Genomic DNA, 144,179 nt, shown 5'->3' on the forward strand with positions numbered 1-144,179 from the left:
TTCCTCCTGATTCCTGCTTAGAAGCTAAATCTAAAGCAGGAAGCACCAGTGACTCAGGACTGTTCTGCTAGCACAGACTGGAATATGTTCTGGGATTCTTCCGATGGCATTGAGGAGTACACCACATCAGTCACTGGCTTCATCAATAAGTGCATTGATGACGTCGTCCCCACAGTGATCGTACGTACATACTAGAGGTCGACCGATTAATCAGAATGGACGATTAATTAGGGCGATTTCATTCGGAAATCGGTATTTTTGGACACCGATTTAGCCGATTTATATATATATATATATTTTTACACCTTTATTTAACTAGGCATGTCAGTTAAACAACACATTCTTATTTTCAATGACGGCCTAGGAACTGTGGGTTAACTGCCTTGTTCAGGGGCAGAACGACAGATTTTTACCTAGTCAGCTCGGGGATTCAATCTTGCAACCTTACAGTTAACTAAAGCTAGTCCAACGCTCTAACCACCTGCTTCACATTGCACTCCACGAGGAGACTGCCTGTTATGCGAATGCAGTAAGAAGCCAAGGTGAGTTGCTAGCTAGCATTAAAATTATCTTATAAAAAACAATCAATCAATCAATCATAATCACTAGTTAACTACACATGGTTGATGATATTACTAGTTTATCTAGCATGTCCTGCGTTGCATATAATCGATGCAGTGCGCATTCGCAAAAATGCAGTGCGCATTCGTTGTTCCAACGTGTACCTAACCATAAACATCAATGCCTTTCTTAAAATCAATACACAAGTATATACTTTTAAACCTGCATATTTAGTTAATATTGCCTGCTAACATGAATTTCTTTTAACTAGGGAAATGGTGTCACTTCTCTTGCAACAGAGTCAATGTATATGCAGCAGTTTGGGCCACCTGGCTCATTGCGAACTGTGTGAAGACTACTTCTTCCTAACAAAAACAGCCAACTTCGCCAAACGGGGGATGATTTAACAAAAGCGCATTTGCGAAAAAAGCACAATCGTTGCACGATGACAGTTTTTGGATTCGACCATATTACTGACCTAAGGCTCGTATTTCTGTGTGTTATTATGTTATAATTAAGTCTATAATTTGATAGAGCAGTCTGACTGAGCGGTGGTAGGCAGCAGCAGGCTCGTAAGCATTCATTCAAACAGCACTTTTGTGCGTTTTGCCAGCAGCTCTTCACTGTGCTTCAAGCATTGGGCTGTTTATGACTTCAAGCCTATCAACTCCCGAGATTAGGCTGGTGTAACCAATGTGAAATGGCTAGCTAGTTAGCGGGGTGCGCACTAATAGCGTTTCAAACGTCACTCGCTCTGGGACTTGGAGTAGTTGTTCCACTTGCTCTGCATGGGTAACGCTGCTTCAAGGGTGGCTGTTGTCAATGTGTTCCTGGTTCGAGCCCAGGTAGGGACGGAAGCTATACTGTTACACTGGCAATACTAAAGTGCCTATAAGAACATCCAATAATCAAGGTATATGAATTAAAAATCATATAGAGAGAAATGGTCCTATAATTCCTATAATAACTACAACCTAAAACTTCTTACCTGGGAATATTGAAGACTCATGTTAAAAGGAACCACCAGCTTTCATATGTTCTCATGTTCTGAGAGAGGAACTTAAACGTTAGCTTTCTTACATGGCACATATTGCACTTTTACTTTCTTCTCCAACACTTTGTTTTTGCATTATTTAAACCAAATTGAACATGTTTCATTATTTATTTGAGGCTAAATTGATTTTATTGATGTATTATATTAAGTTAAAGTAAGTGTTCCTTCAGTATTGTTGTAATGGGCATCGGCTTTTTTGGTCCTCAATAATCGGTATCGGCGTTGAAAAATCCTATTCGGTCGACCTCTAGTACATACCCCAACCAGGAGCCATGGATTACAGTCAACATCCGCAATGAGCTAAATGCTAGAGCTGCCGCTTTCAAGGAGTGGGATTCTAGCCCGGAAGCTTGTAAGAAATCCCGCTATGTCCTCCAACGTACCATTAAACAGGCAAAGCTTCAATACAGGACTAAGATTGAATTGTAGTACACCAGCTCCGACGCTCGTCGGATGTGGCAGGGCTTGCAAACTATTACAGACTACAAAGGGAAGCACAGCCGCAAGCTGCCCAGTGACACGAGCCTATCAGACAAGCTAAATTACTTCTATGCTCACCTCGAGGCAATTAACACTGAAGTATGCATGTTCTGGACAACTGTGTGATTATGCACTCCCTAGCCAATGTGAGTAAGACCTTTAAACAGGTCAACATTCACAAGGCCGCAGGGCCAGACGGATTATCAGGACGTGTACTTCAAGCATGTGCTGACCAACTGGCAAGTGTCTTCACTGACATTTTCAACCTGTCCGTCTGTAATACCAACATGTTTCAAGCAGACCACCATAGTCCCTGTGCCCAAGAACACTAAGGTAACCTGCCTAAATGACTACTGACCCGTAGCACTCACGTCTTTAGCCATGAAGTGCTTTGAAAGGCTGGTCATGGCTCACATCAACTCCATTATCCCAGAAACCCTAGACCCACTCCAATTTGCATACCACCCCAACAGATCCACAGATGATGCAATCTCTATTGCACACAACACTAACCTTTCCCACCTGGACAAAAGGAACACCTATGTGATAATGCTATTCATTGACTACAGCTCGTGTTCAACACCAGAGTGCCCTCACAGCTCATCACTAAGCTAAGGACACTGGGACTGAACACCTTCCTCTGCAACTGGATCCTGGACTTCCTGAGGGGCCGCCCCAGAGGGTAAGGGTAGGTAATAACACATCCGCCATGCTCATCCTCAACACGGGGCCCTTCAGGGGTGCGTGCCCAGTCCCCTCCTGTACTCCCTGTTCACTCATGACTGCATGGCCAGGCATGACTCCAACACCATCATCAAGTTTGCCGATGACACAACAGTGCTAGGCCTGATCACCAACAACGATAAGACAGCCTACAGGGAGGAGGTCAGAGACCTGTCCGTGTGGTGCCAGAACAACAACCTCTCCCTCAACGTGATCAAGACAAAGGAGATGATTGTACCGGTACCCCTGAATATAGCCTCTCTACTGTTATTTTACTGCTGCTGTTTAATTATTAGTTAATTTTATTATTATTATTATTATTATTAATCTATTTTTTTCTTCACTTTTTAAAGCATTGCTAGTTAAGGGCTTGTAAGTAAGCATTTCACTGTTGTATTCTGCGCATGTGACAAATAAAATTTGATTTGAAAAAAATGTAATCGGACTTACATATGTAAAATGACAAAATGCTCTGAGACCAGGTTGTATACATTGGAAAAGCGCTGAAAGCTTTGCTTCATCAGCCCTAAAGAAGGCTCTCCATGTGCTCATCTAAAAGTGATAGACTTGTAGGCCACTATATCAAACAATAAAAATATATATATTTAATGATTATTTAAACGATAGGCCTAATCTACCTGCACATTCTCAGTCATTCCATTCTAAATGATTGCATTGCCATAGAAAGCCCACGGTAGAAACCACAGCTGGCTCTGCCTTTAGGTGTCCAATGGGCTTATTATTGCGCATATATTTGACAATTGCTGTTTAGAAACGAATCAATTTTGCCCGATATCTGACCTAGGCTCATTCAGAGCTACAATTTATAGGTAAAAGGCATGTTGACGCATTACTCCATAGCCTATATTGGATTTCCATTTTTTTTAAACGTATGACAGTGTGACATTGTAGCCTACAACTATTCCTCCCACAACTATTCCTCCCACATCCCATACAGGTGGTTATGATGTGCAACAATATAACAACAATGTAGCCTATCTTTCTCCATCTCCAGTAGGCTACTAGAAGCACTCACCCTCACCAACTGGATCAGTGCGCGTGTCAAGGAAAAGCAGCGAGTCCAAAGTTATGACAACCCACACACCATCCTCCTCTCCGCGGGGCAAAAAATGAAATTATGCCGCAGTGTGGTGTTTCCTTTTCTTACAACAGAATAACCAGATCAATTAACACCGACATCGGTCCGAGGCATCTTCTTTGGAGCGGGTTTCACGTTCTTCTTGTGGCTCTCTGTACGCTTGCAGCGCAATTGAAAAGACCGTACCAATATTTCTGAAAGCAGGGGCGCACAATGCGTACAGGTTTTCTAAACGTTAACAAAGGTGATATCCTAATTATTTTGTGCATTAGATAAAACATATTGAAAATATTATGTATTATTTTGATTATACAAAGTTATGGCCAATAATAAACATTATCATCCACCCAAAATGGTACTGGCGCAATTTTGTCCAATAGCGGAAATGAGAGAATGTGGTTTGTGTTTCGGAACTATCCGGGGTCCTTATCGGATGGTGCTTGACCATGATAACCAACAGGTCTGATTATGGCGTACTAAACGACCTGTTTACGCAAGTCTTCAAGTTTTGTTGATAAGGGGGTAATGAATGGGCTAATAATCATATAATTAATAAAGGATGAATTAGGCCTAACGAGAACCTTCTTTAGAGGGCATAGTGTGAGATGTTATTATGTCAGCATTACATTGTTAACTTACATGCTATTCATTATGTCACTCAGACTGTGCATTCTACTTACTTCAATAAATTATTTATATTATCAAGCAAGCCAACACGTCTTAGGCTAGTATGAATTTGCTACTTTGATTAGCCAACCAAAATGCCCAAGGGGAAATCCCACCCATGTCATATATGTTTTACATATGATCTGTCTGATAACCTTGCAACCCAGAACCAATGATAACAATCTTTCACCAGAGACTAGATCTGCATCCCAAATTGCACCTCATTCATTAGTGTACTACTTTTGACGAGAGCCCTATTGGCCCTGATCAGAAGTAGTGGACTATATAGGGAATCAAATCAAATCAGATTGTATTAGTCACATGCGCTGAATACAACAGTGAACAGTGAAATGCTTACTTATAAGCCCCTAACCAACAATGCAGTTTAAAAAATATAAATAAGATTAAGAAATAAAAGTAGTCAAAGAGCAGCATTAAAATAACAATAGTGTGACTATATACAGGGGGTACCGGTACAGAGTCAATGTGCGGGGGCACCGGTTAGTCAAGGTAATTGAGGTAATATGTACATGTACAGTTGAAGTGGGAGGTTTACATACACCTGAGCCAAATACATTTAAACTCAGTTTTTGACAATTCCTGACATTTAATCCTAGAAAAACGTCCCTGTCTTAGGTCAGTTAGGATCACCACTTTATTTCAAGAATGTGAAATATCAGAATAATAGTAGAGAGAATAATTTCATCACATTCTCAGTGGGTCAGAAGTTTACATACACTCAATTAGTATTTGGTAGCATTGTCTTTAAATAGTTTAACTTGGGTCAAACGCTTTGGGTAGCCTTCCACAACCTTCCCACAATAAGTTGGTGTGAATTTTGTCCCATTCCTCCTGACAGAGCTGGTGTAACCAAGTCAGGTTTGTAGGCCTCCTTGCTCGCACATACTTTTTCAGTTCTGCCCAAAAGATATTCTATAGGATTGGGGTCAGGGCTTTGTGATGGCCACTCCAATACCTTGACTTTGTTGTCCTTAAGCCATTTTGCCACAACTTTGGAAGCATGCTTGGGTTCATTGACCATTTGGAAGACCCATTTGTGACCAAGCTTTAACTTCCTGACTGATGTCTTGAGATGTTGCTTCAATATATCCACATAATTTTCCATCTTCATGATGCCATTTATTTTGTGAAGTGCACCAGTCCCTCCTGTAGCAAAGCAACCCCACAACAGGATGCTGCCAACCCCGTGCTTCATGGTTGGGATGGTGTTCTTCTGCTTGCAAGCCTCCCCATTTTTCCTCCAAACATAATGATGGGCATTATGACCAAACAGTTCTATTTTTGTTTCATCAGACCAGAGGACATTTCTCCAAAAAGTACGATCTTTGTCCCCATGTGCAGGTGCAAACCGTAGTTGGCTTTTTTATGGCGGTTTTGGAGCAGTGGCTTCTTCCTTGCTGAGTGGCCATCCAGGTTGTGTCGATATAGGACTCGTTTTACTGTGGATAGGGATACTTTTGTACCTGTTTCCTCCAGGGTCCTTTTCTGTTGTTCTGGGATTGATTAGCACTTTTCACACCAAAGTACGTTAATCTCTAGGAGGCAAAACACGTCTCCTTTTTGAGCGGTATGATGGATGCGTGGTCCCATGGTGTTTATACTTGCGTACTATTGTTTGTACAGATGAACGTGGTACCTTCAGGCATTTGGAAATTGTTCCCAAGGATGAATCAGACTTGTGGAGGTCTACAATTTATTTCTGCATTCTTGGCTAATTTTTCTTTTGATTTTCCCATGATGTCAAGCAAAGATGCACTGAGTTTAAAGGGAGGCCTTGAAATACATCCTCATGTACACCTCCAATTGACTCAAATTATGTCAATTAGCAATGTCAATCAGAAGCTTCTAAAGCCATGACATCATTTTATGGAATTTTCCAAGCTGTTTAAAGGCACAGTCAACTTAGTGTAAGTAAACTTCTGACCCACTGGAATTGTGATACAGTGAATTATAAATTAAATAATCTGTCTGTAAACAATTGTTGAAAAATAACTTGTGTCATGAACACAGTAGATGTCCTAAACGACTTGCCAAAACTATAGTTTGTTGACAAGAAATTTCTGGAGTGGTTGAAAAACGAATTTTAATGACTCAAGTGTATGTAAACTTTCGACTTTAACTGTAGGTAAGAGTTATTAAAGTGACAATGCATAGATAACAACAGAGAGTAGCAGCAGTGTAAAAGAGGAGGGGGGGAGGAGGCAATGTAAATAGTCTGGGTAGCCATTTGATTAGATGTTCAGCAGTCTTATGGCTTGGGTGTAGAAGCTGTTTGGAAGCCTCTTGGATCTAGACATGGCGCTCCGGTACCGCTTGCCATGCGGTAGCAGAGAGAACAGTCTATGACTGGGGTGGCTGGAGTCTTTGACAATTTCTAGGGCCTTCCTCTAACACTGCCTGGTTCTATACCAGGCCCTTGATGGCAGGAAGCTTGGCCCCAGAAATGTACTAGGCCGTACGGACTACCCTCTGTAGTACCTTGCGGTCGGAGGTATAGCAGTTGCCATACCAGGCAGTGATGCTCACAATGGTGCAGCTGTAGAAACTTTTGAGGATCTGAGGACCCATGCAAAATCTTTTCAGTCTCCTGAGGGGGAATATGTTTGGTTGTGCCCTCTTCACAACTTGGTGTGTTTGGACCATGTTAGTTTGTTGATGATGTGGACACCAAAGAACTTGAAACTCTGAAACCTGCTCCACTACAGCCCCTTCAATGAGAATGGGGGCATGCTCGGTCCTCCTTTTCCTGTAGTCCAATCATCTCCTTTGTCTTGATCACGTTGATGGAGAGGTTGTTGTCCTGGCGCTGCATGGCCAGGTCACTGACCTCTCCTCCCTATAGGCTGTCTCGTGCTGTCAGTGATCAGGCCTACCACTGTTGAGTCGTCTACAAACTTAATGATGGTGTTGGAGTCGTACCTGGCCATGCAGTCATGAGTGAACAGGGAGTACAGGAGGGGACTGAGCACGCACCCCTGAGGGGCCCCTGTGTTGAGGATGAGCATGGCGGATGTGTTGTTATGTACCCTTACCATCTGGGGGCGGCCCGTTAGGAAGTCCAGGATCCAGTTGCAGAGGGAGGTGTTTAGTCCCAGGCTCCTCAGCTAATTGATGAGCTTTGAGGGCACTATGGTGTTGAACACGAGGTGTCGTCAATTAAAAGCATTCTCACATAGGTGTTCCCTTAGGTTCAGGTGGGAAAGGTCAGTGTTGTGTGCAATAGCGATTGCATCATCTGTGGATCTGTTTGGGCGGTATGCAAATTGGAGTGGGTCTAGGGTTTTTGGGATAATGGTGTTGATGTGAGCCATGACCAGCCTTTCAAAGCACTTCATGGCTAAAGACATGAGTGCTACGGTTTGGTAGTAATTTAGGCAGGTTACCTTAGTTTTCTTGGGCAGAGGGACTATGGTGGTCTGCTTAAAACATGTTGGTATTACAGACTTGGACAGGGAGAGGTTGAAAATGTCAGTGAAACACTTGCCAGTTGGTCAGCGCATGCTCGGAGCACACGTCCTGGTACTCTGTCTGGCCCTGCGGAATTGTTCATGTTGACCTGTTTAAAGGTCTTACTCACAACGGCTTCGGTGAGCGTGATCACACAGTTGTCCGGATCAGCTGGTGCTTTCATGCATGTTTCAGTGTTATTTGCCTCAAAGCGAGCATAGAAGTAGTTTAGCTCATCTGGTAGGCTTGTGTCACTGGGCAGCTCTCGTCTGTGGATCCCTTTGTAGTCTGCAATGGTTTGCAAGCCCTGCCACATCTGACAAGCGTCAAAGCCAGTGTAGTACAATTCGATCTTAGTCCTGTATTGACACTTTGCCTGTTTGATGGTTCGTCGGAGGGCATAGCAGGATTTCTTATAAGCTTCCGGGTTAGATTCCTGCTCCTTGAAAGCGGAAGCTCTTGCCTTTAGCTCACTGCGGATGTTGTCTTTAATCCATGGCTTCTGGTTGGGGTATGTACGTACAGTCACTGTGGGGATGGTGTCATCAAAGCACTTATTGATGAAGCCAATGACTGATATGGTGTACTCCTCAATGCCATCGGAAGAATCCCGGAACATATTCCAGTCTGTGCTAGCAAAACAGTCCTGTAGCTTAGCTTCTGATTCATCTGACCATTTTTTTATTGACAGTGTCACCGGTGCTTCCTGCTTTAATTTTTGCTTGTAAGTAGGAATCAGGAGGATATAATTATGGTCAGATATGCCAAATGGAGGGCGAAGGAGAGCTTTGTACCCATCTCTGTGTGCCATTTTAAATGCACCCTACTGAGTTAGAGTAAGAAGGAATGATGCACAACAGAGTGCAGTGATATTAGCATCATTCTAGTGTGATAAACTGAGAAAAGAAATAACGATTCAGACGTTTTTTCAGAAGTCTAATGCGCGTTTGCATCTTGCAGAAAAAAATAGAGTTATCTATTGATTCCTGGATGAAGCAGGTCTGTCACCTTTGCCTGCAATGCTCTGGTGCAATGTTCAATGAACTCCTGAGTCTCTCTCTGTCTTTCTCTTCCCCTCTCCCGTCGCTCTCTCGCTTACTCTCGCTCTCTCTGACGAGGATGCTATTGTGCCAGATGGAGGTAAAAGACCCTAACTGTTTAGCACTTGGAGTCTGACCTTCAATCTACAGATAACAGTTCTTCTCATACATCTTTTCACTCCTTAGTCAACTGTCTGTATATTTGCGGAAAGGGAAGGTTAAAGGCCCAGTGCAGTCAAAAATGAGAAATTGTAGAAAAATATAGTAAAAACAGGTCAGTGTGAGGTTGGAATGATACTGTGAAAATAATGATAATGCCCTTTGAGTTTAAGAGATGTTTGAAAAGACCTGCGTGCAGACCATGAAACTTAACATAAGACTAACAACCCACAAAATACCAACGGAATATGGCTACCTAAATATGGTCCCCAATCAGAGACAACGATAAACAGCTGCCTCTGATTGAGAATCAATCTAGGCAACCATAGACATATAAACACCTAGATACACAAAAACCCCTAGACATACAAAAAACCCTAGACAATACAAAAACTAAACAAACCACCATCGTCACACCCTGACCTAACCAAAATAATAAAGAAAACAAAGATAACTAAGGTCAGGGCATGACAATCTAGATTTATTTGAAATTGTACCATTTTAATTTAAAACAATCACAGTAAGGTACTTAATTGTTAACCAGAAGTTATTTGATATTGATGTAAAAACTGATACATTGGACCTTTAAAATCTCTCTCTGTGTCCCCAACTTTCTCTCCCTCTCTCTCTCTCTTCCTCACAGCATGACAATTGACTGCAGATATGCAGATTTTAAAGACAGGTAGGCAGCATGGATTTTTCAGTTGAGTAAGGAATCTGGAACTAAAAGGTTGTTAAAAACGTCTTATGGCTGCAGGGGCAGTATTGAGTAGCTTGGATGAAAGGTGCCCAGAAGTGCCCAGAGTAAACGGCCTGCTCCTCAGTCCCAGTTGCTAATATATGCATATTATTATTAGTATTGGATAGAAAACACTCTGAAGTTTCTAAAACTGTTTGAATGATGTCTGTGAGTATAACAGAACTCATATGGCAGGCAAAAACCTGAGAAGAAATCCAAACAGGAAGTGAGAAATCGGAGGTTGGTCGATTTTCAGCCCAGCCCCTATTGAATTCACAGTGGGATATGGATGAAGTTGTACTTCCTAGGGCTTCCACTAGATGTCAACCTTCTTTAGAAACTTGAATGAGGCTACTGTGTTGTGGGGCTGAATGGGAGCTGAATGAGCCAGGTGTCTGGCAGAGAGCCAAGGGCTGGTCACGCGCAATTCACATGATAGCGACCTGCGTTCCTTGGCTTCTCTACACACAAAGGAATTCTCCGGTTGGAACTTTATTGAAGATTTATGATAACAACACCCTAAAGATTGATTCTATACTTAGTTTGACAAGTTTTATCGACCTGTAATATGACTTTTTGAAGTTATCGTCCGATGTTCGGATGGACCTGCACGAGCATCTGGATTTGTGTACTAAACGCGCTAACAAAAGTAGCTACTTGGACATAAATAATGGATATTATCGAACAAATCAAGCATTTATTGTGGAACTAGGATTCCTGGGAGTGCATTCTGATGAAGATCATCAAAGGTAAGGGAATATTTATAATGTGATTTATGATTTCTGTTGACTCCAACATGGCGGATAATTTTATTTATTTTCTGAGCGCCGTCTCAGATTATTGCATAGTTTGCTTTTTCCGTAAAGTTTTTTTGAAATCTGACACAGCGGTTGCATTAAGGAGAGGTATATCTATAATTCCATGTGTATAACTTCTATTTTCATCTACATTAATGATGAGTATTTCTGTTGAATTGATGTGGCTATGCAAAATCACTGGATGTTTTTGAAACTAGTGAACGTAACGTGCCAATGTAAACTAACATTTGTCAAGTGCAAACAAGTCCAACTGGGGTAAATGGGCCGTGGTTTACTACTGATGCTGCTCCCTAGAGATGTTGAATAATCAGGGAAAGAGGTGATTTTCAAATTTGACTAACTGTACAAGATTGAACAATAAGCTTGAAGATAATTTATATTATGCACAAATATTTATGATTGGTCAGAATGTGAGCCTACTTCAGTATTCAATTATTCAACGCATCAGCAGCTGATTACTCCAGAAGTTGGATCACAGACATCCATGGACCAATCACAAAAGGCTGTTCCTGATTTTTCCGACATGCCCTATTGCTGCTTGCACCGCGTCGGAGGAAATGACACATTATAGTCACAGAACGTCTTGACTTTTTGGTAGTAATGGGAAACCGAAGTTTCCTGAAGCCTTCATGGCTTTCACCAAACTGTGCAGAAAAACGGTTCATTACTCAAAGCTTTTAACGCAATGCACATCAGTGACATCTGTTGGTCAAAAATAAACATCATGTTTGATGCCTATAATATACGTTTCTCCCCCTACATTCATCAAAACTTAGTGACGCAATGGATAAGTGTGAATTTTAAAAACTGAAGTTAGTTTGAATGTGGGCTTCCTGTCCAGTGGCGGAACTAGAGTTTTATACATGGGGTGGCCAAGGCTACTTCAGGGTGTCCATAGACCATGACAGACAATGTGTGTGTAACCCTAACCTGGCATCTAAGGAGCATGAATGAATCCTCTGATTGCTGATTGGAGGTAGAAGTGATATATATATATATATTATGTTAACTAATAACAAAGAAAAGTTTTGGAATTGTCCTAATCAAGACCAAATTATATCTGTGTGACATGATACCCTTTGGATTTATGATTTTAGAATGTCAGTGTACTAGCTAGTACACAGTGCAGGTTTTAATCATGACCAGAGGGACCATCTAAGCACCAAATTATCCTAGGTAGATTTAAAACAGCATAATTCCGTGGTTCTGGTGAGAACTGGCTAAATGTTTCACAAACTCATCCATGTTGAGCATGCCCTCCTTGACTCAACACTGAGAATTCCGAGGTGACTTAACCTGTCATCAACCATTGTTGTCCAAAGGTGGGTTTAAATCCGTTTTAAAGCTGAGAAGCCTCTCTCGCAAGAAGCACTGCTGACTGCTGTAACAAGGGAAATCTTACAAAGTCAAAGTAGCTAATTGAAGACCTCTTTATAAGGTTCTAGAAACACAACAAAGTCAAGGAGAGTAGACGGTCTGTCCCTTCCACTTCTCTCCTATCAAGAAGTCGCTTGGTTTGATGAACCTCATGTTTGAGGTCCTCTAAATCTGACTCAAAGATCTGAGCAAAGGCAAACAGAGGCTCCTCATTCAATAATGTTGTCCTCTTTGGGTTAAGAGACTGGACCCCTTGCATTATCTCGCAATTCTTCTTTGAAAAACACCTCTGCAGCTCAGCTGTGAGACTGTCAAGCACCTGATAAAAGATCGCTCTTTGGAAGCTCTCACCATCACATTGGTCACAGTTTTTCTGTCCTACAGTGCTCATCATCAATGAGTCGTGAAATCTTAAGCTTGTTTTAGGCTGTCTTTTACACACTGTTTGCACACTTATTTTGCAGTGCTCTGCAATCTCTTTCCATAGTTCTCCATAGTAAACCCTCACTTCTGTAGTCCTGTAATGTGTCTGTAAGGGCACCTACTAGATCTACAGCCCTTGCTAGGTCAAGAGAGCTTGATTGGAGCATGTCAGGAAGACATTTGGCATCACCAAGCACTTTACAAAAGGTAACCAAAAGCCCTATGAAAAGTAAATCTATCTGAGAAAGAAGGCCCCCTTGCGTCCACTGATCTACCACCACTATTTTCAAGTGTGATATCCTGTAGCACTCTCAGAACTGCTGGCAACCTGTCCCTCAGACTACGGCATGCCATGTATCTGCATGCCCACCTTAGATCTGTAAGTCAATCAATCAATCAATCAATCAATCAAATGTATTTATAAAGCCCTTTTTACGTCAGCCGATGTCACAAAGTGCTATACAGAAACTTAGCCTAAAACCTCAAACGGCAAGCAATGAGGATGTAGAAGCACGGTGGCTAGGAAAAACTCCCTAGAAAGGCAGAAAACTAGGAAGAAACCTAGAGAGGAACCAGGCTCTGAGAGGTGGCCAGTCCTCTTCTGGCCATGCCGGGTGGAGATTATAACAGTACATGGCCAAGATGTTCAAATGTTCATAGATGACCAGCAGGGTCAAATAATAATTATTACAGTGGTTGTAGAGGGTGCAACAGGTCAGCACCTCAGGAGTAAATGTTACTTGCTTTTCATAGCCGATCATTCAGTTAGAGACAACGGGTGCGGTAGAGAGAGAGTGCCGAAAACAGCAGGTCCGGGATAAGGCAGCACGTCCGGTGAACAGGTCAGGGTTCCATAGCCACAGGCAGAATAGTCTCTGTAGTTCCCTGGGCTGCTGCTGTGGATACAGCTCTTTCTGAACTGCCAGCTACTTGAGATGAACATACGAGCCAGAAACAAAGTTATAAAGCTTCTGCAGGAGAGCAAAAAAGTTTACTTCCTCAGGCACTGATTTTACAGCATCGACAAGAACCAAATTCAAATAATGTGCATTACAGTGCACATAAAATGCTAATCATACACTGTTTTTAATCCGTGCAGACACACCAGAATGCTTTCCGCTCATGACGAATGCATTGTCATAGCCTTGCCCCACACGATTATTTCTGTAGTCCAGACCATGTTTTTCAAGGCAATCAATTATCATTTCTGTGAGACCTGCTGCATCTAAGCTTTCAGCTGACTGAAAGTGTAACAAGCTTTCGTGGATGGGCCCCGTTGTAATAGTACCTCACATCTAAAGACATTTGTTCTTTTTTCTTTAAATCTTTGGTTTCATCTGCAATTACACTAAAAACTTAACTTTCTTTTACTTCTCTCATTATTTCACTTTGTACCATCTCAGCTAAGCCCTCAAGAACTTAATTTTGGATTTGGTGGCTTGTGTACTTACCATTGCCACATGCATTCATCCTTTTCTCTATGAGAGGGTCATGCTTTGCTATTTCTTCTAAGATTGTCAAAATATTACCCTTGTGAGTCATCCGACTCTCGATGACCTCTGCGCTATATTTTGAGTGTCAGTTCATAGGAGCACATGTGCGATTGTTTTAATGTAAGTACAGTTTTCCTCCACTCTCATTTATGACATCTAACATTGATGAGTTGCTGTCAATAGCCCTTTTATGCTGATTCCAAGCATATATAGCATTGATATGATGCTTTGCCTTTGAATGGAGGTTCAAACAAAAATCTTTAAACGGCGCCTTTTTCCAGTTACAAAACCCTGACTGTGATGTGAAGGCAGATTAAGGTGTATTGGGCCGAGAAAAATGACTACAGGCGAAACAATAAGTCGAATCTTGACTTACAGAATATTCAAGCCATGAATTGTCCTTATACAAGGAACTGTTGAAAGCCCTTTTCCTAGTACTATACTGAGTTCTGGGAAATGTTTTCAAACACAGCTGTACAGGACCATCTTCTTTGGATCTTGAAATGTCTGAAATACACATAAAATAATGTGTCATTTCTCTATGAAAATGTATAATTAAGTTGCTAACTAAAATGTGTAGTTTAAAGTATTGGCCTGGCCTCCCATTGTGTCCTTTTGGAACAGAAGTCTGATATCTCTCCCAGTCTTCTCATGTTTAATTGACCCTATGCAAAAAATAAGACCGTCTATGGTTACATCTAAACATCCAATTACCCACATTTTAGTCCAATCTCAATCTTAATTACAAATCCCTATTATCATAACTGTACCTTAAAATCAACTACCAGTCTAAGTTCCTGTTACCATTTCTGTCAAGCCGTCTGTCTATACATACAGTGTCTCTGCAAGGCAAATGCAGCGTTCCATTGGAAATGAATGCACTTCTGGTGTATCGAAACGCAATGACACAGTCGGTGTGCTCGAAGCGTTACAACGCCTGGATAGGTATTTTACCTATCACCGAACCACATACATTATAGCCAACTGGTGCCGAAACGGCACAGTCGATAACGTGTTAGCAACCATTGGTTGATACAGGCAATGTTTGAGCGCGACCTCGGCAAATCTGGAACATCACAGAGTTTCCAACACACCGACTGTGTGTTTGCAATAAACAATACGCAGCATCATCTGGATATGTATGCAACAAAAGTTCAACATTCACCTCCTGTTACCATTTCTGGCAAGACGTCTATGCATACAGTGTCTCTGCAAGGCAAACGCAGCGTTTCATTGGAAATTAATGTAATTCTCGTGTACCAAAATGCAGAAATACTGTTGGTGTGATCGAAGTATAATGGTAGCTTTCCCCTGCTCAGAAGTTGCATGCATCCATCCAATGGTTGCGTGACATGTCATCAACGGTGTCATCAACTGACAAATTTCTATAACATATGATGTGTTTGCTGATATGTGAAATACCTATCCAGGCTTTGTACGTTCTGTTATGCATCAGCTGGGCAGAAGAACGGGCTGAACATGCATGCAAATAGTTTGACTAATCAGATGCAAAGCCCAATTAGGGCCAAATCTAGCCCAGGTTTACAGCCTGCAAGGTTGTTAAAAGCTACCCCAGTTTCACCAATTGTAGTATAGCAGAGGCACATTGCACTCTAATTTACAGGACCACGTTAGTTGTTGGCATGGGACTCATAATGGCAAACACACTCTGGCTATTTCCAAAGCAGTTAGTTCTGTTTTTACTAGTGGAAAACTTAATCACTCCTACTTTTTCACTTACTTACAGCACTGGCACATGGCAACAACTTCCAAGCCGACTGCCACAGTTTGGGGATCGTCTGCCTTTTAAACAGCTTCAACTTCCCCAACAAACAGTTTCCAGACCAGTTCGAGTGGAAACGGTCGACGTGAAGTGCCATTCAGACTACATGGAGATAGTTGTGAAGGCTGATCTGTTTAAACTTGGTGTTCTTATTGACGTGGATGACCTGCGACTTGGAGTTGAACAGGACCAAGAGACCTGCAGGGCTACAGCATCAGCAGCCGGAGATGAATACAGAATATTTGCAGCGCTATCAGACTGTGGAACCAAGCGTTTGGTAATTATGGTGAATGTTTCAGTAGCGTACTTCTTAAAACAACCTTCTGTTTAATTTCTACTTTGTGAATCCACAGATGAATAAAGACTCCATGATCTATACAAACCTCCTCAGATATACACCCAGTGCCACACCAGATGGGGTTATTCGAATGGCTGGTGCTGTAATCCCAATTGCTTGTCATTATGAAATGTGAGTTTAGGTTATACTGTTAAATGATCATGACTACTGTGTCCCTATTGGTTTGCTTGCCAGACTCTGTACTTTCTGTTTCAGGAAGTACAGTTCAGACAGTGCCCCCCTCCAGCCGACCTGGATCCCCTTCAGCGCCACGGTGTCTGCTGAAGACAACCTGCAGTTCTCCTTGAAGCTTATGACAAGTGGGTATATAAATTCTGGGCTGCGTTGAGCAGGGCACAACCTTGTTGGAAGTTCAGATGATTAGGAGACCATTGTGCTCTCCCAGAAGCTTGGATGGTGGAGCACAAATGATCCTTGGACATGCTAAATACAGAATCTCATCAGACATCAGTTTAATTATTGACGTTTCTATCTGCAACGTTAAACAATTAGCCTACTATGGACCTGTTTACAAACTCTTCAATGGACCTTTTAACCCATTCATAGATGCTAACTATTAGCGCCTATTGACTATAATATTCTGTCCAGGGTAGTTTTAAGCACTATTTTTATAGGATTAGGTTTCCCACACTGACATGTTCATGTTACTGTGCTTATTAATGTATAGCCAGAGGTATACCTGTGCTAATTGCTATCTGTATCTCTGAACACCTGTTAACAGAACACATTTGTGGAGTCAGTTGTCACTGAAATGCTGTCAGCTGCAACTGTTAAAAGGTGTTCAGTATCTTTTTTCCATTGTGAAATGAGTAGGGGTATACATTTCTAGACCATTGACTTGATTCACATTTAGATGGAGTTTATGGCTGCCAGAGCCAGGAACTGACATGTAATGGCCTTGACTATAAGGAATAATGTAAAGTTCCTTTAGTCAATTGGGATAACCTTCTGTCATTTCTGCCCAGGTGACTGGCTCTATGAGCGGGTTCCTGGAGTCTACTTCCTGGGTGATCCCATCAACATTGAGGCGTCTGTCAGGGTAGCTCACCACTCCAGGCTCAGGGTCTTTGTTAGCAGCTGCGTGGCCACACTGGACCCAGACAATAACTCTTTCCCTAGATACGTCTTCATTGAGCATGATGGGTAAGCAAGAGGGAACTGCCTAAACTAAATCTGCTACCTAGAATGAATATTCTCTGCCTGGCCCGTAGGGAATGATGGAGGCCTTTTGAAGTCAAAAGGCAGTCTTGTCAAGAGCAGTGCCATTGAGGGCTTCCTCCATGATGGCACCATTTTAAAGTTCAACTGGTTGGGGACTTCTATGAGTTGTAGCCTCAATGCCCATGCTGTCAGATGCTGTAGTGGCACAGATCTAAAGATGAGTCTGCTCTATGGGCTGTCCCTGTTTATATATCTCCCCTACAGGTGCTTGGTGGATTCCCAGCTGCCTGGCTCCAACTCTGGGTTCATGCATAGAACCCAGGATGACAAGCTCCAGTTCCACATTGATGCCTTTAGGTTCTACCAGGAGAACAGGGCAGAGGTGAGGGCAGTACCAGATGTTGTGGAGCATTATGGGTTCATGATGCTACAGTAACATAACTTACAGCTGTTATGTAGGCTACTGGGTTTCTACATCTTTGTTTTCGCTCATCCTGTTGTGTTTCTACAGCTATACATCATATGCCACCTTGTGGCAATCCCTGTCATGGACCATGCAGAGCCTAGCAACAAGGCATGCTCCTTCATTAATGGCAGGTGTGAGATCTGACTTATTTCCTTAGGTCACAGCCCAGTAAGAGTAGCTGTCTACTGGAATAACCAATCGGATTTGTTCAAATGTCTTGGTCCATGAGTGTCTTCTACACATTTCAGATGGAGGTCTGCCGACTCAAATGATTTGCAATGTGGCCGTTGTCCAAGCCTGAATAGCCAGAAGGGGGTCGATCACGATCCAGCACGATATCCCCTCAGTCCAAGACAAGGCGGTAGCCAACCTCGTGGATACCGCATCAAACCTCAAGCCACTGGCGACCATTGGAGTGGGATGAAGTCCAAGAAAGGTGCAGTATCTTAATTCCTCTTTCCTTCTCAAAATGCTCTGCAGAAGTGTCCAAGGGGAGGTATTTTGTACCTTCTCCTTCAATATGGGTGAAGGAGATGGGAATTTACAATAGACTAAGTAAAAATTGTCTGTACTGCAAATGTGTTCGTGAGAATGCAACCTTACCAGTGATGAATGAAAATGTGTTTAGTATGGAACCAGGATGTTTCTCTGGGCCCCATAATGGTTACAACCAAACAGAGGACACCTTTATCTCCAATGACGAGGGAAGGTATCGCTATATATGGCTTCCCTTCTCCAACTGAGGACAGGAGGCCTGTATCACCTGGCAGTCGTTGGAAGAGGGGAATGGACTTCAAGAGGGGTAATTTGACTGTCTGAAATTGCATGCCCTTAATCCTTGTAGTGCATCTAGGCAACAGCATTGACTAGGGTCTGGTTTCAATGATGTTCTTTAAGGGGGGGTCCTTCAAGCAGAACACTCTCCCAACAAATCATGAGGCAGACATGCCAGAACATTATGCTTTGCAACACAACTTTGCAGGTAATGCCTTTGCAGTTTCTAGTCAAGGCATTTTATGCAAACTACCCACTCTCAAAATGCAGTCATTAAAAATAACCTCTGCTCAGTCTTGCTAGCTACTATTTTCTATTTTTAGTTAACTAGTGCCTTAGTTCCTCTGCCTCCCAACAGGATTTCTTGACCATGATGCGCTGGTCAAAGGTAGTGCACTACAGGGAATAGGGTGCCATTTCAGACACTTGTCTTTTCATATCCATACACGCTAGCAATTCTGCCAACACTGGCAGTAAAATTAAATATTTTGCCCAAAATGTGGGTGGGCCCCGAGGGTCAGGCCCAACAAGCATGGGTTTGTTAGCTCTGAAATATATATACTGGGTTCATCAGGCAGGAACTAATGGCCCAAAGAGGTAATGTTTGTTTACATGTGATAACTGCATGTAGGTTCTGTTCTAAATGGTCTGTTCTCAGAGTTGACTCCTAAACCTGAGCCCATTGGAGACCTTGGAGAGGACAAGGATCTCTATACATTTGGAACTCATTGAAAGGGTATGTCTGGGATCATGGCAAGCAGGTCAGCTTTTATTGGGATGACTTGGCTCTGCAGTGATCACTCACTGGCACATCCACAGTCAATGTAACCTTAACCATGCCTAACCTTAAATTATGATCTAAAAGTGCAGTTGCTACAAACTTAATTTTGACTTTACAGCTGGCACACCTAGCTGGAATCGTTCAATTCTGCCTGCAGGACAAGACTCATCCCAGTAAATCTTGACCAGCACACTGCAATTGCCAGTATCACTTGTACATACCAGCCTTTGACCTTGTCAGATGTGGTTTCATATAGCAGTTATGGCCCTTTCCTATCCACTAAATCTGTTCTGTTGCTAGAATGCTGTGGTGGCCCCATTTTTGTCTCACTCCAAGCGGCACACTCACTCCTGATGACCCTACAACCAAGTGACCTCGGCACCACAACTGCTCCTGGTGAGGTGAACAATGCTGAAAAGGGGCACTCAAACAGTGAATGGACTACCACTGTACCACAACACTAAGGAGACATGCTGTCATCAGAACTCCCAAAACAATGAACACAAGAGATGACTGTTAACCTTGAAGAATAAATTATTTGCAGATACCTTGACAATGAATTTCTGTGGTTACTCCAGCATGTAGTGCATAATTGTAAACTGAAACATTACTTTTAAGGGACTGTCCACTTAAGTGTTTCAGATCATGATCAAATGTGTTTATATAGCCCTTCGTACATCAGCTGATATCTCAAAGTGCTGTACAGAAACCCAGCCTAAAACCCAAACAGCAAGCAATGCAGGTGTAGAAGCACGGTGGCTAGGAAAAACTCCCTAGAAAGGCCAAAGCCTGGTTCCTCTCTAGGTTATGTGGGGTGGCCAGTCCTCTTCTGGCTGTGCCGGGTGGCGATTATAACAGAACATGGCCAAGATGGTCATAAATGACCAGCATGGTCCAATAAGGCAGAACAGTTGAAACTGGAGCAGCAGCACGGTCAGCTGGACTGGGGACAGCAAGCAGTCATGTCAGGTAGTCCTGAGGGCTCAGGTCCTCCGAGAGAATTAGAGAGCACACGCAAAGTCACACAGGACACCGGATAAGACAGAAGTACTCCAGATATAACAAACTGACCCTAGCCCCCCCGACACGACCTACTGCAGCATAAATACTGGAAGCCGAGACAGGAGGGGTCAGGAGTCACTGTGGCCCCATCCGATGACAGGGCCCCCAACCACTTTGCCAAAGCACAGCCCCCACACCACTAGAGGGATATCTTCAACCACCAACTTCCCCACAAAGATCTCCGCCACGGCAAAACCCAAGGGGGAGGCGCCAACCCAGACAGGATGATCACATCAGTGACTCAACCCACTCAGGTGACGCACCCCTCCCAGGGACGGTATGAGAGAGCCCCATGCCAGTGACTCAGCCCCTGTAAGAGGCAGAGAATCCCAGTGGAAAGAGGGCAACCGGCCAGGCAGAGACAGCAAGGGCGGTTCGTTGCTCCAGAGCCTTTCCGTTCACCTTCCCACTCCTGACACGACCTACTGCAGCATAAATACTGGAAGCCGAGACAGGAGGGGTCAGGAGTCACTGTGGCCCCATCCGATGACAGGGCCAAACCGGTAGGATATAACCCCAACCACTTTGCCAAAGCACAGCCCCCACACCACTAGAGGGATATCTTCAACCACCAACTTACCATCCTGAGACAAGGCTGAGTATAGCCCACAAAGATCTCCGCCACGGCAAAACCCAAGAGGCCACTGTTCTTGGGGACCTTCAATGCAAAGGGTTTGCATACTTAAGTAAATAAGGCTGTAACGTAACATGTGGAGGAAGGAGTCTGAATACTTTCCAAATGTACAAGTACACAATTATTTTGATGAAGCTAACAAGGTGGTAGGCCAGATCTTCAAATGTATCATTTAAATATTTCAGCAATGTAGAAGGGCAACACTATCAGGGGGCATGTTCAGTAGTAGGTTCAGCTATTGCCTTACCACCCTTATCCTACCTCATTTACACACACTGTATATAGATAGACATTTTCTATTGTATTGACTGCATGTTTGTTTATTCCATGTAACTCTGTGTTTGTGTCGCACTGCTTTGCTTTACTTGGCCAGGTCGCAGTTGTAAATGAGAACTTGTTCTCAACTAGCCTACCTGGTTAAATAAAGGTGAAATAAAATAAAAACCAACGTTGCACATGGTGTGGAACCCCTCTGCCGCAACAGTGAAAACGCTGACATTTCCTAGATTTACCTTTGGTCTTTATTGGTTTCCTGAGTTTGCATAGATGGGCCCATCACTAGTCCTGGATTAATGTGAATCGGTGTCCCAAGGTTCCTCATCGAGTCAGTTGGGAAAATTGGGCTTTCATTGTGAACAACTCTATAAAGGGTCTTACAGGGGCGGACTGGAATCAGAAATGAGTGCCAATTTGTGCACACCGGCTCTTTCCTTCAAGCCCCCACCACCCTGTTTAATCTATTTCTTGAGACTGCCATTACGAGTTATGATTTTGTGCAAGAACCCAAGTTACAGGTTCGCAAGGCTAGAAATGGACCAGCACATCTGACATTTGCACAAAATGCCAGATGGCCAGTCCAACCCTGGGGTCTTATGTTGAACGGGGTCTTAGGCCTGGTTTCCGACCCCAGATTAATCCCAGTCCCTCCAATCATTCTCAATGGAGAATCATGTTTTTGTGAATCTCATGTATCAGCAGACTGTGGTGTAGGCCTATCCTCAAAGTCAAGAATGGAAAGGCTTTGGTCAAGTTCCTCCCTGACTACATTTGCAGACACATGCCAGATCTTACAATGCCTGGATACGTATTCAACAAATCAGCTAACATATAGCAATCGGATGCCCAAATGCACACTCAAAGACATTGCAATGCATCAAGTCAGGCAGAAACACAACCTTTGCTACTGTCAGAAATGGACATGAGATCTGTTCTGATTTCAACAAGCCAGAGAAGAGAAATTATCAGGTGCCAATTCACACTGTGAAACTTCTATGGCTGCATTTATACAGGCAGCCCAATTTTGATCCTTTCCACTAATTGTCTTGACCAATCACAGATCTTTTCCAAAACTGATCTGATTGGTCAAAACACCAATTAGAAAAAATTCTCAGAATTAGGCTGCCTGTCAAAATGCAGCCAATGTCCCTAGGGTTCTGGGCCCATATTCTCAAAGCATCTGAGTATGGAACTGCTGATCTAGGATCGGTTTTGCCTTTTAGATCAGTACACTTAAGCCTTGTTCACACTGCAGGCCTTAATGCGCATGTTTTTCCAATCAGTTTTCGAATACTGACTGTCCAAACAGAAAGGACAAGTGACAAAATCGGATTTGTGTGTTCAGACAGCATTCATTTGCTGACATGGCTATGCTAATTGTCATAGTAACAACAGGTGTATGTGCAGTAGTGTGGGCTGATTGCTGGTGGATCAGTTTGTTAATTGTCTGTGGAATATTGTCCCACTCCTCTTTAATGGCTGTGCGAAGTTGCTGGATATTGGTGGGAACTGGAACACACTGTCATACACGGCGATCCAGAGCATCCCAAACATGGTCAATGGGTGACATGTTTGGTGAGTATGTAGGCCGTGGAAAAACTGGGACATTTTCAGCTTCCAGTGTTTGTGTACTGATCCTTGCAACATAGGGCCATGCATTATCATGCTGAAACATGAGTTGATAGTGGCGGATGAATGGCACAACAATGGGCCTCAGGATATTGTTACGGTATCTCTGTACATTGAAATTGCCATCGAGAAAATGCAATTGTGTTCATTGTCTGTACCTTATGTCTGCTCATACAGTACCATAACCCCACCTCCATCATGAGGCACAATGTTCACAATGTTGACATCAGCAAACCACTCACCCACACGATGCCATACATGTGGTCTGAGGGTTGGACGTACTGCCAAAATCTCTAAAATGACGGAAGCGGCATATGGTAGAGAAATGAACATTCAATTATCTGGCAACAGCTCTGGTTGACATTCCTGCAGTCAGCATGCCAATTGCACATCCCTCAAAACTTGAGACATATGTAGCATTGTGTTGTGTGACAAAACTGGACATTTTAGAGTGGGCTTTTATCGTCCCCAACACAAGATGCATCTGTGTTATCATCATGCTGTTTAATCAGCTTCTTGATATGCCACACCTGTCAGGTGGATGGATTATGTTGGCAAAGGAAAATGCTCACTAACAAGGATGTAAACAAACTTGTGCACAACATTTGAGAGAAATAAGCTTTAGTGTGTGGAACATTTCTGAGATCTACACTTTACATTTTTTTGGTGGGTTTATATTTTTGTTCAGCTTTCTAGCACATTCACTCTATCCTTGTAAACAGTTAACAAGCTAGTTAGCTACCAAATGTTATTGTCAAACTGTCAACAGAGTAGCTAGCAAGCAACAAGATCAAATTTGATTTGTCACATGTGTCAAATACAGCAGGCCATGCCGTGAAATGCTTCCTTGCAAGCACTTAACCAAAGATGCAGTTCAGGAAATAGAGTTAAGAAAATATTTACTAAATAATAAAAGTACTGAGTCAATGTGCAGGGGTACAGGTTAGTCCAGGTCATTTATATATGTAGGTGGGGGTAAAGTGACTATGCATAGATAATAAACAGTGAGTAGCAGCAGTGTAAAAACAAAGGGTGGGTCAATGTAAATAGTCTGGTTGGTCATTTGATTAATTGTTCAGCAGGTTTGGGAGGAGAAGCTGTTAAGGAGCCACTCCTTCTTCCAATTAGGGCTAATTGAAAAGCTGTTCAAAAGAGGACAGTGTATTCCTTTTTTTTGAACTCCCTGACAAAGGCCATGTAGCCGAAATGCGTCGGTTTTTAGAAACGTTGTTTCTATTGAACATGCCATACTAATAAAGGTATTTTAATTAATTATATGAAGAGTGCCTTGGTCCTCCTTTCTTTTTGATTACCAATTTATCCCTTTTACCAAAGAGCACCTTCTATCTACCAAAATGTACTATTGTGTACCTTAGTAGCGCTTCCCTTCCTCCTCTTTCTACCTGTTAAGGAGCCTTTTGGACCTAGACTTGGCACTCTGGTACCACTTGCCGTGCGGTAGCAAAGAGAACAGTCTATGACTTGGGTCACTGGAGTCTTTGACAATTTTAGGGCCTTCCTCTGACACCGCCTAGTATATAGGTCCTGGATGGCAGGAAGCTTGGCCCCAGCGATGTACTGAACCGTACGCACTACCCTCTGTAGCGCCGTACGGTCAGATGCCGAGCAGTTGCCATACCAGGCAGTGATGCAATTGGTCAGGATTCTCTTGATTGTGCAGCTGTAAAACTTTTTGAGGATCTGGGGACCCATGCCAAATCTTTTCAGTCTCCTGAGGGGGAAAAGGCGTTGTCGTCTCAGCGTTGTCTGTGATCAGGCCTACCACTGTTGTGTCATCAGCAAACTTAATTATGGTGTTGGAGTCGTGCTGGCCACGCAGTCGTGGGTGAACAGGGAGTACAGGAGGGGACTGACCACGCACCCCTGAGGGGCCCCAGTGTTGAGGATCAGTGTGTCAGATGTGTTGTTGCCTACCCTTAACACCTGGGAGCGGCCCGTCAGGAAGTGAAATAGCAGTCTAAAGACCACGAAGGCAAATATATCAGATTTGATCGTTCAGTCAAGTCGCATGGCCGGCAATCAGATTTGTATCTGATTTTGAACCACCTACAAAGGTGGATTTAAATATCTGATTCCATGTGCTTTTTGGCTGTTCAGACTGCAGGAACAAGAACTGAAACAGATGGATTTGAGTCACTTCAATCTGAGAAGCTTTGTGAATACGGGTCCTGAACCCTAGGGACAGTGTAGGCAGATGAATACCAGTCAGCAATACACTGGATTCTATAAACCATAGTCTTCATTTAAGACTTGATTGGTATCAGGTGTGTTACTGCTAACTGGAACAAAAGCCTTCACCCACATGGGCTTTGGTTTCATCAAACATTCAGCGTGGCAGGGTATCAGAATATTTTTTTCCCTCCTTAAATACAATTGGACTCTCGTTGTTCTTTGTATTGACTGGAGAGTTTATAGAAGTGGAGAGTGTTTCCTTGAAGAAACCACTGAATAATTGTTCATCCCTTTCTATTGTTTTCTTTTGCCTGTGTTGCTGTTGAAGAACAGTATGAGGATGTTTGAACTCGTCGTCTTTGAGGTGTTCATTTTGCCATTGGCATTTAGTGTAGCAAGCTGCATTTAGTGTAGCAAGCTGCATTTAGTGTAGCAAGCTGCATTTAGTGTAGCAAGCTGCATTTAGTGTAGCAAGCTGCATTCGCTTGTTGACAATAGGGACCCATGAGAGATTAAATAGTGACGCCACTGAAGCATTTTGAAGGTCAAGGAGTGCCGTCAATTGGAGTTTCCACCATCTGTGTAGAATGTACTGAGGCATCTATGATCATATCGATAACGCTGACCTCTTCAACAATGGCCGATATTTGTCTCTGGTGAACTGAGATGTTTTCATTATTCGGTTTTACCATTTACTCTAGTAACTAAATGGAACCAAACAGCGCAAACGAAACGGGGAGGGGCATGCCTGAATTTCTCCAATAACAACTTGCCTTTAACGTTCAACGTTTGGAGTAAACGGTTTCAGTTGCAAGACGTTTTGCAACAAACGTTTTGCAATGGCATCAGACTAATGAATACACCTCTGTTCTGAGGTCAAGGAAAATAACAAAATGGCTCTCAGAATTCAAAACCCCTCTCATGAGCTCAATTCTCTCTATGGAACCCTCAGATTCTATGGTCTACTCAAACAAGTTGGTGTTCACACCAGATCCAGATAATGTCATCACCAGGGTGGTTCGTGTTGAATAAATTAATGTGTAAAATTATATTCCAGAATATAGCGAAACTCCATATTTTAGAGCACATATAGAGTATAATGATACCAAGGTGTTGTCTGTATAATGTACATTCCACAGGAGGTTGCTGAGGGTAGAACGGCTCATAATAATTGGTGGAACGGGGCTAATGGAATGGCATCAAACGCCTGGAAACCCTAGTGTTTGATGTATTTGTTACCATTCCACGGATTCCGCTCCAGTCATTAGAACGAGCCTGTTCACCCCAATTAAGGTGCCACGAACCTCCTGTGTTCATTGGGTCTTACAGGGAGTATAGGCCTAAAATTGCCACTTTCATCATGATTTTCTCAAAAATGGTTTGTGTTAAAACAAATGTGAAAAGCATATCAAACATCCTTCCTCCCATTATGTTTCTATGAGAAAATTGCCAGAACAATCTGAGATACCAAAAATATTTTCAGGCCATCCTGGAATCGCCTTTGTCTGCGGTGTTTTGGCTATAAACTAACCTGCCTAACATGGAGACAATGTTCAAGGTATTGATAATGTTTGGGGGATACTGTAGGCAGTGTAGGTCATATCATGACAAGACAAATGTTGAATGTGTTTGCTCATTTTTGTTTAATTTCTAGCTGTGGTGAAAATGTCCTTGTCTATTAATTTGCCTGCCCAATTCGATTGATTTTTCAATTGAGTAAGGAATCTGGAACTAGCTGCTACAGAGGACTTAACTACTCTAACAACATAACATTTGTCAAGTGCAAACAAGTCCAACTGGGGTAAATGGACCGTGGTTTACTACTGATGCTGCTCCCTAGTGATGTTGAATAATCAGGGAAAGAGGTGATTTACACATTTGACTGTACAGGATTTCTTTTATCTATCAACAAGCATTAAGAGGATTTATATTATGTACAAATGTACATTTCTGTGTGTGTGTGTGTCAACTATTTTTATTACAGAACACCTTTGTTTTTAATATAAAAAATGTAATTCAGTATTTTAAATTGTAGTCTAGCCTATTTTGTATTATTCAATTATTCAACGCATCAGCAGCTGATTAGTCCAGAAGTTGGATGGAAGACACCCATGGACCTATCACCGTTAACGGTGTTGAGTTACAGACGAACAACAGGGTGTAACTGATTCTTCAGACACGCCCTGTTGCTGCTTGGCTGGCGTCGGAGGAAACTACACATTTTAAGAAACAACTTTTCCAAGTTTGAAGTCTTACACTTCTTGACTTTTGAGTGTTTTCTACGTTTACTTAAGACGGGGTTTTTCGTTCTAAACTAAAATGGGAGCGTGTATGGCATTGTGTTCAATCGCCAGCTGTGTAAGTATCAATTATTTAACTTCTTGATTTGCCGTTTTGCTCTCTTTGTAAGAGTGAGAGAGCGCAACCACGTTTGTTTGTGGCTTCGTATGTAAATACACACTTTCCTCTGTTTTCCCCGTAGGTATATTCTGTGTTTTATGTTGATCGTAAATCCCTACGTTTGGAAAACAGACACTTGTTTGCAGAAGTCAGCAGTTTCATAATTAGCTGTACGACTAAAATTATTCCCTTTCATATTTCATGCCGTGTTACGGGCAAGTTCAGTGATCATGTTAAATAAATATGATGTGATATAAAAGGTTTTCTAGGCCTACTCGAGCCATTAGGTGAATTTCTTCAAATTTTGGACGCACACACTGCAAATGACCATGCCTAGAGTGATATACCTATTGACCCTTTCGATTGAAGTTTGTCCCACATTCTCAGGTCAGCAAAAAAAACGACAATTTAAACGGTTACACCTTCCAGAGGCAAGGCTTGTGAGTGCTGCTCGACTGCATGTTGCATGGCCTACCACCCTGTTGCATACAGCCTTCATAGCTTGCAATCCTTTAATGAAGGATGGCTGATCCTTCCTTGCCACCGCATCACAGGCTTCCCTATGCTCGACTAGACTATGCTTCATGTCTCTGGGCTGATCTGGCCTATGCCTCAGTAGTTTACACATCGTGACTTGACAATCTGCCTGACTCATCAGAGGAGCAGTGAGGGATGCCTCCCATCGAGCACGAACCTAATGTGACCGCATACAACACGTACCCAACACTGGGTCTCTTCAAATCATCTGTCCCGATTCCTCCCATCCTATCCTTGGTTCTTCTCAAAACGCATCTGAAAGGGATCTTGGATCTCCACCGATGCATATTTGAGGATGTGGCAAGGAGAGGGAAGACCTGGAATCATGTAAAGCTATAGGTTGAGAAAGGGCACATCAGGCAGGGGGCTGTGTTCGTTGCTGTACTCTAACCGTATGACTGGCAGCCCTTGTCATTGTAACTGGCCTGACCACCTTCAGTTGTCTGGAAAACACGATGGTTGCCGTAACAATAACTGGCTGTAGCACACAGTACTTTTGTTGTGCACACACACCATGCATGCGTTTGTTTCATTAGCTCATCTGCCCCCTCATGCCTTCTCCCTCTGGCATACCAAAAACGACTTGTCTGTGCAGTCCTATTTCTTATCCCCTCTCTCCCTCACCTCCCTCCTCCAGGCATCGTGTCTGTGTGGCTCTGCTCCCTGTCTGCTGTTAGGATGCTGTCCCTCCACCTATAACTCCACTGTGTCCCGGCTGGCCTTCTCCTTCCTGCTGCTGCTGGGGACCCTGGTCTCTGTCATCATGATCCTACCTGGCATGGAGACTCAGCTCAGGAAGGTAACACCACACAACCCTGGTCTTGGTTGCTTGATGAGTAGAGTTGCCTGAGACCTACATATTTGTTTTAGCTCCCTGAACTAATTCCAATGCTTTAGCTCAGCGGGTTAACAGGATTGTGGTTCGCAGGAGACCCTGGTTCGAACCCAGTTGGTCACACAAGCTGGTGAAGATGGCCCAGTGGTTGACAAACGTTTTGATGCTGGCGTCAATGTACATGGTTGGTTCTATTCTTACTGTTTCTTTACTGATCTATCAGATACCAGGCTTCTGTGTGGGCGGAACCTCCATGCCAGGCATGGAGAACAAGGTGAACTGTGATGTCATCGTGGGCTACAAGTCTGTGTATCACATGTGCTTTGCCATGGCCTGCTTCTTTTTCCTGTTCTCCATCATCATGATCTGCGTTCGCAGCAGCAAGGACCCCGAGCCTCCCTACAGAACGGGTATGTAGCTGACCTTTTTATAGTAGTGGATGGTGATCTTCAGGGACACAATGTTGCCCTCTGCTGGCCAGGCCAGGGCAGTGCCACATTCTCCACACTCTTATTTGTTAATTGATAGGTGAGAATTGTATGTTAATTGAATGATTAGAATATTCTGCCCTGAAACATATAATTGTATGGAATTGATTAGTATGTATACAATCATAATCAATAAATGTGTAGTCCTAGTCAGAATTAGGGTAAAACAATATGCCTTTATGGTATTTTAAACACAGACTGTCTGAGCTTGGTGCCGACCTGACTAGAGATTTGGGAGAGAACGGGGGGTACGTCTCAAGGACAAGGTCGCTATCTCTGTCGGCTGGGTAGTGAGACAGACAGTGTGTGCGTAGCAGGACATGTTTGTGTGTATGTGTGGGTGTGAGAAGTCAGTATAAAATGAATTGTTTTGTATTCTTGACTTTAGAACTTTCCCGTGAATAAACCTTTTTGACTATTTTAGCTGGGCCTCCGTCTGTTTCATTCGACCAGGATCTTACACATTCTGGTCTGCAGACAGAGTAATATACTTAAATTGGGTTATGTACCTGGAGAACATAATTCTCCTTTCATTTACATACCAGCATAAAATATTAGGGCTAGGACAAAACCAGTATCCCAATACTCGTTAGTGTCATGGCAAGGAAACAAAACATGAAGCAGCTTTAACTGCTTTAAAAAGCACTAATGTTGGAAACAACATCCAGAGTCACATTTATTTACTTTCCAAATTTTATTGGAAGATTTTACACTATTTTACATACAGAAGGTTTTTTTAAAGGATGATACTGCCCAAAATAATGACCAGTCTATTTTTTTATGGCGCACAGACACGGGACCTGTTTTTGTATTAGGTGATTTTATTGAATGAATGCTTGTGGCTTTGTCCTCTCAGATTCTGGTTCCTCAAGTTCCTCGTACTGGTGGGGATAACTGTAGGAGCCTTCTTCATTCCAGACGGGACATTCAACACAGGTATACACCATTACTACGATATTACATATTTTCTTCACCCTGAAGAAGGCACAGTGATGCTGCAACATTGGTTGTTTTTTACCCAATACATTACTGGGAGATTATTCATATGGAGTGTGCAACTCTCCTTTGTTTTTATAGCTTACAGTTTATTCACTGTTAATCAAATCAAATGTATTTATATAGCCCTTCGTACATCAGCTGATATCTCAAAGTGCTGTACAGAAACCCAGCCTAAAACCCCAAACGGCAAGCAATGCAGGTGTAGAAGCACGGTGGCTAGGAAAAACTCCCTAGAAAGGTCAGAACCTAGGAAGAAACCTAGAGAGGAACCAGGCTCTGAGGGGTGGCCAGTCCTCGCCTGGCTGTGCCGGGTGGAGATTATAACAGAACATGGCCAAGATGTTCAAATGTTCATAAATGACCAGCATGGTCAAATAATAATAATCACAGTAGTTGTCGAGGGTGCAGCAAGTCAGCACCTCAGGAGTAAATGTCAGTTGGCTTTTCATAGCCGATCATTAAGAGTATCTCTACCGCTCCTGCTGTCTCTATAGAGTTGAAAACAGCAGGTCTGGGACAGGTAGCATGTCCGGTGAACAGGTCAGGGTTCCATAGCCGCAGGCAGAACAGTTGAAACTGGAGCAGCAGCACGGCCAGGTGGACTGGGGACAGCAAGGAGTCATCATGCCAGGTAGTCCTGAGGCATGGTCCTAGGGCTCAGGTACTCAGAGAGAGAAAGAACGAGAGAATTAGAGAGAGTATACGCAAATTCACACAGGACACCGGATAAGACAGGAGAAGTACTCCAGATATAACAAACTGACCCTAGCCCCCGACACATAAACTACTGCAGCATAAATACTGGAGGCTGAGACCGGAGGGGTCAGGAGACACTGTGGCCCCATCCGATGATACCCCCGGACAGGGCCAAACAGGAAGGATAAAACCCCACCCACTTTGCCAAAGCACAGCCCCCACACCACTAGAGGGATATCTTCAACCACCAACTTACCATCCTGAGACAAGGCCGAGTATAGCCCACAAAGATCTCCACCACGGTACAACCCGGGGGGGGACGCCAACCCAGACAGGAAGATCAGCACCTCTCCATTAAATCATTTTCTCTGGGTGTGCGCCAGCTCATGTTTTTTATAAAAATATTTCTCTAAACCCCAATAACCAGTGGCGATTTTTAACATTTAAATATTGGTGGGCAAAAATTCTATCACCAAAGCTCAAATGCATCGAAACCAGTACACTACACTGGCTACACATTGAATGTGTAACAGTATTGCTTCTGTCCCTCTCCTCGCCCCTACCTGGGCTGGAACCAGGGACCCTCTGCACACATCGACAACAGCCACTCTCGAAGCATCGTTACCCGTGGCTCCACAAAAGCAGCGGCCCTTGCAGAGCAAGGGGAACAACTACTTCAAGGTCTCAAAGCGAGTGACGTCAACGATTGAAATGCTATTAGCGCGCATCCTGCTAACTAGCTATCCATTTCACATCGGTTACAAATGCACTAATATCCAATCCCAGATAGGAGTGTTGAGCCACACACAAACACTATATCATTTTGTTTATGGTTTGGTTTACTTCCCATATCTTTAGGTCATATTGCACAGAAGGACACAGTAGTCGAGTAAACTAGCTAGTAATTGGTCTGCAATATCGCAACTCCGGCTGCCTGTTACAAATGGTGCCCGGTTAACGATATATGACATTATAACACTGTTCCCTTGCTTCATCTGTTGCACCTTTACAGTTCCATCAAAGGTATTTAAACTAACCCTTCTTGTACATGTGGTTCCATGGGTCTGGCATCTGACATCAACAATAAGACATGTAGCCTATAGAGTATTATAGCTAACCTACCTCAAAAGTGATGTTAGCCAATGCTTCATGATCCACCACCAACCACTCCATTTGAATCTTATTTTCCAGCTTGCTTTATTTTAATGGATGGACATATTTTAAAGTGTAGCTGGCTAATGGGCACTGAGACATTTCATCTTGATTTTTATTTTTTTTCATAATGTTAAGTTTCAAAATCATTTGCTAGGAGATAGCGAAGGTAGTCGACATGTTTCTAAGCTACCTTAGATGTTAGCTAAGCTACCTAGCTTGAAGACGTGGTAAACAACTAGCTAGCTATGAAGTTGACACATCAGTTCAATCAAAGTTACCGGGCATAGGACTGTGGCCAATGACCATGAGCCTTCTTGGGCAGGCACGGCTACTGTAAATCAATGGAGCTCCAATTAGGGGCTTTTGCTGGCTAGCTTAGCAGGTGCTGCGGTGACGCACCCTCAGCCAATCACTTCGCAACCAGAGAAGATTAACGACGCCTGCGCTCTGTACTTTCTGTCTGCCCCTCCACCACAGTTGGCACCAAGCTGCCTTACTCATCGAAAATGTACCAAAACAACAATAGAATGGGAAAGCGACCAAATCAAAGTTTATTTTCACGTGCGCCAAGTACAGCCGGTGTAAACCTTACAGTGAAATGCTTACTTACAGGCTCTAACCAACAGTGCAAATAATGCAGATAGTCCGGGTAGCCATTTGATTACCTGTTCAGGAGTCTTACGGCTTTGGGGTAAAAACTGTTGAGAAGCCTTTTTGTCCTAGACTTGGCACTCCGGTACCGCTTGCCATGCGGTAATGCAGAGAACAGTCTATGAATGGGATGGCTGAGGTCTTTGACAATTTTTAGGGCCTTCGTCTGACACCGCTTGGTGTAGAGGTCCTGGATGGCAGGCAGCTTAGCCCCAGTGATGTACTGGGCCGTACGCACTACCCTCTGTAGTGCCTTGCGGTCGGAGGGTGAGAAGTTGCCATACCAGGCAGTGATGCAACCAGTCAGGATGCTCTCGATGTTGCAGCTGTCGAACCTTTTGAGGATCTGAAAACCATTGCCAAATCTTTAGTTTCCTGAGGGGTGTTTGTTGTGCCCTCTTCACGACTGTCTTGGTGTGTTTGGACCATTCTAGTTTGTTGGTGACTTGGACACCAAGGAACTTGAAGCTCTCAACCTGCTCCACTACAGCCTCATCGATGAAAATGGGGGTCTCTGACCTCCTCCCTATAGGCTGTCTCAATGTTGTCGGTGATCAGGCCTAACACCGTTGACGTCTGCAAACTTAATGATGGTTTTGGATTCGTGCCTTGCCATGCAGTCGTGGGTGAACAGGGAGTACAAGAGGGAACAGAGCACACAGCCCTGAGGGGCCCCAGTGTTGAGGATCAGCGTGGCAGATGTGTTGCTACCTACCCTCACCACCTTGGGACGGCCCATCAGGAAGTCCAGGATCCAGTTGCAGAAGGAGGTGTTTAGTCCCAGGATCCTTAGCTTAGTGATGAGCTTTGAGGGCACTATGGTGTTGAACGCTGAGCTGTAGTCAATGAATAGCATTCTCACATGGGTGTTCCTTTTTTCCAGGTGGGAAAGAGCAGTGTGGAGTGCAATAGAGATTGCATCATCTGTGGATCTGTTTGGGCGGTATGCAAATTGGAGTGGGTCTAGGGTTTCTGGGATAATGGTGTTGATGTGAGCCATGACCAGCCTTTCAAATCACTTCATGGCTACGTACTTGAGTGCTACGGGTCTTTAGTCATTTCGGCAGGTTGTCTTCATGTTCTTGGGCACAGGGACTATGGTGTTCTGCTTGAAACATGTTGGTATTACAGACTCAATCAGGGACATGTTGAAAATATCAGTGAAGACACCTGCCAGTTGGTCAGCACATATGCTTTCTTAGATCAAGCAATTTGTTTCATACTATTAAAATGTGTGCCAACTGATATTGTTGTGACCATTAAATAACAGAATGGCCCACGTGACGCATTGCCACTGCCAAGAACTTGTAGTCAATTAAACACACCTTGCACATTTAGTCTTTTAACAAACTTGCTGTGTGTGTTCAAGTGTGGTTCTACTTTGGCATGGTGGGTTCCTTCTTCATCATCCAACTGATCCTGCTCGTGGACTTCGCTCACACCTGGTACCAGTCCCGGCTGGAGAACACTGAGGGAAATGGCAAGTGCTGGTTCTCAGGTACTGATCGTTAATACAGTCTACTGATTTAAAAAGTTGTAGTCTAACTCATTTATTCAGTCTTTTCTGGAATTTAAACTGAAATTTCCTGAAGAAAATAGGAATTTCAGTGTAATTTAATGAATTGACCCTTATCCTGGTTTTCTCCTAGTGGTAATGGAAAGACGTTTCCTAACATGCGTAATGGGATGTGTTCTTCTGTTTCCCCACAGCTCTCCTTCACAGTGCTGCACTATGTCCTGGCCTTCTCTGTCTATTACACCACGGGAGACGACTGCACTGAACACAAGGTCTTCATCAGCCTCAACTTCATCTTCTGCATCATCGTCTCCATCGTTGCCATCCTGCCCAAAGTTCAGGTGAGGTTTCAGTCTCGCAAGAAAGATTGATACAGCACACTGAAAGTTCCTGCAGTTTTGAGTACCGTGTTTCTTTGCATGCTGTTTCAGTCTTGTTCATCTTTCTTTCAAATGCATACACATCCTGAAGTTCATTCAGGGGTGACAATATTAGCAATGTTTGCAATTTTGAAGATCATCAAAATGTTAAACAATGACACAGTGAACTATTTGTTCATGTGAATGTTTAACTTTTGTTAATTAAAAACCTGTTACAGATTCAGGTTCCCAGTTGGGAACCAACGTAAACTGGGACGTGGCGCATGGAACGCAAAAATATTCTTAGAAATATTTAACCTCCACACATTAACAAGTCCAATAGCTCAAATGAAAGATAAACACCTTGTTCATCTAGCCAGCAAGTCAGATTTCTAAAATGTTTTACGGCGAAAACATAGCACATATTTATGTCAAACCACCACCAAAGACACAGCTAATTTGAATTAGCCACGTTGAACAAAATATGCAATCAACAACCGCAGGATTAAAAGAAAAATAATTCACTAACCTTTTGAAAATCTTCATCAGATGACAGTAATAGGACATGTTACACAGTACATTTGTTTTTTTCAATAATATGCAATTTATATCCATAAATCTCTGTTTACAATGACGCCATGTTCAAAAAAATGCTACTCAGATGTCCGGAGAAATGATGATATCTGCCGGAGCTAACGTCAGATAACAAGCAATACACATCATAAACTTTGATTAAATATACATGTTCTACATATAGTTAGAAAGATACACTTCTTCTTAATGCAACCGCTGTGTTACATTTATTTTTAACGTTACAGAATTCGTTCACTAGGCTATAATATGAGACGGCGCTCAGAAATTAGCATTATGTCTCTATCTCGGAGTCCACAGAAACCCATAATTAACACATAAATATTCCCTTACCTTTGATGTTCTTCGATCAGAAGTCGTGGAAGAAGTAATACTTACCAAAAACTGCGTTTGGTTTTCAAGTCTGTGTCTTTAGGTTATCAAACACGACAAATTCCGGTCGAAATGCAGGCAAAATTCTAGTGTATACGCTTCAAAACTTCAAAATTACATATTATATGTCGACTAAACTGGTCAAACTAAGTGCAGAATCGAGCTTTAGCATGTTTTTAACATAGAAAACAATCCTTAGCGTGAACAGACAAACCTACATCGTTTGGTGAATCTTGGAACAAAGGGAGCTCCGGACCAGACGTGTGCATGAAAGTGCATGTATTTTCGCGTGACCCGGAGGTTTCAGCCTGCCAAAACTCGAGGGAGCGTGCGATTCTCACAATGAGAGGCCCCACTGAAAGGGGACATCGCGCTGAAGAGATAGGAACTGTTCCCAGATCTGTAGCTGGTTGGGAAGGGTGGGGGCGATGACGTCAAAGTTGGCCCAACTTTTCTGTTGTCAAGAGAGAGTTTGGGAGAATGGATGCCCTGAGAGTTCTGCTTTACATAGAGACATAATTTGAACGGTTTTAGAAGCTTTAGAGTTTTCTATTCAATAATAATTATTATATGCATATATTAGCAATTTTTGACAGATTTTTTTTCTGTTTACTATGGGCACGCAATTCCTCCAAAGGGGGCAGTAGTCAGCCCTATCCTTAACAGGTTTTAAACTACACTGATGTTTTGTGTTAATTTATGTGTTGTCCCCCAGGAGTCCCAGACCAGGTCAGGCCTGCTCCAAGCGTCCTTCATCTCCCTCTACACCATGTATGTCACATGGTCTGCCATGACCAACAACCCCAGTAAGTCTCGTCATGACCCCGCCGATGCCCCTGTTCAGTCAATGGTTAAGAGTCATGGTTCAGGTCATGCATTAAAGATGGCCTGATGTAACTATGACTCGCATAGCTGCATACTGACTCATGGAAATCACTTGATGGGAAGTCTGGAACAACAAATGTATATGTGACAAAGCATATTTTACCCAAAAGATGATCACGTCATCCAACATGAGATGAGTTGCAGCCAAGAATCACAAGAGAAGAAGTAAATCAAGTAGATGTGACTAGCTCATAATTAAAAGCTGATCATTTGTAGTTTTCTTTATGTTAAAAGTGTAACATTTAGTCTTTTCAATGGCCTTCATCAGAATGACAATATTAAACCTCTTTCCCTACAGACCGCAAGTGTAACCCCAGGCTGCTGAGTCTGGTACACAACACCTCCACCCCTACACCTACCCCAGGGCAAGGGGTCCAGTGGTGGAATGCACAGGGCATCATAGGACTGGTCATCTTCCTCTTCTGCACTCTCTACGCCAGGTATGAAGTTGCAACCTAGAGTAGGGTTCACGCCAATCCTGGGGACCCACAGGACCGGGCACTCTTTGTAGCAGACCAGAGACAAATCAAATGTTATTGGTCACATATACATGTTTAGCAGATGTTATTGTGGGTGTAGTGAAATGCTTGTGTTTCTATTTCCAACAGTGCAGTAATATCTAACGATTTCACAACAATACACACATTTAAAGGAATTAAGAATATATAAATATTTGGACGAGCAATGTTGGACCGGCATAGACTAAAATACAGTAGAATAGACACCTGATTGAAGTACTGAGCTAGAGTAAACGTGCAAGCCTGTGGGTCCTCAGGACTGGATTTGAGACACAGAGCTATGTTTCAAATTAAATCCTGACTATTCGAGCCTGTCCACATCATTACTTCCCTTTTTTTCTGGTGGGTTTCCTGCTCTTTCCCTCCTCCCCTGCAGCATCTGTTCATCTAACAACACCCAGGTGAACAGGCTGATGCAGACAGAGGAGGACCAGGGTCTGGCTGCAGATGACCACGAGGCGGCCACGGGGGAGGACGGGGTCAGACGGGCCGTGGACAACGAGGAAGAGGGGGTCACCTACTCTTACTCCTTCTTCCACTTCAGCCTGTGCCTGGCCTCCCTCTACATCATGATGACACTCACCAACTGGTACCAGTAAGTAGCTCTGTTTTCTTTGATTATGTCTGAGGGGATAGAGGAGTAGGGATGTGTACAGCTGTAACGGAGGTGATTGATGTTGTTCTAGACCTTGCGTCAGCTCCCCAAGCTAATGCCTGGGCTTTAGGTCAACAGGATAAAAGTCTTATGGTACTCCGAAGACCCAATTTTCAAACCATCGCACATGGTCTACTATGTGTTTTTTTTATGGTAAACTAAATGTGATTGATTGGATTGGTCCTGATCTCTCCCCAGACCTGACGCAGAATACCAGGCCATGCAGAGCTGTTTGCCAGCTGTGTGGGTGAAGATTGGCTCTAGCTGGATAGGCCTGGCTTTCTACCTCTGGACCCTGGTAGCTCCTCTCATCCTCTCTAACCGAGACTTCGACTAAAGACATACATTCCATCCAGGGCTAAGTCCCAAATGGCTCCCCTATTCCCAAGTAGGAAGAGGGTGGGTGTCTTCTCAGATTTGCTGAGGGACTTAACTGTTTGGAATGTTTCAAAAAAAATTGTGCTGCTTGAAGGAAGGGACCATTGTCATGTCTTTTATTTCAGGCTGGTCACATTGACTAGACGTAACGTAGTAAAAGAAAATCAGGGACACTTAAATTAGTATATGTTATGTTTGGTATTGTTACTTAATTTACAACTACTTAGCATGCTAGCTAACCTTAATACCAACCTTAATCCTCTAAGCCTGCGGAGGGGTTCTATTAAGCTGACATATGGATTTAAAAAAAAGATTTTCATACCGAGGATAATTTATCGACTTGAATATTAGGACCCCTTTCGGTATTATATAAATATATCACATGCACATTATTTGATGAAACATTGAATTGGGCCTTAGTGCTATTAGCCCATAGAAATGGATTGAATAACAGATTCATAAGGTAGTAATAAATTAATAGGAAGTTTGTTTTTTAAAGTGTCCTATGTCTGAGAGACATAAGCCCAGAAAAAAAAAGATATATATATATATCTTTAGAAGCAGAAATTGTGCTGCCATTTTCTGGTTGCTAAAATACGAATAGTTCGCCAAATTTCAGTTTGTGACAACAAGCAAGTATAGTGTAGCGAATCATTGTACTATCTAAACCACTGTGAAATATATTTTTCATAACCAAAAATATTGTATTTTCCGCTGTTTGACGCTGGTGTCCAAAACCGAAGGTAAGACGCAAAAACAAAACTTAAGAACAGGAAGCATAGAACAGGTATACTGCTTCTTAGACTTGCTTTAAATGAGTTACAGATCTGTCACACATGTCTATGTGAATTTGGTCGAGTCGCCCAAAAAAATTACATTGCAGCTTTAACCAAAAATGTTTTGGCACTAAACCACGTCCATATGATTATTTTTTTTAAATGTACTGGTACCGGGCTACTTTCAGACGAGGCTTGTAAGCGCACTCGAGCACAACAAACGACGTGTACGAGAGTCACCTTTCAATCGAGGAGTCATATTAGTGTGTAGTCCAAACAGTTTGGACGCTACAGACAGAAGTTGGCAGTACCGACTTCAGACGAGTCTCTTGATGCTTGTTGGGGTCGTGTTCATGAGATTCCTCCTCCCATAGTGGTCATATTAGTTTTGTAGGCCACGCTGTTAAGACGCTACTGACGTTTTCGTGAGAAGGCCGATTTTCGGGGTGACTCATGGTCTGACAAACACGCTGTAGCTCAGCAGCCTTCCATCGCAGATGTGGAAGGCTATCATTCACGGATGCGGTGGATGCAGCCCGTGCAAAACAATGTAAATCTCTAGCACTCGGGGATCCCGAGTCTAAGGCACTGCATCTCAGTGCTAGAGGTGTCACTACAGACACCCTGGTTTGAATCCAGGCTGTATCACAACCGGCCGTGATTGGGAGTCCCATTGGGCGGCGCACAATTGGCCCAGTGTCTTCCGGGTTTGGCCGGTGTATGCAGTCATTGTAAATGAGAATTTGTTCTTAACTGACTTTTAAATAAAGAAATAAACAGACTGCTTTTGAAGGGGACTTATTAGTATTATGTTAATTAGATTTCAGCAGGGGTGTTGACATCGACCCCTAGCCTAGCTAAGATTATCCCTAGCTAACATTAGCATTAGCCACCTAGTTAGTCAACAAATTGTGGACAGACAAATTAATACATACTATACCAATCGTAACGTATGATACTAATTTGAGTCTTCTGGAGCTTAATTTACTGTTCAGTCTATCCCCGATTCCAGGTTTAATTTGCATTTAGCCATACTTGAGGTTGGACTTATATACTTTTTTGTTATTGATCTTGTTAAAAATGGGATTGGTTCCATGCTTTCAAAATATCTTCTCAGGTCACTGAATCTACTGAAATGACTTCATAAATCCTCATCGTATGAACACGATCGATATGTTAAACCAGCCAAGTAAACTCCACTCAGGTGTGAATGTTTTATGTGTTCCACCTGTTTGCATACATTTAGATCCTCTCTCTCCACAATATACCTTGCTCAGTCCATCCACGACATGTTTGGCAGGGTGCCATTGCTACAAATGACCATAGTCTCGGATGTTGTGTACAAGATTATGTTCATCCAATGCACTTTCTCCTTGTTTTTAGTTGATTTGTTTTATACATTTCAGGGTGTCTTTGATTACAATGTACATATACATTTTTTGTTATAGCTAAGATTTGTAAAAGTGCCTTTTAAACCTATATATTTGCTACACAATACCTATTTAGTCAGACCATAGACTGGCTTTGTATTCCAATTTGTATATGGTATGTCATATCTGTCAAGGTATCTCTAGTGCCTCCTTGTCATGATGAGATGTAATACATCTGATCATCTCTGAAATGTCTTCCAGTGTTCTATTGTGAGATTGTTATTTTAAGAGTTCATGGGGTCCTGTAGGTGGGACTATTGCCCCTCAAATGACTGTATATTGCTGCTAGGTTTTATTTGAGATGAGTAGTTCTATGTACCTCTTCCAGAGAAGTAGAAAGTGCCCATGGCACTTCTTTTGTCTCTGCCATTCTGCCTCAAAGTGAAACATGTTAGCTCAATTCATGTGAGGACAGCCAATGCCTACTACTAGTTAAATTGCTTTGTCAATGTCATAGCTGCAGCAACCTTGTAATAAAGTGCTTTATTCTGTTCAACACTAGTGTTACTTAATTTTATCAGTAGGATATTCCAGCACCTGAGAAGTTGAGGAAACAGACCAAAGACATGTCATCACATGATGTCATCAGTCCGAGCCAACAGGGATTCCAGAACCTCCCATTCCCTCTGGCTTCATTCATCACCCTGATCACATGACCATGATCACACTCCAACAGGATTATTCTTATTTCCTTGTGACGCAGCCACACCACACTCTCGGCAAGGGAATAAGATTTCCCCATCACAAGATTGGCATGAGGAGGGGGTTGAACACAATACCAACATTATATTCATTGAGGAACAAATGGGATTGGCTGGGGTAGAGAAGGAGCACAGAGAGATGGGTCTATAGTTATTCCATGAATTCAGCCTCAAATCAAATCACTGCAATCAGACGGTTTGAGTTTAAGCATAGCAGAATTACGCCGGGACACACACTGAAGTAATGTACATGTAGTGGAAAATAAAGTGAGTGCCATGCCATATTAATTTCAGCTGACTGCTTTATGGTAGTCAATGTTAGGTGAATTAACATGCTTTCATTCAATCACTTAGATCCTTCCTCGTGCTCTTTTACAGAAAATAATCTACTGTATATATCTGAGTATTTTTCAATCCTGTACACTAGTAGTTCTGATCTTGGTGAGTGGGTGACCTTGTTAGTGTGATTACCCTGGGTCTCTGTGACAGACCGTTCGATAGTGGTGGAGTCCCCCTCACAGCAGGCATTTAGACCTAGTCTACATAATGCTGTTATATAATGGCCTGGTTGGGGGAACCCATCACGCTATGACTCTGTCTGGGGCCTCCACTGTGGTGCGGTAGAGGAGAGAATCCGGAAAAGATTGGTTGCATTAGCCGGTTAGGATCATGCTCACACTGGGGATGAGGACTGCCACTGTGCATCTGGATATATCTGTAGGTTGAGGTGAACACACAGGTAGAGGGAACATTTATGTTCTAGAGCAGAGCTCTCCAACCCTGCTCCTGGAGAGCTACCTTACAGTCGGTTTTCACTCCAACCCTGTTCCTGGAGAGCTACCGTCCTGTAGGTCCTCTCTCCAACCCTAATCTAGCACAGCTGATTCTAATTATTAGCAGGTTGATAAACTGAATCAGGTTAGTTACAACTGGCATCGGAGCAAAAACCTACAGGAGGGTAGCTCTCCAGGAACAGGGTTGGAATGAAAACCTACAGGAGGGTAGCTCTCCAGGAACAGGGTTGGAGTGAAAACCTACAAGAGGGTAGCTCTCCAGGAACAGGGTTGGAGTGAAAACCTACAGGAGGGTAGCTCTCCGGGAACAGGGTTGGAGTGAAAACCTACAGGAGGGTAGCTCTCCGGGAGCAGGGTTGGAGACTCCTGTTCTGGAGAGCTACGGGCCTTGCAGGGTTTTTTTCTCCAGCCCTGCTCTATCATGAATCTATTACTATAGATTAGAATCAAGTGTGTAGTAGGGTCAGACCAGATTCCTGCGGGTGGGAGGATAGCTAATGGCACCCCAGGAGGAGGGTTGCTTGGCAACTCTGGTATAGAATATAACCTGGCAACTCTCTTGTATAAAATATAACCTGGCAACTCTGGTATAGAATGTAACTTGGTAACTCTCTGATATAGACAATAACAACCTGTGTGGAAAAACAAGCTAAATTTAGAGCAGCTAGCTACTGAAGGTTTTAATGAGAGGTCTCGGAGGTCTTGTTCTCACCCATATACACATTATCCCATAATGACAAAGTGAAAACGTGTTTTTAGACATTTTTGCACTTTATTGAAAATGAAATACAGAAATACTTAATTTAAATAAGTATCCATACTTTGTAGAAGGCCCTTTGGTAGCAATTACAGCTGTGAGTCTTGCTGGGTAAGTCTCCAAGAGCTTTTCACACCTGGATTGTGCAACATTTGCCCATTATTCTTTAAAAATGTCTTCAAGCTCTGTCGAATTGGTCATTGATCATTGCTTGCCAAACTGTTCAGGTCTTGCTATAAATCTACTTGAAAATCCAAGTCAAAACTGTGACTCAGCCACTCAGGAACATTCACCGTCTTGGTAAGCAACTCCAGTGTAGATGTGGCCTTGTGTTTTAGGTTATTGTCCCGCTGAAAGGTGAATTCATCTCCCAGTGTCTGATGGAAAGCAGACTGAACCAGGTTTTCCTTTAGGATTTTTTCTGTGTGTAGCACCTTTACAATTATTTTTTTTATCCTGAAAAAGTCCTTAACAATTACAAACATACCCATAACATGATGCAGCCACCACTATTCATAACACTTTGTATTGAGGACAAATAGTTAATTGCTTTGCAGTATTTCTTTAGTGCCTTGTTGCAAACAGGATCTATGTTTTGGAATATTTTTATTCTCTACAGGTTCACTGTCAATTTGGTTAGTATTGTGGAGTAACTACAATGTTGTTGATCCATCCTCACTTATCTCCTATCCTATGCTCTGTAACTGTTTTAAAGTCACCATTGGCCTCATGGTGAAATCCCTGAGCGGTTTCCTTCCTCTCCGGCATTTGAGTTAGGAAGAACGCCTGTATCTTTGTAATGACTGGGTGTTTTGATACCCCATCCAAAGTGTCATTAATTACTTCACCATACTCAAAGGGATATTCAATTATTCTTTGCAAGGCATTGGAAATCTTCCCTGATCGTTGTGGCTGAATCTGTGTTTGAAATTCACTTTCGACTGAGGGAACATACAGAAAATGTTGTGTGGGTACAGAGATGATGTTAAACACTATTATTGCACTTATGCAACTTATTATGGGACTTGTTAAGCACATTTTGGCTTGCCATAACAAAGGGGTTGAATACTTATTGACTCAAGACATTTCAGCTTTTCATTTTTAATTAATTTGTAAAGATTTCAAAAAACATGATTCCACTTTGACATTATGGTGTATTGTGTGTAGGCCAGTGACAAAAATATCTAAATGTAATCCATTTTCAATTCAGGCTGAACACAATACTTGCTGAAGGCACTGTAAGATAATACTTTTGGTTTGGGTTTATGTATTTGATTTAGACAATGCAATAATATTGAACCTCTTCACAGTCTGATGTGTGCTCATCATGTACTTAGGGGTTTAAGCATCAACGCTGTGAGAAACCCTAATGTATTTGTTGGCAGTCATTAATATTACATAGTAATTATTTATTGAATTAGGCTACAGAAAAGTCATTACGCAACTGTATTACATTGTCTATTGTGTTACACTGTGACACAGTCATTTTAGGTATTATCAACAGTAAAAAAAAAACTCAAACATTTAACTGCAGCATACTGTAAATGATGGTGCATTGTGGGAAATTGCTGTATTTCAATTGGTACTGTAATTCCACCTCACAGAATAGAGTATGGTACTGTAATCTTTGGAGCGCCCAAAACCTTCACCACTAGTGGGTGATGGTATTGTTGTTTCTGGCTCATTAACATATTTTTAAGCTTGCACTGTAAGAGGATATTTGTTGCAGTCGTGAATGAGAATGCTGTATCAATTTAACTCCTATGTGGTTATAGTGCCCCATGAATTTAAAATCTATAGGGGACACATTGGAATGGCAGCAAGTCTTCAACCTTAAATGGATGAGTATTTTGCCATGTCCTTGTGGTCACTGCCAATTTGGAAGCCTTTGTTAAGACCTCTAGTGCAAGTGATATAAAATATTTATTAATATGCTGTAATGTTTAAACACTTTACCAACCAGCCAACCTGCTTGCACCAATTCCTTGTAATTATAGGGAAATACTGTGAAATATAAACCCTCCCCTCAATACATGTAATTCATTCATCCATTCAATCTGAGGAAGTTAGAATGAAACGTTTTTACAGTATATTGTACTGTGTGTCATTACACAGTACTTGCTTTCATACCACATTTATATTACAATAGCTATAGGCCCTACTGTAATCTGAAATACAGCATTTTACTTGCCACAACGCTGCCTGTAAATAACTGTCAAATTCATGGCAACCCTTTACAGTGTACTATTATCCATTGTCCCAGTCCCCCACCAGGATTTGGTCAAACTCAGATATCAAATATATAACATCATAGGCCTACTAAAAACTAAATGTAAGGCTAATACCATAATAGAGCCTTTGCAGAGCAACAAAAGGCATAGGCCTGTGTTCTCCATTGTAGTGACTACAGTATGCCACTGAGTTGTTAAAGTGGGCGGGGTATTTCTCTGGAACTGCGTGGATCGAAGCAGCGTGTTCTGTCGCGAGGACCAGCTGTGTGTGTGTGTGTGTGTGTGTGTGTGTGTGTGTGTGTGTGTGTGGGACACTGGCGCGCGCCACTGTGTGAAATCGCAGCATCAGTTTGAAAAGGGATAAGGAGGACCCTCCATCCCTATCCCGCCACCGCCAGAAGAAAAATAACACTTCTCAACCTGGGGCAGTCCGTTTACATGGCAGGCTAGATTATGAAAAAGTCTGTTCTGTTGCGGAATAACCTACATGGCTCAAACAGTGCAGCAATGTTGACAGCTATTCACATTTTAGCATCTGGCATTATTACCATAATTTACCGGTATGCCCCTGGCTGATATGAGGGGTGGTGATATGTGGCGGAGACACGGCAACGGCACTGCAACGAAGTGAAGTTCAGCGGCTCTGCAGGTACAGTAAGGCTGGGGACAGTGTATCATTGTTTGGAACCTTCAGGAGCTCGGTAGCGATAGAGTAACTGTTCTTCACACGAGATGACGACAGATTGTTGTGCATTCTCGCGCTTTGCATATCGCGTGCATAAAACCTATCCAACAAAACGGCGACCTTTGGGAAATTTGTTATGTTTTTGTGTGTGAAGGCAGTATGAGGCAGCATGCCTTGTGATGCTCAAGGGTTGTGTGCATGTGTAGCCTATACCGGCTACCTCTATTCTGTACAGTCTTGGGACAGTTCCAAGACTGGTGTTGTCATTGTTCAAGTGAAATGGGTAGACAAGATAGAAGAGCGAAACCAGTGGTTCAGCTTGCCACACACACAGTCGCTAGGCTACATTATGCTGATAGGCAACGGAACAACATGCGATCAGAAGGCCATGTGTTTTTATATTTTTTATCAGCCATAATTGTACAGTAGCCTAAACTATTGATTCATCACGGATATAATTTATGAATAACAAAACGCTCTCGTTGTGTTTTTATTTTCAAGACATCTTGATAAAAGACTATGCCATTACTTTACAACACGCGATCGGACGGCCACGTGTTGTTATCTTTTTACCAGACATTATTTTACAGTAGCCTAGGCTATTGATTCACAATGGAAATGTATCAATAAAAAAAAAAACGCTCTCGTTGTGTTTTAATTTTTAAGACATCTTATGCTCTACTTTTTCGAATTATTTTGTCGTTCGATTAGGTCTTGCCAACGTGCATCAGATGTTGTCAACGTGCATCACACTGATGTGATTCGTGATTCGCTCTCTCGGGAATGTCAGAACCCACAATCCCACATCAGCTTCCGTGGGACAGGGATGCCTCCTTTTCCCCTCCAATCTCGAAAGCGAGAATAGTGAAATTCCTTTACAACATAAAATGGAGGTCACATAATGTATGCCTATTTCATATCCATTTTAGAATAGCTGTCTTTCTGCACAGCATGCCCTATGAATTGACATATTCTGTGAATGGAAGTCCATGTGATTGACGACGGTAGAGAGAGCATCCCATACAGTCCGCGAGATTGTCAGCCCCACGCGAAATCATATCATTATCAATAAATAAATATTAGTCTAGAAAATCACAACTGCTCGGCTCAGATTAGGCTCGTGTGGGTTTAATATTATGTCACTGCGGTGGTAGAATATTTAGCTATAATATGGATATATTGGATATATTGAAGCAATGCATTGTGAATAGTCTATATCTATACAGTCTCCTAACATTCTATATCTATCCAGTATTCACTGTGCCTGTCTGTCTGCACAGATCCGGAACCTGTTCTTTGAGGTGCATTGCATCCTTTCCCCGTCCACTGATATTAGCCTGAAATCAGATTTTACTCAGAAAATGACAATGATAAGAATTAGATCGCCAGAGACTATATTTGACTCTGGCAGCGTTGGTTCCTCGGAATGAACGGTGTCGTAACGCTGCCGCATCGCAGTCAGTGACAATTTTGTGGACGACGCTGCGTCCATCCATGCGCCCCGGTGACGCTTTCTCCATTATCATCTAGCACGCACTTAGCCGCCTTCTCTGTGTTGCAAGTACCTCTTTCTTGGTGAAATACGGACACATTATATTGTCATGCGATGCATTAGTTAATAATAGTACGCCATAAGAAGAATTACCCATGTGACAGTTGGAGTCCATCAACAGCTCAAGAGTGCTTCGATTTTCGATACCACGTGCCCTTTATATAGTATTAACTGTCATCTTGCGTGTAATCAAGAAGGTTGGAATGTCGTAAAGACATAGGGCATCTCAGGCCAAGCTGTTGAAATGTCGGTTTTAGACACATAAGGAATTTATTTTGTTTAGTTGAATTTATAGAGAGAACAAGACATATGTAGGCCTCATCATGGTGTATTTTCTTAATTTTCAAATATGATTTTCAAAATTATAGGCCTTGGACAAGAAATGCTTCCCATTGATCCAATCTCAACACCAAAACCTAGTTGGTTTAGCTTTTACAGAATTAAACTCAACCTGGCATTTAAAGTTGACGCTTAGGGCCAGGGATCTGGTGCCCTCAAAATGATCAGTCCTGACATCCCATTGCACATAATTCAGTGCTGGGTTATTGGGTGTCAGTTTGGCATGCAAAGAGAGGAGAGGGCACACTGTCTCACTCCCTAGCTGTGGAGAGGTGGGATGTTTGGCATTATTCTGACAGATTGTGTGTGTGTGTGTGTGTGACTACATAGAGAGGAAATCTTCCCCATGGCTTCATGGAGAGCCCAGTGGCAGCATTATGATTTATTTCCTCCAAGGCGTCCCTCCTCCTTAGTCTTAGACATATGACCGCAGGAATAGGCTTGTGTGTGTGTGTGTGTGTGTGTGTGTGTGTGTGTGTGTGTGTGTGATCATACAGTTGTGTGTTCTGATGGTCAATGTTGATTGTATGCCGTTGCATAAACCTCCACTCCGACCCAGTTATGGGTGATGATGATGATGACGAAGAGGGTCACAAGGCTGCTGCTGTTATTCTTTTCCTTGAGGATGATGTCATATTTGGGTTGAACATTTTGTGACCTCGTATTCAACTAGCCTCTAACAACACTAGTAGACGTCTGGCCCAGATTCTATTTGTGTGGTAGAATATAAATGCCCCTCTCTCAGCTGTGGGGGTGACAGTGGAGAGGAGAGACCAAGGACATCAGGACAATCACTCTAGGTGCTATTGAGGAAAAACACATCCAGTACAAAATGACCTTAAAGCCTCAGGGATGGATGTAAAACAATAACAACATGAACATTCACACAGGTGCAACACCTTTATATAATACTTTAATAGCCACTGAGGTAGCACCGAGTTGAACTTTCCACTGTGAACTATAGTGTTTAGCCAATGCAGGAGCATAATGCTGTGATTGTGACATTGATAGGCCCAGGGCCCAAATGGAGCTTACCGTGCTTGCCAATAGGGTCAGAATGGGGCACGGTTTATTCTTGGTACTGAACATGAGCACACTCTGAGCACCAACACAGGCTCACGATCCATTCCGGCTCGAGTCAGAACATATACCGTGCCTTCGGAAAGTATTCAGTCCCCTTGACTTTTTCCACATTTTGTTACATTACAGCCTTATTCTATTATTGATTAAATAGTTTTTTTCCCCCATCAATCTACACATAATACACCATAATGACAAAGCAAAAACTGTTTTTTAGACATTTTTGCAAATTTTTATATGTGTATGTATATATGTAAAAAATAAAAAAATATTTTAAAAAAAGAAGGAAATATCACATTTACATAAGTATTCAGACCCTTTACTCAGTACTTTAGCAGCGATTACAGCATCAAGGATCTCTCTTGTACTCCGTTCATCTTTGCCTCGATCCTGACTAGTCTCCCAGTCCCTGCCGCTGAAAAACATCCCCACAGCATAATGCTGCCACCACCATGATTCACCTTAGGGATGGTGCCAGGTTTCCTCCAGATGTGACGCTTGACATTCAGGCCATTCATGTGCCTTTTACTGAGGAGTGGTTTCTGTCTGGCCACTCCACCATAAAGGCCTGATTGATGGGGTCCTGAAAGTGTGTGTGTTTTGTGAGTGTGGGTCTGTTCAGGCAAGATTAGTCTAGCCTGGTGAGGACAACATTGATATTCATCCTACACTTGCTTCTGGAAGTCCTGTCAGCTTCCTTATCCCTCAGGTGTCAGTAACTAGTGTGGGTGTGTGGTGTCACTCATCAAGCCAACGGTTTATTTTATTTTACCCTTATTTTACGTTGTCATTTACAGCAACAACATGGGGAATTGTTACAGGGGAGAGGAGGGGGATGAATGAGCCAATTGGAAGCAAGGGATGATTAGGTAGCCATGATGGTATGAGGGCCAGATTGGGAATTTAGCCGGGACACCGGGGTCAACACCCCTATTCTTACTATAAGTGCCATGAGTTCTTTAGTGACCATGGAGAGTCAGGACACCTGTTTAACATCCCAGCCGAAAGACGGCAACTAACACAGGGCAATGTCCCCAATCACTGCCCTGGGGAATTGGGATATATTTTTAGACCAGAGGAAAGAGTGCCTCCTACTGGCCCTCCAACACCACTTCCAGCAGCATCTGGTCTCCCATCCAGGGAACAAGCAAGCCAGCAGTGGGATGCAGGTTGGAACTTGGGAGGTGAATGAGAGGAACCATTCTCTGTAGTGTCAGCCTCTCTCTCTCTCTCTCTCTCACGCTCTGTCTGTCTGTCTCTGTCTGTCTGTCTGTCTGTCTGTCTGTCTGTCTGTCTGTCTGTCTGTCTGTCTGTCTGTCTGTCTGTCTGTCTGTCTGTCTGTCTGTCTGTCTGTCTGTCTGTCTGTCTGTCTGTCTGTCTGTCTGTCTGTCTGTCTGTCTGTCTGTCTGTCTGTCTGTCTGTCCGTCTCACACACACACACACACACAAAAACTCATAATCCTTAGTCCTAGACATAAGAGTACACAGTAGCGGCACGTTGACAAATCCTTCATCTAGAGAGCTCAGTGCATTGGGCCTACTTAATGCTGATAATCATCTACAGGAAATGACTTTCAGTTCAGTCCACCATTGATCTATATGATCCAGTAGGATACATTATGTCCAGAACTCATTACTCTATGAGGTTGGACATCCGATTGGAACAACTGTTTGTTTCCATTTGACAGTATCTTGAAATTCCTTACCACTGTCCTAACCAACCAGCACACTCACACACTCCACTGCTATCGAAACAAAACAGTCACAAGGAAATCGTGAGTTCTATAAATGTGTGTGACAGAGAGAGAGAGAGAGAGAAAGACAGAGTGTATTGTTACTGTATCAATGTTATTCTCTTAAACTAGTGACAATTTGTAGACACTGACATTTCTACTATGCCAGTTATTGAAGCAGACAGAAGCTACAGTGAGGTTGAGGAGGACCTGTTCTGAGAGGGGATTTGTCTTGTCTTGGCCATTCATCAGGAGGACTTCCCTGGGTCACCACGGCGACAGCGGAAATGTTCAAATAGCTCTATGTGAACATACTTCCTCCCTGTTGGCACCGGCTTACAAGACGTTTGGAGTGGAAATGACCCCCTCCCTCTTTCTCTATATCATCCTCATTAATGAAAGGGCACACTCGCTTATGTGTGTGTGTTTTTGCTCGCCCACGCATGTGTGTACATAAAAATGTATAGACAGTTTGTATTTGTGTGTGCGTTCATGTGAACACACCACACCGTATGCTCATGTGTTTACAGTATGTATGGGAATGAGCTCACATGTTGACTGGTTGCTGTGTTTGGCCCGGAGCCCGACCCCGACCCATAGCCCAGTCCGGTCAGGGGTTGGATGGTGCTGTGTGACCATGGTGGGGAGCATATGGACAAAGCCTGCTTTCACAGTGAAGTGGAAGGCCCTCTCTCTGCCCAGCCTGCATCATCACCAAGGTGAAGAGGTTGGCTGGTTCTGTGTGATCCTGCAGGGCATTTTATTTCTCTCTCTCTCTCTCTCTCTCTCTCAGTGAGGTGCAGGACCAGGCTCTCTCTGCTCTCCCTTTGTCCTGTGGAGAGAGCAGCCTGTCAGGCCAGAAGGCCATCAGCTGTAGGGCTCATTCACATGTCACCTACATGGACACACACACAGACACTGCTTACATAGTGGAAGAAGGTCATGGGTTCTCTGGGTTGGCTACCAAGGCCAGCAGATTGGTCAGCAGCTTTGTGGAGGATTGTTTTTTGATAATTTTTCTTATATCAAGTGTTAAAATGTTCAAGTGTCAAGCGTAGCTGTCCTCCTCTAAGTTGAACAGCTTTTATCGATATCAGTGGCAGGCTTCACCGACAGATGTTAAAATATTGTCCTTAGTGCTTCCCTGCCCACAGTATCACTGCCTTTGTCTTCCTCTGGCTCAATCTCTCTCTCTCTCTCTCTCTCTCTCTCTCTCTCTCTCCCCCTCTCTCTCTCTCTCTCTCTCTCTCTCTCTCTGTCTCTCTGTCTCTCTGTCTCTCTCTCTCTCTGTCTCTCTGTCTCTCTCTGTCTCTCTCTCTCTCTGTCTCTGTCTCTCTCTCTCTGTCTCTCTCTCTCTCTCTCTCTCTCTCTCTCTCTCTCTCTCTACTTCCTCCTCTGTGATTGCTATAGATTCCTGGACAGGGGCTTGTTGGCAGATTGCCCCAGCTCAGCTCTCAGCCAGTGTTTTGTTTTTTTATTGGTGAAATAAGAGAACATATGGGCTACCCCCTCTCCCCTCTCTTCCTCTTCCCCTCTCTTCCTCTTCCTCTTCCTCTCTCTCTCTCTCTCCCTCTCTCTTTCTTTCTGCATTACGTCACCTTGATACGGGAGACGATTGGTTTGGCATTACTGCTCTGTGAGACCAAAGGGACCAGGATAAAGCACTGGATCTGAAAGTGTGTTATTGGAACTCAGTTAAACCAGAATCTGCTCATGTAACAGCTGGTTTGGTGAACTGCACTCTTGTGATGAGTAACCTGGCCAGATACTTAAAGACTTGTGTTTCTCGTTGAACTAATGCCCACGCTTTAGCTCAGCGTGTTAAAAACACAGTCTTGTGGCATGCTGGAGAACCGGTATCGAAACCCTGGTTGGTCACACTCGTAAATCACGCAGTCAAAGGGATCTGTGTCAACGTGTACTTGATACAGAGAAATAGAGGGAGCCAGCCTGGCTGGCTTTGTGTGGCAGGCTTTGTCTTCCCAACAGTTTACTGCTGTACATCCTGCTGAACCCCTCAGCCAGCTAAGTGCATCACCTCTACTGTCTTTGGATCAATCCCTCCGATGAGTGTGTGTTTTAGTGACGTTGAGTTACATCATATAACGCTGCTTCCCACCGACGAAGGCCAGAACAGTGCAGTGACACTTTCTGAAGGTAGCAGTTCCTCTTTCTATTTTCAACATGGTTTCTCTAACCACACAACGCCTCCCATTCGTGTCCTCGTTGGGATTCCCTTCACGGTCCACTTCTCAGTCTGTCTAATTGTATTTAGAACACTTTCCTTATAAGAGACCCTTTTAATTTTTTTTTTATATCAATGACATCTTATTTGCGGATTGATGGCCCTGTGGTAAGACTCGTACTGTATATTTTGTTCAGAAACTGCTGGTCGAGATTGAATGGGATAAACTTTGATCATGATTTTTAGAAACTTGTGGAACATCGTCATAGTAGCTCTACTAAATGGTTCATGATGGTGCATTATTACATCATGTGAAAGGAACGTTCTAGATGACTAGAACCGCATGGTGTGGTACTGGGTCTGCTTTAGGGCTCTGCTTTCTTCTGTTCTGTAGTTAGTGAGCTCATTCGACAGGTACTTCACTGTAACGTTGTACTGTTTCACTCACAATGTTTAGGAGAAATAGCCGCGGAAGAGAGAGAACGAGTGAGAGAATCGAACCCAAATCAGAATCAGTTAGACTAAATGAGGTGAGCAAAGCATACCCATCAGGTTTCTACTTCCAAATGAATCTCTGAAGTGTCCTTTGTACAGACTGAGTAAATACATGCACCACATACATGTAATGAACCTGTTATGGAACAGTTAATAACAGGGTTCTACAGAAAGGGGTCACCCACCACACACAGCCACACAGCCCTACAGTACTGTACATGTCAACATGGTGACGTGTTAGATTGGTTAGATCACAGGGGAACATACAAGACCCTGTCTGATCGGATACTATTTAGAGCTTCATGTGGGCCACAAGACGGTCATGTCGCCATTTCCTGTGGCTGTAACGGAAGGTCTCTGTGGCCTGTCTGTTTGAGTCTGGGGCTGGGTTTGAGTATGTTTGGATTTGGGTTTCGGTGTGGCTGTGGGTGTGTCTGGGTTTGAGTGTGTTTGGGTCTGGGTCTGGGTTTGAGTGTGTTTGGGTCTGGGTCTGGGTTTGAGTGTGTTTGGGTCTGGGTTTGAGTGTGTTTGGGTTTGGATGTGTTTGGGTTTGGGTGTGTTTGGGTCTGGGTTTGGGTCTGGGTGTGTTTGGGTCTGGGTTTGAGTGTGTTTGGGTTTGGGTGTGTTTGGGTCTGGGTGTGGGTGTGTTTGTGTCTGGGTTTGGGTGTGTTTGGGCCTGGGTTTGGGTGTGTTTGGGTCTGGGTTTGAGTGTGTTTGGGTCTGGGTTTGGGTGTGGGTGTGTTTGGGCCTGGGTTTGAGTGTGTCTGGGTTTGAGTGTGTTTGGGTGTGTTTGGGTCTGGGTTTGAGTGTGTTTGGGTCTGGGTTTGGGTGTGGGTGTGTTTGGGCCTGGGTTTGAGTGTGGGTGTATGTGGGTGTGTGTGGGTGTCTGTACATGTCAGACTACATGTCGCCTGGCTAGCTGACATTAGACGGTCATACACTGTTGCTTCGTTCCACTGTCCATACTATCGTAACACTTAGTACACATGCCCAGTACATTGATCCATTCTAAGTAGTGGGCTACTGTGGATATTGGGGACAGAGACAGTATAAGCCGTTGAGCTGCTACTTGGGGTGTGTTTTACCAGGCAGAAGGTTATTGGTCTTTTATCCTGGTTGACTCCTGCTACGGCTGCTGCTGCCTATTGAGTGGATGACCATTAGGCCTATAGTTAATTGATTGACATGATGGACAATGGAAAGTCGAGCACGGGTACAGACAGCAACAACCGGGAAAGACAGGAGAGTAAGGCTTGTATTTTATGTAAGAGCTTATATAAACACTGCTTTTGCTTAAGGATAGCTAAATATAAACTCACGAACACTCTCAAAGCAGTCAGACATGTAAAAATAGCCACAGCGTGATTGCACAGGATTAATTCTCCTTGTGTGTGGGTTTCTTGTTTGTGTGTGTGTGTGTGTGTTTCTTTTGTGTGTGTGTGTGTGCGTTTCTTATTTGACCCCTTCCTCATCTTCTCTCCCAGTTAACCGCTAGTGAATTTACTGTCTTGCTCTGAGGCAGTACAGCACAAAGAATGCAGTGAGTGTCTGAGTCAGTGAGGATAAGCAGAGACAGGGTGGGGACTAGGGAGACTCAGACAGACTGAGTCAGTGAGGATAAGCAGAGACAGGGTGGGGACTAGGGAGACTCAGACAGACTGAGTCAGTGAGGATAAGCAGAGACAGGGTGGGGACTAGGGAGACTCAGACAGACTGAGTCAGTGAGGATAAGCAGAGACAGGGTGGGGACTAGGGAGACTCAGACAGACTGAGTCAGTGAGGATAAGCAGAGACAGGGTGGGGACTAGGGAGACTCAGACAGACTGAGTCAGTGAGGATAAGCAGAGACAGGGTGGGGACTAGGGAGACTCAGACAGACTGAGTCAGTGAGGATAAGCAGAGACAGGGTGGGGACTAGGGAGACTCAGACAGACTGAGTCAGTGAGGATAAGCAGAGACAGAGTGGGGACTAGGGAGACTCAGACAGACTGAGTCAGTGAGGATAAGCAGAGACAGGGTGGGGACTAGGGAGACTCAGACAGACTGAGTCAGTGAGGATAAACAGAGACAGGGTGGGGACTAGGGAGACTCAGACAGACTGAGTCAGTGAGGATAAGCAGAGACAGGGTGGGGACTAGGGAGACTCAGACAGACTGAGTCAGTGAGGATAAACAGAGACAGGGTGGGGACTAGGGAGACTCAGACAGACTGAGTCAGTGAGGATAAGCAGAGACAGGGTGGGGACTAGGGAGACTCAGACAGACTGAGTCAGTGAGGATAAGCAGAGACAGGGTGGGGACTAGGGAGACTCAGACAGACTGAGTCAGTGAGGATAAGCAGAGACAGAGTGGGGACTAGGGAGACTCAGACAGACTGAGTCAGTGAGGATAAGCAGAGACAGGGTGGGGACTAGGGAGACTCAGACAGACTGAGTCAGTGAGGATAAACAGAGACAGGGTGGGGACTAGGGAGACTCAGACAGACTGAGTCAGTGAGGATAAGCAGAGACAGGGTGGGGACTAGGGAGACTCAGACAGACTGAGTCAGTGAGGATAAGCAGAGACAGGGTGGGTACTAGGGAGACTCAGACAGACTGAGTCAGTGAGGATAAGCAGAGACAGGGTGGGGACTAGGGAGACTCAGACAGACTGAGTCAGTGAGGATAAGCAGAGACAGGGTGGGGACTAGGGAGACTCAGACAGACTGAGTCAGTGAGGATAAACAGAGACAGGGTGGGGACTAGGGAGACTCAGACAGACTGAGTCAGTGAGGATAAGCAGAGACAGAGTGGGGACTAGGGAGACTCAGACAGACTGAGTCAGTGAGGATAAGCAGAGACAGAGTGGGGACTAGGGAGACTCAGACAGACTGAGTCAGTGAGGATAAGCAGAGACAGGGTGGGGACTAGGGAGACTCAGACAGACTGGGTGTATCTCTGTGATGTTATTCCCCCCCCCCATCAACATGGCAACTGAAGGGACAAGTTGAGGGGCAGATTGAGGCTGGCATCACGTTATGGCGAATAGCCGTCCCATTCAAGGCCCAGCTGCCTGTGGAGGGTGAGGAAACACAACACACGCACACTGGCAGCTCTGTCACTGGCGTTATGGCTGTGATGCCGACAAGGACTCTCTCTGTGCTGCCTGCTAATGCTGCAGAGGGATGAAGACCTTGGTTAGGGCTCCTTTCAAAACCAGCCAGTCTGTGTGTGTGAGTGGTCGTCCTTTAGCTACCAATTGTCTTGATGGCATTACCTCAACACTCCACACGTCGGCAAGCTTTCAGCCTCTTGAAAAGGGAAAAAAGGGAAAATAACATCCCTTCCTCCCTCCCTTCCTCCCGTGGTATAAAGAGAGGAGTAGTGATGTCAGAATCACTGAATCGCCTGGACTGTGTTCAGCTGGCTCTGTCAGCAGTATGTGTGTGTGTGTGTGTGGACATTCTCCAGAACCACTCTGAAAACCTGGAACCGTGTGAGCCTTTTTCCACCTGGGCCCTGTGTTTTCAGCTTTTCCAGGTTTTTGTCAGAACGAACGCTGCAGCAGCAATAGGCAACCGCTGCCTTGCTTCCCCCGCCTATGGAAAGTGAGAACTGAATGGGGAAACTGTGTTTTAAAAATACAAGTCTCCACCACACACCCTTCCTCTCTGTTCTCCCTCTCTGCCAGCTGAGGAGCCTGAGATTCCTGCCAAGAACAACATGGCCTGACGTCACCCTCCAAATAAGGATATTCCACTTCACTTTTACTATCTGAGGGAGACAGAGTGAGACAAATAGGGAGGGATAGAGAGAGAGCGATAAGCCCCTCCTCCCCATTCATTCATACACACAGACAGGAGACGAGTAATATACTCTGCTAGCTAACTGTTTGTCAGCTCAGTGCACGTACAGTAGAGTGGTGTCTCGATTACCCTTCTCCTCACAGTCACAGAGCGGGCTCTCGCTCTCATTCATTCACAATCTCTCTCTCGCTCTGTTCCGCGCTGTCTCTCTCTCTCACTCCGTCTCCCAGCCTCTCTTACTCACCCTCTTTCTGTCAGATGTGGAGGGGAAACCACCTGCCACCAGGTAAAGGACAATGATATTCTCTAACCATCTAGTGTTCATAGCTGTGTTTTATTCCACATTGTTCATTTACTGGATTATTGCCTGGTTATTGCTGTGTGTGTGTGTGTGTAGGGATTCTGTGATTGGTTTCCATGTGTGTTGTTTGTCCGTCCATGCTCCAGCACTCTGTCAGAGACAGAGTGTCCAGAGACCCCTGGGCCTCAAACATACACCTGCTCGTGCGCGCATGCAGGCGCACACACACAGTCCTGGGAATGTCAGCGTTGCGCGTGTGATGACCCCAGGGCTCTACTTCCCTGTCTCTGACAGACTGCTGATGTAGCTACGGTCGGTTTCTGACTGTTCCTGGGATAATATGTGTGTGTGTGTGTGTGTGTGTGTGTGTGTGTGTGTGTGTGTGTGTGTGTGTGTGTGTGTGTGTGTGTGTGTGTGTGTGTGTGTGTGTGTGTGAGGGAGAAAACAGACATCATCTTGAAATAATACATTATGTCTGGGAGAGAGAAATGGAGGGAATGTTTTGTGTTGTTATTGGAAAACATTTCTTGTTACATAAGTCACAACAAAGAGTATTTGTAAAACACCTGTTTGGTGACAAGAAATATAAAATTAACAAATGTTCTTTGACAAGTTCATTTCATTTCGCAGAGTATTACAGTGCTGTTATTGCTGTTAATTCTTTTGTAAAACATTAATGTCAAAATGTATTTTCAGATTTCGATATTCTATTTTGTATTTACTATGGTGTCTTAGTTCTCCGTCGTTATCTCAAGAACTGAATCATATTCTCAGTTTCTCTTCTGGTGGGATACATGTCTGTAGAGCTGGGATTAATGCCAGGTATTGATTTTTGGATTTGTACCATTTTTTGTCCAAAGAGATACGCTTTGTGGGAGAGAGGCATCTCAGTTGGCTTTCTCGCTCTCTCTCTGCATCTCTCTCGCTCTCTCTCTCTCTTTCTCTCCATCCTTCTCCCTCTCTCTCTTTCTCTTCCTTTCCATCTTTCGTTCACTCTCTCTCCATCTCTCCCTCTCCCAGCGAGAATGCTGGGAGATATATTTAGCTCTCCTTCCCTCCATCTGCTGTGCGTGGTTTAGGGGCGTCGCCATAGCAACCACCGCTGGGTGCATATTGGTACGAGAGGAGGGGAAATTATTGGATTTAAAAAAAAAAAAAGCGTTTTCAACTCAAATAAATTCAGTTATGTGTCACAAAAAAATAATTGGGGGGATATTATTTGAAAATGTAGGAGACTAGGCATTGATACTAACCCAGTTTACTCTCCTTGGCAATGAGAATGAGATGCCATTTCTCGTGTTTGAACGAGATCTTAGAAAATATATGGCTGTGTGTTATGGAGTTTAAGGACTGTGTGAGATATTAGACTGAACATCGGGTAGATCAGGATGCTTGCTGCTGCTTACAACAAGCATGTTTTTGAAAAGGACCTGCTTCTCTGAGTCCATGCAAAGCTGTGAGACGGCAACACCTCCTGACGACAAGCAAAATGTATACACACAATGAACACACTCCACTTGTTTGACAATTTGCACCACTCACAATTGTTCCAGATTTAACAGAAGAATGTCACATTTTTCTCAAAGTCTAAATGAATCTCTTACTGTAGAAAGCTCTACTCTTTGATAGTCCTCACATGAACCATTTTATAGTCTCTTAGTCCACCTGCAGTACAGTACCTGTCTGACCTACATTCCATCATCCACTGTTGAAATGCACTCTAGACGTTGTCCTGGACACAGATGTACACGCCAGATAAACACCTAACACACTGACAGTCCATACAGATGTACTGTCTTCTATTACTAAGGACATTTGGAAACAGAATTAAAATGACTGGCCCCCAAAAAACTTTACAGTTAAACTAAATAATTATCACAGTAGCACACTGTCAGTAAAATGCTACTATATAAGAGAGTTCTACAGTACTACTGTAAGAATGGCAACATGTCATCAGTTGTTTTATATTGACCAGCAGCTAGCACCTCCTGTGGTTTTGCCCTCTTCCGGAGGAGCTTGGCTGTAGGCCACAACCAGCTGATCAGTGGCTCTGTTCAAATACCATCCTAGCATACTCCCTAGTAAGATGCAATGTATTGGGAATGCATTCTAGGTAGTACGGTAGTGTGGATATTGGAACGTACCTAGTGTGTGGGATGAACGGGTTGTTGCTACAGTGCAGTATATTGGTGTAGAGGGAGTTCAAAAAAATGTAATTCTCAAAAAAACAAACAGAAAAGTGGTGTGTGCATATGTATTCACCCCCTTTACTATGAAGCCCCTAAATAAGATCTGGTGCAACCAGTTACCTTCAGAAGTCACATAATAGTTCAATAAAGTCCACCTGTGTGAAATCTAAGTTTCACATGATCTGTCACATGATCTCAGTATATATACACCTGTTCTGAAAGGCTCCAGAGTCTGCAACATCACTAAGCAAGGGGCACTACAAAGCAAGCGTCACCATGAAGACCAAGGAGCTCTCCAAACAGGCCAGGGACAAAGTTGTGGAGAAGTACAGATCAGGGTTGGGTAATATTTGTTTTAATCAGAAACTTTGAACATCCCACGGAGCACCATTAAATCCATTATCAAAAAATGGAAAGAATATGGCACCACAACAAACCTGCCAAAAGAGGGCTGCCCACCAAAACTCACAGACCAGGCAAGGAGTGCATTAATCAGAGATTCAACAAAGAGACCTAAGATAACCCTGAAGGAGCTGCAAAGCTCCACAGCAGAGAATGGAGTATCTGTCCATATGACCACTTTAAGCCGTGCACTCCACAGAGCTGGGCTTTATGGAAGAGTGGCCAGAAAAAAGCCATTGCTTAAAGAAAAAAATAAGCAAACCAGTTTGATGTTCTCCAAAAGGCATGTGGCAGACTTCCCAAACACATGGAAGAAGGTACTCTGGTCTCATGAGACTAAAAGGTAGCTTTTTGGCCACCAAGAAAAACGCTATGTCTGGTGCAAACCCAACACCTCTCATCACCCCGAGAACCCTATCCCCACAGTGAAGCATGGCGGTGGCAGCATCATGCTGTGGGGAAGTTTTTCATCTGTAGGGACTGGGAAACTAGTCAGAATTTAAGGAATGATGAATGTCGCTAAAAACAGGGAGATTCTTGAGGGAAACCTGTTTCAGTCTTCCAGAGTTTGGAGACTGGGATGAAGGTTCACCTTCCAGCAGGACAATGACCCTAAGCATAATGCTAAAGCAACTCTCGAGTGGATTAAGGGGAAACATTTAAATGTCTTGGAATGGCCTAGTCAAAGCCCAGACCTCAATCCAATTGAGAATCTGTGGTATGACTTAAAGATTGCTGTACACAAGCGGAACCCATCCAACTTGAAGGAGCTGTAGCAGTTTTGCCTTGAAGAATGGGCAGAAATCCCAGTGGCTAGATGTGCCAAGCTTATAGAGACATACACCAAGGGACTTGCAGCTGTAATTGCTGCAAAAAGGTGGCTCTACAAAGTATTGACTTTGGGGGGGGGGGGTGAATAGTTATGCACGCTCAAGTTTTCTGTCCCTTTGTCTTATTTCTTGTTTGTTTCACATTAAAAAACCCTGCCTGGTGTTCAGAGATCTTTAACTACACCAGTTAGAGTTTTGGAGCCATTTAGTTTTGGAGCCATTAGGTGTATGAAAGTCAATATTTATTAAAGAACATATTATTTTGTGAAATTGATATTACTTCATGGGCTTTCAGTAATGTGCTATCATTAGAGAAGTATGCTTGTTTGACAGTGTAAAGTTAGAATTAGGAGACATTGGAAATCAAATGTGTTATTGTAGATGAGTATTTGACAAAATGACGGTAGTGTATTTTTTTCACAGCTGAATGATGTAACCCACTTCCCAATTGGAGAGTTGTTGGTGTTATCTTATGGTGGTATCTATCTCCAGACTACACCATCTGGAAGTAAGTGTTGGTGTTATCTTATGGTGGTATCTATCTCCAGACTACACCATCAGGAAGTAAGTGTTGGTGTTATCTTATGGTGGTATCTATCTCCAGACTACACCATCAGGAAGTAAGTGTTGGTGTTATCTTATGGTGGTATCTATCTCCAGACTACACCATCAGGAAGTAAGTGTTGGTGTTATCTTATGGTGGTATCTATCTCCAGACTACACCATCAGGAAGTAAGTGTTGGTGTTATCTTATGGTGGTATCTATCTCCAGACTACACCATCAGGAAGTAAGTGTTGGTGTTATCTTATGGTGGTATCTATCTCCAGACTACACCATCAGGAAGTAAGTGTTGGTGTTATCTTGCGGTGGTATCTATCTCCAGACTACAACATTTGCATTTGGCCTAATTATTTTTTAGCTAGAGTTAGCAGCTGGGGTTGGGAGACTTTGGGGGAATCTGGATAAGTAAAACTATTGACTCTTCTGGCTGCAACAAAATGTTGGGTTGAGTTGGGCAATCAAAAGGAAAAATCTGTCATCTTGTCTTAGGAGTATGATCCCTGAGAAACACGTAGTAGCTTATGTTTGAGCAATGTGCAATGCACACGGCTGATTGGGAACTATTCAAGGGGCTATTGGTACCAGAATCTGAAAATGGATGCTATGACTTGGAGCGTTTTCTTCATAATAAATAGTCAGGTAAATTAGATGTTTTTGTAGCCAGATTCCAAATCACAGTTTGGTAACTAACACCTACATTTTAGGTGTACAGTTTTGCACTTTTGAACTAGACTTCTTTCTGCGTTGAATAACTTTCTCTATCATGTTAATGTTTGTTGTTATTGTTGACGAAGTGAAACTGGTCGCTATGAGAAATGTGCCCCTTTAATACGACCAAACCCTAAGCTTTGTTTCCAACTTGATCATCCATCATCCATCTGGATGAAATAAGTGATTAAAACCTTGCTTTTTAGCTGTTTGGTTCTCTCCCTTTGACAGTAATGTTTTTAGATTATAGTGGGCGGAGAGAGACTGTTTCTGCCATCTGTCTTCATGATGTCATTTCATTTGGTGTGTGTGTCCATGTGTGCGCACACTGTGTGTGTGAAAAAGAGAAAGAAGGAGAGATAGAGACTACCCCTCAGGTGGGTTTGTCTGTCTGTCTGTCTGTCTGTCTGTCTGTCAGTCACCTAATCTTTTCTTTTTTCTTCTTTCAGGTCCTCTTGAGTGAGGACACAGACATCCAACAAAAAGTCCTGAAAACTGGATCTGAAGACCTGAAACAAGGACGGGCTCAACCCAGTATCTGAATACCGGACAACAGGGACTATCTGAGGGGACTGGCTCAGAGACTCAGAGGGCAGAGTTGTTGACTCTGGGAGCCAACAGAGCTCCAAGATGGGAAGCTTCTTTGGCTCAGGATGGAAAAGGACTTCCTCATTACCGCATGACAATTCACAGTTGTTGCCCAGGATCTGTTGAATGAATGGCTTGACCCTAGTAAGTACTAAGTATGAGTACAGACAGCCTTAACTCCAGTACAAGACAGATATAACTAAGGAACAAAATACTCATCATACATCAATCCCAGAGTCCGTTGAATGAACAGGCTAGACCTGCGTAGCCTGCCCCGGGCGGAGGGATCCCAGGTGTCTACCTGAGGTTTTTGTTCCGTTTTATGGAGGCGTTGCACAGCTGCAGCCACTTGCCGACTGGGGAGCAGTCCAGAGGTCATGACCAGCCTCAGCCAGAAGAGTCTGCTCTCCCTCTCGCAGACCCTGAGCCTCCCAAATCTCCCTCCTCCCAGAACAATCAACTGCAGACACAACAGACTCGCTCCAAACAAGGAGGCCCTCAACATCAACAACAACAACACCACAAACTGCCTAATAAGAGGGAGCGCAAGCGTCTCCGACATCAGAGGAAAAGTGTTGATTCAGACACCCCACTGTCGGAAGAGGGTAAGCATGCAACGGCAGAGGCAACACAGACTAGAGTGTCACAGACACCGTCTGGGGGGACCCCGGCAACTCCCTCCTTATCAACCACCTCCACCCAGTCTACAGAGGCTCCTGCCACAGAGGAGAACCAGGAGGGCACCCTTAAGCAGAAACGGGAGCATAAGCCTGGAAAACCTGGGAAATATGTGTGTTCTTACTGCGGCCGTGCCTGTGCCAAGCCCAGCGTCCTGCAGAAACACATCCGATCCCACACTGGAGAGAGGCCCTACCCCTGTGCTCCCTGCGGATTTTCTTTCAAGACCAAGAGCAACCTCTACAAGCACCGGAAGTCCCATACCCACAGGGTGAAGGCCGGCCTCGCCTCTGGAGAGCCCAGTGCTTTAGAAGAACCAATGCCCGTGTCAGAAGATGAAACCAGACAGCCATCGTCTGCTGCCTCCTCTATCTTGGAGAGACTTGGCAGTGTAGCCAATGAGAAGATGCTTGAAGACACAGAGAGGTCTAAAGAGCAGTCCAGTGGGATGGACAACTCCTACGCCGTCAAGAAGAGGCTGGCCATGCGTTTGAGCCGAGGGAAACGTGGCCCCCTAGGCTCGTCTGACTCGATCAGTTCCTCGTTGGGTATGGCGAGTATAGGGAGCAGAGGCAGCACAGAGTCTGGCTATTTCTCTCGCTCTGAGAGCACTGAGCAGTCGCAGGACATCCCACCCAATGCAACAAGTGCCAAAAGCTACGCAGAGATCATCATGGGGAAATATGGCCGCCTGGGCCACCTCCAGAGGATGTCCCGGCATCAGGACCAGCAGCCTTCTGGAAGCCAGGGACAGCAGGAGAAGAGCAGCCCGTTCACAGTGCCCAAGAAGCAGGTCATTGACCACATCACCAACCTCATCACCATCAACGAGGCTGTGGTGGACACAAGTAAGATAGACAGCGTTAAGCCCAGGAGGTTCTCTCTGCCTAGGAGAAGTAGCAATGAGTCTAGCTCTAAGGTTACTCTATCTCTGAAAGAGACACCGGTAGTCCACCACAGCACCAAAAACCCTGGAGACTCAGGTTTTAAGAGCAGCGGTTCCATCACTATGGGAGTTCCGTGTGAGAAGTTCCATCATCACCAGTCACTACACGTGGATTCAACGGCAGGCCTGTCACCCACTTCCATGGCTCCTCTTCTGAGAAGCCTCTCTATGCCCTCTGCTGCTAGTTCAACTGATGCCTCCTCTGACGTCTTCCCACGAAACTTCCGCCTTAGCCAATCTTTCGATGAACGGTCTGAAACACAGTCTCGCCGCACTGGGATGCTACGACGCCAGCCTGCTATCGAACTACAACCCGGTGCTGAATTGACTAAAGAGGAACATAGTTTACACAGTAGCTCCAACACGCTCTACAATCACAATATGTCCACCGTGCCTCCTGATCACAAGCAATGTCAACCAGAGCCGTACGAGTGTGAGACCTGTGGCGTTAGATGTAAGAACTGGGAAGGTTATAAGGCACACAAGAGAAGTCTTTGTATAGCACGACTTCCCCAAGAGAGTCTTGGTACAACAATATGCCAGCTGGACCATTCACAGTTGATACACTATCCGATTAGCAAACCAGGGGCTTTGGCAATGCGCAAGAGAAGGAAAGAGGAGAGTTTTGAATCTGATGATCCATCCTCTCCTGTGTCTTTATCCATACCCACCTTCTCCACGTCGGTGCAAGGCAGAGACAGAAAAAGTGTAGCATGCAATAGAAACTCATGGCCATGGGTAGAGCAGGAGCGTGGAGACACATCAAAATGTTTCTCAGTGATTCAGCATACTAGTTCATTTGAGAAACAGGACCCTTTGTTTACAGACAGTCAAGGTACAGAGGAGGCGCATTTTAGTTTTCCATCCCATGAGGATGTGTCTCAGAAACAACTGCAGGAACACTCGTCCAAACCAACACCTCGCAAACTGGTGCGCCAACACAATGTTCAAGTCCCGGAGATATTCATCACTGAGGATTCCAACACCAATGTTATTGAGTCTGTTCAGACACAGTCAGAAACGACATCCATAATGCCTAAACAGACTGAGAGGACAGACGAGTTCCAGTGGCCACAGAGGAGCCTCACCCTGTCTGGGGTCCCCATCGAGAAGCTGCCCCCGAAGAAGAAACGTATTCGTCTGGCCGAGGCCGCCCAGTCTTCAGGGGAGTCCATGTCCAGCTTTGACTCCATCTCCCTGCCTCGCAGCCCCAGCCAGGACAGCTGTGCATCCCACGCCTCTAGCCGCTCTGCATCCTTCGAGGAGTCCACCAGACCTGGAGACATGGAGACCCTGGCTGGGACACCATTGAGGAGGTCTAGGGCCCCTAACATGTTGACCGTCCCAGGGCTGCATCTTCACAAAAGGGAGATGCGGCGGTCGGTCTCAGAGCAAGCACCTCACGACCCACAGCAGCAGTCTGTCCTGATGGCGATGTTGGAGATGCGAAGCAAGTCCTTTGACTACAGCAGTTTGTCCCCTGAGCGCTCCGCGGCCGGCTGGAGTGACAGACGCAAATGTCTCCTCATGAGACACACTGCGGTCAAGGACCCAGAGGAGGAGCAGCCTGCCAAACCTGCAGAACTAAAGCGGAACCCCAGTTCCTCCATTTCTGCCAAACACACAGCACTAAAGGTGAACAATCCTTCTCACTGCAGCCCCAGTCCTGACCCTGTCAGTCCCAGCACTTCTTCCAAACTAAGCCCAGGTCCTCGACACCTTAGTGCGACTGCTGGTTCCCCTCTGTCAGGAGAACCCACATCATGTAACCCTGTACAAACTCTTTGCCAAGAGCCCCCCTCACAATGGAAACTGGGTCAAAGTATTAATTTGACTGGACATTGCTCTGAAGTCCTACCCTCAAAGAAATCTGTAGAATCTCCTGACCGCCTCCAGAGGGACCCATCACCTCTCTGTTCAGGGAAACCTCTAATTATCTCCCTCCGTCCTGTCCACACCTACATCCATCCTGCCCAACCCCGTCCCGTCTACCCTCCCCACCCCCTCTCCACCCAGTGCCCATTAGGGATAGCTAGGGCCCACTACCTTCCAATGTCCACAGGCCTGAAGCTGGAGATACCAGTCCCAATTCACAGTCATGATGGACCTTCAGAGTTTGTAACACATCCTCCGCAGATCCTCCACCCTCACCCTAACATCTCACGTAGCCCAGAGTTACTCCGGCCCTCTATATCACCAGCAGTAGCAGTAGTCCGGCTACAGGCAGACACCAACACCCTAGCCAGTGCCATATACACCACTCTGTCCCAAACCACAACATCTAGGTCCCAGGAACCTGTGTGTTCTGGGTTAAACAGTGGCCATAGAAATTCCCCAATGCCTGAACATAACAGCCACCTGGTCATGTCTCTGCCTGTAAGTAGCAAGATGTTGTCTGGGAATCTGCTACCAGTCAGCCAGTTGGCTCTGCCTCCAGGCAACCACTTGGCTTTGCCTCTGCCTTCAGGCAGCCAGTTGTGGTCTGATGAGGGTTGTAGATCTCCGGGCTCAGGGAGCAACAAGCGATTGTTGTCCCCTTCAAACAGTGTCGATTTCAGCCCTGAGTCCAAACAGCAGCAGAAACGAGTGAAGGAGGAGGAAGAAGAGGAGAGTTGTGTAGGAAACGTAATCGTGGAAACATCCACAAAAGAAGAAAAGGTTGAGATTCCAACATGTTTACCGAGGGTGTGTACTCCAATAAGTCCAGAAAGACCTTCATATCCGACCCTCCAGTCCACCACCTCTCACAGCTGGTGTTATCTGAACTACATCAAGCCAAACCCCTCCACCTCCACCTCGACTGACCACCAGCCCTCAGTGTACTCCTCTTGGTCTACCAGCGAGTATGACCCCAACCCTCCAGGCCTCTCCAGCAAGACAGCCCTGTCCCTGTTGGACTGCAAGCAGAGGGTCTGCCCCACCATCTACACCATGTCTCCCATGTCATCCACCCCGGCAGAGACCCCACCAGAGCCCACCGGCATGAAGACGCCATGCCATTCTGAGGTAAAGAGACTTTACTGGAGGCCTCCTCATAGAATGGTCCATGTGAAATTTGCAGTACTGTATGTATTTATTTAGCCTTGTCCCATACTGTACTATGTGCTGTAGTTTTTTACTTTATTTTGTATATGACCCAATACACTCAATACAGTTTGGCCTTATTTCTCATTTCAAGCATGTAGGCCTATATTGTAGATTGTAATGCCACAGTATAATTTAGATAAGTGCTGAAACACATAAGTTATGATGAATCCCCCCATCCCTGTCTCCTTGGCCTAATCTTGCTGGAGCAGGGTTGGTGAATTTGCCCTGCATGTCTCTCTCGAGTGTAGGTACATGCCACTCAGCCCGGCCACAGCCACCGTGTCGAGACAACAGAGCAAGAGCAGTCCGCAGAGGACAAGGAGCTAAAGAAAGAACGAGAGGAGGAGGAAGAGAAGGAAGAGGAGGAAAAAGAATCAGAGACCCAGTCAACCAGCAAATGTAGAGAACCTCCAACTGGAATCTGGATCTGTGAGGGAGGGTGAGTAGGCTAGGACTGATTACATTATACTTTTGAAATAAGACTTAAACATTTAAAGATGCAAAGCATTATTGGCTTTACATTCATAGAGACATGAGAAACGACACTCAGCCTTACAGGTTTTGCTCTATACGGTACAAGGCATGCTACTGTAAGCTACAAGTCATAGACAGTGAGGGTATTGGGTCTCTGTGTTGTGTATGGAGAGCTGTGAAATGTTGTCGTTCCCCTCTGCAGGACATGAGGGGCTAAGGGTTGTCTGTCTGACTACACCAACAGAGCCCGTCTGTTGAGTGGCCCTTGCCAGGAAATGACCAACAACTACCCAGCTTCCTCTACTGTACCCTGTGTAGAAGCTCAGTTACACCCAACACAGTCAATGGTTCTGGTCATTCAGCTGTAGAGGGAAATAGTGGCCAATTTCATTCCCGATTTCATTCCCATTTTAGATGGTGATTGATTGAATGAATGAGAACCTTGAGTCTACTTACATGATTTCTCTGTGCATCTGGGGTTATGTGTATCTATTTGTAGACAGAGAACAAGAGGGGCACTATTTTCAGAGGAGAGAGTGGAAGGTGTTTGATACTAACTCTGCTTCTCTAGTGATGGGACTTATGTAGGATGTGTCAGATAGGAGAGAGAGAGAGCTCTGAGAGCCCGAGAGCGCTCTGATTCATCTGTCTTCATTTACAGTAATCCACACAGCTAGATCGAATCACACTGTTATGAAGCAGACATAACTGAAACTCCTGAGAACACTCGGTCTCCTCCATCATATCTGTGAATGTGCTACTGAGGTGCCATCTGTGTGTTCCTCTGCATCTCTCTGAGTACCGCTGGGAACCTGTTGTTGTTGTTGTCGTGACTCAGGTTCACAGCCTTCTTCTCATCAGTCACAACCCAGCTAGCACATAACGTTCTGGGAACCATATGTTTCTTTGAGCTTGGTGAGAGTGTGTTTGTCCAATCGTTCTTTTTCATACAACCTTCCCATGACCTTCTGGGAATAGTGCAGAATAGTTGCTTGGCTTTGGAACATTCGCAGCACATTTAAGGAACTTGACAAAAAAAATGTCTTTATTTTTCTTGTTATTTCATTAATTGAACAGAACGTTTCCTAAACATTCAAACATGGTTACATTCAATTTCAATCTTGGTAATGTTCTAGGAACATTTTCCTACTGGTTTGACATTGGGAATGTTCTTAAATAGTTCAGAGAACGTTAAGAAACAATGTTCTTCTGTGGGAAACTACAAGTAAACTTTAGTAATGTTCAGAGAACATTCTAGTGTTATTTAAACGTCTCAGATAAGCTTCCCATAGTTGGCACAAGGGCAAGTGCCCCGTCAGCATTGTCCTGTTTATCATTTTTTCAGATGTTAAATTAAAACCCCTTAGAGTCGATTGACGCACCCGTGCGTCACACCGTGATGTCATTTTGAATATCTACCTGTGTGTTTATGCTAGAGATTTACAGTGGCTGCAGCTCAATCCCCTCTTTCTGCCGATATAAAGTTTCTACCTACTTCATAACATGGGGCTTTTAAAAGCTGTGTTTTTCTACAGTTGAGAGGATCCGGACAAGAAAATCGTCGCCAAATCGTCTGTAGAACCCAAACCGTTAAGGGTTACAAACTAAGGAGATGAAAGAGGAGACTCTCATGAACTCGACAGTGTGGTTTGTTTTGCTCTACGACATCCGCAAGCTTTACGGCAGTCGTCTGACCTCTCTGATGCAGACATCCTAATTTCAAAGATGTCTTCTCACAAAAGCAACTGTCCGGACCGAACTGTTTGAGCTCACTAATATATCAACAGGGGTTCTAAAATTCCAAATCAAATAGCGAAATTATCCATTTTATGACCATCCTAAAACAATTTAAAAAATGTGCTTAGTAGATATTGCGATCTAAGGGTTTAGACCAACAGGGTCTTCACTTTTAAGCCCACGTTTTATCATAATCATTTATAAAAAAAGATCTGTCAGCTGTATTTTGCAGAGGGGGCACACTGACTGGACCAGGCAAAGAGTACCCCCCACCCCTTCAAGATATGTCGCCTATTGATTCCTTCTTGATTAATAAATAAAACTGTAATACAGCCACCTAGCAATTTTATGAAGTTGACTTTAACTAGTCAGCTAAATAGGTTCCCAATCTCCCAAACTCATAACTAGCTACCAAGCCATTTCAGGCTGTCAATCAAGTTAGAGTAGCTTGTCTAACTATCTTACACCTCAGCTCCACTATAAGCGTTGCGTTGCCATCAGCGTTGTGTCAATGAGACGTTCTACTTACTACACGTTGTTTTGAGAACTGTGAGGAGCAGAGGGGAAGCGCGTCTTTATTCTATTGTCCCCTACCGTACCATATTCATTATTTATGCGTAAGTACAATAGCTTTGGTCAAGTTTTTCACAAGTACTCATTCAATTGTTGCTAGTGCTTGTACTAAATGATCTTCCAATTACACAAGTTGCTTTTGTTTACATTGTGAACCAACTCAATGTAGCTAGTTAGCTAGAGTTTCTGCTAGCTAGTAGCTTCTTCACACATCTTAGTACAATAACCAGTGATGTATAGTCGAGGCCATATGCAACCAAAATAAACTGTATTTCTCATGATTTCAATTCACAAGATGGAATGAACGCATGCGTCAGCCTTCGAGAATTGAGCCATCGAGAATTGAGCCTTCGAGAATTGAGCCATCGAGAATTGAGCCATCGAGAATTGAGCCATCGAGAATTGAGCCTTCGAGAATTGAGCCTTCGAGAATTGAGCCTTCGAGAATTGAGACTTCGAGAATCGAGCCTTCGAGAATTGAGACTTCGAGAATTGAGCCTTCGAGAATTGGATGCAGTATAGCAGCTTTTATTGATTTTAAAGGAAAAATTTCCTCGATGGCTGACGGCAATGCCGGACGCCCGATGGCTATTGTGTAGCAGGGCCATTAACTGGCATCCCTGCTAGTAAGAAAATACTAAAATTGTCAAGAGGTATGCTTAGATAACCTATACAGAAAAATAGACATTTGTGACCTAGAATAAGGCATAATGATTATGCCTTTAGATTGCAGGAAATGTCTGTAAAGGTGTTTGAAAAATGTACGGAGCCGTCCACCAGACCACCTCCCCTCCATCCTCATGTACTTCGCGCCCCTTTTAAATAATGGGTGCATGACGCCCCTGCTCAGAACGTTAAGAAATCCTTCTTTTAAAAACCACGAGAAAACTTTTGTAACATTCAAGAGAATGTTCTATTAATGTTATTTAAAAATGTATACAGTCCGTTCTCAACATCAACAAAACGCTCTCTAGCCTCTAACTTGTTACGTGTGTTCAGGTGTGTTGGCCGCGCCCACTAATTGGTCACACATTCAGGAAGTTATTCAAAAAACTCCAAATAACCTGTAATTTCCATTCTCAGAGCGTTAATAAAAACTCCCAGGAAATCTTTCAAGGAAACAGAGTAAAACATTCTAAGAATAGGCTAAATGTCCACTTCTGTTCTCAGAACTTTTAAAAATGGTTCAGTTTTACCGGTCAGGAAATGTATTGCTTCGTTCCCACAACCAATGTGAAACCAAAAACATACATTCCCACAACTTCCAATAAGCCCAATGTGCTACCTGGGAATGACTCATCTCTCTTCCCTGCTGTGCTGTGTGGAGCTCTGAGTCCGCCAATTCCATCTGTTCGGGCCGTTGTGTGTGTGTTGGATGATAAGACAAAGCAGTGAACAAGAGGAAGTCAAACAATGACCTTTCAGTATGGCTACATTTCGGGGGAGTGAAGGCTGAGTGAGGGAAGATTTAGTGTAGGCTGTCTCTCTGAAGATAAAGCTAGGGGCAGGATCTGTGAATGGGTGTCAGAGTAAGCTATGAATTGCGTGGGTTGGTGGCCATCAATATGCCTACATGCTGTATATCAGTCCGGCATGTGGGATTTTTTGTCAGTGGGCATGTACACACACATGCATCGACACACACACACTCACACACACATTTGAAATACTTTATTTGAATCACATTACATCATAAAAGATTCAAACATAATTCAAACAGATGCCCATAACGGCTGAAACAGAGTGGTACGTTCTCCTCCACACAGCTAGGCGGTCCATAACAGCTGAAACAGAGTGGTACGTTCTCCTCCACACAGCTAGGGGGTCCATAACAGCTGAAACAGAGTGGTACGTTCTCCTCCACACAGCTAGGCGGTCCATAACAGCTGAAACAGAGTGGTACGTTCTCCTCCACACAGCTAGGCAGTCCATAACAGCTGAAACAGAGTGGCTGACAGTTCTCCTCCACAGCTAGGCAGTCCATAACAGCTGAAACAGAGTGGTACGTTCTCCTCCACACAGCTCGGCGGTCCATAACAGCTGAAACAGAGTGGTACGTTCTCCTCCACACAGCTAGGCGGTCCATAACAGCTGAAACAGAGTGGTATGTTCTCAGCTCCACACAGCTAGGCGGTCCATAACAGCTGAAACAGAGTGGTACGTTCTCCTCCACAGCTAGGCAGTCCATAACAGCTGAAACGCTCCATAACAGCTGAAACAGAGTGGTACGTTCTCCTCCACACAGCTAGGCGGTCCATAACAGCTGAAACAGAGCAGTACCTTCTCCTCCACACAGCTAGGCAGTCCATAACAGCTGAAACAGATAACAGCTGAAACAGGTGGTACGTTCTCCTCCACACAGCTAGGCGGTCCATAACAGCTGAAACAGAGCGGTACCTTCTCCACACAGCTAGGCGGTCCATAACAGCTGAAACAGAGTGGTGCCTTCACCACACAGCTAGGCGGTCCATAACAGCTGAAACAGAGTGGTGCCTTCACCACACAGCTAGGCGGTCCATAACAGCTGAAACAGAGTGGTACCTTCTCCACACAGCCAGTGGTGGAAAACGTACCCAATTGTCATACTTGAGTAAAAGTAAAGATGCCTTAATATAAAATGACTCAAGTAAAAGTGAAAGTCACCCAGTAAAATACTACTTGAGTAAAAGTCTAAAAGTATATGGTTTTAAATATGTTTAAGTATCAAAAGTAAATGTAATTGCCAAAATATACTTAAGCATAAAAAAGGAAAAGCATAAATAATTTCAAAGACCTTATTTAAGCAAACCAGGCAGCACCATTTTCTTGTTGTTTGAATTTACGGATAGCCAGGGGCACACTCCAACACTCAGACATCATTTACAAACGAAGCATTTGTGTTTAATGAGTCCTCGTGATCAGAGGCAGTAGGGATGACGAGGGATGTTCTCTTGATAGGTGTGAATTGGACCATTTTCCTGTCCTGCTAAGCATTCAAAATGTAACAAGTATTTTTGGGTGCCAGGGAAAATGTATGGAGTAAAAGCACATTATTTTCTTTAGGAATGTAGTGAAGTAAAAGTAGTCAAAGAATAATAATAGTAAAGAATAGATATCCCCAAAAACGACTTAAATTGTACTTAAAGTATTTTTTTTGCTTAAGTACTTTATGCCACTGCACACAGCTAGCCTGCCCATAACGGCTGAAACAGAGCACTACCTAGCCAGTTGTTTTGGCTACTCTTAGTCAGGCCTGCCTAATCTAAGCCTATGTAAATGGCCAAGACTGCCAAGTTTCAATGCCACCAACTTGCATTTGTATCTTAGGCTGTCCAAGCGTGATATGAGGGACTGGTATTTAAGGAGCTTTTAAGAAAAGGCCTGCTCCATTTTTAAAGTTGTTTTATTTAACATTTATTTAACTAGGCAAGTCAGTTAAGAACAAATTCTTATTCACCAAAACAGCCTATGTAACAATGCAACAATGATATGGTTTCATGAAAGCTCTACATTGAACCCCTTTAAGGACATCGCAACACCTGTCGCATTCAGTCAAAATTTAGTCAAAACATTGCTTTTAAGGCACCAAACAGTGATTAAGTTGAGAAAATGAAGCATGTTAGCTATCATTGTAATTACCGATCACATTCATAGAAAGACGTTTTTGTTTTCTGTTTATTTGGAGCAGCTGGTCTGAGCCCAGGGTTTCCTCCCTCTCTGGTGTGTTTTTATTGGCTGGCTGTTCCAAACCCCAGCTGATGTTGCAGGCTCTCTGTGTTTGGACTGGGGCTGGGTGGTGGTGGTGGTGTGAGAGGGTGGTGATGAGGGTTAGAGTCCCACTGCAGGGCACCCACTTCAGCTTCACACAGAGGGGCTTTTATAACCCCAAACCAGAACATCCTCCACCCCAAAAGCACACACACGCACCCACCACACACACACACACACACACACACACACACACACACACACACACACACACACACACACACACACACACACACACACACACACACACACACACACACACACACACACACGCACAGGGGTGGACCCCCTAACCAACTGCCAGAGTGTGTGTTCACTGTGTAAGAAGGGTGTGTGCCAAACAGATACAGCAATAGATAGAAACATTAGAGCAGCGTGCAGGTGCTATATACAGTATATAGAACCAATGCTTTTATTGCAGCCATATGGACTGTGGTTTTCATCTGGGGTGGAAATGAACTTACCACTGAAAATTTGACCCGGGATTCAGATCCAAATATCTCAACTTTGGGTACTCTGTTCACTCAGGTTCCTCTCCATTCCTAGATGTTATTGAAAGAACACTAGCATCAATTCACAAGGTTTATGGTGGTAGCATTACCTGTACATAATAAAACACTAAAATATAACTAAAATTCTCTCTCTCTCTCTCTCTCTCTTGTCCGTCAGCTACAGGTCTAGTGAGGAGTATGTGTATGTGCGGGGTCGAGGCAGGGGCAGATATGTGTGTGAGGAGTGTGGCATCCGCTGTAAGAAGCCTAGTATGCTGCGTAAACACATCCGCCTGCACACCGACTCACGACCCTACGTCTGCAAGCACTGCAACTTCGCCTTCAAAACCAAAGGTGAGCTATGGATAGACAGGACTGCTGCCTTGTGGTTACAGATAGTCACAGGACTGCTGCCTTGTTGTGGTTACAGATAGTCACAGGACTGCTGCCTTGTTGTGGTTACAGATAGTCACAGGACTGCTGCCTTGTTGTGGTTACAGATAGTCACAGGACTGCTGTCTTGTTGTGGTTACAGATAGTCACAGGACTGCTGTCTTGTTGTGGTTACAGTTAGTCACAGGACTGCTGCCTTGTTGTGGTTACAGATAGTCACAGGACTGCTGCCTTACTGAGGTTACAGATAGTCACAGGACTGTGACTCCCTAGTGGGTATGGATAGGTGGATGGGTACTGAAATGGCTGCCTTATTGGGACAAGGCCTCTCTTTTAAAATAGATTTTGAAGGAAAAGTGTACCGTTGACCTGCTCAGAGTTGACATCTCTGTTCATCCAGTGTGTGGTTAGGGACGTCTTGTAATGATTCTCTGTTGTTCCAGGGAACCTCACCAAACACATGAAGTCCAAGGCCCACGGGAAGAAGTGCCATGATGGGCCAATGACTGGTTCTGAGGCAGAAGAAGGTCAGACGATGTTATATTGCTGTGTCTACATAAATAATATCCAATAATACTTTGTTATGTTGCCTAATTCTTACAATGACCCCCCCCCCCAGACTGCACAGTCTGGCCAGAGACAGGACAGGACGAGCACCGGTACTCTGACATCAGCGAAACTGAAGCAGACGACGATGACAACGAGTATGATGATGAAGATGATGATGATGGTGAAGAGGAGTCCTCGTCCCATGAAGACCCTTCCACCACCTCAACAAGCCACTTGAAGCCACCCAAACCCCCAGACCAGAACAGAACCACACCAGACCAGGACAGGACCAGACCATCTGGGTCAAGCCAGCCCAGCCAGCCTCAGAGGCTGAATCCCCAGGAGCCAAGCCTCTGTTACCCTGCTGGTTCCCCCAGCAAGAAGAGAGCTCTATTCTCTCGGAGGAGGCACCTGGACCCCTGTGGTCACCGCTCCCCATTGCACTGTCCATCACCAACTCCAGCCCTGTCTCCATCCCTATCCAATCAGCTTTCTCCTGCTCACTCCCTATCCCCTAGAGCGGACCTGGCCCCTCTCCGATGCCCTTCCCCCAAGCGTTACCTCTCCCCTGTCTTCTGCCATCCCTCCCCTCCACCTCTCTCATCCCTGTTTCCTAGGCATAACCTGTCCCCTGCCCCCTCCCACCCCTCCCCAACCTCCTCTCTGTCCCTGCTAGGTTGTCATGTCTCCCCCTCCCTAGAGAGACATCCATCCCCCCTAAGAGGCCTCTCGCCTGTCAGGCCCAAGTCCCCCAGCTCCCCTTCCCCTCAGGCCACCATCGCTGCTCAACACAGAGCCTGTCTGCCCAGAGACCCATCTTCAAATCCCCACAGGGACAGACCTGCTACGGCTACAAGCTCCAAGGCAAGGCTGGTGAGTATTTCACAGTCTCACTCTGTCACCCCTAGAACACAACACAGACACACTTTGTGTCTGACCTGTGGAAGACTGCTCGGCTCTCTTGTATTTTTGTTGCATAATTGAATTTAACATCTATAACGTGGGGACGGATTGGTTTGATAACCACAGTGCTGCTCACTCACCTGCGACGTGATCTGTCTCTGTTTGGTTAGCCGGTTGGGTTCAGAGATTAAATAAACACTTTTCTACACACAAAGCAGTTCCTGTGAGGGATAAACAGCCAAATACAAGTAAAATAAACATCCAAAACAAATATAGATACGTAGGGTGGTACATTCAGGGTTATTTTAAAGTCATACCTTTATAGGAAAAGGAAGGAAGGGTAACACTCTACTTTTATATGATTCAAACCGAACCAACAACACAAAACCTGAAAATAATGCAAGATGGTTCCCAAATAGACACAAATGTGTTTGTTCTGAGCAGTCTGTGAAAAAAACGAGTCACACACCTATCATTAGATGTCTGAGATTGTAACCACAAGGACTGTGCCATCAGCCTCTAAATGTGTTTCAATGTCTCAGTCAACTCACCTGATATAAACATGGTATGTTTCTTCACAAGTCGTGTTGACATTGTGGTTTGGTTGCGTTGTGGTTCTAACCTTTACACCCTTCCTTCCCCTCATCCCTACCAAGCTGAAGAGCTACTCTGTTCAGGAGGACGATGAGGTGCGTCTCCCTCTTCTGTCCCCCAGGACTAGACCATCCCGAGGGGGCCACGGTGGTGTCCTCAGCCACCTGCCTCTCCACTCTCAGCAGCTAGCCAAGACCCCCAACCTGATGATCCCCATTGGGGGGATCCACATGGTACAGCCCAGGACCAGTCGTCACTACAGCCTGGTGAATAGCCCCGTGGCATCACAGAACACCCCTACCCCGGCAAAGATGGACCGGTCCATGGCAGCCCAGAACACCCCTACTCCAGCAGAGATGGACCACTCCAGGACCAGGGGAGCTGGACTGGAAGAAGGGCCACTTAGTAGGCCTTCATCGCTGAAGCACCATCAAAACCCTCTGAAAGAGGCGGCTGGGCCTAGCACAAGCATGCACACCAGCTACCAGGACAACAGGGTAGGAGAGGGAGAGGCCGAGGGCAGACTTTCAGGACCTCTCCCAGACAAGGCAGGTACGGCCCATTTACAGGTGTGCTCCATGAGACCTGAGAATCATGGGAGTTTGAGTCAAAGGGAAGAAACTAAACTACTGTTCACTGGGACAGAGCTAGGAGGCAGCTCACACAGTCCAGGCGCCCAAACGAGCACTTTGTCCAAGGGAACCACACACACAGAAAGAGATACAGATACACACGTTAGAGGAGGAAGTCTTTTTCCAGTGACTAAACAAGGCCAAAAGATGCCATCTTCTTTCCAGACTAAACTCTGATAGGAAGGAGCACCTTTAGGGAACAGTGCAACAGACTTGTCTTGGGTACATCTGATATGGCAGCGTTTTTCCTACATAGGGGATACAGTGCCATATCAGACACAGACATGGTCTCAGAGCTAGAAGCAGTTCTGGTTTTGAGACTGAAGAAGACGGAAAGAATCCAAGTAGAGCACTCAGGAGCGTACGACTTCTGACTATAATGTGTAATTATATTATGTAATTATATGAATGATATATAGACACAGTTGAAGTCGAAAGTCTACATACACCTTAGCCAAATACATTAAAACTCAGTTTTTCTCAATTCCTGACATTTAATGCTTGTAAAAATTCCCTGTCTTAGGTCAGTTAGGATCACCATTTTATTTTAAGAATGTGAAATATCAGAAAAGTAGTAGAGATAATGATTTATTTCAGCTTTTATTTTTTTCATCACATTCCCGGTGGGTCAGAAGTTTACATACATTAAATTAGTATTTGGTAGCATTGCCTTTAAATTGCTCAAACGTTTCAGGTAGCTTTCCACAAGCTTCCCACAATAAGTTGGTGTGAATTTAGCACATTCCTCCTGACAGAGCTGGTGTAACTGAGTCAGGTTTGTAGGCCTCCATGCTCGCACACGCTTTTTCAGTTCTGCCCACAAATTTTCTATGGGATTGAGGTCAGTGCTTTGTGATGGCCACTCCAACACCTTGACTTTGTTGTCCTTAAGCCATTTTGCCACAACTTTGGAAGTATGTTTGGGGTCCATTTGGAAGACCCATTTGCGACCAAGCTTTAACTTCCTGACTGATGTCTTCAGATGTTGCTTCAATATATCCAAATAATTTCACCTGCCTCATGATGCCATCTATTTTGTTTAGTGCACCAGTCCCTCCTGCAGCAAAGCACCCCACAACATGATGCTGCCACCCCTGTGCTTCACAGTTGGGATGGTGTTGTTCGTCTTGCAAGCCTCCCCCTTTTCCTCCAAATGTAACAATGGTCATTATGGCCAAACAGTTCTATTTTTGTTTCATCAGACCAGAGGACATTTTTCCAAAAAGTACAATCTTTGTCCCCTTGTGCAGTTGCAAACCGTAGTCTGGCTTTTTTAATGGCGGTTTTGGAGCAGTGGCTTCTTCCTTGCTGAGTGGCCTTTCAGGTTATGTCGATATAGGACTCGTTTTACTGTGAATATAGATACTTTTGTACCTGTTTGCTCCAGCATCTTCACAAGGTCTTTTGCTGTTGTTCTGGGATTGATTTGCACTTTTCGCACCAAAGCATGTTCATCTCTAGGAGACTAGGCTGCATGGTCCCATGGTGTTTATACTTGTGTACTATTGTTTATACAGATGAATGTGGTACCCTCAGGCTTTGGAAATTGCTCCCAAGGATGAACCAGACTTGTGGAGATATACATTTTTTTTCAGAGGTCTTGGCTGATTTCTTTTGATTTTCCCATGATGTCAAGCAAAGAGGCACTGAGTTTGAAAGTGAAATATATGTGAAATAATCTCTTGAAATAATTGTTGGAAAAATGACTTGTGTCATGTACAAAGTAGATGTCCTAACCGACTTGCCACAACTATACTTTGTTAACAAGAAATTTGTGGAGTGGTTGAAAAACGAGTTGTAATGACTCCAACCTAAGTGTATGTAAACATCCGACTTCAACTGTATGTTAAATATGCAGTATATGTTTTGCAATCTTTTTTTACACTCTTCTTTTGTTTGATGTCATTGATGTTAATTTATTATTGATGTGCTCTTATGCAATTCTGTACTATCCTCTGTGAGAGCTGGAATGAAATGTAGATGATAAAGATTTTATTAAGTTCAACTCTTCCCTCATCAACACCTTTGATAACTCTAATACATTATACTACCCTTGAGGTGTTAATACTGTATGATTTACAGGTGTAGGATCTTAATTTGACCTATATTGTCTCAGATATATAATCCTCCAGCACCAGGATTTGAACGTTTAGACCATAATGTTGCTTGATCGGTGGTTAGGCTATTAGTTGGTCAAAAATAGGCTATGAGAAAAGTGCAATTCCATTAATATAACCGTGTATTAGTGTGGGTTTTCAGTGAATTCATGTAAATCACAAAGCTCATCTGCATTTCCTGTGGTGCTGGAAAATTCTCATCAACAAAAAGAGTGGTCAAATTAAGATCCTACCCAGGTACGATCAAATAGAAAGGTACTATAAATCTACTCACCCTGACCAGTATTTTGAAGTGCAATTTCTGTAAAGATTGTGGCTTGAAATGTCATTGTTAATGACTGTGATTATTTTTTGTTTAATGTTAAGCTGGAATCCTTAATGGTGAAACAGCCACGTCCGTTTGCGATATTACAACAATAAAGAAGTCACTGCAAACAATGTACACTTCTTTTCTTCTTCACTCGGTACATCGTTGGATGCGCGCTAGAACGGCGTGTTCTTTTACCACGCGGTGCGACGCTCTGCTTCGTCAACAAAACCAAAGCCACGACAGTGGCTCCGTTTCCCCACTGCGGATTCCATCTGTAAAGATTGTTCTTTAAAAAAAATTGTTATCTGTTTGTTTTGGAGAATCAGGGTCAGAATAATATCTTATTTTCTACTATCTTGTTGAGACAAAATATTGGAATAATAATACGCATTCGTGGTAGAAAAGCTTACTGCACTCATTGGATAGTCATACATGTATCTTGTTTGGATCATCTAATGTACATGGTGCAGTCTATATTTATTGTCATAAACACAGTAGTAACAGGTCGTTTTTATAAAGGAGGCAGTTTCCATATTTGTCATTTTCATGTATTTTGCCATTAAAACTCGTTTTTACAGATTTATAATGAAATGGTGTCCCTGTGTATGTTTTCTTTCAACCTAAATATTTTGGTTCTGTGTCATTCAAATGGATGATCACACAACAGCACTACCGTTTATCTTGAATTATATATCGCCACCTTGTGGCTGCTAGTGTTGAGTTATATCATTTCTAAAATGACAGACAGGAAATTCTCCATTGCAGTATTAACTGAGAAATGTCATGGTCAGTTTGGAATGTGTGTGTGTGTGTGGGGGGGGGGTTGTTGTGACCTACTAGATGATATCACAGGACAGGATGTTAGCATTATGTCACTCCTCTGAGAGAGATAATGATTTCTAGAAAACAAGAACAACAGCCAACATCAGTTTCTATGGGTTGGGGGGGGGTCACTCACTAGTCATTACATTTGTATATTTGAGTCATTCAGCAGACGCAATTTACAGTTAGTGCTTCAAGAGAATTAGGTGGGACAACCACATATCACAGTCAGACACTAGTCAGATACTATTCATGTACAATGCCATGGAGCAATTCAAATCCTTTAGAAGTTTGATTTCTATCTGCAACCCTCCAAATGTTGTCGTCTACTGAGTATTCTATCGCTCTATCCCAAATTGACCCCTGTAGTTTACTTCTTTAGCTATATCAAATCAAATTGTATTAATAAAGCCCTCTCTACATCAGCCAATGTCACAAATTGCTGTACAGAAACCCAGCCTAAAACCCTAAACAGATGTAGAAGGTGTATAAGCATGGTGGACCAGAACCTAGGAAGAAACCTAGAGAGGAACTATTTGACGTAATATGTAACCAATATGGTAATAGTGCCACCTTAAATGACAAGCTATATTGCTCGCCCCTATCTCCTTCTCTCAGGGTCTATGGGCTTGACTTGGGATAATGACTCAACTGCTATTAGCCCCTACCCCCTTTAAGCAATAAGTCCCGAGGAGGTGTGGTATATGGTCAATATACCACGGCCAAGGGCTGTTCTTATGCAGAGTGCCTGGACACAGCCCTTAGCCGTGGTATATTGGCCGTAGATCACAAACCCCCTCATTGCTATTATAAACTGGTTACCAACGTAATTAGAGCAGTAAATAAAAATGTTTTGTCATACCCGTGGTATACAGTCAGCTATACCACAGCTGTCAGCCAATCAGCATTCAGGGCTTGACCCACACAGTTTATAAATAGATATAACATAGTAATAGCACCACTAGCCAGTTGGAATTGGTGCTATATTGTGTACACCTATCCACTTCTCTCAGATCTACACTAGTGTATAGGGGGCATAGGGGTTATATGGGTTGATTTGGTATGGGACAACTACAGTATACCCTGGAGTTACTTGGGTGTTTCAGGCTGTTTCTTTGTCTCACTATGAGGACAATGTCTCTGTCAGCCACTAGATGTCACTAGTATCAAGCCACTGGAGACCGATGCTCGGGACTGCAGTTTGCTGAAAACGATGACGTCATGTAGTTAAGATATTAGTCATCAGTCCCGACTGTATTTCCACCAGAAATTGACATAAAGCATAATTGACATGATTATACATTTCCAATTGTTTCATCCATGCTTGCATTTCAATCTACATATTCCCAATGTAATGTATTATTGGTAATGCAGGAGAGTCATTCAAATGACAACACGTCGAAATTAAATAATGAAATAATTATTGCAGAGGAAATTTGACCATCATATTTATTTTCAGAGACAGGGACATGTAGTGAATAGGTCATTCTGGCTATCACATATATACTGTATAGAGTATATTTTCAGTATAAGTCTACATGGATGGAAAGAGCAGGAGCCACACATCATTTGTATGGCATATTATCCATTCTCTCCTCGCCAATTACTAAGGAAATGCCTTGCACCCGAGGGAGGTGTTGAAGGGACATACTGATGTGTTTAAATGTGTGTTGAATCTCATTATATGAATTCCTCATCTAACAGTTATAACATGGAAGATTCAAGTGTTAGTTCTTGGCCATGCTATTCATTAGGTCATTGAGGTTGTTCAGTGAGATGGGCCGTGCTCCAAACATTCATACTAGCATACCGCCTAAGTAATGTATTGGGCACACATTCTATCTAAATATGCTTGTATGGACATTGGAATGTAATCATAGCAGTGAACCAGATTGTACCAATACATCTGGCTGGCTAGAGCTAGAAGTTAGTTACACTTTCACATATGTTTATAGTTTCTGTGGAGTGATACCAGCATTGAATTGCCCCTGGGCAGCCTAGTTAGTGCCCTTGAATTGCACATTGCAGAATATCACCACGGAAACACCTAAACTATCATAAAACATTTGTTTTATTTTTGGGGTGGGTGTTGATCCAAAACTTTGAGTCAGAAGCTGCAATTGTTTGATTTCTTTGAAGGTGTAGTAATTCACAGATAGGTATGTGGTATGATATGCCAGTGGATATGTTGGATATTATAGTCAGAGTTGGTTTATAATACTGGCTTGATATTGAATTTGTTATGGTTTCAAGATTCAGCCCTCACTTTAAAATGGCCTGTTTACATTCTTTACCCTGTGTCATCTCCACATAACTCACACCAATGGAATTGACAGGAAAAGGAAAAGGAAGAGAGGGGGGGTAGTCTGCACTCTGTCCTTTAAAGGCAGGTAGGTGTGTGTTTTAATTGTTTCCCCAACCCCCCCGAAACCCCAACCCATAGAAACTGATGTTGGCTGTTGTTCTTGTTTTTTAGAAATCATTATCTCTCTCAGAGGAGTACGACATAACGCTAACATCCTGTCCTGTGATATTATCTAGTAGGTCACAACCCCCCCACACACACACACATTCTGAACACATTCCAACCTGACCATGACATTTCTCAGTTAATACTGCCATGGAGAATTTCCTGTCTGTCATTTTAGACATTATTTAACTCAAGCCTACGTGCTGTTATCTTCCCTCTCAGTATGCAAATAATATTAAGGGGGTTTTATTGGGTGCAGGCAGATTAGTAATTTTGCAGATACTCAAACGCTGTACAGTATTGACTGATACGGAGCATTCAAATGCTCATTTATGAGTCAAATATCATTTTATGAGTCAAATATATCAAGTGTCAAAGATAATGACTGTCCACCTACACTACATGGGCAAAAGTATGTGGACACCCCTTCAAACTAGTGGCTTCGGCTATTTCAGCCACACTTGTTGCTGACAGGTGTATAAAATCGACAAACAGCCATGCGATCTCCATAGACAAATGTTGGCCATAGAATAACCTACACTGAAGAGCTCAGTGACTTTCAACGTGGCACCGTCATAGGATGCCACCTTCCCAACAAGTCAGTTTGTCAAATTTCTGCCCTGCTGGAGCTGCTCCGGTCAACTGTAAGTGCTGTTATTGTAAAGTGGAAACCTCTAAGAGCAACAATGGCTCAGTCCGGAAGTGGTAGATCACACAAGCTCAGAACGAGACCGCCGAGAGCTGAAGCTTGTAAAAATCATCTATCCTCGGTTGCAACACTCATCACCGAGTTCCAAACTGCCTCTGGAAGCAACGTCAGCACAACAACTGTTCGTCAGGAGCTTCATGAAATGGGTTTCCATGGCCGAGCAGCCACACACAAGCCTAAGATCACAGTGCACAATGCCAAGCGTCAGCTGGAGTGGTGTCAAACTCGCCGCCATTGGACTCTGGAGCCGTGGAAATGTGTTCTTCGGGCCTCCCGAGTGTCGCAGTGGTCTAAGGCACTGCATTGCAGTGCTAACTGTGCCACTAGAGATTCTGGGTTCATGTCCAGGCTCTGTCGCAGCCGGCCGCGTCTGGGAAACCCATGGGGCGGCACACAATTGGACCAGCGACGTCTGGGATAGGGGAGGGTTTGGCTGGCAGGGATGTCCTTGTCCCATCGTGCACTAGTGACTCCTGTGGGGGACCGGGCACAGTGTATGCTGACACGGTCGCCAGGTGTACGGTGTTTCCTCTGACACATTGGTGCGGATGGCTTCTGGGTTAAGTGGGCATTGTGTCAAGAAGTAGTGCGGCTTGGTCGGGTTGTGTTTCGGAGGGCGCATGGCTCTCAACCTTCACCTTTCCCGAGTCCGTACATGAGTTGCAGCGATAAGACAAGACTGTAACTACCAATTGGATACCATGAAATTGGGGATTCCAATTTGAGGTGATAAATCATCGGGCAGTCCTACGGACAAATTTGGGTTTGGCAGATGCCAGAGGAACGCTACCTGCCTGAATGCATAGTGGCAACTGTAAAGTTTGGTGGAGGAGGAATAATCATTTGGTGCTGTTTTTCATGGTTCGGGCTAGGCCCCTTACTTCCAGTGAACTGAAATCTTAACGCTACAGCATACAATGACATTCGAGAGGATTTTGTGCTTCCAACAGTTTGGGGAAGGCTCCTATCCTGTTTCAGCATGATAATGCCCCCGTGCACAAAGCAAGGTTCATACAGAAATGGTTTGTCGAGATCTGTGTGAAAGAAATTGCCTGGCCTGCACAGAGCCCTGACCTCAACCCCATCAAAGACCTTTGGGATGAACTGGAATGCCGACCGCGAACCCAGGCCTAATTGCCTAATTTCAGTGCCCGACCTCATGAATGCTCTTGTGGCTGAATGGAAGCAAGTCCCTGCAGCAATGTTCCAACTTCTAGTGGTAAGCCTTCCCAGAAGAGTGGAGGTTGTTATAGCAGCAAAGGAGGGACCAACTCCATATTAATGCCCATGATTTTGGAATGAGATGTTCAACGAGCAGGTGTCCACTTTTGGCCATTTAGTGTGTGTCTACCCACGTCTGGCGGATTATCCCACTTTTTTTAGTCACTGACTCTTTCTCTGTGTCTGTCTGTCTGTCTGTGACATGTTTTAATGAAGGGAGGTGATGATGATTGTGCCATCATCATGATTTCATAGGTCAGCCAATTAGCACATTCTTTCTGCTCGAAGGAATTCCATGGAATCCAGCGCTCTGCTCTGTTTGTCATCTCGCAGCCCTGCATTCCTCTCTCTCTCTGTTTTTCACTCTCTCTGTGTCTCTCTCTCGCTGTGTTTCACTCTCTGTGTCTCTCTCTCGCTGTGTTTCACTCTCTCTGTGTGTTTATCTCTCTTTGTGTCTCTCTCTCTCTCTGTGTCTCTCTCTCTGTGTCTCTGTGTCTCTCTCTTTCTCTTTGTGTCTGTGTCTCTCTCTTTCTCTCTGTCTCTGTGTGTCTCTCTCTGTGTCTCTCTTTCTCTGTCTCTCTCTCTCTCTCTCTCTCTCTCTCTCTCTCTGTGTCTACCTCTCTTTCCATATATATATATATTAAAATGGAAATATCACATTTATTTAAGTATTCAGACCATCTACTCAGTACTCTGTTGAAGCAACTTTGGCAGCGATTACAGCCTTGAGTCTTCTTGGCTACAAGTTTGGCACACCTATATTTGGGGAGTCTTCCATTCTTCTCTGAAGATCCTCTCAAGCTCTGTAAGGTTGGATGGGGAGCATCGCTGCAGAGCTATTTTTAGGTCTCTCTTTCAGATCGGGTTCAAGTCCAGGCTTTGGGTGGGCCTCTCAAGGACATTTAGAGACTTGTCCCGAAGCCACTCCTGCGTTGTCTTGGCTGTGTGCTTAGTTAGGGTTGTTGTCCTGTTGGAAGGTGAACCTTCACCCCAATCTGAGGTCCTGAGCGCTCTGGAGCAGGTTTTCATCAAGGATCTCTCTGTACAGTGCTCCGTTCATCTTTCCTTCGATCCTGACTAGTTTCCCAGTCCCTGCCGGTGAAAAACATTCCCACAGTACGATGCTGCCATCACCATGCTTCACTGTAGAGATGGTGCCAGGTTTCTTCCAGACACTTGACATTCAGGCCAAGGAGTTCAATCTTGGTTTCATCAGACCAGAGAATCTTGTTTCTCATGGTCTGAGAGTCCTTTAGGTGCCTTTTGGAAAACTCCAAGCGGGCTGTCATGTGCCTTTTACTGAGGAGTAGCTTCCGTCTGGTCACTCTACCATAAAGGCCTGATTGGTGAAGTGCTGCAGAGATGGTTGTCCTTCTCGAAGGTCCTCCCATTGTCACACAGGAACTCTGGAGCTCTGTCAGAGTGACAATCGGGTTCGTGGTCACCTCCCTGACCAAGGCCCTTCTCCGCCAATTGTGCAGTTTGGCAGGGGGCCACCCCTTTAAAAAAAAAAGTTTTTAGAATATGGCTGTAACGTCACAAAATGTGGGAAAATGGAAGGAGTCTGAATACTTTCCGATTGCACTGAATATCTGTGTCTATCTCTCTCTCTCTCTCTTCCCTCTCTCTCTCTCTCTCTCTCTCTCTCTCTCTGTGTGTCTCTCTCTCTCTGTCTCTCTCTCTCTCTCTCTCTCTCTGTGTCTCTCTCTCTTTCTCCCTCTCTGTGTCTCTCTCTCACTCTCTCTCTTTCTCCCTCTATTAACATTTAACATTAAACACACAAACGTTTCAAAAGAGAAAGACATTTGAAATGTTATATTATTAACTATGTAATAAAGAAAACACAAATACGAGTGTATCGGTCCGCACCTGTACAGGCCGTTGGTCTATACACTCTAAATAGTCTATAAATGAAGATAAAATAGTGCACAGACAAATGTAACTATTCTCTCCACTAGGGCCCGCTCAGCCAGCTGGTGCGTGTGCTGTGTGTGAAAAAATAAATTAACAGATAAATTAACAGATAAATATATAGGTTCTCTTTACTTTGGTGTTTCTGCTCCACTGTTTACTCTTTTCTTATCGCAACAGGTCAAAAATGTTGCTGCGATGATTGCACCCTATGGCATTTCACCGAACAGATAAGGAAATTGGTCAATATTTGATTTGTTTCAAAATCTTTTTGGGTCCCTGTAATCTGAGGGAAATATGTGTCTCTATGGTCATACATTTGGAAGGAGGTTAGGCAGTGCAGCTCAGTTTCAACTTTATTTTGTGGGCAGTGGGCACATAGCCTGTCTTCTCTTGAAAGCCAGGTCTGCCTACAGCGGCCTTTCTCAAAAGCAAGACTGTGCTTACTGAGTCGCCAGAGCCGCCAGTCAGCATGGAGCCGCCAGAGCCGCCAGTCAGCATGGAGCCGCCAGAGCCGCCAGTCAGCATGGAGCCGCCAGAGCCGCCAGTCAGCATGGAGCAGCCAGAGCCGCCAGTCAGCATGGAGCAGCCAGAGCCGCCAGTCAGCATGGAGCAGCCAGAGCCGCCAGTCAGCATGGAGCAGCCAGAGCCGCCAGTCAGCATGGAGCAGCCAGTCAGCATGGAGCAGCCAGAGCTGCCGAGCAGCCAGAGCTGCCAGGATCTTCCAGATCCGCTATTCAGCCAGGATCCGCTATTCAGCCAGGATCCGCCATTCAGCCAGGATCTTCCAGATCCGCCAGTCAGCCAGGATCCGCCATTCAGCCAGGGTCTGCCAGTCAGCCAGGATCTGCCAGAACTGCCAGCCAGCCAGGATCTGCCAGAGCCAACTACCTGCCTGAGCTTCCTCTCAGTGCTGAGCTTCCTCTCAGTGCTGAGCTTCCTCTCAGTCCCGAGCCACCCCTCAGTCCCGAGCTACCCCTCAGTCCCGAGCTACCTCAGTCCCGAGCTGCCCCTCAGTCCTTGGTGAGGACTACTAGGCCAAGGTCGGCGGCGAGGGTCGCCTATCTAAGGACATGAGGCAAAGGGACTAAGACTTTGTTAGAGTGGGGTCCACGTCCCGCGCCGGAGCCGCCACCGTGGACAGACGCCCACCCGGGCCCTCCCTATGGGTTTAGTTGTGCGGTCGGGAGTCCGCACCTTGGGGGGTTCTGTCACGCCCTGGTCTTAGTATTTTGTGTTTTCTTTATTAATTTGGTCAGGCCAGGGTGTGACATGGGTTTTGTATGTGGTGTGTTTTGTCTTGGGGTTTTTGTTAGGTATTGGGTTTGTATTATAGTAGGGGTATCTAGCATAGTCTATGGCTGTCTGGAATGGTTCTCAATCAGAGGCAGGTGTTTATCGTTGTCTCTGATTGGGAACCATATTTAGGCAGCCATATTCTTTGAGTGTTTCATGGGTGATTGTTCCTGTCTCTGTGTTTGCACCAGATAGGACTGTTTAGGTTTTCACTTTCCTTGTTTTGTTTAGTCTGTTCATGTATAGTCGTCTTTATTAAAAACATGAATAACCACCACGCTGCATTTTGGTCCGCCTCTCCTTCACCTACAGAAAACCGTTACAACTAAATTGTCATACTTGAGTAAAAGTAAGTAAAGTACCTTTATAGAAAATGACTCAAGTAAAAGTGAAAGTCACCCAGTAAAATACTACTTGAGTAAAAGGCTAAAAGTATTTGGTTTGAAATATACTTAAGTATTAGAAGTAAATGGAATTGCTAAAATGTACTTAAGTATCAAAAGTAAAAGTATAAACCATTTCAAATTCCTTATTTTATGCAAACCAGACGGCACAATTTTCTTTCTCTTTTTTTATTGACGGATCGTCAGGGGCACACTCCAACACTCAGACATAATTTACAAACTAAGCATTTGTGTTTAGTGAGTCCACCAGATCAGAGGCAGTCGAGATGATCAGGGATGTTCTCTTGATAAGTGTGTGAATCTGACCATTTTCCTGTCAAAATGTAACAAGTTATTTTGCGCGTCAGGGAAAATGAATGGAGTAAAAAGTACATTATTCTCTTTAGGAATGTAGTGAAGTAAAAGTTGACAAAAATACTTTGTCTACTTGAAGTTTACTGTCATGGACCATGACTGACTGAACTCATGTAGGATATTTAGATTCTGTTGTAGACTCTTTTTTTTGTGGGTGACAACAGAACTAGATCGTCTGCATACAGCAGGAATTGAGTTTCCGTGACATACAGGGCGAGACCAGGTGCTGTGGACTTTTCTAATAGTCTTTGCCAATTCATTTATATATATGTTAAATAGAGTGGGGCTTAAGCTACAACCCTGTCTAACTCCCCGACCCTGAGTAAAGTAGTTTGTTTGTTTGCTTCCCATTTTTATTGCACATTTACTGTTTGTATACATAGATTTGATATAAGCAAACACCCCTTTCTGTACAGAAGACCCTCATTGCCAAAATGGAATCAAAAGCTTTTTCAAAATCAACAAAGCAGGAGTATATTTAGGTTTTATTCTAGTTCACATGGGGGTCAATAATGGAGTTCAGGGTGTAAATATGATCAGACGTGCGGTAATTTGGTAAAAAGTTCTATTTGGGTTTTGGTCAGGGCATTATGTTCAATAAGGAAGTCTAGAATTTATAATACTACAAAGTACCTTCCCCAGGCTACTGTTCACACAGATGCCTCTGTCATTTTTAGGGTCAATTTTATCTCCACTCTTAAACACTTCAGGGAATTCATGGTCATGGGATGTCCCTCATGCTATGGCAATCATATACAGTACATATCTGGCAGTAATATTTGCAGTTTCTCCATCACCCAGAATAATTCTCAGCTTTATGTTATTAGAACATTAGAAGATGTACAGAAGTTAGGTATTGATTGAGATATTTTCTTGAAAATAAAACATTTCCTTAATACTTATATCTCCTCTCTCTCCCTCTCTCTCTCTGAAGTGGAAATGGATAAGGGCACATTTTTACATTGTGAATGCAAAATCACTACCACTCCCCCCGTGTTGTCTAGAAAGAGCAAGGGAGAGCAGAGTTTAGGAGGATAGAGGGGTGGGGGGGGTCAATCTCCAGACTGGTTCCACTTCGCCAGCCCGCGCAATGTTGGACAAATATTTGCTTTGGACAACTTTTTTCCCCCCTAATGGAACAAATCATTTCTAAAATGCCATTGTTTTGTGGACCGTGACATCACGTTGGCATTTCCTCCAAGGCCCCCCTCCCCCTAAAAAGACTGTGTGTTCCTACAAAGTGTTTTCCCCCTTTAATTGAAGAAGGTTGTTTTCTGAGATGAGGTTGTTCCCAGATGGTATAGCTATATCATGTCTGGGTAAACGGTAACCTACCTCACCGATGGCTTTCCCCTCATTGAACATTTGGGGGATTTAAAGTAAAAACACTGGCATATAAAGCACAGTGATTACTGTGCCTTAACTGCTGTTGACATTCTGCAGGGAATAGTTTCAACACCTATATATGTATATATATATATGTGTGTGGAAAGAGAGGTAGACACACACACACAGAGAGAGAGAGAGACACAGAGAGAGACACACAGAGAGAGGGAATAGTTTCAACATTTGGCTGTGAGGGTACTAGAAAGATAGAAGGTGTCAGTATCCAAATGCAACTTATTTCTCACTGACAGCAGGTGAATTGGAAGCATTGCAGCCAGTGCTATTTGGTGTACTCAATAACACTTTGTAAAATCTTTATATTTTAGCTGTAGGCTGTGGTATTGGAGTATGGCATCACATAGCCTACCCCTCTGAACCTCACAGCACAATGTTGTCCTTTGTGCATGAATGAACGTACCTATATTCCACTCTAATCAACAGTATTCATTGCAGTAATCCTTTAAATGATGTATTTGCATGCATTATCCGGTGGAATTCCTTTATCTGATGCACATAGTGCTTTTCACTTCCACTGCCTGATCATCTGCTGCTGGAGTTTACCACTGAATCGCATAGTCTTCCTTCACTACCGATAGGAGTAGGAATACCCAGGAGGATTTGCATGTCTTTACTAGTATTTTATCTAGATTGACACTCCACTCTGTAGGAGGGCAGTTCTGTCCCTCAGGCCGATCAAGATTTACAGCTTTCCTGTCAGAGTGGAAGGACTGTGTGATTGCCCATGCAAACCGGCAGAAGGGTGTGTGTACGTCTGTGTGTGTGTGTGTGTGTGTGCATGTGTGTGTGGTGTGTGTGACTGTGTGTCTGTGTTAATGTGTGTGTCCCCTGGGGGTCATGCGGCGTGTTCTACAGTATCTCTGTATCAGGGGTCATGTCACACGTGTGTCAAAGTGACGATACTGAGATAGCGTGGGTAACAGTGGGGTCGTCCCGGATGAACATCACCAGCCCTGAGGCCCTGTAGTGGCAGCATGCAAAACAACAGTCCCCATCATCAGACACTATCTTTACAGCCTTTCCTTTTACTGATGACACCAGGTCTTCCCTCCGCCTACAGGTTTCCCTCTCCTGCCTGCCTTACGTCTCGGGAAACACCAAAGCATTCCCAGATTCCAAGCCTCTTCTCTGGTGGTTTCCTGTTTCTGTCCGTGACAATGACCTGCATACACCATAAGGGTCACAACAACTACCCAATAGCAGTTTGTTCCTCTCCCCTCTCTTTTCCTGTTGATCTGGAATGTGTAGAGAGTGAGAGGGAGGCAGGCAGCTGCTGAATGGTGAGCATTGTGTAAGAACATGGATAGTAGGTGTGGCTAGGTAGGTGACATCACAGAATAGGGGTATAAGTCATGGCGCTGGAGAACACTACAGCACCAAGCACCTGTTGCCTCTCTCTCTCTCTCTCTCTCTCTAGCTGCATCACTCGGGACTGTAAAGCTGTAGCTACTATTACAGTGTGTGTACTCTACTGTCCTGTGGACTCTTGGATATTATTGCAGACTACGTCTTCAGAGATACTCGACCAGAGAATAACTATGGCTCTATCACTGACCTCTCTCACCATCATAACACTCTGTGTGCTCCTGCAGGAGGGTAAGTTCTCATCCTTTACACTGACTTTTCATTCAACATATACTTGGTTTAGAGCGTATTCTAAGGTGTATGGGTGATACATGACAATGCGGAATTTGTATTCTTTAGTCGTAAAGATGACTGACAGTGAGTGTGCATAAGTTTCATTATGCAAGAGCTCCATTTTATTTTCACGAGGTTGTTAAATTGAATATGAGGGGTCATAGTTCAATTGAGATGTAGAATTGGAGCTCAGGGTTGGTTGAGGTGGTGGGGATCGATCCAGAATAACATGATAAAACCTACAATGATGAAAGATGGAGAAACACCTTAAAAAAAGAAGACATTTCTTACCATGTCAGCTCGAGTATTCGAACCAGGGACCATTCAGCTACTGGCTCCGCGCTCTAACCTCTAGGACACCTGCCGCCCTGATGCTAAAACTCCTGCTGCAGCATGCATGTTTGGTTTTCTCATTACTTAGTTTCACTCTCTGAATGATAGCTCAGTTAATCACAGCTCTGGCAGGTTTACTAATGGGTGGGTGGCTAATGAGCATGTTGTGAAGTTACTGCATGACACATGCTGCCTGATGCCAGACTCTTTGACCTACTCCCACTGTTCGCCCTACAGATATATAATACAATGAGAGATCCTGCTAGGTCATACATGCAATCACACTCTCTCTGATAAGATGCAGATTATATAGGCACGGTTCAACTCCTATCACTGGATTTGACTTTAAATAACCACAGTTGGCAACAAACACAGTCTTTGTTTGACTTGGATAACATTTCATAACAGAGTTATGAATCAAAGTTCAAATGTGTTGAACAAGACCTGATACATAGGAGAATGGGATGGCAGGTAGCCCACATGTACTTCTCTGTATCAGTGAAAAGGACTTTTGATTAGGATGTGGTGATGTATATTTGCTCGTTGCTGATTGTCAAATTGCACAGTCATCCAGTGATTTTGCTGAGTTATAACCAGGCTCTTAACCAATGATCCTTTCTGTCTCTATAGGTTTTGGGCTCCCTGTCTCCAGCCAGCCTGAGCTCCCTGCCCAGTCCCCGTCCCAGAACAGCCCACACCACACCAGGGTTAAACGATGCTCCTGCAGTAACTGGCTGGACAACGAATGCATCTATTTCTGTCACCTGGACATCATTTGGGTCAACACTCCCAATAAGGTCATCCCCTACGGTCTTGGCAGCCCCCTGTCCCGACGTCGCCGCTCCACCGGGCGATGTGAATGTGCCCACCCAGCCGACAGGACCTGCTCCGGATTCTGCCACAACAGGTGAGTTCACCTTCACAAGACAAGGAACTTCTACCCTCCTTGCCTCCCTCATCCAACCCTACCCTTTCCCCTCCTTGCCTCCTTGCTAGATACAAGATTGTATCAAGCCAGTGACTATCTGTGGCAGTCAGTCGTCTGTGACCAGCCTGTATCAGGGCTGCTTGTCGAGGAGATGCAGGGAGGAGGCGTATTGTTTTTATGGCTTAGATGTGTAACTAGTGATGGGGGAGGAGAGAGGAGGGGGAGGGAGGATGGATGGATGGGGGAATAGCCTGCATGTTCTGGAGGCTTAGAGCCCCCTTACAGACAGATCCATTAGTCATGACACTATTCTTGGAATGTTTTACCAGCGGGAATGTCTGCTGTATTAATACAGTTATTGCTGTTATGACATACCAAGGTTGAGGATTAGTCTGTGTGTCTCAACAAGGTTTTATCCTGCTCTGTGAAAAGTCACTGAGAACAGGCTGTAGGGCATGCAGTACAGACATTACTGGGTTGAAATCCCTAGTCAACCGTCTCTCACTGCTAGCATTGTAGAATCATGTAGTAATGTAGAATCCAGCCTCATGGCCCTTTAGGAGTAGTCAAGATAATGTGTTCTTGGTTTGCTCTCATTTTGACATGGTTGTTCTTTCTGTTTGCAGCTCAGAGAACCCCAGATTTGTAGTGGTAAGCACCTCAGACCAGAACCTGGAACAGGCTGTTAGCAGTCCAGACACAACCAGCAGCGACCTACTGACCTCTCTCAGGTAAGAGAAAAACAAGATATTATTAAGGACCAGACATTTTCCCAGGCCTAGATTAATCTTATTCCTGTATCCATTAATCTTATTCCTGTCCCCATTGAGGATGTTAACCTGATGTTTCTCTCTTTGTTCTTTGCAGAAACACGGTCCGATCCAACATGGCTGCCATAGAGCAGGCTGCTCCCTCCAGGAAGAAGAACGCGTCCAGAGCCAACAGACTGAACATCGGGTAGATGAGGAGGAGGGAGGAAGAGGAGCTGAAAGAGGAGCTTTAAGAGCTCCAGAGCATCCGAACAAAGACCCCCTGGAGGAAACTAGGGAGTCCTCCCCGGGGAAGACATAGAAGAGAGGTCCTAAGAGAGACCCTGAGAAGAGGGCAAATATGGAACACTGGCTGCCCACTGTTGTATAACACCTAGTAGACTGGATATGGACATTATCTGGATATGAGTCTTGGACTAATCTGGCAAAGAGTCTGATTCGGAATACTAGGGAGGATCAAGTGTGTCCTCTGTGAACTGTGACAGTCTGGACTAGGATGGTTGCTGACTGTGTGCTGGTCATGGGTTGTCATCATGTCCCAAACATAAATACACTTTCTGTGTCTGAGCACCTGAAATGGGTGGATGCAAGACAAGGCATTCTGGAGTGATGTTAGTCTATGTTTACTTTACAGGCTTACTTCATTAGTGCCTTGAAAATATTGACCACTATTCTCATTTGGATTTGGATCCTTTACCTGTTACACGACATCTACTATATCATAGAATAAAAGATAAAAAAGGATTGTTCCTCTGTATCAGAGATGTATTGCCAGTTTATAGTGATTGCCATGCATGCATTTAAACTACTTGAAATACTTTTGGCACATGAAGGACATGACTTTAAGGGACAGGGAATTACTACACACACACACACCTTCCGGTAGCAGCAGATAAAAGCAGGTCTATTGTGATGGCGGAAGTATTTATTGCAGAGCCCCTGTTAAATGTTTTGATTGTAGACAGAGCCAAGGCAGCAGACTTCAATGGGTCTGCTCCTTGCCAAATATGCAGTGACTGTTTTTCTGCTTTCAACAAATATCCATTAATGTCCATGTTATTACACATTGGGAAATTAGGACACTGCACTTCTGTTCTAATGCCTTCAAGGGAATGTGTTTTTATGTCCAGTAGACTTTAGATGGGTTAGGCTGACCACAAGGCATTTACTGGAAACGCTACATCGCTACAGTCTTCCACTGAGGTTCAAGTCCCATGTCACAATGCTGTATATTTATGATATGATTATTTATTTATTTGTTTGTGTTTTGTTGAGGAATTTGTGTATCAAAATGCTGGACTGCGCTTTTGTTTGACGTACTGTTGCTATCCCTAGAAGGACAATTCACCCACAATAGTCTATTTAGTAGTCAAATACGCTATAGGAGGTTGAAAGAAATGTTTACTTACGAATTGTTCTATTCCAAGCTATTCATATGATCTATTATCAGCAATTATTTATTTAACTTATTTTTTGGCATGTACTTATATATTTGTGTTGTGTGAGTTTGTCACTTTTAACGTGTGATGAAATAAATACTAAAATGAATGCTCTTGCTTTGTTTGATTATTTACTAACAATGATAATTGATTCTTGTTTAGTACAGTAACAAATACCTGAGTGAAAGCTAAATTCAAAGCATTCTTAACACAAATCTCAGATATCTACATTTTTTAAAGGTCATGAACAGCCAATATCATATTTTTCATGAACGTGGAGGATATTTGGATGAAACCAGATCAAAGTACGATGACCAAAGAATGAAAAATGACTGTTGCTTGATCATAAAGTTTGATCCTAAAGTTACTGGTTGCCTCCCCCATGTCAAAGGCTTGGATTCAGGAGGTGGGATTATCAAGGGGATAGGGTGACATCACCCTAACTCGCATTTTAAAACACCAATGGTAACATATTTTTGCACCTAACTTAAATAAGTACCCGACTTGTAACACATATCGGAGAAGGCATGTTTGCAGAGGGACGTGGTTTATATAGCTAGATAGCTACTCTACTGGTGCCAAAATCTGACTGTAGGGTGTCAGCAAATATAATCAAAAGTTTACACTACTCATCTATAGCAGTGGTCCCCAAAAGTTTATAGTCCTGTACTCCTTCAAATATTCAACCTCCAGCTGCGTACCCCCTCTAGCACCAGGGTCAGCGCACTCTCAAATGTTGTTTTTTTGCCATCATTGAAAGCCTGCCACAGACACACTATACAATACATTTATTAAACATAAGAATGAGTGTTACGCCCCGACCTTAGAGCTTTCTATGTCTCTATTTTGATTTGGTCAGGGTGTGATTTGGGTGGGCATTCTATGTTATTTTTTCAATGTTTTTGTATTTCTTTGTTTTACCCGGGTATGGTTCTCAATCAGGGACAGCTGTCTATCATTGTCTCTGATTGGGAACCATACTTCGGTAGCTTTTTCCCACATGGTTTTTGTGGGTAGTTAATTTCTGTTTAGTGTTTTGCACCTTACAGGACTGTTTCGTTTATTCTCGTTGTTATTTTTGTTATAGTGTTCAGTGTCAATAAAAAGCATGAACACTTACAACGCTGCGCTTTGGTCCGATGATTCCTCATCCTCTTCTTCAGACGACGAATACCGTTACAATGAGTGAGTATTTTTGCCACAACCCGGCTCGTGGGAAGTGACAGAGAGCTCTTATAGGACCAGGGCACAAATAATAATATAATAATAATCAATATTTTTGCTCTTTACTTAGCCATCTTACATATAAAACCTTATTTGTTCATCAGAAATGGTGAATAACTCACCACAGGTTAATGAGGAGGGTGTGCTTTAAAGGATACACATAACTCTGCAATGTTGGGTTGTATTGGAGAGATTCTCAGTCTTAAATAATTTTCCACGCAGTCTGTGCCTGTATTTAGGTTTCATGCTAGTGAGGGCCGAGAATCCATTCTCACATAGGTACGTGGTTGCAAAGGGCATCAGTGTCTTAACAGCAGTACAGATACCACACATCTTGACCACCAAAGTCCATTTGATGTCACAAAGCTGCCCAGTACTTTAAAAATATCCTCTCCTGGTTTCCAGAAGAGAATGTCTTAATTATTTGACCCCCCATAAATGGAACAGACATATACCAGGAGCTGTGCCAGGCCCCCCATGTCTGTTGACTCATCCAGCTGTAACACATACAATTCACTGGCTTGTATGTGAAGTAGTAATTTTTGCAAAACATCTCCTGCCGTGTCACTGATGCATCATGAAACAGTGTTTGATGAAGCCATTGTCTGTATAGTTTTTGTTGGCCTTTTCCCCAAGCATTGTCCCAGCCATATCCGCGGTAGCAGGAAGAATGAAGTAATCCAGAATAGTATATGTCTTGCCTGTCCTAGCCACTCGGTAGCTCACCACATAAGATGCTTCTAGCCCCTTCTTATTAATGGTATCTGTTGCTTTAATACATGTCTTACTATACTCGAAAGTCATCTTTATTCTCACTCAAAAAACTCCTGTGGCTTATTTTTCAAATTGTCATGTTTCGTTTCTAAATGTCTGCGCAAGAGTGAAGGTTCCTTGCAAGAGAGTAACGGTTAATGTGATTGGATGTTAATTATTTGACTAGGCTACCTGTATTTGACATTGTGTTGTTATTTTTCTGAACACTAAATGGTTTAATTGTATTTTTGGCAGTGAAACAAGGCTACTCAGGCGAGAAAAAAACCTCTTCCAAATGTACTGTTTGATTAAAAAAATATATAATGTGAATTACATTTTAATTTTGCGTACCCCCGACGGGATTGCATACCCCAGTTTGGGAATACCTGATCTAGATTATAGACTCTGTGTTGACTGTTCTAGGAGCCATGCAGTTGAGTTCAGGAATAGGATGAGGACCAGTATTGTCATATGGAGGTCCAAACAGAATTATAGCCAAGCTCGTCCATTATGCTCTGATTGCAATTGATCTAATTACTGCATGCATTATGCAATATCGTTGGGCAACTCAACTCTTCAATTTGTTGTGTATTAAAATACAATTGGTGTTATTTTGCACGTGCAGTATAGTAAACATCCTGATTACCTAACACCACTCAGACCCTCGTTGCCTTACGAAATGATAGATGGAAACAAGCGTTCAGTCAGAGCTTCCATTGCTGTGTGTGAGGGGAAGAGGGTTACGCTGGGACAAACAATGCTCTCTGACTCTGCACCTGGGTCAGCATTTCGTAGTTCACCTAGTCACCTCCTTTCCTCTCGTATTTACACACTGACTTCATTATCGATACTACAGTCCCCCAGCGAGGCTTTACCAACTGTGGTTAAACAGATTACTTAACGTAAGAAACCAAAACAGGATGCTTTTCCTACATTCCTGCGAATTTCCCGACACATTCCTCTAGCGCAGGAGAGAACAGGAGGGAAAGAGCAGTGGAAAAACCGCGGCATGTGTGCCGGCAGGGTCACTGATACACAGCTGATATGGAGGGAGACTGATTGTGTCCCAGTTACTCACTTGGTTGTCATAACATTGCTGTATTGTTTTCTTTTATTTCATTCCCCTCTCATTTGTTTATCTTTGTGGGAACATTATGTGTTGAGGGATTTTACCCACAGTATACCTGTGTGTGTGAATGCATGCTTTTGTCTGTTCTCTTTGCGTACACACTGAGTGTACACAACGTTAAGAACACCTTCCTAATATTGACTTTGCCCTCCATGCCCTTACAGCCTTAATTCGTAGGAGCATGGACTCTACAACGTGTTCCACTGGGTTGCTGGCCATTGTTGACTCCAATGCTTCTCATAGTTGTGTGAAGTTGGCTGTATGTCCTTTGGGTGGTTCTCCATTTTTGATACAACACAAACTGTTGAGTGTGAAAAACCCAGCAGCGTTGTTTGACACAAACCGGGGAGCCTGGCTCCTACTACCATACCCTGTTCAAAAGGCATATACATCTTTGGTCTTGCCCATTCACCCTCTGAACGGCACACACAATCCATGTCTCAATTGTCTCAAGGCTTAAAATCATTCTATAACCTGTCTCCTCCCCTTCATCTACACTGATTGAAGGGGGTTTATCAGTGACATCAATAAGGGATCATAGCTTTATCTGGGATTCACCTGGTCAGTCTACAGTATGTCATGAAAGAGCTGGTGTTCCTTATGTTTTGTACACTCAGTGCATGTGTGTGTGTGCGTGTGTGTGCGTGTGTGTGTGTATATGCATGTTGGTTTGTCTCAGTGTTTGTATATTTGCTGTTATTCAACTCCAGCCATAAGGTCCAGCAGTACCCAGACTGCAGACTGTGGTTCCAGAACAGACCGGTATCTGAACATTCCTTTACTTCCTGGGTTTGTTTCAGCCAGGAGACTGTAATGTAGGTGGCTGGTAGGCACCGGAGGGGACATTCTGACAGGGCTATCACGGCTGTTTGAGCCAGTCCCCATCTCTCCTGATACTACTCAGCTATGTGTCTGGGCTGAGAGTAGCTGAGATGAGCAACAAGGAAACACAACAAGGAAACAGGGGTTAGGGATCAGGTTAAAGGTCAAGTTGTTTTAGTGGATAAAAGCCGCCTGATTGTCGTGCCATGCAGGCGGAACGGAAAAGCTGATTGTGGTAAACAGCCAGTACAGTAGAAAGAACAAACATGGTGACATTTTTGTGACGAGTACTGTATTGCATTCCTCTACGCATACTCACGAAGTCACACAGTCAAACAATGAGCCCTCCTTAGCCGACGATCTCAACATTCCAAGCTTTCTATTCTTGTCCAAGTTTTTGTTACATTCTTAACCATCGTATGTCTTTTGTAACTTGCCAGTACGAAATTGGTCATTGTAATTCAAGTTTACAGTAACCCAGACCACCAAGAACAAAGATGTCTTAATCCGTACGAGACATAAACCCGATGTGTTCGTTTTATAAAACACTGTCGGTCAATGAAACGTCTGTACTGGATGGCATTCCTGCTTGGTAGTTTCTGTACTGTGTCCCGGCATACACTACCAGTCAATAGTTTGGACACACCGACTCATTCAAGTGTTTTTCTTTATTTTACTATTTTATCATTTGTAGAATAATAGTGGCGACGTCAAAACTATGAAATTACACATATGGAATCATGTAGTAACCAAAAAAAGAGTTAAACAAAATCAAATATAATTTATATTTGAGATTCTTCAAAGTAGCCGCCCTTGCCTTGATGACAGCTTTGCACACTCTTGGCATTCTCTCAACCAGCTTCATGAGATATTCACCAGGAATGCATTTCAATTAAGAGGTGTGCCTTGTTAAAATATATTTTGTGGAGTTTCTTTCCTTATTAATATGTTTGAGCCGATCAGTTGTGTTGTAACAAGGTAGGGGTGGTATACAGAAGATTTGGTAAATGACCAAGTCCATATTATGGCAAGAAGAGCTCAAATAAGCAAAGAGAAAGTCCATCATTACTTTAAGACACGAAGGTCAGTCAATCCAGAACAGTCACAAAAAACATCAAGCGCTATGATGAAACTGGCTCTCATGAGGACCGCCACAGAAAAGGAAGACCCAGAGTTACCTCTGCTGCAGAATATAAGTTCATTAGTGTTACCAGCCTCAGAAATTGCAGCCCAAATAAATGCTTCACAGAGTTCAAGTAACAGACTCATTTCAACATCAAATGTTCAGAGGAGACTGCGTGAATCAGGTCTTCATGGTCAAATTGCTGCAAATAAACCACTACTAAAGGACATCAATAAGACGAAGAGACTTGCTTGGGCAAAGAAACACGACCAATGGCCATTCGAACGGCGGAAATCTGTCCTTTGGTCTGATGTGTCCAAATTTGAGATTTTTGGATCCAACCGACATGTCTTTGTTAGACGCAGAGTAGGTGAACATAGAGGAGGAGATGGTGTGGTGGTGCTTTGCTGGTGACACTGTCAGTGATTTATTTAGAATTCAAGGCACACTTAACCAGCATGGTGTCATGACGTTGCCCTCTTTGGGTACAGCAAGCCCATCCCCCTCTCCCTGCCTCCCCCTGCCTCCTTCAACTAGGCTGCTGTGGTCAGAGAGAGGTCGTAAATTCCTGAGAAGACCCTGCCTCATGGTCACACAGTATAAGAGACAGAGTGAATTTTCATAGAGAACAAAGGAATTTCTTCCACCTCACAGAACTTGAGGTCTGAACAAATTTCATGTTCCGGAGAAAGTATAAAAGATCGGTGAAGAATCCAGCTACGAACTGGTCCGTTTGTTACAACTTGGGGAAGCTCATGGGAGATGGTGTGGCCACATTACCATAATGATGTTTATATAATAGCCTCAGATATGAGGTTTACATCTAATTGTTGTATAAGATGAATGAGTGAGTATGATACTGTTTACACAATTTTACAACGTGATTTTGGACTGTTTAATGAAGGAAACTCCAATTCCCTTTTGAGTTTAACTAAATCAGAGGACCGCCCCTTAGCCCAGTTAGGGTCAGGCATCCTGGGACAGCCCCTTTTCTGCAATTCCGAATAAAACCCAGACCATGTTTCTCTCAGAACAAAGGTTGTAGACCATTGCTGAATCTTTTAACCATACCACGTGGTTAAACTCTTAGACTATCGATACCGACAGAATAAGTCTTTGATATTAATTACTAGTCTGCAGCTAGGAATTCGGGTATCATTGAGCGCGAAGAATGACAACCGCCGAAACATACATTCTACAACAACATTAATGAATGTCACTCTGAACTATCCACTATAACCACAACAGAGAGAGAGTGGGAGAGAGATGGACAATTCTACAAAATAAACAACTTTTCAACAGCGATCAAGACGACACACTGAGCGTAAATATATATATTGATTGCAATTGTTCCCGAATGAGTGAGCGTTCATGTGCAAAGGATTAGCATTTCAATTGTTATAATCATTAACTCTGTAGTGACTTCTTTGTCGACCCCCACTTCTCTTTTTGTCCACCAAGCCGCGATGCCGGTTTATCCCACTAGGACACATTCTCCTATCATTTCTTGTAACCATATTTACTTTGTTGTTTTGTTTATGCATTTCTGTGAATTACTTAGTTAGTAATAAATAAATTATTTAAGATGATTGATGTATGGATGACTCATAGTGAAGACTGGGTTCGTGCAGATAACCAACCATTTACGACATTTGGAATGAGACTAACGTGAGGTAAAGTAAATAATTAATTAATCAGAAGACTATGGATCAGATATGAAAATATCTGAAAGATTATATTGGGAAATTATAACCTTGTAATCTGAATATTTTCCTTGGTGCCCTGACTTCCTAGTTAATTACGGTTACATGATTAATCAGTCTAATCACGTAATACTAATTACAGAGAATCTTTGATAAAACTAAGTCTTCAATTTAATGATAGTAAAGACACGACAATGGCTATCGCAGCATTCTGCAGCTAATGCCATTCCATCTGGTTTGTGCTTAGAGGGACATTTGTTTTTCAACAGGACAATGACCCAACACACCTCCAGGCTGTGTAAGGGCTATTAGACCAAGAAGGAGAGTGATGGAGTGCTGCATCAGATGACCTGGCTTCCACCATGCCCCGACCTCAACCAAATTGAGATGGTTTGGGCTGAGTTGGACTGCAGAGTGAAGGAAAAGCTGCCAACAAGTGCTCAGCGTATGTGGGAATTCCATCAAAACTGTTGGAAAGGCATTCCAGATGAAGCTGGTTGAGAAAAGGCCAAGAATGTGCAAAGATGTCATCAAGGCAAACGGTGACTACATTGAATAAAATATATTTAGATTTTGTTTAACACTATTTGTCTACCACATGATTCCATCTGTGTTATTTTATAGTGTTGATGTCAGTGCTACAATGTTAATAACCAGACACTGTAAACATCCAACCATCATCCACTCTATAACCACAGATGTACACCCACAGACTACAGATGGATATCTTCCTTTCCCGTTCACACGTATGAATGACGGCCGTGTCCTGTCCTCTCCAGCATACCAGAGGATGTAGCAGCAGACTGCAGACGCAGGGAGCGGGGGGGATGGTGGCCGGCCGGTACCCATACCTGCATACCACACCATAGCGACAGTGTAGACCATACACACATCCCTGAGATGAGGACCACACACGTATATTGTATGTTTATGATGTAATGTATCTGCATGTTGTGTGCTACTACTAGACAGGCTACTCTGTGTAATGTCCTGGATGTGGCTTTCAATGTTGAAATCATCATACTTGTGTTTACTGCCATCCAAGGTCAATTAGGGCCATTATCAGACCAATGATGTATGTTTTGGAAGGCTGGAGGCTGGAGAGTTGTCAAAACTCACATTGAGTCAATGAGGAAGGCTGTGAAACAGTGAACCAGGCGTTTGCTTTCTTTGGAGAACGATAGAGAATATTAAAACTCCCTCCAAGAAAAATGTGTGCACAGATTCACGCAAGGTCAGCAAGGCCATGATAATATGTGTTGTTTAGGACAGGCTGACTTCAGAATACAAGGCTGGCACAAGAGGCTTCTTGACTTTAATGTTCTGAGTCGAGGGACGGAACTCCCATCTACAGAGCAGGGAGAGACAGGTAGAGATGCTGCCAAGAAACAGAAGAGATGCATGGAAGAGGAAGAGAACTAGCCTCACAACTTCGATGAAAGCAACTCTGAAATGGCCTTAATTATTAACAGCTTTTTCATTATCACATTATGGATGCACTGAACAGGGTTGCAGCATTCTGTACATCTTGATAAAACGAATCCTAAAGTCAAAATTGAAAGGACAAATAAAAAGAAACAAACAGTAGTCATTGTTAGGTGATACATATTTTCAGTATGGAGTGTTGACGTAGTCTCAGTCCAGACATGTCTGTGGGAACAAAGGGACAGAATCCCCCATTCACTGGCTCCATTACAGGAAATGCCTGTTTCCTCAGTGTCCAGGAACTACTGTAGCCCTCTCCATCTCTCTTTGATACACCCCACTACACTTCAACAGTCTACAACCCCTCTCTCCCTCTCTTCTCCCTCTCCCCCACACACACACTCTGTCTTAACATGAGGCCAGGAGGTGGTAGTGTTTGTGTTGTGTCTGAAGTGCACCAGGAACAGCTCCTGGAAGGCAGGCAGGCAGGCAGGCAGGCAGGCAGGCAGGCAGGCAGGCAGGCAGGCAGGCAGGCAGGCAGGCAGGCAGGCAGGCAGGCAGGCAGGCAGGCAGGCAGGCAGGCAGGCAGGGAGGGAGGGAGGGAGGGAGGGAGGGAGGGAGGGAGGGAGGGAGGGAGGGAGGGAGGGAGGGAGGGAGGGAGGGGGAGGAGCAGAGGGAATATTCCCTGGTCCCGGATGGGAGGAATACAGAGGAGATACAGCAGATAGATAGGTGCTATCATTAACAGGGAGGCATCCATTATCTGTCTACACTGGGTTATGTGGTCATGCTTTCACTTCACTGAGGTTTTTGTTGGATGCTTACAGTGCAGTGAACCCTGTTATGTTACTGTAATGAGCTACTGTCCAGTAATAATACCTGTTATGTTTCTGTAATGAGCTACTGTCCAGTAATAATACCTGTTATGTTTCTGTAATGAGCTACTGTCCAGTAATAATACCTGTTATGTTTCTGTAATGAGCTACTGTCCAGTAATAATACCTGTTATGTTTCTGTAATGAGCTACTGTCCAGTAATAATACCTGTTATGTTTCTGTAATGAGCTACTGTCCAGTAATAATACCTGTTATGTTACTGTAATGAGCTACTGTCCAGTAATAATACCTGTTATGTTTCTGTAATGAGCTACTGTCCAGTAATAATACCTGTTATGTTTCTGTAATGAGCTACTGTCCAGTAATAATACCTGTTATGTTTCTGTAATGAGCTACTGTCCAGTAATAATACCTGTTATGTTTCTGTAATGAGCTACTGTCCAGTAATAATACCTGTTATGTTACTGTAATGAGCTACTGTCCAGTAATAATACCTGTTATGTTACTGTAATGAGCTACTGTCCAGTAATAATACCTGTTATGTTTCTGTAATGAGCTACTGTCCAGTAATAATACCTGTTATGTTACTGTAATGAGCTACTGTCCAGTAATAATACCTGTTATGTTTCTGTAATGAGCTACTGTCCAGTAATAATACCTGTTATGTTTCTGTAATGAGCTACTGTCCAGTAATAATACCTGTTATGTTTCTGTAATGAGCTACTGTCCAGTAATAATACCTGTTATGTTTCTGTAATGAGCTACTGTCCAATAATAATACCTGTTATGTTACTGTAATGAGCTACTGTCCAGTAATAATACCTGTTATGTTTCTGTAATGAGCTACTGTCCAGTAATAATACCTGTTATGTTTCTGTAATGAGCTACTGTCCAGTAATAATACCTGTTATGTTACTGTAATGAGCTACTGTCCAGTAATAATACCTGTTATGTTTCTGTAATGAGCTACTGTCCAGTAATAATACCTGTTATGTTTCTGTAATGAGATACTGTCCAGTAATAATACCTGTTATGTTTCTGTAATGAGCTACTGTCCAGTAATAATACCTGTTATGTTACTGTAATGAGCTACTGTCCAGTAATAATACCTGTTATGTTACTGTAATGAGCTACTGTCCAGTAATAATACCTGTTATGTTACTGTAATGAGCTACTGTCCAGTAATAATACCTGTTATGTTTCTGTAATGAGCTACTGTCCAGTAATAATACCTGTTATGTTTCTGTAATGAGCTACTGTCCAGTAATAATACCTGTTATGTTTCTGTAATGAGCTACTGTCCAGTAATAATACCTGTTATGTTTCTGTAATGAGCTACTGTCCAGTAATAATACCTGTTATGTTACTGTAATGAGCTACTGTCCAGTAATAATACCTGTTATGTTACTGTAATGAGCTACTGTCCAGTAATAATACCTGTTATGTTTCTGTAATGAGCTACTGTCCAGTAATAATACCTGTTATGTTTCTGTAATGAGCTACTGTCCAGTAATAATACCTGTTATGTTTCTGTAATGAGCTACTGTCCAGTAATAATACCTGTTATGTTTCTGTAATGAGCTACTGTCCAGTAATAATACCTGTTATGTTTCTGTAATGAGCTACTGTCCAGTAATAATACCTGTTATGTTACTGTAATGAGCTACTGTCCAGTAATAATACCTGTTATGTTTCTGTAATGAGATACTGTCCAGTAATAATACCTGTTATGTTTCTGTAATGAGCTACTGTCCAGTAATAATACCTGTTATGTTACTGTAATGAGCTACTGTCCAGTAATAATACCTGTTATGTTTCTGTAATGAGCTACTGTCCAATAATAATACCTGTTATGTTACTGTAATGAGCTACTGTCCAGTAATAATACCTGTTATGTTTCTGTAATGAGCTACTGTCCAGTAATAATACCTGTTATGTTACTGTAATGAGCTACTGTCCAGTAATAATACCTGTTATGTTTCTGTAATGAGCTACTGTCCAGTAATAATACCTGTTATGTTTCTGTAATGAGCTACTGTCCAGTAATAATACCTGTTATGTTTCTGTAATGAGCTACTGTCCAGTAATAATACCTGTTATGTTTCTGTAATGAGCTACTGTCCAGTAATAATACCTGTTATGTTTCTGTAATGAGCTACTGTCCAGTAATAATACCTGTTATGTTACTGTAATGAGCTACTGTCCAGTAATAATACCTGTTATGTTTCTGTAATGAGCTACTGTCCAGTAATAATACCTGTTATGTTACTGTAATGAGCTACTGTCCAGTAATAATACCTGTTATGTTACTGTAATGAGCTACTGTCCAGTAATAATACCTGTTATGTTTCTGTAATGAGCTACTGTCCAGTAGTAATACCTGTTATGTTTCTGTAATGAGCTACTGTCCAGTAATAATACCTGTTATGTTACTGTAATGAGCTACTGTCCAGCAATAATACCTGTTATGTTTCTGTAATGAGCTACTGTCCAGTAATAATACCTGTTATGTTTCTGTAATGAGCTACTGTCCAGTAATAATACCTGTTATGTTTCTGTAATGAGCTACTGTCCAGTAATAATACCTGTTATGTTACTGTAATGAGCTACTGTCCAGTAATAATACCTGTTATGTTACTGTAATGAGCTACTGTCCAGTAATAATACCTGTTATGTTTCTGTAATGAGCTACTGTCCAGTAATAATACCTGTTATGTTTCTGTAATGAGCTACTGTCCAGTAATAATACCTGTTATGTTACTGTAATGAGCTACTGTCCAGTAATAATACCTGTTATGTTTCTGTAATGAGCTACTGTCCAATAATAATACCTGTTATGTTACTGTAATGAGCTACTGTCCAGTAATAATACCTGTTATGTTTCTGTAATGAGCTACTGTCCAGTAATAATACCTGTTATGTTACTGTAATGAGCTACTGTCCAGTAATAATACCTGTTATGTTACTGTAATGAGCTACTGTCCAGTAATAATACCTGTTATGTTTCTGTAATGAGCTACTGTCCAGTAATAATACCTGTTATGTTTCTGTAATGAGCTACTGTCCAGTAATAATACCTGTTATGTTTCTGTAATGAGCTACTGTCCAGTAATAATACCTGTTATGTTACTGTAATGAGCTACTGTCCAGTAATAATACCTGTTATGTTACTGTAATGAGCTACTGTCCAGTAATAATACCTGTTATGTTTCTGTAATGAGCTACTGTCCAGTAATAATACCTGTTATGTTTCTGTAATGAGCTACTGTCCAGTAATAATACCTGTTATGTTTCTGTAATGAGCTACTGTCCAGTAATAATACCTGTTATGTTACTGTAATGAGCTACTGTCCAGTAATAATACCTGTTATGTTTCTGTAATGAGCTACTGTCCAGTAATAATACCTGTTATGTTTCTGTAATGAGCTACTGTCCAGTAATAATACCTGTTATGTTACTGTAATGAGCTACTGTCCAGTAATAATACCTGTTATGTTTCTGTAATGAGCTACTGTCCAATAATAATACCTGTTATGTTTCTGTAATGAGCTACTGTCCAGTAATAATACCTGTTATGTTTCTGTAATGAGCTACTGTCCAGTAATAATACCTGTTATGTTACTGTAATGAGCTACTGTCCAGTAATAATACCTGTTATGTTTCTGTAATGAGCTACTGTCCAGTAATAATACCAAGATCACAATGCTTAGCATGAATGGTGCTTCCAATGAAGATGTGAATGGACTATAAGGCCAACATTTACATTTTAGTCATTTAGTAGACGGTCTCATCCAGAATGTCTTAGTGCACTCATCCTAAGATAGCTAGGTGGGACAACCACATATCACAGGCATAGTAAGTAAGTCCCTGAGTAAAGTAGCTTTCAGCAGTCACCACCACCTTCCAGACTGCTGGAGGTCTATACTCAGTTACTTATTAAGAATTTCATCACCTTCTCAAAGCCGCGGGAGGGCGACCTAGCTCCTGTATGCGCCACAGAGAGAGATTTGTCAGAATGTGTCTATCATTATTAACCATCTAATGTTCTACAGTCAACCAATATGCTACGTGTTTTTTGATTTGCTGGGCAGGGGTGCATTCTGAGGCACTTCATGGAGTTGAACGGTCTCCTACCTTTCATCAGTGTCATTTATCTTCACCTGATCAGTATTCACAGACGTCATAAACAAACGTTTGTATTTTTTTTATCTGCAACAGTGTTAAATAAAGTTAAATAAATGTTAACTAAAAAAAGTACAAGGGGGACATTCCCTGGTCCCGGATGGGAGGAATACAGAGGAGATACAGCAGCTTTCTTAAAGCTGGTTTCAGATGCGCTCACACATCGTCAATATTTTACAACACATTTAAACAAGTCACTAAATGTGAATAAGAAGTTTCTGGGAATCCTTCTAGTTCAGGTAAATCTGGGTTCTATAATGGTCACATTTCCTCAGTGAAATACTGTACATTAAGATCTACAAGAAATGATAAAGGTGGAGGATTCGTTCTTGCCATAACCAAATGTACAGTAACTGAAGCCTGACTGACTGCTATCTGTGAAGGAATGGCAGTTTATGTGTCACGGATCCCCCGGTACTGCTGCTCATTCTGTTCACCAGTTCTGGAGGTCTACTTCACTGGCTTTCTAGGCTTCACTGAATGGGATTCATTATCATCAACTGTCTTGTCTGATTACACACACCTGGTTCCCATTTCCCCATTTCCCCTATATACGTGCCCTCTGTTCCCTCTGTCTTTGTCGATTATTGTTCCCATGTCCATTGGTGGTGTGAGTACCTATGCGTTGGTGCAGCTGTTATGCTGCGTGCTTTATATATATTGTGTATTACGGGTATCGTCCTGTGTCGTTCAACAAGGATCACCCTCGCTCTTTTCTTTGGGTACATACCAGTATTTTGTATATGTGTTTGTTTTGGGTATATTAAAAACCCTTATTGTGTATTCCTGCGCCTGTCTCCAAATCCTTTATACCAGCGTGACATTATGTCTGATATAATCACTTTCCTGTGGCGACACACATCATTCTGGATGACAACCATGTCTAAATTCAATATACTTATTATGGACGTGAAGACCCATGGACCAAAAAAAGGACAGAAAGACAAAGTAGTTACTACTGAGTGGTATTGTAGAATTACACATACACGTATCATTTACAGTTTAGAAATGAAAGCACTTCATATATCTAGTTCCCCAATTTGAAGGTGTCGTAAGTATTTGTACAAATTCACTGATATGTGTATTAAAGTAGTCAAAAGTTGTGTTTTTGGTCACTTATTCCTAGCACACAATGACTACATCAAGCTTGTGAAACTACAAACTTGTCGGATGAATTTGCAGTTTGTTTTGGTTGCGTTTTAGATTTTGTTGTGCCCAATAGAAATGAATAGTAAATCATGTATTGTCACGTTTATTGTAAATAAGAATAGAATATGTTTCTGAACACTTGCAGTATATGTGGATGCTACCATGATAACGGATAATCAGTGATGAATCGCGAATAATGATGAGTGTGAAAGGCTTAAATATCAACCCCCCCCAAAACGAACCTCCCCTAAGCTCCCCTGCTAACCTCCCCTGCTAACCTCCCCTGCTAATCTCCCCTGCTTATCTCCCCTGCTAACCTCCCTAATCTCCCCTGTTTTTGGTATTGGTGAGAAGTTCATGTTTTGTACACTCCCTGTACCCGTAAAGTCTAGTCTGATTGTCATAGTCTATTGTGGTTGTTTGTCTGATTGCCCTTGTTTGTTCAGCCATAGATAATCTCATAGTTGTCTAAAGTGATGTAACTATTACAAACTGATTTCTAAGGAGGGCGCATTGTCCTTTGTAGGATCACGGCCATATGTACGAATCAACACCATCTCACAAACCCAAGAATACCACAGCCTTGTCAAAGTGAATGGTTTCCAATCGGACAGAAGGCCTCTTACCATGTAAGGGAACTCATCGCCTCTGAGCACAGCTAACAAGGGGAAATGAGGTGAGGAAGAGGTCAGAGTTTAGCAGTCATCATTGTTACATTTAGCTACACTAGCTGTCATGATCATTGTTGGCCTTTTACACATAAGCCCACTGGAATGTTCATGACTTGATGACAAATAATCATTTTTCTTAACATTCTGTTCACATTCCTTGTGTCATAATAGAGATAATTCCCTGGAACAGTTTAGTCATATGAAATCCAATAATGGTAATTATAAGGTAATGATGTCTACGGATGGGATTCTAACTACACTATAAGAAATCATTTATAGTAACAATCCATAACATTGCCATAATGTTGAGTTGATATATTTAAAAAAATGCTTTAAAGAGGTTTTATTGTCACATATACTGGACAGGTGCAGTGAAATGTGTTTATTTTTTACAGCGCTAGCCATAGAAGTATGATGCCCTTGGAGCAAATTATGGTCAAGTGCCTTGGTCAAGGGCTCATCCACAGATTTTCCCCCTCGTCGGCTCAGGTATTCAAACCTGCGACCTTTTGGTTACCTGTCCAACGCTCTAACCGCTAGTACTAGCTGGTGACATCATTGGCCTTTCATTTGAACCCTGTGACATCTCTGTAACCCTGTTCTTACTTCTAGCCAAATCTCCCATCTACATCTACCTGTCTTGCGGGCTGCTGGTGGCCTTTCTTTAGACAGGTGATGTCAATGCTGCAGGCAGAGAGGTGGCACCATGCACTACCTATGTCTTGGCAGGCAGACAGGGCACAGTGCTACTCTGTCTCCTGGTCATCTCTGTTGAACGTCTCACCAGATCTAGGGATTCCAGAGTGCCATAAATACCCACCCAATTTCATTCTACTCTAGTTCTATTGATTGATTTTCTATGAAAGCATTTTGCACCATTTAAGATGCCAAACACATATGGGTTTAGATTAGAAGACACTATTTTAAGACAGATACAGCTTACACTATGGGAGCATAAGAATATCATTCTTTGCTGTAGCAAATCTATTCTATTTCTATCCCTATGCTCAGCACACACTCACTACCATGGTGTATGTTAGTTTGATCCGGGCTGGTCCATTGAAGCTGGCAATATGGGGATGTTCCACCTGGATGATTTGCATCCTAATGGCATCCTTATTCACCCTTCCAATAAGTCATACAGGGAAACATCCTAATTATGCTGTTAGTCTTGTAACCTCAACATCAGTGTTGAGACACGACATTTTCATGGCCTTCCTGTACAGTCACCTGTGGCATTGAAAGGTTCACAACATTAGTAGCTAATCTCCATCTAATCTGGATAGGAGGATTCCCCATGGGTTTCTTCCTTCTTCCTGGTTGGTGAACACGTGTCTGGACGGAGACACACACACAGACACACACACACACACACATGGATGCATGTGGTTGGACGCACACTAACATACACTCACAAACACACAGACATGCACACAAGCACATACGCATGCATGAACGCACACACACACACACACACACACACACACACACACACACACACACACACACACACACACACACACACACACACACACACACACACACACACACACACACACACACACACACACACACACACACACGTAGGCAAACACACATTTAGATAAAAAGGGTTTTACCTTGAACCAAAAAGGGTACTCCTATGGGGACAGCTGAAGAACCCTTTTGGAACCCTTTTTTCTAAGAGTGTACACAGTAATACCTAGTTCATCCACATATTTATCACATTCCACTGAGGCACTTAGCACTTTATAAGTTAACTAGGTCAGTAGACAAAACCCAATCAAATGTATGACAGTGTATGTGCCCTAAATAGAATGTGAATTATAGGATGAGCGTCTGCTAAATGGCTACAATGTAGAAATGTAAATATTATTCTTAACAACTTACTGCAGCACTAGATAAATTACAGTAACCAAGCCACTGGCCAGAGCCTATCAGAGACCTACTTCTACACCAGGCCTGAGTCCTCTGGTTGGCATTCATCGTCCACACTACTGGGTGGATACCACCCAAATACCACAGCCTCAGACACATTGTTTTCACTTTCCACTCTAAGTTTATCTGACATTTTCCAGACGTTTGAGCCTCCTAATTTTAGTCTTTAGAACCCTTGGTTGAAAACAATAACCTAGCCTCAAATAACTTCTGTTATCAAGGTTCCATGATGCATCAGGGGCCTCAGGATACAGGTTGTCAACCTCGGTTCTGAAGAGAGGAGGGAAAAGAGGAGGGAAAATGAGGACGAGAGTCCTTTGTTCATCCCTGATGTGTTGAGTAGTGAGTAGGCGTTTGGTTGTGGCACTGGTGCCTTTAGGGTGATGTGATGGAGGTGGTTCGGTGAACCATGCTCTGTTCAACCTTGCCTGAGACTTGACGTTTGTGTTAGCTCCTCAAGCTTTAGCTTCAGGATAAACCTCAGCAGGCTAATACAGTATAGCACGCAGGTGACCCTGTTGGATCACACACTCCCGCAGCAGGAGTATGGGCCATTGCTAGCAAATGTTGACTACGTCTTATCTCTATGGTGATGTCAGACAGAAGGGAGGGGCAGTGCTTCCTTTAGCGAAACCAGAGAGCAGACACACATGGCCCTGGCACGCAGGGCAAACACTTGCGCTCATTTCCCTGCCCAATCTCCCACAGCCAGGGCAGTGAGTCGTCAATGGCTAGGTTTGGATACCGATACCTTTCTGTTTTTTTTTATTAGTGTATAGATTGTCCACGATTGAGATTCTGGTAAAACGGGCTAGTTTTCTGGCTACCTGTCCATTCTTGACAAGATCAGAAACTTTCCATAATTTGTTGGCTGAGTATCTATTTATTATGTGTACATTTTCATTATTTTTTTAACCTTTATTTAAGAGGTTAAGAACAAATTCTTATTTTCAATGACGGCCTAGGAACAGTGGGTTAACTGTCTGTTCAGGGGCAGAACGACAGATTTGGGGGTTTGAACTTGCACCCTTCCGGTTACTAGTCCAACGCTAGGCTACCCTGCCACTAGGCTACCCTGCCGCCCCAACTTGAGCATCTCCAGAAGACCATAAATGTTTCACCATGTACCCATCTTTCATTCTCAGCATACAAACACAACTGTTGCTTAGTATGTCAGTGAACTCTGATGTAATCACCTTTTTGCCCTTGATAATAAGAAACTAACACTGTGAAATCATTTAGCTTTGTGTTTCAGACAAACATGCAGATTTCGCCCATGAGAGACTGCAACGACTGTGTCATAAATAACTGCACAAACACCTACTATACTATATGTCATAAATAAGTGCATGAATACCTACTATATGTCATAAATACCTACTATATGTCATAAATAAGTGCATAAATACCTACTATATGTCATAAATACCTACTATATGTCATAAATACCTACTATATGTCATAAATACCTACTATATATCATAAATAAGTGCATAAATACCTACTATATGTCATAAATACCTACTATATGTCATAAGTACCTACTTACTATATGTCATAAATACCTACTATGTCATAAGTACATACTCACTATATGTCATAAATACCTACTATATGTCATACATACCTACTATATGTCATAAATACCTACTATATGTCATAAATAAGTGCATAAATACCTACTATATGTTATAAATACCTACTATATGTCATAAATAAGTGCATAAATACCTACTATATGTCATAAATACCTACTATATGTCATAAATACCTACTATATGTCATAAATACCTACTATATGTTATACATACCTACTATATGTCATAAATAAGTGCATAAATACCTACTATATGTTATACATACCTACTATATGTCATAAATACCTACTATATGTTATACATACCTACTATATGTCATAAATACCTACTATATATCAGAAATAAGTGCATAAATACCTACTATATGTTATAAATACCTACTATATGTCATAAATAAGTGCATAAATACCTACTATATGTCATACATACCTACTATATGTCATAAATAAGTGCATAAATACCTACTATATGTTATAAATACCTACTATACGTCATAAATAACTGCATAAATACCTACTATATGTCATAGATAAGTGCATAAATACCTACTATATGTCATACATACCTACTATATGTCATAAATACCTACTATATGTCATAAGTACCTACTTACTATATGTCATAAATACCTACTATATGTCATAAGTACCTACTATATGTCATAAATACCTACTTACTATATGTCATAAGTACCTACTTACTATATGTCATAAATACCTACTATATGTCATAAGTACCTACTTACTATATGTCATAAGTACCTACTTACTATATGTCATAAATACCTACTATATGTCATGAGTACCTACTCACTATATGTCATAAGTACCTACTTACTATATGTCATAAATACCTACTAGAGGTCATACATACCTACTATATGTCATAAATACCTACTATATGTCATAAATACCTACTATATGTTATACATACCTACTATATGTCATAAATAAGTGCATAAATACCTACTATATGTTATACATACCTACTATATGTCATAAATAAGTGCATAAATACCTACTATATGTCATAAATACCTACTATATATCATAAATATGTGCATAAATACCTACTATATGTCATAAATACCTACTATATGTCATAAGTACCTACTTACTATATGTCATAAGTACCTACTTACTATATGTCATAAATACCTACTATATGTCATAAGTACCTACTATATGTCATAAATACCTACTTACTATATGTCATAAGTACCTACTTACTATATGTCATAAATACCTACTATATGTCATAAGTACCTACTCACTATATGTCATAAGTACCTACTTACTATATGTCATAAATGCCTACTATATGTCATACATACCTACTATATGTTATAAATACCTACTATGTGTCATAAATAAGTGCATAAATACCTACTATATGTCATAAATACCTACTATATGTCAGAAATACCTACTATATGTTATACATACTGTAACGGTTTTCTAGTGGTGATGAAGGAGAGTCGGACCAAACTGCAGCGTGTCGATTGCGATCCATGTTTAATACAACAAAGAAAACACGAACACTACACAAAACAATAAACGAAACCGAAACAGCCTATCTGGTGCAAACTAACAGAGAGTACACATAGGACACTAAGGACAATCACCCACGACAAACTCAAGAATATGGCTGGCTCTAAATATGGTTCCCAATCAGAGACAACGATAAGCACCTGCCTCTGATTGAGAACCACTCCAGACAGCCATAGACCTTGCTAGACAACCCACTAAGCTACAATCCCAATACCACCACCAAAACCCCAAGACAAACACACCACAATTACAAAAACCCCATGCCACACCCTGGCCTGACCAAATACATAAAGATAAACACAAAATACTTTGACCAGGGCGTGACACATACCTACTATATGTCATAAATAAGTGCATAAATACCTACTATATGTTATACATACCTACTATATGTCATAAATACCTACTATATGTCATAAGTACCTACTTACTACATGTCATAAATACCTACTATATGTCATAAGTACCTACTCACTATATGTCATAATTACCTACTATATGTCATAAATAAGTGCATAAATACCTACTATATATTATAAATACCTACTATATGTCATAAATAAGTGCATAAATACCTACTATATGTCATAAATACCTACTATATGTCATAAATACCTACTATATGTCATAAATAAGTGCATAAATACCTACTATATGTCATAAATACCTACTATATATCATAAATACGTGCATAAATACCTACTATATGTCATACATACCTACTATATGTCATAAATACCTACTATATGTCATAAATAAGTGCATAAATACCTACTATATGTCATAAATAAGTGCATAAATACCTACTATATGTCATAAATACCTACTATATGTCATAAATACCTACTATATGTCATAAATACCTACTATATGTCATAAGTACCTACTTACTATATGTCATAAGTACCTACTTACTATATGTCATAAATACCTACTATATGTCATAAGTACCTACTTACTATATGTCATAAATACCTACTATATGTCATAAGTACCTACTTACTATATGTCATAAGTACCTACTTACTATATGTCATAAATACCTACTATATGTCATAAGTACCTACTCACTATGTCATAAGTACCTACTTACTATATGTCATAAATACCTACTATATGTCATAAGTACCTACTTACTATATGTCATAAATACCTACTATATGTCATAAGTACCTACTCACTATATGTCATAAGTACCTACTTACTATATTTCATAAATACCTACTATATGTCATAAGTACCTACTTACTATATGTCATAAATATCTACTATATGTCATAAATACCTACTATATGTTATACATACCTACTATATGTCATAAATAAGTGCATAAATACCTACTATATGTTATACATACCTACTATATGTCAGAAATACCTACTATATGTCATAAGTACCTACTTACTATATGTCATAAGTACCTACTTACTATATGTCATAAATACCTACTATATGTCATAAGTACCTACTCACTATATGTCATAAGTACCTACTTACTATATGTCATAAATACCTACTATATGTCATAAATAAGTGCATAAATACCTACTATATGTTATAAATACCTACTATGTGTCATAAATAAGTGCATAAATACATACTATATGTCATAAATACCTACTATATGTCATAAATACCTACTATGTCATAAATAAGTGCATAAATACCTACTATATATCATAAATACGTGCATAAATACCTACTATATGTCATAAATACCCACTATATGTTATACATACCTACTATATGTCATAAATAAGTGCATAAATACCTACTATATGTTATACATACCTACTATATGTCATAAATACCTACTATATATCATAAATACGTGCATAAATACCTACTATATGTCATAAATACCTACTTACTTTATGTCATAAGTACCTACTTACTATATTTCATAAAAACCTACTATATGTCATAAATAAGTGCATAAATACCTACTATATGTTATAAATACCTACTATATGTCATAAATACCTACTATATGTCATAAGTACCTACCTACTATATGTCATAAATACCTACTATATGTCATAAATACCTACTATATGTCATAAGTACCTACTTACTATATGTCATAAGTACCTACTTACTATATGTCATAAATACCTACTATATGTCATAAGTACCTACTTACTATATGTCATAAATACCTACTATATGTCATAAGTACCTACCTACTATATGTCATAAGTACCTACTGACTATATGTCATAAATACCTACTATATGTCATAAGTACCTACTTACTATATGTCATAAGTACCTACTTACTATATTTCATAAATACCTACTCTATGTCATGAGTACCTACTTACTATATGTCATAAATACCTACTATATGTCATACATACCTACTATATGTTATAAATACCTACTATGTGTCATAAATAAGTGCATAAATACCTACTATATGTCATAAATTCCTACTACTACTGTACGTCATAAGTACCTACTTACTATATTTCATAAAAACCTACTATATGTCATAAATAAGTGCATACATACCTACTATATGTTATAAATACCTACTATATGTCATAAATACCTACTATATGTCATACGTACCTACCTACTATATGTCATAAATACCTACTATATGTCATAAATACCTACTATATGTCATAAGTACCTACTTACTATATGTCATAAGTACCTACTTACTATATGTCATAAATACCTACTATATGTCATAAGTACATACTATATGTCATAAATACCTACTTACTATATGTCATAAGTCCCTACTTACTATATGTCATAAATACCTACTATATGTCATAAGTACCTACTTACTATATGTCATAAATACCTACTATATGTCATAAGTACCTACCTACTATATGTCATACATACCTACTATATGTCATAAATACCTACTATATGTCATAAGCACCTACTTACTATATGTCATAAGTACCTACTTACTATATGTCATAAATACCTACAATATGTCATAAGTACCTACTTACTATATGTCATAAGTACCTACTTACTATATTTCATAAATACCTACTATATGTCATGAGTACCTACTTACTATATGTCATAAATACCTACTATATGTCATACATACCTACTATATGTTATAAATACCTACTATGTGTCATAAATAAGTGCATAAATACCTACTATATGTCATAAATACCTACTATATGTCATAAATACCTACTATATGTTATACATACCTACTATACGTCATAAATAAGTGCATAAATACCTACTATATGTTATACATACCTACTATATGTCATAAATACCTACTATATGTCATAAGTACCTACTTACTATATGTCATAAGTACCTACTTACTATATGTCATAAATACCTACTATATGTCATAAGTACCTACTTACTATATGTCATAAATACCTACTATATGTCATAAATAAGTGCATAAATACCTACTATATGTCATACATACCTACTATATGTCATAAATACCTACTATATATCATAAATAAGTGCATAAATACCTACTATATGTCATAAGTGCATAAATACCTACTATATGTCATAAATACCTACTATATGTCATAAATACCTACTATATGTCATAAATACCTACTATATGTCATAAATACCTACTTACTATATGTCATAAATACCTACTTACTATATGTCATAAATACCTACTATATGTCATAAATACTTACTATATGTCATAAATACCTACTATATGTCATAAATACCTACCTACTATATGTCATAAATACCTATATGTCATAAATACCTATATATGTCATAAGTACCTACTTACTATATGTCATAAATACCTACTTATATGTCATAAATGTCATAAGTACCTACTACTATGTCATAAATACCTACTATATATGTCATATAATACCTACTATATGTCATAAATACCTACTACTATATGTCATAAATACCTACTATATATGTCATACTATATGTCATAAATACCTACTACATAAATACCTACTATATGTCATACCTACTATATGTCATATACCTACTATATGTCATAAATAAGTGCATAAATACCTACTATATGTTAAATACCTATAAATACATAACTATATGTCCTACTATATGTCATAAATACCTACTATATGTCATAAATACCTACTTACTATATGTCATAAGTACCTACTATATGTCATAAATACCTACTATGTCATAACATAAATAAATACCTATATGTCCCTACTACTATATGTCATAAATACCTACTATATGTCATATGTCATAAATACCTACTATATGTCATAAATACCTACTATATGTTATAATACCTACTATATGTCATAAATACCTACTATATGTCATAAATACCTACTATATGTCATAAATACATACCTACTATATGTCATAAATACCTACTATATGTCATATAATACCTACTATATGTCATAAATACCTCATAAATACTTACTACTATATGTCATAAGTACCTACTATATGTCATAAATACCTATATGTCATAAATACTCACTATATGTCATAAGTACCTACTTACTATATGTCATAAATACCTACTATATGTCATACATACCTACTATATGTTATAAATACCTACTATATGTCATAAATACCTACTATATGTCATAAATAAGTGCATAAATACCTACTATATGTTATAAATACCTACTATATGTCATAAATACCTACTATATGTCATAATACCTACTATATGTCATAAATAAGTGCATAAATACCTACTATATGTCATATAATAACTATATGTCATAAATACATGCATAAATACTACCTACTATATGTCATAAATACCTATATAATAAGTACCTACTAAATACCTACTATATGTTATACATACCTACTATATGTCATAAATAAGTGCATAAATACCTACTATATGTTATAAATACCTACTATATGTCATAAATACCATAAATACCTACTATATGTCATAAATACCTACTATATGTCATAAACTACTATATGTCATAAATACCTACCTACTATATGTCATAAATACCTACTTACTTTATGTCATAAGTACCTACTTACTATATTTCATAAAAACCTACTATATGTCATAAATAAGTGCATAAATACCTACTATATGTTATAAATACCTACTATATGTCATAAATACCTACTATATGTCATAAGTACCTACCTACTATATGTCATAAATACCTACTATATGTCATAAATACCTACTATATGTCATAAGTACCTACTTACTATATGTCATAAGTACCTACTTACTATATGTCATAAATACCTACTATATGTCATAAGTACCTACTTACTATATGTCATAAATACCTACTATATGTCATAAGTACCTACCTACTATATGTCATAAATACCTACTGTATGTCATAAATACCTACTATATGTCATAAGTACCTACTTACTATATGTCATAAGTACCTACTTACTATATGTCATAAATACCTACTATATGTCATAAGTACCTACTTACTATATGTCATAAGTACCTACTTACTATATTTCATAAATACCTACTCTATGTCATGAGTACCTACTTACTATATGTCATAAATACCTACTATATGTCATACTATATGTCACTATGTGTCATAAATAAGTGCATAAATACCTACTATATGTCATAAATACCTACTATACTACTACTGTATGTCATAAGTACCTACTTACTATATTTCATAAAAACCTACTATATGTCATAAATAAGTGCATACATACCTACTATATGTTATAAATACCTACTATATGTCATAAATACCTACTATATGTCATAAGTACCTACCTACTATATGTCATAAATACCTACTATATGTCATAAATACCTACTATATGTCATAAGTACTTACTATATGTCATAAGTACCTACTTACCTATATGTCATAAATACCTACTATATGTCATCCTATATATGTCATAAGTATACTATATGTCATAAATACCTACTACTATATGTCATAAGTACCTACTTACTATATGTCATAAATACCTACTATATGTCATAAGTACCTACTTACTATATGTCATAAATACCTACTATATGTCATAAGTACCTACCTACTATATGTCATACATACCTACTATATGTCATAAATACCTACTATATGTCATAAGCACCTACTTACTATATGTCATAAGTACCTACTTACTATATGTCATAAATACCTACAATATGTCATAAGTACCTACTACTATATGTCATAAGTACCTACTTACTATATTTCATAAATACCTACTATATGTCATGAGTACCTACTTACTATATGTCATAAATACCTACTATATGTCATACATACCTACTATATGTTATAAATACCTACTATGTGTCATAAATAAGTGCATAAATACCTACTATATGTCATAAATACCTACTATATGTCATAAATACCTACTATATGTTATACATACCTACTATACGTCATAAATAAGTGCATAAATACCTACTATATGTTATACATACCTACTATATGTCATAAGTACCTACTTACTATATGTCATAAATACCTACTATATGTCATAAGTACCTACTTACTATATGTCATAAATACCTACTATATGTCATAAATAAGTGCATAAATACCTACTATATGTTATAAATACCTACTATGTGTCATAAATAAGTGCATAAAGACCTAATATATGTCATAAATACCTACTATATGTCATAAATACCTACTATATGTCATAAATAAGTGCATAAATACCTACTATATGTCATAAATACCTACTATATATCATAAATACGTGCATAAATACCTACTATATGTCATAAATACCCACTATATGTTATACATACCTACTATATGTCATAAATACCTACTTACTGTATGTCATAAGTACCTACTCACTATATGTCATAAGTACCTACTCACTATATGTCATAAGTACCTACTTACTATATGTCATAAATACCTACTATATGTCATACATACCTACTATATGTTATAAATACCTACTATGTGTCATAAATAAGTGCATAAATACCTACTATATGTCATAAATACCTACTATATGTCATAAATACCTACTATATGTTATAAATACCTACTATATGTCACAAATACCCACTATATGTTATACATACCTACTATATGTCATAAATAAGTGCATAAATACCTACTATATGTTATAAATACCTACTATATGTCATAAATAAGTGCATAAATATCTACAATATGTCATACATACCTACTATATGTCATAAATAAGTGCATAAATACCTACTATATGTTATAAATACCTACTATACGTCATAAATAAGTGCATAAATACCTACTATATGTCATAGATAAGTGCATAAATACCTACTATATGTCATAAATACCTACTATATGTCATACATACCTACTATATGTCATAAATACCTACTATATGTCATAAATAAGTGCATTAATACCTACTATATGTCATAAATACCTACTTACTGTATGTCATAAGTACCTACTTACTATATTTCATAAATACCTACTATATGTCATAAGTACCTACTAACTATATGTCATAAGTACCTACTCACTATATGTCATATGTACCTACTTACTATATGTCATAAATACCTACTATATGTCATACATACCTACTATATGTTATAAATACCTACTATGTGTCATAAATAAGTGCATAAATACCTACTATATGTCATAAATACCTACTATATGTCATAAATACCTACTATATGTTATACATACCTACTATATGTCATAAATACCTACTATATGTCATAAATAAGTGCATAAATACCTACTATATGTTATAAATACCTACTATATGTCATAAATAAGTGCATAAATACCTACTATATGTCATACATACCTACTATATGTCATAAATAAGTGCATAAATACCTACTATATGTTATAAATACCTACTATACGTCATAAAGAAGTGCATAAATACCTACTATATGTCATAGATAAGTGCATAAATACCTACTATATGTCATAAATACCTACTATATGTCATACATACCTACTATATGTCATAAATACCTACTATATGTCATAAATAAGTGCATTAATAAATACCTACTAAATATGTCATAAATACCTACTATATGTTATACATACCTACTATAAGTCATAAATAAGTGCATAAATATCTACTATATGTTATACATACCTACTATATGTCATAAATACCTACTATATGTTATACATACCTACTATATGTCATAAATACCTACTATATGTCATAAATAAGTGCATAAATACCTACTATATGTTATAAATACCTACTATATGTCATAAATAAGTGCATAAATACCTACTATATGTCATAAATACCTACTATATGTCATAAATACCTACTGTATGTCATAAATACCTACTATATGTTATACATACCTACTATAAGTCATAAATAAGTGCATAAATATCTACTATATGTTATACATACCTACTATATGTCATAAATACCTACTATATGTTATACATACCTACTATATGTCATAAATACCTACTATATGTCATAAATAAGTGCATAAATACCTACTATATGTTATAAATACCTACTATATGTCATAAATAAGTGCATAAATACCTACTATATGTCATACATACCTACTATATGTCATAAATAAGGGCATAAATACCTACTATATGTTATAAATACCTACTATACATCATAAATAAGTGCATAAATACCTACTATATGTCATAGATAAGTGCATTAATACCTACTATATGTCATAAATACCTACTATATGTCATACATACCTACTATATGTCATACATACCTACTATATGTCATAAATACCTACTATATGTCATAAATAAGTGCATAAATACCTACTTTATGTCATAAATAAGTGCATAAATACCTACTATATGTTATAAATACCTACTATACGTCATAAATAAGTGCATAAATACCTACTATATGTCATAGATAAGTGCATAAATACCTACTATATGTCATAAATACCTACTATATGTCATACATACCTAGTATATGTCATAAATAACTGCATACATACCTACTATATGTCATAAATAAGTGCATAAATACCTACTATATGTCATACATACCTACTATATGCCATAAATACCTACTATATGTCATAAATACCTACTATATGTCATAAATAAGTGCATAAATACCTCCTGTATGTCATAAATAAGTGCATAAATACCTACTATATGTCATACATACCTACTATATGTCATAAATACCTACTATATGTCATAAATAAGTGCATAAATACCTCCTGTATGTCATAAATACCTACTATATGTCATAAATACCTACTATATGTCATAAATAAGTGCGTAAATACCTACTATATGTCATAAATACCTACTATATGTCATAAATAAAGGCATAAATACCTACTATATGTTATAAATAACTCACACATGTGGAGGTGTGCAATTGTTTTGTTAATCAAAGCTACATTTTAACAGACGGATTAAACATCAAGAGCCTGGTTTAGGACTGTTATTTCTTCACCTAATGGCATTGCGTCAATTGTATTTGTGAAGAAATATTTAAGTGCTTTTTCTATGATGAAATCCCTGTGTAGTACGTGTGCCCCATCCATTACAGGACTCTGGATACTTCCGGCGCCGACAGAGATGGCCGCCTCGCTTCGCGTTCCTAGGAAACTATGCAGTTTTTTGTTTTTTTTACGTGTTATTTCTTACACTAGTACCCCAGGTCATCTTAGGTTTCTTTACATACAGCCGACAAGAACTACTGAATATAAGATCAGCGTCAACTCACCATCAGTACGACCAAGAATATGTTTTTCGCGACGCGGATCCTGTGTTCTGCCTTACAACCAGTGTAACCGAGTGGATCACATGCAGCGACCAAAAAAAAAAAAAACGACTCAGAAAAAGAGGGAAACGAAGCGGTCTTCTGGTCAGACTCCGGAGACGGGCACATCGTGCACCACTCCCTAGCATTCTTCTTGCCAATGTCCAGTCTCTTGACAACAAGGTTGATAAAATCCGAGCAAGGGTAGCATTCCAGAGGGACATCAGAGACTGTAACGTTCTCTGCTTCACGGAAACATGGCTAACTGGAGAGACGCAATCCGAAGCGGTGCAGCCAGCGGGTTTCTCCACGCATCGCGCCGACAGAAACAAACATCTTTCTGGTAAGAAGAGGGGCGGGGGCGTATGTCTTATGGCCAACGTGACATGGTGTGATGAAAGAAACATACAGGAACTCAAATCCTTCTGTTCACCTGATTTAGAATTCCTCACAATCAAATGTAGACCGCATTATCTACCAAGAGAATTCTCTTCGATTATAATCACAGCCGTATATATCCCCCAAGCAGACACATCGATGGCTCTGAACGAACTTTATTTAACTCTCTGCAAACTGGAAACGATTTATCCGGAGGCTGCATTCATTGTAGCTGGGGATTTGAACAAGGCTAATCTGAAAACAAGACTCCCTAAATTTTATCAGCATATCGATTGCGCAACCAGGGGTGGAAAGACCCTGGATCATTGTTACTCTAACTTCCGCGACGCATATAAGGCCCTGCCCCGCCCCCTTTCGGAAAAGCTGACCACGACTCCATTTTGTTGATCCCTGCCTACAGACAGAAACTAAAACAAGAAGCTCCCACGCTGAGGTCTGTCCAACGCTGGTCCGACCAAGCTGACTCCACACTCCAAGACTGCTTCCATCACGTGGACTGGGAGATGTTTCGTATTGCGTCAGACAACAACATTGACGAATACGCTGATACGGTGTGCGAGTTCATTAGAACGTGCGTTGAAGATGTCGTTCCCATAGCAACGATTAAAACATTCCCTAACCAGAAACCGTGGATTGATGGCAGCATTCGTGTGAAACTGAAGGCACGAACCACTGCTTTTAATCAGGGCAAGGTGTCTGGTAACATGGCTGAATACAAACAGTGCAGCTATTCCCTCCGCAAGGCTATCAAACAAGCTAAGCGCCAGTACAGAGACAAAGTAGAATCTCAATTCAACGGCTCAGACACAAGAGGTATGTGGCAGGGTCTACAGTCAATCACGGACTACAGGAAGAAACCCAGCCCAGTCACGGACCAGGATGTCTTGCTCCCAGGCAGACTAAATAACTTTTTTGCCCGCTTTGAGGACAATACAGTGCCACTGACACGGCCTGCAACGGAAACATACGGTCTCTCCTTCACTGCAGCCGAAGTGAGTAAGACATTTAAACGTGTTAACCCTCGCAAGGCTGCAGGCCCAGACGGCATCCCCAGCCGCGCCCTCAGAGCATGCGCAGACCAGCTGGCCGGTGTGTTTACGGACATATTCAATCAATCCCTATACCAGTCTGCTGTTCCCACATGCTTCAAGAGGGCCACCATTGTTCCTGTTCCCAAGAAAGCTAAGGTAACTGAGCTAAACGACTACCGCCCGTAGCACTCACATCCGTCATCATGAAGTGCTTTGAGAGACTAGTCAAGGACCATATCACCTCCACCTACCTGACACCCTTGACCCACTCCAATTTGCTTACCGCCCAAATAGGTCCACAGACGATGCAATCTCAACCACACTGCACACTGCCCTAACCCATCTGGACAAGAGGAATACCTATGTGAGAATGCTGTTCATCGACTACAGCTCGGCATTCAACACCATAGTACCCTCCAAGCTCGTCATCAAGCTCGAGACCCTGGGTCTCGACCCCGCCCTGTGCAACTGGGTACTGGACTTCCTGACGGGCCGCCCCCAGGTGGTGAGGGTAGGCAACAACATCTCCTCCCCGCTGATCCTCAACACTGGGGCCCCACAAGGGTGCGTTCTGAGCCCTCTCCTGTACTCCCTGTTCACCCACGACTGCGTGGCCATGCACGCCTCCAACTCAATCATCAAGTTTGCGGACGACACAACAGTGGTAGGCTTGATTACCAACAACGACGAGACGGCCTACAGGGAGGAGGTGAGGGCCCTCGGAGTGTGGTGTCAGGAAAATAACCTCACACTCAACGTCAACAAAACTAAGGAGATGATTGTGGACTTCAGGAAACAGCAGAGGGAACACCCCCATCCATCCATCGATGGAACAGTAGTGGAGAGGGTAGCAAGTTTTAAGTTCCTCGGCATACACATCACAGACAAACTGAATTGGTCCACTCACACAGACAGCATCGTGAGGAAGGCGCAGCAGCGCCTCTTCAACCTCAGGAGGCTGAAGAAATTCGGCTTGTCACCAAAAGCACTCACAAACTTCTACAGATGCACAATCGAGAGCATCCTGGCGGGCTGTATCACCGCCTGGTATGGCAACTGCACCGCCCTCAACCGTAAGGCTCTCCAGAGGGTAGTGAGGTCTGCACAACGCATCACCGGGGGCAAACTACCTGCCCTCCAGGACACCTACACCACCCGATGCTACAGGAAGGCCATAAAGATCATCAAGGACATCAACCACCCGAGCCACTGCCTGTTCACCCCGCTGCCATCCAGAAGGCAAGGTCAGTACAGGTGCATCAAAGCTGGGACCGAGAGACTGAAAAACAGCTTCTATCTCAAGGCCATCAGACTGTTAAACAGCCACCACTAACATTGAGTGGCTACTGCCAACACACTGTCAATGACACTGACTCTACTCCAGCCACTTTAATCATGGGAATCGATGGGAAATGATGTAAATATATCACTAGCCACTTTAAACAATGCTACCTTATATAATGTTACTTACCCTACATTGTTCATCTCATATGCATACGTTGATACTGTACTCTATATCATCGACTGCATCCTTATGTAATACATGTATCACTAGCCACTTTAACTATGCCACTTGGTTTACATACTTATCTCATATGTATATACTGTACTCGATATCATCTACTGTATCTTGCCTATGCTGCTCTGTACCATCACTCATTCATATATCCTTATGTACATATTCTTTATCCCCTTACACTGTGTATGACAGTAGTTTTTTTTGGAATTGTTAGTTAGATTACTTGCTCGTTATTACTGCATTGTCGGAACTAGAAGCACAAGCATTTCGCTACACTCGCATTAACATCTGCTAACCATGTGTATGTGACAAATAAAATTTGATTTGATTTGATTTGATTTGATTTGATTTGACCACCGCCCTCACATCTCCAGTCCTCTCTGACATCACAAACATGTCCTCCTTCTGTCTCCCAGTGCCATCTGATTCACCAGAGAAAGCCTCCCACGTATTATTATTATTTTTTAATAGGATAAGCACTCCACTCCCTCAAGCTTTTGATTTTGAAGTCATCAGAAGTATAGACAAGGCTCTGTCTCCGGTTTCCATTGTCATGTGGAGATAAAACAGTCAGGAATCACTCTGTCTGCTACTACAACCTCTGTCCTCCAGTGAGGTCATGTGTCTATTGTTAACCACACAGGGAGGGCCTGGGGAGGGGAGGACGTGCATCTGCAGAGGTTCACTTCAGCAGGTGATTAGTCAGACAATAATAAATACCTTGTAATACCTTGTCTGTGTGGGGAGATAAAATCCCCGTTGAGCGGACACTCAAGATCATAACTCATGTTCTTATGCAGACCAGGTGCCACCTACCCCTTGACATTTCCTACAAGTACACCAGTTAATACCAATTGCTGTTATGCAATTGTGTATAATGTTAAACTTCAAAACTACAATACAACACTCATACCAGTTACAGCTATGCTGATTATTGTATGGGATCATTACTGTTGTGGTCGATACCAAAGCATGCTGTTGTGATCTGAATGTATGATGTTTTTATTGTATTTTAGATTTCATCGTCATTATGTTAACAGTTTGCCTATGTAGAGCTTTGAGATAACACTAATGAAATGTTCTATTCAAATTACATGCACTATTATAGAAGGTAATCAAGCTACTCTTTCTTCTGACTGCAGCCAAAGCAACGACGACCGAGTGACGATGAATCACTGAAGATAAGGTTTAAAAATGGAGAGAAAAGAAAAGAGAGCGGTGGACAGACAGTGGCTATATTGTGTTCTGATATCACTGTAATCTGTCCTGATGAAGGCCATTGTCATGTGTTTGTTCTGAAGGACATCAACAGAGCTGTGAGTCATGATCCAACACTAATCTTTACTTGACATGGATATGGTGGTCGTGGCTAGTATAGTTCCACTGACATCATAAATACTTTCCACAATGGGGAGCTTACTGTTCCTCCTTCTACCTTAAGCCAAGGTAAGGCTTATTATCAAGACGCTAGTTTTCCCTTCTCTCTAAATTGAACTTGTCCTTATCCTCTCTGGAATATATATATATATATATATATATATATATTATATTTATATATATTTTTTTTTAGCTTTGTTGTGTGGTGAGTGTGTAATAAGTTCCAAGAATACCTACATGGTGCACATTGAGCATTGTGAGAATAGGTGACCTATCATATACATATCACTTCTGCTTATGCGTGCCAGCTGCATTGTCATACTGTACAAGACTTTTGTGTCATTTTGCTCTAGTTTTCAGCTGAAAAAAATAGCATTCTTGGTTGGCATCTGTAAGAGTGTTTGACAATGTCTTCGTGCCTCGGAGTCCACATGTTGCACATGATGTGTAGGGATAAATATGTACAGGAATGTATGAGCACAGTGCAGTAGGTCTCTAAGTGGGTCTTGGTCTTGCAGTGAGTCTTGCGATGTGGAGATGAATTCTTCAAAAGTGACAGTGTGGAATTCATTGTTTACGTTGCATGGCGTTGTGTGATAAGACCAGTATGCTGGTCCAGCACTTTGACACTCAGTTATGAGAGGGCATTTACAGTGCTTTACGATAATATGCAATGATAGGAAGAAACTAAACAGCATTCTTGTAAGCACACTTGACCCCAAAGCCTGAGGTCAATAGACTACCAGGTTTACTGTATATTGTACTAAGTAGGCCAATCGTTAATTAATACAGTACAAGAGTGTTGTGAGTCTGTGGTTGAGTGGTTACACTCCACGCTCTTTGCAAATTTAATCAATTTTAGAATAAGCCTGTAACGTAAGAAAATGTGGAAAATGTGAAAGGGTCTGAATACTTTCCGATTGCACTGTGTATAGATTGGCCCATGGGCTGAGGACTACAGGAAGTCAGACCGACAGAATGTATTGAATCAGACCAGTTACTGTGCTGCTGGATAATATTATGGGATATGGGCTCTGTTTGCTTTCTGTTGCATAATCACAGCTTGAGAAGTGTATCGAAACAGGCTTGGCATTAGAAAAGGAGTCTTTAGAGGAATAAGATAAGGGTTGTGTCTAGTCTCATGCCGCTGTGGGTAGGGACTAACGTAGGAGCTTATTAGCATTGGCCCACAGTGGTACTACACCAGTAGCGATGAGATTTGAGCACATATTATACCGCTCATTGGCAGAGGAACAGGACATGGCATCTGGCACCGCTTAAGACAAGTCCATATTTGGGTAAACGTTATTTCTTACAGGCAGCGTCGGTTTACTTGGGGAGCTGTTAGAAATAATTAACCAAGATCCTTCATCCTTCCCTAAACCATGGCATTCTTTGTTGAGTATTGAGCTGACCAAACACCATGGGATAGGAGGACATGGCATGACATCTGGCACTGCCTCACAAAAGTCCATATTTGGGTGGCGTTATTTCTTCATGACAGCGTTCTGTGTGGGACGATGAAGTTGGGGTGAGATTGGGCGGGATCAGAAATAAGTTTCCAAGTTCCTCCTCTATCCATCCATCCACCTTTGTGACACCTATTTTCCGTCAACTCAAGCGTGGCATTCTGCATTCTCCACCAAATCATCCCAATTAGACGCAGGAAATAAATGTATGTTCAGGAGAGACATGCCAACAGCTGTAATACAATGTCCTGACCTATTTATATTCTAAGACATTTGGCAGAACCGAGCCAGGCATTACATGTATTGTGTACATTCTATGCACCATGAAATGGCCCGATTATCAGGCACATTTATAGTAAGTCTGTTTTAAGGCTCGGTGGGTACAACATTTCCTCTGTTTGTTCAATGGTTTCAAATATGAGATGTGGGTGTTGTGTATTAAATCACAATGTTGATTCATGAAATACACATTTTTAGAGGAAACGAGTGCAGGGTATAGCACTACATCCCGTAAAAGGATTCAAGGTCTATATGAAAAAATACCACAAAAGAGAGGAAGAATCGTTCAATGAGGTGATGCAACAGAGAACCAAAAGTCTGACCTGTGGTTGACTGTTTGGTCTTATAAATAGCCTCAACATTAGAATGAGACAGCCAACATTTCCAATCATTGTGATTTCATTTGTAACTATTTCTGGTTGACTGTTGCTGAAGAAAATACTGTGGAGAAGAATCTGACAGAGGGCAGAGAGAGGGCAGAGGGAGGAGGGGTGGAGGGGTGAATGGAGGGAGACACTGCAATACAGTACAGTTTTGTGACACAGCTGTCTAGCATAACTCACCCAGCTGTCAGCTTACCTCATCACATCTGGACGAGCTCAGTACGCCCATCTGCATGCAGGATCAGGGTCAGGGTGCACCCAAATAGCCACCCCCACGTGTTTATCAACCAATCACCAAGGATAACCACCTCCACTTCCTATGGAATCCCACCAGTCTATCAACAGCAGCCTAGCCGATTACACAGGGATAAACCTGTCCATCTCGCAAATCCTTATTCCCAAATCCTTCTCCACCCCCCCTCCACAAGTCAGGAACCCTGGTCAGAAACACCCTAACTGAAGGGAAAGACTGCTATTATTAGATCTCTGGGCAGGAAACAAGAGGGAAACATGGATAAACTGGGCCCTAAAAGAAGGTCACAAATACAATTTCTCTTTGTGTGACTTTTCCCTCCTGTTACTCAACAATCACATTACATTTCACAACAAGTAGTGAAACTCGTCAGCAGAGACTGCACTGTAAAGAGAAAACACTTCTGACTGGGAATGTCTGCAGCCCAAATTCTCACAGCAAACAACGGTAGTTTGGTGTGTTTACTTTCTAATGCCAGTCTAACAAAAGACACATTAATTGTATCATGGCTGGATGGAATACAAACATTATTGCTTAACAGCTTCTGTTATCAAACCCTGGCATCGATGTAGAATAGAGTAAAACTTGAGTTCCAATTTCACTTCCTATTAGCCAAACAATGTTCTTGTCATGCTTTGTGTGTTCTGATAAGCTACCCAGGAAAGGGCAAAAAATAGCCCATATTAAACAGGAATGCCTACGGGGGAGGTGTTGCTGTATATGTTCAGAGCCATAGTCCTGTAATGCTTAGAGAGGACCTCATGTCTAATGTTTCAGTAGTGGAAAACGTACCCAATTGTCATACTTGAGTAAAAGTAAAGATAGCTTAATAGAAATTGACTCAAGTAAAATGAAAAATCACTCAGTAAAACACTACTTGAGAAAAAGTCTAAAAGTATTTGGTTTGAAATATACTTCCGTATCAAAAGTAAATGTAATTGCTAAAATATAGTTAAGTATCAAAAGTTAAAGAACACTGGGATCCAAATTCACCGTTCAGCAGGACAATAACCTAAAACACAAGGCAGAATCTACACTGGAGTTGTGTACCAAGACAATATTGAGTGTTCCTGAGTGGCCGAGCTACAGTTTTGACTTAAATCTGCTTGAAAATCTATGGAAAGACTTGAAAATGTCTAATGATCAACAACCATCTTTACGGAACTTGTAGAATTCTAAAACAAATAATGTGCAAAAGTTGTGCAATCCAGGTGTATAAAGCTCTTACAGACTTACCCCCAAAAAACTAATAGCTATGATTGCTGCCAAAGGTGATTCTAACATGTATTGACTCAGGGGTGTGAATACTTACAGTGGCAAGAAAAAGTATGTGAACCCTTTGGAAATACCTGGATTTCTGCATAAATTGGTCATTAAATTTGATCTTCATCTAGGTCACAACAATAGACAAACACAGTTTGCGTAAACTAATAACACACAAACAATGATACATTTTCATGTCTTTATTGAACACACCGTGTAAACATTCACAGTGCAGGGTGGGAAAAGTATGTGAACCCTTGGATGTAATAACTGGTTGACCCTCCTTTGGCAGCAATAACCTCAACCAAACATTTTCTCTATGGTCAGAAGGAATTTTGGACCATTCCTCTTTGCAAAACTGTTTCAGTTCAGCAATATTCTTGGGATGTTAGGTGTGAACTGCTCTCTTGAGGTCATGCCAAAGCATCTCAATCAGGTTGAGGTCAGGACTCTGACTGGGCCACTTCAGAAGGCATATTTGATTCTGTTGAAGCCATTCTGTTGTTGATTTACTTCTGTGTTTTGGGTCATTGTCCTGTTGCATCACCCAACTTCTGTTGAGCTTCAATTGGCGGACAGGTAGCCTAATATTCTCCTGCAAAATGTCTTGATAAACTTGAGAATTCATTTTTCTGTCGATGATAGCTAGGTGTCCGGACCATAAGGCAGCAAACCAGCCCCAAACCATAATGCTCCCTCCACCATACTTTACAGTTGGGATGAGGTTTTGATGTTGGTGTGCTGTGACTTTTTTTCTCCACACATAGTGTTGTGTGTTCCTTCCAAACAACTAGTTTCATCTGTCCACAGAATATTTTGCCAGTAGCGCTGTGGAACATCCAGGTGCACTTTTACAAACTTCAGACATGCAGCAATGTTTTTTTGGGACAGCAGTGGCTTCTTCCGTGGTGTCCTCCAATGAACACCATTCTTGTTTAGTGTTTACGTATAGTAGACTCTCGTCAACAGAGATGTTAGCATGTTCCAGAGATTTCTTTAAGTCTTTAGCTGACACTCTAGGATTCTTCTTAACCTCATTGAGCATTCTGCTCTGTGCTCTTGCAGTCATCTTTGCAGGATGGCCACTCCTAGGAGAGTAGCAACAGTACTGAATTTTCTCCAAGTAAATAAATTTGTCTTACCGTGGACTGATGAACATCAAGGCTTTTAGAGATACTTTTGTAACCCTTTGCAGCTTTAACAATTCTCCATCTGAGGTATTCTGAGATCTCTTTTGTTCAAGGCATGGTTCACATCAGGCAATGCTTCTTGTGAATAGGAAACTCTAAAACTAGATTTTGTGAGTATTATTTACAGGGCAAGGCAGCTCAAACCAACATCTCCAATCTCGTCTCATTGATTGGACTCCAGGTTAGCTGACTCCTGACTACAATTATCTTTTGGGGAAATCATTAGCCTAGGGGATCAGATACTTTTCCCAACCTACACTGTGAAATTTTAAATTCTGTATTCAATATAGACAAGAAAAATACAAAAAGTTGTGTATTATTAGTTTAAGCATACTATGTTTGTCTATTGTTGTGACTTAGATGAAGATCAGATCAAATTTGATGACTAATCTATGCAGAAATACAGGTCATTCCAAAGGGTTCACATACTTTTTCTTGCCAAAGTATGTAAATGAGATATTTCTGTATTTAATTTTCAATAAATATGTTCACTTAGTCATTACGGGGTATTGTGTGTAGATGGGTGAATCCGTTTTGAATTCAAGCTGCAACACAACAAGATGTGAAATAAGTTAAGGGGTATGAATACTTTCTGAATACACTGTAAATGATCAAGTGTGGTGAAAAAAGCTTTAAATGAAGTTATAGGCAGAAAGGCAGAAAGACTAATTCAACCTAATATTTTATTGAATCAGATGGCTCGTTTATCACAAAACATTTGGAAGTTGCTCATTATTTTAATGACAATTTCATTGGCAAAGTGGGAAAACTTAGCCATGAAATGCCAACAACAAACTGTGAGCCATCATATTCGTGCATAAAATACTTAATACCGAAAGAAACGCATTGTAATTTTGACATTTGTACAGTTAGTATGGGAGAGGTGGAAAAAGGATTGTTGTCCATTGATAATGAGAGTGGGAGAGGTGGAAATGTATTGTTGTCCATTTATAATGAGAATCCATCTGGTATTGACAAACTAGATGGAAAGCTACTGAGGATAGTAATGGGCGATCCTATTTGCCACATCTTTAATCTGAGCCTGAAGAATAGTGATGGTCCACAGACCTGGAGGGAAAGTGATACCACGGCGCTACCCAAGAATGGCAGAGCACCCTTTACTGGCTCTAACAGCCGACCAATCAGCTTGCTGCCAGTTCTTAGCAAACTGTGAATAATTTAACAATTTCGTTTTAGCATGCTTTGCCTTGATGACAGCGTTGCACACTCTTGGCATTCTCTCAACCAGCTTCACCTGGAATGCTTTTCCAACCGTCTTAAAGTTCCCACATATGCAGAGCACTTGTTGGCTGCTTTCCCTTCACTCTGCGGTCCAACTCATCCCAAACCATCTCAAATGGGTTGAACTCGGGTGATTGTGGAGGCCAAGTTATCTGATACAGCACTTTGTCACTCTCCTTCTTGGTCAAATAACCCTTACATAGCCTGGATGTGTGTTGGGTCATTGTCCTGATGAAAAACAAATGATAGTCCCACTAAGTGCTTGGGCTCCCACTAAGTTGAGTGTGCTATTTACAGATTGGCTGTGTACAGGTACAGTGATCGGTAAGCTGCTCTGACAGCTGAACGTTAGAGAGGGAGATATAAGAGTCCAGCTTCAGGGATTTTTGCAATTTGTTCCAGTCATTGGCAGCAGAGAACTGGAAGGAAATACGGCAAAAGGAAGTGTTGGCTTTTGGGATGACCAGTGAAATATATGTGCTGGAGAGCGTGCTACGGGTGGGTGTTGCTATGGTGACCAGTGAGCTGAGATAACGCGGGGCTTTACCTAACAAAGACTTATAGATGACCTGGAGCCAGTGGGTTTGGTGATGAATATGTAGTGAGGGCCAGGCAACTAACAAAACTAACAAAATGGATGTCACTGTGATAGACTACATCCAGTTTGCTGAGTAGAGTGTTGGAGGCTATTTTGTAAATGACATCGCCGAAGTCGAAGATCGGTAGGATGGTCAGTTTTACGAGGGTATGTCTGGCAACATGAGTGAAGGAGGCTTTGTTGCAAAATAAGAAGCCAATTCTAGATTTAATTTTGGATTGGAGATGCTTAATGTGAGTCTGGAAGGAGAGTTTACAGTCAAACCAGACACCTAGGTATTTGTCGTTGTCCACATCTTCTAAGTCAGAACCGTCCAGAGTAGTGATGCTAGTCGGGTGGGAGGGTGTGGGCAGCAATCGGTTGAAGAGCATGCAAATAGTTTTTACTTGTATTTAAAAGCAGTTGGAAGCTACGGAATGAGTGTTGTATGGCGTTGAAGCTCATTTGGAGGTTTGTTAGCACAGTGTCCAAAGAAGTGCCAGATGTATACAGAATGGTGTCGTCTGCGTAGAGGTGGATCAGAGAATCACCAGCAGCAAGAGCAACATCATTCATACATATAGAGAAAAGAGTCGGTCCTAGAATTGAACCGTGTGGCTCCCCCATAGAGACTACCAGAGGTCCGGACAACAGGCCCTCAGATTTGACACACTGAACTCTATCTGAGAAGTAGTTAGTGAACCAGGCGAGGCAATCATTTGAGAAACCAAGGCTATTGAGTCTGCCGATAAGAAGGCGATGATTGACAGAGTCGAAAGCCTTGGCCAGGTCGATGAATACGGCTTCACAATACTGTCTTTTATAGATGGTGGTTATGATATCGTTTAGGACCTTGAGCATGGCTGAGGTGCACCCATGACCAGCTCGGAAACCAGATTGCATAGTGGAGATGGAACGGTGGGATTCGAAATAGTCGGTGATCTGTTTGTTAACTTGGCTTTCGAAGACCTTAGAAACACAGGGCAGGATGGATATGGGTCTATAACAGTTTGGGTCTAGAGTGTCACCCCCTTTGAACAGGGGGATGACCGTGGCAGCTTTCCAATCTTTAGGGACCTCAGACTATACGTAAGAGAGGTTGAACAGGCTAGTAATAGGGTTTGCAACAATTTTGGCGGGTAATTTTAGAAAGAGAGGGTCCAGACTGTCTAGCCCAGCTGATTTGTAGGGATCCAGATTTTGCAGCTCTTTCAGAACATCAGCTGTCTGGATTTGGGTGAAGAATCAGTGGGGGGGTCTTGGTCAAGTTGCTGCAGGGGGTGCTGAGATGTTGGCCAGGGTAGGGGTAGCCAGGTGGAAAGCATGGCCAGCCGTAGAAAAATGCTTCTTGAAATTCTCGATTATCGTAGATTTATCGGTGGTGACAGTGTTTCCTATCCTCAGTGCAGTGGGCAGCTGAGAGGAGGTGCTCTTATTTTCCATGGACTTTACAGTGTCCCAAACATTTTGGAATTAGTGGAAGCAAATTTCTGTTTGAAAAAGATAGCCTTAGCTTTCCTAACTGACTGAGTATATTGGTTCCTGACTTCCCTGAAAAGTTGCATATCGCAGAGGCTATTCGATGCTAGTGCATTACGCCACAGGATGTTTTTGTGCTGGTCAAGGGCAGTCAGGTCTGGAGAGAACCAAGGGCTATATCTGTTCTTAGTTCTACATATTTTGAATGCGGCATGCTCATTTAAGATGGTGAGGAAAGCACTTTTAAAGAGCAATCAGGCATCCTCTACTGACGGGATGAGGTCAATATCCTTCCAGGATACCCGGGCCAGGTCGATTAGAAAGGCATGCTCGCTGAAGTATGTTAGGGAGCGTTTGACAGTGATGGGGGGGATAGGGTTAGGGTTAGGGTTAGGGTTAGAATAGAATTTAGAGGGCAAGTTGGTCAGGATGATATCTAAAAGGGTGCCCTTGTTTATGGATTTAGAGTTGTACCTGGTAGGTTCCTTGATCATTTGTGTGAGATTGAAGGCATCAAGCTTAGATTGTAGGACAGCTGGGGTGTTAAGCATATCCCAGTTTAGGTCACCTAACAGTACAAACTCTGAAGATGGATGTGGGCAATTCATTCACATATGGTGTCCAGGGCACAGCTGGGGGCTGACGGGAGTCTATAACAAGCGGCAACAGTGAGAAACTTGTTTCTGGAAAGGTGGATTTTTATAAGTAGAAGCTTGTTGTTTGGGCACAGACCTGGATTGTATGATAGAACTCACTGAAGTAGATTGCAACTCCGCCCCCTTTGGCAGTTCTATCTTGTCGGACAATGTTATAGTTAGGGATGGAAATTTCAGGATTTTTGGTGGCCTTCCTGAGCCAGGATTCAGACACGGCTAGGACATCCAGGTTGGCACAGTGTGCTAAAGCATTGAATAAAACAAACTTAGGGAGGAGGCTTCGGATGTTAACATGCATGAAACCAAGGCTTTTACGGTTACAGAAGTCAACAAATGAGAGCGCCTGGGGAATGGGAGTGATTCTGTGGGCTGCAGGGCCTGGATTAACCTCTACATCACCAGAAAAACAGAGGAGGAGTAGGATAAGGGTACGGCTAAGGCTATAAGATCTGGTCGTCTAGTGCTTTCGGAACAGAGAGTAAAAGGAGCAGATTTCTGGGCATAGAAGTATAGATTCAAGGCATAATGTAAAGACAATGGTATGGTAGGATGTGAGTACAGTGGAGGTAAGCCTAGACATTGAGTGACGATGAAAGAGGTTTTGTCTCTAGAGGCATCATTTAAGCCAGTTGTGGTCACCGCATGTGTGGGGGGTGGAACAAAAGGGCTAGTTTAGGCATAATGAGCAGTGCTGGAGGCTCTACAGTGAAATAAGACAATAATCACTAATCAAAGCAGCAATAGGCAAGGCATATTGACATTAGGGAGAGGCATGTGTAGCTGAGTGATCATATGGTCCAGTGAGTAGCTAAGCGAGCTGGAGACGCGCTGATTCAGACAGCTAGCAGGCCGGGGTTGGCAGGTTCGCAGATGGGCCTCAGGGGGATGTCGCAATGGAAGAGCCTTTTGAAACCCCCTCGGGCGGTTACGTCGGCAGACCAGTCGTGATGGATCGGCGGGGCTCCGTTCTAACGTCCATTGCTCTTGTTTCTTGCCCCATCAAGTTTCTTCTTCTTATTGGTGTCTTTTAGTAGTAGTTCATTTGCAGATATTCGACCATGAAGGCCTGATTCACGCGATCTCCTCAGAACAGTTGATGCTGAGATGTGTATGTTACTTGAACTCTGTGAAGCATTTATTTGGGCTGCAATCTGAGGTGCAGTTAACTCTAATGAACTTATCCTCTGCAGCGGAGGTAACTCTGGGTCTTCCGTTCTGTGGCGGTCCTCATGAGAGCCAGTTTCATCATATCGCTTGATTGTTTTTGTGATTGCACTTGAAGAAACTTTTCAAAGTTCTCGAAATGTTCCATATTGACTGAACTGATGTCGTAAAGTTATGATGGACTGTTGTGTCTCTTTGCTTATTTGAGCTGTTCTTGCCATAATATGGACTTGGTCTTTTACCAAATAGGGCTATCAGCTGTATACCAACCCTACCTTGAGTGGCTCAAATGCACCCCTAACTGATTGGCTCATTAAGAAGGAAAGAAATTCCATAAATTAACTTTTAACAAGACACACCTGTTAATTGAAATGCATTCCAGGGGACTACCTCATGAAGCTGGTTGAGAGAATGCCAAGAATGTGCAAAGCTGTCGTCAAAGCAAAGGGATGCTACCCTGAAGAATCTCAAATATAAATATATTTTGATTTGTATCAACATTTTTTGGTTACTACATGAATCCATATGTGTTATTTCATAGTTTTGATGCCTTCACTATTATTCTTCAATGTAAAAAAAAATGTACTGTATCTAAAACTAAAAGCATTGTATTTGGTAAAAAAGTATTCCTTAAGTTAAAGACCTCATCTGAATCTGGTAATGAAAAATGTGGCTGTTGAGCAAGTGGAGGAGACTAAACTTATTGGTGTTACATTAGATTGTTAACTGTCAAGGCACATGATTATATTGCTGTACAGATGGGGAGAGGTCTGTCTGTGATAAAGATATGTTCTGCTTTTTTAACACCACATTTGACCAAACAAGTCTTGCAGGCTCTAGTTTTATTTGTCTATTGCCTGGTTATATGGTCAGGAGCTGTAAAAAAAAAAGAAAAGACAGAGAAAAAGTTGCAGTTGGCCCATGTCTTGCCATTCACTGTAAACAGAGGGATAATGTCAACAAGATGCATGCCAGTCTCTCTTGGATTAGGTAGAAGAAAAATTGACTGCATCACGTGTTTTTATGTGATGAAAATGTCAAATTGTCTGTATTATCAATAACATACAGTTCTGACATACATACGTGCCACCAGGGGTCTCTTTACGGTCCCCAAGTACAAAACAAATTTAAGGCAATGCACAGTATTGCATAGAGCAGGGACCTGTCTCCAACAGGTCAATCATCAAAATCAAATCAAATCAAATGTATTTATATAGCCCTTCATACATCAGCTGATATCTCAAAGTGCTGTACAGAAACCCAGCCTAAAACCCCAAACAGCAAGCAATGCAGGTGTAGAAGCACGGTGGCTAGGAAAAACTCTCTAGAAAGGCCAAAACCTAGGAAGAAACCTAGAGAGGAACCAGGCTATGTGGGGTGGCCAGTCCTCTTCTGGCTGTGCCAGGTGGAGATTGTAACAGAACATGGCCAAGATGTTCAAATGTTCATAAATGACCAGCATGGTCAAATAATAATAATCACAGGCAGAACGGTTGAAATTGGAGCAGCAGCACGGCCAGGTGGACTGGGGACAGCAAGGAGTCATCATGTAAGGTAGTCCTGAGGCATGGTCCTAGGGCTCAGGTCCTCCGAGAGAGAGAAAGAAAGAGAGAAAGAGAGAATTAGAGAGAACATACTTAACAGGGCCAAACAGGAAGGATATAACCCCACCCACTTTGCCAAAGCACAGCCCCCACACCACTAGAGGGATATCTTCAACCACCAACTTACCGTCCTGAGACAAGGCCGAGTATAGCCCACAAAGTTCTCCGCCACAGCACCACCCAAGGGGGGGAGCCAACCCAGACAGGAAGATCACTCAGCTATGAGTAGTTTGCCAAACAATTCTGAAAGTACATGCAATTTTCACGTGTTCCACCACAAACTGTCATAATCAAATCTCACAAGCATCTGACACAGCAGACTCCCAGCTATTACAGTTGAAGTTGGAAGTTTACATACACTTAGGTTGGAGTCATTAAAGCCCGTTTTTCAACCATACCACACATTTCTTGTTAACAAACTATAGTTTTGGCTGGTCAGTTAGGACATCTACATTGTGCATGATACAAGTAATTTCTCTAATTGTTTACAGACAGATTATTTCACTTATCACAATTCCAGTGGGTATCACAATTCCAGTGGGTCAGAAGTTTACATGCACTAAGTTGACTGTGCCTTTAAACAGCTTGGGAAATTCCAGAAAATGGTGTCATGGCTTTAGAAGCTTCTCATAGGCTAATTGACTTATTTTGAGTCAATTGGAGGTGTTCCTGTTGATGTATTTCAAGGCCTACCTTCAAATGCAGTGCCTCTTTGCTTGACATCATGGGAAAATCAAAAGACCTCAATAAAGAAAATGTTGATCCTCCACAAATCTGGTTCATCCTTGGGAGCAATTTCCAAAGGCCTGAAGGTACCACGTTCATCTGTACAAACATAGAACATAAGTATAAACACCATGGGACCTCGCATCCATCATACTGCTCAGGAAGGAGACACGTTCTATCTCCTAGAGATGAACGTACTTTGGTGTGAAAAGTACAAATCAATCCCAGAACAACAGCAAAGGACCTTCTGAAGATGCTGGAGGAAACAGGTACAAAAGTATCTATATCCACAGTAAAACGAGTCCTATATCAACATAACCTGAAAGGCCGCTCAGCAAGGAAGAAGCCACTGCTCCAAAACCGCCATGAAAAAGCCAGACTACAGTTTGCAACTGCACATGGGGACAAAGATTGTACTTTTTGGAGAAAAGTCCTCTGGTCTGATGAAACAAAAATAGTACTGTTTGGCCGTAATGACGATCATTATGTTTGGAGGAAAAAGGGGGAGGCTTGCAAGCCGAAGAACACCATCCCAACCGTGAAGCAAGGGGGTGGCATCATCATGTTGTGGGGGTGCTTTGCTGGTGCACTTCACAAAATAGATGGCATCATGAGGCAGGAAAATTATGTGGATATATTGAAGCAACATATATTGAAGCAACATTCCTGACATCAGTCAGGAAGTCAAAGCTAGGTCGCAAATGGGTCTTCCAAATGGACAATGACCCCAAGCATACTTCCAAAGTTGTGGCAAAATGGCTTTAGGACAACAGTCAAGGTATTGGAGTTGCCATCACAAAGCCCTGACATCAAACCTATAGAAAATTTGTGGGCAGAACTCAAAAAGCGTGTGCGAGCAAGGAGGTCTACAAACCTGACTCATTTACACCAGCTCTGTCAGGAGGAATGGGCCACAATTCACCCAACCTATTGTGGGAAGCTTGTGGAAGGCTACCCGAAACGTTTGACCCAAGTTAAACAATTTAAAGACAATGCAACCAAATACTAATTGAGTGTATGTAAACTTCTGACCCACTTGGAATGTGATGATAGAAATAAAATCAGAAATAAATCATTCTCTCTACTATTATTCTGACATTTCACATTCTTAAAATAAAGTGGTGATCCTAACTGACCTAAGATGGAATTTCTACTAAGATTAAATGTCAGGAATTGTGAAAAACTGAGTTTAAATATACTTGGCTAAGGTGTATGTAAGCTTCCGACTTCAACTGTGTCTAATCAACGCAACATTGACATAGTCACTATTTTCTTAAAAAGCCAGCCAATTCATTTCCAGTAATATTGCCCCTGTCTGTCTATGGAGTGCGCATTTTTCTATCAGTCCATGTGTAGCCTGTTGATGTGATAACTGTCTTGTGGGTTGACAGAAATACTTTCCCCAAAACCTTCTCAGTTAAATGTTAACCGCAAAGTGGGCTTAACTGGCAGAAGTACAGTATATCATGAGTAAGTACATCATTTGTATATATTATTTGTTAATTGCTAACTTTGCCATGAAATGAGCAGCAGCAGTATAGAACCATCTCTAGACAGGCACAGTAAAACAGCACATTCCTCACTCTCTAGATGTGCAATTAAAGTGCCAGATGCCCAATTAAAGGAGAATTACACCCCCAAAAAATATTTTTAAAAAGCAAGATCTTTACTTTTTTATTTTACAGGGCCCGCTTTAAGTTGTTTACTAACCATTATTTGACCAGGTATATTGACAGAACTTTCTCTCGTACATTAAGGTCCCGGGAAAGAGTTGCAGGGGAGAGGAGAAGAGAAGGCCGTGCCTATTTGAAAGCTACACCAAAAAAACAAAACATTTTTCTTAAGTAGCTCTGATGCTAGATAAGATTGGAGACCACTGGTATAGATCCATAGATACAAGGAGCGCACTTCCATCTCAAATGACCCAGGCAAAGAGCAAAATCAGCTTTAAAAAACAAATTAAACAACCCCTCACGGCTCAGGGGTTCTCAAACTGTTTGACCCCTTTTGTGACAGAAAATTCATCAGGGGCCGCCTCATAACTCGAGTGAGAAAAAAATTGTATACAAGGAGTTTTACTATGACTTCAGCAGTGCATGGTCGAATAAACCAAGTCTCGGGCTCTGGGAAGAAACATTTTAAAATACAATTTCTTGGCATCAGAGAGAAGATTTTGCCATTCTCAAGCTATTTTCCTGCAATTCCACACGCCTCTGATTGGGTAAAAAGGGGTTGGGCCTGGAGAAATGTAACCACTCTCAAATTCATAGCCAGAGCTAGTCCTGACAATCCATGATATCAACATTATAGTTTTAACAATGTTTTGAGGCTATACAGTGTCTGTTTACATTTACATTGGATACAAACATTGGAGTAAAACAAGCTTTTATTTTGCTTTTATTTTGGGTTCTGATGGGGTACAACAGTTGAACTAAGCTCATGAGGCCTTTGTAAGTTA

The 144,179-nt window shown here is 42.1% G+C and overlaps 3 protein-coding genes, 1 long non-coding RNA gene and 1 pseudogene across 6 annotated transcripts in view; 4 read left to right on the forward strand and 1 right to left on the reverse strand.

Annotated features, from left to right (window-relative positions):
* Positions 1-4,096, reverse strand: part of LOC112264624 — a 94,202-nt gene extending 90,106 nt beyond the window's left edge. Inside the window, exon 1 of the long non-coding RNA XR_002955661.2 lies at positions 3,855-4,096. This is a non-coding gene — a long non-coding RNA (uncharacterized LOC112264624). The remainder of the gene's footprint in view (positions 1-3,854) is intronic.
* Positions 4,097-15,664: 11,568 nt separating this feature from the next.
* On the forward strand, positions 15,665-19,976 carry LOC112264625 (zona pellucida sperm-binding protein 3-like). Its single transcript, XM_024441358.2, has 10 exons — positions 15,665-16,160; positions 16,237-16,352; positions 16,437-16,540; positions 17,207-17,384; positions 17,667-17,784; positions 17,914-17,999; positions 18,117-18,304; positions 18,497-18,670; positions 19,301-19,378; positions 19,724-19,976. Exons 1-9 carry the CDS (start codon positions 15,744-15,746, stop codon positions 19,372-19,374), a joined length of 1,455 nt encoding a protein of 484 aa, XP_024297126.1. The 5' UTR covers positions 15,665-15,743; the 3' UTR covers positions 19,375-19,378; positions 19,724-19,976.
* Positions 19,977-27,329: 7,353 nt separating this feature from the next.
* LOC112265847 lies at positions 27,330-40,954 on the forward strand (annotated as a pseudogene).
* A 4,320-nt stretch (positions 40,955-45,274) lies between these two features.
* Positions 45,275-77,670, forward strand: LOC112264626 (transcription factor HIVEP3). 3 transcript variants are annotated; one of them, XM_042295491.1, is made up of 7 exons: positions 45,275-45,590; positions 62,235-67,003; positions 67,333-67,523; positions 74,285-74,460; positions 74,943-75,026; positions 75,119-75,921; positions 76,608-77,670. In XM_042295491.1, exons 2-7 carry the CDS (start codon positions 62,696-62,698, stop codon positions 77,352-77,354), a joined length of 6,309 nt encoding a protein of 2,102 aa, XP_042151425.1. In that variant the 5' UTR covers positions 45,275-45,590; positions 62,235-62,695; the 3' UTR covers positions 77,355-77,670. The 3 variants fall into 3 exon arrangements, with proteins under 3 accessions (XP_042151425.1, XP_042151424.1, XP_042151426.1); XM_042295490.1 differs by lacking the exon at positions 45,275-45,590 and adding an exon at positions 56,798-57,079; XM_042295492.1 differs by lacking the exon at positions 45,275-45,590 and adding an exon at positions 56,798-57,079 and having other exon boundaries at positions 74,291-74,460.
* A 13,912-nt stretch (positions 77,671-91,582) lies between these two features.
* LOC112264628 (endothelin-2) lies at positions 91,583-95,412 on the forward strand. Its single transcript, XM_024441362.2, has 4 exons — positions 91,583-91,791; positions 92,797-93,073; positions 93,721-93,825; positions 93,962-95,412. Exons 1-4 carry the CDS (start codon positions 91,734-91,736, stop codon positions 94,053-94,055), a joined length of 534 nt encoding a protein of 177 aa, XP_024297130.1. The 5' UTR covers positions 91,583-91,733; the 3' UTR covers positions 94,056-95,412.
* Positions 95,413-144,179: the final 48,767 nt, after the last annotated feature.

Source organism: Oncorhynchus tshawytscha, linkage group LG13 (genome assembly GCF_018296145.1).
Source record: "Oncorhynchus tshawytscha isolate Ot180627B linkage group LG13, Otsh_v2.0, whole genome shotgun sequence".
NCBI classification, from domain to species: Eukaryota; Metazoa; Chordata; class Actinopteri; order Salmoniformes; family Salmonidae; genus Oncorhynchus; species Oncorhynchus tshawytscha.

Excerpts from the sequence above, each read along its gene's own strand:
- LOC112264625 (XM_024441358.2), top strand. The coding sequence starts at position 15,744 with ATGGGACTCATAATGGCAAACACACTCTGGCTATTTCCAAAGCAGTTA. Across the intron at positions 16,161-16,236 it reads ACTGTGGAACCAAGCGTTTG|ATGAATAAAGACTCCATGAT; the intron begins GTAATTATGGTG and ends GTGAATCCACAG. Across the intron at positions 18,671-19,300 it reads GGGAATGGACTTCAAGAGGG|AGTTGACTCCTAAACCTGAG; the intron begins GTAATTTGACTG and ends GTCTGTTCTCAG.
- LOC112264626 (XM_042295491.1), top strand. The coding sequence starts at position 62,696 with ATGGAGGCGTTGCACAGCTGCAGCCACTTGCCGACTGGGGAGCAGTCC. Across the intron at positions 67,524-74,284 it reads ATCTGGATCTGTGAGGGAGG|CTACAGGTCTAGTGAGGAGT; the intron begins GTGAGTAGGCTA and ends CTTGTCCGTCAG. Across the intron at positions 74,461-74,942 it reads CTTCGCCTTCAAAACCAAAG|GGAACCTCACCAAACACATG; the intron begins GTGAGCTATGGA and ends CTGTTGTTCCAG.
- LOC112264628 (XM_024441362.2), top strand. The coding sequence starts at position 91,734 with ATGGCTCTATCACTGACCTCTCTCACCATCATAACACTCTGTGTGCTC. Across the intron at positions 91,792-92,796 it reads CTGTGTGCTCCTGCAGGAGG|GTTTTGGGCTCCCTGTCTCC; the intron begins GTAAGTTCTCAT and ends CTGTCTCTATAG. Across the intron at positions 93,074-93,720 it reads TCCGGATTCTGCCACAACAG|CTCAGAGAACCCCAGATTTG; the intron begins GTGAGTTCACCT and ends TTCTGTTTGCAG.